Here is a 143,690-nt window from a genome sequence, read left to right on the forward strand (position 1 = left end):
TACACTACACCGCTAGGACACTAAACTCTACACTACACCGCTTGGACACTGAACTCTACACTACACCGCTAGGACACTGAACTCTACACTACACCGCTAGGACACTGAACTCTACACTACACCGCTAGGACACTGACACTTAACGCTACACTGCACCGCTAAGACCAACACAATATTAGGCGGTGGTCATAATGTTATGCCTGATCAGTGTGTATACTGTATATAAATTAAAGGAACTTATTTCTGATCAAAGGAATGAAATGGACTTAATGACAAAAAAAAAATTCAATCATTCTGATGAACGAGATTCAAAAAACCGAGTCACTACAATGATCCGATCTTCTCATCACTACAGCCTGCAGACCTTTCAGAAAGAAACACTCAGATAAAACACTCAATGTGACTTAATGCGACAGTGTTTATAAGGGTGTTTATAAGACAGTGTTTATAAGGGTGTTTATAAGACAGTGTTTATAAGGGTGTTTATAAGACAGTGTTTATAAGACAGTGTTTATAAGACAGTGTTTATAAGGGTGTTTATAAGACAGTGTTTATAAGACAGTGTTTATAAGACAGTGTTTATAAGGGTGTTTATAAGACAGTGTTTATAAGACAGTGTTTATAAGACAGTGTTTATAAGACAGTGTTTATAAGGGTGTTTATAAGACAGTGTTTATAAGACAGTGTTTATAAGACAGTGTTTATAAGGGTGTTTATAAGACAGTGTTTATAAGACAGTGTTTATAAGGGTGTTTATAAGACAGTGTTTATAAGACAGTGTTTATAAGGGTGTTTATAAGACAGTGTTTATAAGGGTGTTTATAAGACAGTGTTTATAAGGGTGTTTATAAGACAGTGTTTATAAGACAGTGTTTATAAGACAGTGTTTATAAGGGTGTTTATAAGACAGTGTTTATAAGACAGTGTTTATAAGGGTGTTTATAAGACAGTGTTTATAAGACAGTGTTTATAAGACAGTGTTTATAAGACAGTGTTTATAAGGGTGTTTATAAGACAGTGTTTATAAGACAGTGTTTATAAGACAGTGTTTATAAGGTGTTTATAAGACAGTGTTTATAAGACAGTGTTTATAAGGGTGTTTATAAGACAGTGTTTATAAGACAGTGTTTATAAGGGTGTTTATAAGACAGTGTTTATAAGACAGTGTTTATAAGTGTTTATAAGACAGTGTTTATAAGACAGTGTTTATAAGGGTGTTTATAAGACAGTGTTTATAAGACAGTGTTTATAAGACAGTGTTTATAAGGGTGTTTATAAGACAGTGTTTATAAGACAGTGTTTATAAGGGTGTTTATAAGACAGTGTTTATAAGACAGTGTTTATAAGACAGTGTTTATAAGGGTGTTTATAAGACAGTGTTTATAAGACAGTGTTTATAAGACAGTGTTTAAAAGACAGTGTTTAAAAGACAGTGTTTATAAGACAGTGTTTATAAGACAGTGTTTATAAGGGTGTTTATAAGACAGTGTTTATAAGACAGTGTTTATAAGACAGTGTTTAAAAGACAGTGTTTAAAAGACAGTGTTTATAAGACAGTGTTTATAAAAGACCAAACTGCTGTTTTATCGCATTAAATCGTTCAGTAATGTCTCTTACTTTATTCCGTTTCCATCTCCAACACACTGCAGCAAGAAGGAACATCTCACCATTCTACATCACTGTTATTGTTTTCTCACTGAAAGCTCTGGAGAAACTCTGATCAGCTCCAAAACAAACATCTCACTGCTCACCGCCTGTCGGTGACTCACGCGCTCCAATTATGGGCGTGGCCATGCGCTCTGTGACGTAAGCGGTCCGAGCTCGTATCAGTGGCTGTGCGCAGATTTGATCAATATTTTTGAGTCGTGAGTGAGAGCATGACATGATAGAGATCGATGGAGTTGATATCCACAATAACTTACCCTCTGTTAGCAATCTTTAAGTGGCTCATTTACACTGATGATGAAGAGGAAGTTTCAGCTGGAACATCAGAACAGGAAATAGTGGCAGCTGGAGCATCTAAACAGAGAAACGTTGCAGCTGGAACATCAGGACAGGAAATAGTTGCAGCTGGAACATCAGGACAGGAAGTAGTTTCAGCTGGAACAGCAGGACAGGAAGTAGTTGCAGCTGAAACATCTGGACAGGAAGTAGTTGCAGCTGGGAAATCAAAACAGAAAAAAAATGGAGCTTCACCAACAAAACAGGTTACAACCAGAGCAAAAGATCAAGAAGTTGCGGGAGACCAGGAGGACGTGTCTGATAAAATCCAGCTTGCGAGATTATTTTGGGAAGAGAGAAAAAAACGTTTGAAAGGTCAAAACCTGGCCAGAAGTTTATACCAAAATGAAGAGTTCAGATGTCCTGAGGTGATCCAGTTCCTGAGTAATGATATGGAATTAGCTGATACCACAATGAAGGTGTACATAAGCCACTTCAACTTCACCTCAGTCACTGTGGAAACGGCGCTTCGGTTTTTCCTCCGGTTGCTTTGGCCAGAAGATGAAATTAAACTGCAGCATCTGTTTATAAAACACTTCTCTCTCTGGTACCTAAAGTGTAACAACAGATCACTTCATCTCCAAATGGAGGTTTTTAACCTGGCCTGGGCGATTATTCTCCTGAACGCTGATCTTCATGGGGCTCAGGAAGAGAAGAAAAAATTGACCTGTGAAGAATTTATAAAGAACCTGAATAGAGTCTCTGATCATGGTGATTACTCGGTGACTTTGCTGATAAACATCTACAAATCGATCAAAATGAATCAGCTTCGTGCTTTCAAAGTCAAATCTAGACTTCAGGAAAAAGACAAAGAACCTACCATCACAATTCAGTCCAAAACTGGTCATCTCATGTGCAAAAGAGTTATGGATGCGAATAGGAGAAAAAACAGAATGTTCAGGAGATCATGGAAGCACTTCAGTGCGGTTTTAAAAGGCATGGTTCTGCAGTTAAAGAGTGAAGATGATTACGACTGCATTACCATCAGTCTGCATCATGCAGTGGCTTACCCTCTGGAATACAAAAACATGCCTGATGTCCTGTACCTCAAGACTGCAGACTCCAGAGTTTTCTACTTCCAGGCCGAGTGTGAGGAAGAACAAAAGTCATGGATTTCGACCATTAACCTGATCGCCGCACGTTACTCCGCTCCTCCTCTCACTTCTGCTACAAACACTAAGGCACTTCGCCCTCAGGTTCTACCAACATTCTCCAGTCGTCTGCCTCTGGAGCAGCAGCTCGAGTACACCAAGGACCAGTTACAGAAGGTTTCAGAATACATGTCTTACTATAAGACAGTGCCTTTTAGGAAGGATATGTCACCTTCAGATTACATAGAGCAGGAGGTGAAGCGTTACACAACGTATGTAAGAGCGTTGGAGAAGCTTGAGGAAGACTCGAATGTTTCAAAGGTTCTACCGCAACCAGAAAAATCAATCAGCTGAAACCTATGAATAAAGTGATTCTCTCTATCTGTCTACCCTAGCTTTACAGACGAAAGTCTGTGAACATCCCATTCCACATTTAGTCCCCATTTGCTCTTATAATAAGCTTCACATGTTCTAGGAAGATCTTGTGTTCGTAAAGTCACGGTACTGATGAGGTGAGGACGTCTGGCTGCGGTCAGCATTCGCATTCGTTCCTGAAGGTGTTCAAAAAGGTTGAAGAGCTCAGAGCTCTGTAGCAGAAGATCTTCCACTCCAACCCATATAAAGCGTATCTTCATGGAGCTGGCGTTGTGCATGCTGGAACAGGTTCAGGTCTCGTAGTTCAGGTGAAGAAAAAACTAAGATGCTTTCAGATCATTGATATCTAATTTATGATCAATAATATGTGGGTGCAGGATTTGCAGCTTGAGGGTGCTGGGATTTGAACTCATGACCTTCTGATCAGAAGTCTGATGTCTTGACTACTGAGCTACCACCTACTTGATGGTTTAAGCTTTAATGTCAAGTGAGGGGTGATTAATCTAAATCTGTATTTTGTGTACAATAACATTGATCATGATTATTATTATTATTATTATCATTTATTAACATATAAACCCATGATTTTTAGCTGCTGTTACAGAAAATTAATAAAATAGTAATATGACTGTGTGAACAACAGGGGGCAGTATAACTTAATGAACAGCAGGCTGTAATATGATTGCATGAACAGCAGGGGCAGTATGACTGCGTGAACAGCAGGGTGCAGTATGACTCCGAGTGAACATTAGGGGGCAGTATAGTAACGAATATGTGGGGGTAATTTGACTGAGTGAACACTAGGGGGCAGTATTACTAAATGAACAGCAGTGTGTGTAGAATAACTGAGTGAACTGCGTTAACAACAGGGCCAGTTTAACTGAGATGAACAGCAGGGGGCAGTGTGACTGAGTGGACGGTAGGCTGCAGTATGTACAGAGGATGAAATGAACAGCAGGGGGCAGTATGACTGAATAGTCCGAAAATCATCATAAATCATCATAAATAATAAAATGCAGCAACATTTAGAGAACATAAAGCTAACATTTGATTAAAAGGTTTAATTCCAAAGAGAATTCATTCATATCAATTCTTCTAAAGTTGTACTTTATTCCTCTTTCCAGCTTCAAAAGACTAAAGCAGGCAGGAAAAGTAGAGTTCGGTGCCCTACTTTCTGAGAGTGTCACCACTCAATCTGATAGAAGCCATTAAACCCAGAAGGATCAATTGTCTGTTTGAGATCATGACCTGATTCATGTCTCTGACACACAGATTAGATCCGGAGCTGCTGCATGCACACAGATTTCACCTTCCTACATCATTGTAAAGGAGAGCTTTAATTATGTGGCTGCAGTGGTTAATGGCGATGCTTCTGGAGTTCGTAGACATTACGGTGAACTCCTATAAAATGTCGCAAGTGTAACGATGTAGGAATGAAGGGAAAAAAAAAAACACTTCAAACTGCAAACAGCTCTTTTACCATGAAGAATTCAGAGGTCCAGAGGTCATCCTTCTGTGATGATCTAGCATTAGCAGAGAAAACCATAAAAAAGTTTTGAATTTGTGAGGATTGTTTACACTGACAGCACCCCAGGTTTCCTCACCTCAACTCCATCAGTACCTGACTTTACTAACACCCTTGTAGATGATTGAGCTCCATTAAATCTAGAGGAACATCTTCCCAGAAGAGTGATCTTCCCAGTTTGAGATGCTTTCATAAAGTTTCGAGAGACGAGCTCTGTTTACAAGGAAGTACGTTATTTATCTATGTTTACACAGGGTCACCTTCAAAACAGTCCCCTCGCCCAGCAAAACGGCGCGTCCTGGAAATTTCAACACGGTTTCAACATTCCCGGGGGTTGAGTTTGTCGTCTTCCGGTGATTCACGTCGCCGTATGTCGAACGTATTTCACGTCAAACGTCTCCGTGGCAGATTTGCACGGTTTCCTGCAGAATTTCCTGTAGAATCTCAGTTATCCTACTGTCAGTGGAAAACCGACGCGTCTTCCTGCTGTACTGTACCCCTGACTCCTTTTCACATGTTCTTTGAACTGGTTTGAAGTTGACATGCTAATTAATCGTCAGTTCTGGTGCTCCTATTGGTTCTCGGTTTGACAGGGTTATGAGAAGTCACACTGCAGGAACGAGTCTGAAATGTTCAGTCACTGCCAGAATTTCACTGGAGGAAAAGAATTATTGCAACAGCCATCAATCGACTGTCTGTGAACCAACCAGCTATCGCGGACTACAGATTTTAGCTGCGGAATTACGGAAATCATAGGATTTTCAAAGTTTGTCTCAGACGACCAAATTGTGGCCAAAATGCCGCACCTATAGTCTGTGTGAGTATATGAACAGTGTTCTCCGAAAGTTCCTCATAGTGTTTTGGTCAATAGATAAATCAAATATTAACTCTCTTTTCTGAGCAGTTGAGAGTTAAGGGCCTTCCTCAGGGGCCCAGCAGTGGCAGCTGGGGAGGTGCTTTTTGGATTTAAACCTTCTGATCAGAAGTCCATCTTAAACACTGTGCTACAGTACCACCCTCCTTGGGTTCTCAGGTTCACTCAGATTCTAGATGATATTTATACATTTTTCTAAGCATTAAATACCATATAAGGTTTGATCTAAACATCAAACAGAGCCATAAACAGCTTCCGCTGGATGTGTCCTCGAATAGCTGCCATTAAACAGTCTGAAAAATACTAAATAGACAAAAGGTTTGTGGTCATCTGAGCATAAGATCGGTATCTTTTTGCACATATATTCCAAATTTGGAGCCCATTTACTGTTTTAATAAACTTCACTCTTCTGGGAAGATGTTCCTCAAAAGTTAATGGAGCTCAATCATCTATAAGGGTGTTAGTAAAATCAGGTACTGATGGAGGTGAGGTAAGGAAGCCTTGGGTGCTGTCAGTGTGAACAATTCATTCCAAATGTGTTCAATAGGGTTGGAGATCTACAGTAGGAGATCTTCCACACATTTCCTTCCCATGTCAAGTATATTTTTATGGAGTTTGCTTGGAGCACATGGGCATTGTCATGCTGGAACAGGTTTGCTAGTTCAAGTGAAGGGAAAATCCAAACAGGATCTATACAACTGTGTGTCTCCAACTTCAGGTAAGAAGCACATATGGCTGAGAAAGCCATCAGTAGCCACGATACCTTAGAGGTTAAGATGTTCAAACGTTTTCTAAAGACTAAACTACAGCTTGTTTGTTGGCCACCGAAGTTTTGGATGATCAAGTCACGGCTAAAGAGTTTCTCTCGTGTCACCTCGTGTCAGGCATCAGTGAGAGAGAGCTGGTGCAGGTTCATCTGCAGTGAAGATCTCTCTCAGATAATTACAGTAGACACGATGCCAGTATGCATTAATATGTACCTTCACCGCACACATATCTATACACACACACACACACACACACTTCTTCTGTTTGACGTACCTTGTTTCTGGGGGATGTTTTAGTAGAGTCACTTTTGCATGTTAATTGCTAGACCTAATGGTTGGGGTGATTTTTTTCACTTATACCAGGAAGTTGTCCCATGTCTAAAGGTTCTTGAGGTCTACCAAAAGCATACTAGCAGATGGACTGCTTATTTGATTCAATTCATTTCATTTTTATTTGAATTTTTTACGCTTTTAACAATGAACACTGTCTCAAAGCAGCTTTACACAGATAATGTGGTGATAAAGAATGAGTAAGATGTTCTTTATAAGTGTAAGTTTGTCCCTAATAAAGAAGCAGGTGGTGACTGTGACCAGGAAAAACTCCCCGAGACGGCATAAGGAAGAAACCTTGAGAGAAACCAGACTCAAAAGGGAAACCATCCTCATCTGGGTTGCACCGAATGTCCATTTCTTACAGATAAACGATGTTGAGGTGCAGTGATGGTGATCAGAGGCAAGTTCTTACTCCATGATTTCATGGAACCATTCATGCTAAAGGGGTATGCTATCTGAGGCTACATCTACACTAATCCAGATAATTTTGAAGGCAGCGTCCTCATCTTAAAAAAAAACTCTGTGCCGCACTTTAATTTCGAATCGTTTCCCAAAGTCGTTCATCCGCACTGAAACGTCTAAGAATGCCTACTGCGCATGAACAAAACATAAGACGCTTTTTTTAAAAACCCAGTGTCAACATGGCCCGAACGTGTCGACAGTGTCGACATGGCCCAAACGTGTCGACAGTGTAGGCATGGCCCAAACGTGTCGACAGTGTAGGCATGGCCCAAACATGTCGACAGTGTAGACATGGCCCAAACGTGTAGACTGTGCAGACATGGCCCAAACGTGTCGACAGTGTAGGCATGACCCAAACGTGTCGACAGTGTAGACATGGCCCAAACGTGTAGACTGTGTAGACATGGCCCAAACGTGTCGACAGTGTCGACATGGCCCAAACGTGTAGACATGGCCCGAACGTGTCGACAGTGTAGACATGGCCCGAACGTGTCGACAGTGTAGACATGGCCCGAACGTGTCGACAGTGTAGACATAACCCGAACGTGTCGACAGTGTAGACATGGCCCGAACGTGTCGACAGTGTAGACATGGCCCGAACGTGTCGACTGTGTAGGCATGGCCCAAACGTGTAGACTGTGTAGACATGGCCCAAACGTGTCGACTGTGTAGGCATGGCCCAAACGTGTCGACAGTGTAAACATGGCCCAAACTAGTGTGTTCACCCCATTCAATGTGTTTTCCTGTGTTAGGAAGTTGATTTTGTATCTCCTACAAACCTGAAAAGATGAGGGAATGAATGTAACCGATCTGTCTGAACTCGCTAGAGGTCGTTTTTTGTAGCAATTTCTGTCTTTCTTTCACTCTGTTTTCTTTGTTCTCTTCACAGACTTGGTATTGAGGAGACTTGGTCTTTTTACTCTGCGTGTGTGTGTGTGTGTGTTCGCTCTGGTGTTTTACTGCCGGGCTACAAAAAAAGAGATCGAACATAAAAAACTGCAGGAGGACACAAAAAGGAAGGAGAGAGAGAGATGAAGAGAGAGAGAGAGAGAGAGAGAGAGAGAGAGAGAGGGAGAGAGAATAAAAGAGTGCATTCTTTTCTGTGAATAAATAGAGAAATAGAGGGAATCCCAGGACCAGACTTGGATTACAGATACACCTTCAGCCTTGGAGAAATTCGGTACATCTCAGTATAGTGAAACGAGCGACGTTGTGGGTGTTACGCTCTCCCTTTTTGAGGAACCAGGAATGAACTCGGGGTAGGACCTCCTCACGTATAATCTCGGGTACCTAGTAACATTCGATGATGAAGATGATGATGGAGATGGTAAATAGGTCATGTTGGTGTTTGACCTACTGTAGATTTGTGTGTATTATGTTCTTCTCTCTTGCCTGACAGTTGCCCTGACTTACTCATCTGGCTCTTTTTTAGAGAAGTGGCAGTTCATTGGTTGAGGCTCTGGGTTACTAATCGGAGGTTAAAGATCCAGTATCACCAAGCTGCCACTGTTGGGCCCTTGAGCAAGGCCCTTTCCTTTAGTAATCTCCGGGTCAGATCAGAACATCACATCGTGTTGTTTAAGGTTTTTGTCTGTGAAAACCAAACCTGATTAAGGTTTGAAATGATGGCACCACAAACACAAGACTGACTTTCGCCTTCATTTAGACGTCATTTTAATTCATTTTTTCTTCTGTAGCACTTCTAAGAATGGACATTTTGGATGGATAAAGTGCTTATGAAGTTGTATAAATGTGTCAGAGCAAATGTGTTGGAAATGACTTCACAGGTGCTTCAATGGCCTCCAAAAATCTAATCAAAACATACATTAGCTCTGACCAGGTGGAGAAAAAGTCCATCATTTGATGGACGACTGAGTGCAGATGGTGTTGGGTTTTTATTTGTTTATACGAAACAAGCTGTAGAGGAACCAGTTAATAAGGTGTGAACAGGCGGTCAGGTAGTTATGCATGCAACGATACCTTTTTCCCCACCTGGTCAGGACGACCGTGTGATTTGACTGAATTTTTCGAGCCCATTGAAGCTCCCATCAATCCACTTCTAACACATTTGCTCCTTGACTCAGTCCAAGTGAAGGTGAAAGATCAGTGTTGTGTTTGTGGATCCATAATTGGTGTATTTCCTTAATCATGTTTCTTTCCACAGACAAAAAATCCTAGAAGAATTGTCTGGACTGTGAAACTGGATGATCTTGGAATGCAACGTGTGGCATGTTCATCTAACCTGGAGATTATTAATTACCATTTGCACTCTATTAAAATAATGCATGCATGTATGATGTGTATGCGCACGCGCGCGCGCATCTGGATGAGAGACAGAGTGAGAGAGAGAGAGAGAGAGAGAGAGAGAGAGAGGGAGGGAGGGAGGGATGGACCGGTATCTGCGCGCGCCCTTCGGAAAGACTCTCACACTCAAAGTTGAGTCGGTAAGGAGCGCGAGCCTGCACACGCACACGCACGTACACCAGAACGCTCCCGCGTGCACAATGCACACGTCTCCTGGACTCGTACGCGTCGTCTTTTTTGTCTGGACGTCATTTTGCATTAAAGGTAGGCCGGTTTAATGTTGTTTCAGCACCTCGTCTTTACATTCTCACGCTCTTCTCTCCTCATTCTGACCCTGTGAGAGTTCATCTACAAACACACACACTGTAGCACGCGCTCGCGCTCGTAACTTTATATATACTGTATATCGTTGAGTATTTTCCTACAGCAACACACACCTGTTAGGTTTCATCCCTCAGTGATGTGCGGTGGAGTTACAGCATATGGTACCTTTTCTGATGATTATTTATATTAATAAAAAAAAAAAAAAAAATATATATATATATATATATATATATATATATATATATATATATATATACACACACACACACACACACACACACACACACACACACAGTAATCCCATGATAAACAAAAAACTGCAATAAAAGGACGCTACCCCAAAAATGCTATTTTATGTATACAGTACTGTACTGTTTGTTTTTTTTTTTTTTGGTTATAATTAATAATTATATATTTTTAACATAAAAACAATTCCCTATAAGTTTTTAGGTCTAATGTTCTATCCGTGAGAACGTGGAAAGTGGGGGATTACTGTGTGTGTGTGTGTGTGTGTGTGTGTGTGTGTGTGTAAACATTATTAATAAAACATTATTTAATATCAATGCTAGTATAAATTATCATTTTAAAACATAATAAATTCATATATATATATATATATATATATATATATATATATATATATATATATTAAGTTATTGTTTTGAAATGATAATTTATACTAGCATTGATATTATTAATGTTTTATTCAGAATAATTTTTTTAAAATAAATATAAATAAAATATTTGGAAAAGGTACAAACACCAGTCCTCTAACCTCACCGCACATCAATAACAGATCAAACATAACGGGTTGTTGCTGTAGGAAAATAATCAATTAAAGGATGGCGTGGCCCTTGAATGGTTATAATAAAAACCTGCATGCACATCGGCCCTTTGTGAAAAGAGATTGAAGGAATGAATGTAACCTGTCTGTCTGAACTCGCGGACGACTCAGACAGAGACAAACGCCAACAATAGGATGGTGTGATTACCCCCAAATCCTCTGCATCACAGGCATTTACCAAACACTGTGTTTATTAATGAACAACACACACTTTATATCTATTTCTATTTTAAATGTTATAGAGTCTCCTAGAAATCTGTTATTGCGTTTGCAGCTAGAAGCAGTAGTTCCTCTATTTCTTTTTCCTCTCAAACTTGTTAGCAAGAACTTAAAAAAGGAGCATTCCTGAAGACTTTCCCACGGGGAAAACATAATAAAAACAGACCGATATAACGTATACGTATACGTTTTATTTTCTTATATAATAAAAACAAAGTTGGTATTTCAGTGGCACATTATATGGAAAAAAAAGGTATTGGGACACCTGACTTTTCTAACCATATGTGGTTCTTCCCCAAACTGTTCCCACAATCTTGGAGGCGCACAATGGTATAGGATGTCTTTGGATGCTGCTGCATGACATTTTCTCTTGAAACTAGGAGACACAAGCCTGTTCCAGTGCATGAAAATGACCCTGTGTTTAAAGCTAGCTCCATGAAGATCTGCTTTACATGGTTTGGAGTGAAGGTTCTCCTGATGTAGAGCTCAAACCCATTGAACACATTTTTGATGAATTCTTCACCTCGGCTGCATCTACATCAGTTCCTGACTTTACTAACATCCTTGCAGGAACACCTTTCCAGAATATTAGAGGTTACCATAAGTGCAAATCAGGACTAAATGAGGAACGGGATGTTCAGCATGAAGGACATGCTTATCTCATTTTTAGATAGGTGTCCAAAAACTTTTGGAAATATAGTGTATTTGAGAGAAATATGTGTATTTTGTACTCCTTATTTCTCCCTCATGAAAAACCCCGATTGGGAATTCCTGCCACGTCCTTTTGCCTCGGGTTCCGTAAATTGAACATTCCCACTCTCACTCACAGCCAGATCTTACTCTAGAAACCACTTCGCTAGAATAATACATCATGATTTGGGCCAAAGGAGTGCAGTTTCATCCATCTGTTGAAATGTGTGCTGTGTGTTCTTTATTTTCTTTATTCTACAGGCTTTCATCATTTACATCAGATGTACAACTGACAATGATCTCATTCATACAACCTTCTGATGAGAAGTCCACCATCTTAATCACTGAGCAACACTTCCTCTGTCACTTGAACAGTTCTCCCTGTCCATGATTTCTGCTGTTTCTGTTTCTTTGCTATAAGTAGCATGTATATAGAAATACGCTGAAACAGAGGCTACACAGACCACATCATTTCAGAACATTAGGAAGTAAATGTAATAGCAAGTTAGCAGAGGTGATGGACGTTAACTTAATTGTGATTTAGCGAGTTTTCAGTAGGTTTGAGACTGAAAGAAGAGCTAGCGTTACTTCCTGACTAGCTGTTTTAAGTCAAGAGGCTGTTACTGTCATTTTAGCTATACACTGTATAGTACAGTACACACATGACTCACATCTCAATGCATAGACACGATACATTAACGATTCACCCCTATTACCATGCATGCGATCCGATTTTGATTCGATGATGCTCTGCAATTAAAAAAAATGGCGCAAATAGTTATTTTATTTCTTTCGTTCAGACAGACGGCAAATTTACTTAAATGCTTTCTGACTTCTAATGCACAAGCAGCCTTCTGTTTCCTGTTCTGTCTGAAGGAAGTTACAGCTCTACCTCTGCCATGTTAATCTGGATTCTATGTGACTCTCAGGACACGTTTCGGTCTCCGTAGTGTTGTGACACGTCGTATTCACGCAGCAGCAGTGTTTCTGAAAGAACACGTTCGAGAAACTTTAGTGAGCAGAAATTAATTTACATAGAAAATATTGGACACAAATTATTGGTCATTTTCTAAATAATACGAATAATTATATATTCATAAATTGTTTTTTAACGATGCAAATATGTTAAAAATAGATAGAAATGCCGATGCAGCAGGTAACGAAACTATGTTTGTCCAAGTCCAAGGTGCTACACAAAACTAATTTGAACGAGGGCTGCTGCTATCGATTATTTTATTCATCGAGTATTCTAACGACTATTCCACCGATTAATTAATTAATTAATAGTCGTTAGAATACTCGATTAATTAATTAATCGGATAAGAAGTACTTTTTCTGTATTCAAGAGCAACACAAAATAAGAGAGAGGAAATAACACCGGTCTCATTTGATTTTCTTTTTGGAAAAATTGCGATTTTTTTTTTATTGCTAAAATTGTGCACAAGAATATCAGTGAAAACTTTATTTGGTGCATTTAATAACCATTTTACATCAAAATACAAAAAATAAAAAGTCTGATGGTTTGGTGATGATTTCAGCAGTTATTTGTGTATTTGTGTATTTCCAGTGAAAGTACTTGAGAGTGTGTGTGTGTGTGTGTGTGTGTGTGTGTGTCCAGTTTTCTTTTGAGGAGTCTGATGGCTTGTTGGAAGAAACCGTTACACAGTCTGGCTGTATAACAGCTTGGCTTTGGTACCTTATTCCAGACAGCAGGAGTGTGTATGAGGGGTGTATGTGGTCAATGCTGTGTCCTTGTGAATGCAGCGTACAGTGAAAATGTACATGATGGAGAAAAGAGAGACTCGGATGATCTTCTCAACCGTCCTCCTAAAGAGGCAGGGACACAGCTGCTCAGGATGCTCTCAACAGTTTGACTACAGATACAAAATGGTGCTTTTTAAAACCACATCAACCTAACAAATGCACCTGAAAAGTCCTTCAAATACAGGCAGGTACAGTTGTAAGAGTTCTTGGATGTGCCATGTGCCTTCCAGCACCAGTGGCTCTACACCACACATGAACACACTTAAAATATTTACCGTGTCATTCACAGAAAGAGCTTGCTGTAAGCGTGATAATTCCATATATACGAGAGGTTCTATGAGTGTGCGTCCCGGCACATAATTGACGCTCCTGAAGGTGTGTGTCTATTTCAAGCAGAGCTCTAGTTGTCATTCTGAATGTCCACCTGTAAACGGAATAGAGGCTGTAAATGGAATCGCCATTCTTGAATACTTAAACAGCTTGTACAAGGTCACCCTGCCGGAGAACGCACAGCCCCCCCCCCGGTGCCGAATCAATCTGGCGCTAAATAAACACCCCAGAGTGTGGAGTTGCCTCCCGCTACGCTGCATTAACACCTACTGGGTGGAATTTCGTCCTGGGGTGGTGAAACTCGTGCATCTAGAGTACAATGCAGCACTGAAACAAACACCTCGGTAATGGTGGATAAACACTTACAGCCTGTAATGAAGAAAAGTGGGGGATAAAAGTCAAAGGATGAAACTGTGGATTCAGATCTGCTTTTAATCATTTTTCATGTATTCATGGTTACGTTGGAATTGTTAAGAAATGTTCAGCACAAGAGCCGACATTGGAGACGCCTTACAAATATCCGAATATGATTCATTTATATATATATATATATATATATATATATATATATACACACCGTAATTTCCGGACTATAAAGCGCACCCACATATAAGCCCACTGAATTTTTTTATTTGAAGATTTTTATTTTAAACATAAATAAGCCGCACCTGTCTATAAACCAATGTCTACATTGAAACTAATGAACTTTACACAGGCTTTAACGACAGTGTCTGTTACACGGGTGAAATATGTTGTGGCTCCTTTAAGAGCAGAGCGGCATTTTGGGAATAGCCTCCCGCCGCATTTTTCCGGTATTACTGCATGTGTGCAAGACTGAGGAATATGTCCTTATTATTTTCTGATGCTCATTTCTAAGTTTCTTTGACTAACCTGTAACGCTGTTGCCAAGAAAAATAAAAAAGCACGAGTTTTGGAAACCTGCTACATCGGTGATTGAGAAAGGGTGTGCATTTTAAACATATAAATCATCTAAATGGGAATTTGTTTTTGTCATTATTATGGAGCGCGCCCACTTGTAGATCGACCTGAAGGCTCACATGGAGGCACAAAACTTCAGGATTTCAGATTTCAGGAGGATATAAATACACTGGGAATGTGTCGACTCAGGGAATTTCCAAACACCACTGCAACGATCGGACTATTCTCTGAGCTCATTATCAAAGGCAGGGCGCTAGACGACCTAGCGGAATGGCTTCCCCACCGCCGCACCTGACTCAACTCATTAGTTATCAAGCTGCGTCTGGCGCATTAGGAACAAGGACGGACGTGGACATGTCAGAGTTGTAACAGTTCACTGGCAAATGGGGTTTTACAACTAGCATTTATATCTTACTTGATTTAGAGCTTTGCACTACATGATGAGGTTTGAAGTGTGCTGTTGGAAAGGGAGATATTAGCAACAGATAATACACTCTGACAGCTGTGTTAAAAAAAAAGATCACAAGATCGTCACTTTTAAGAGTAGGCAAGTGTGTGTTTAGATTTTTTTGGTTGCTGCACTAGCAAATACAGATATCCAAATACACTGTATAGACAAGAGTTTATGGACGCCTGAGCATAAAATGTGTATGTGCTTTATATTTTTGAACATCCTGATCCACATTTAGTCTCCATTTTCTCTTAATAACCTAAATTCTTCTGGGAAGATGGTCTACTAGATTATGGAGTGTTTTTGTGGCTCATTCAGACACAAAGTTAGGGAATGATGTATGTGAGGTGAGGAGACATGGAGTGCACTTAGCGTTCTATTTCATCCCAATAGGGTTGAGTTCAGAGCTCTATAGCAGGAGATCTTTCACTTCTACCCATGGGAAGCATCTTTTTATTGAGCTGGCTTTATGCAGAGGGGCATTGTCATGCTGGAGCAGGTTTCCTAGTTAAAGAGAAGGGTAAATTTCATGCTCCAGCATCCACAGATGTCCTGGACAATTGTGCGCCTCATGCAGCTGTGAGGTTACAGTTTCTGGAAGAAACACATATCGATAGAAAAATGGTGTTCCAATGCTTTTTGAATCATATTGAAATCTGACCCTAATAATGTTGCTGTTATATGTTGTGTATAAAAAATATAATATCCAAAACCCAGTAAACGAATTGGTTAATCATATTATTTAATAATTAATACAAATACTGATAATATTAAAAATAATTTCCATTCTGCAATTTAGAATGTGTAAACAGTAATCCTGTGCTCTTCTCTAGACAGAACAAGCGAGAGAGCATTTTTATAATGATTATTATATTATAAACACTGAAACAGGCGATCATGGGTAGGTCACATGACCACAGGATATCCGTCGGCTGTAGAACCTACAGTACTTTAGAGACTCAGAGGTGTTGCATCTCTGACGTAATCTCAAACATCATCTATATTTCACGAGGTCCAAAACCCGGTTCTGAAAGGGAGCGAGCGCTTCCTTCGCAACATTTCAATTTAAATGCAATAAAACTAATCCAGTCCGATCTGATTTCTATTTGATGCAACACAATGCGATTCAATGCTAAGCAACGTTACAATGTTACTAAGCAATGCAATAGGGTACACGCAGTTTACTTCTATTTCTTTGGTTCAGACAGACAGCAAATCATCAATTTACTGAAGTGTCTTCTGACTTCTATCGCATGGTTTTCCTGCTTTGTCTACAGGAAGATGCAGCTCTACCTCTGCCATGTTAATTTGTATGCTATGTGACTCTCAGGACAGGCCTCGGTCTCCGTAGTGTTGTGATACGTCGTATTAACGTAGCAGCAGTGGTGCTGAGAGAACGCGCTCGAGCAACAGTTTATTGAGGAGAAATCACTCTAGGTATCAATTATTGGTCACTTTCCAAATAATAAAAGTATAGCGTATGTACTAATAATTATATATAAATAAATCGTATTTTTTTTACCGATCCAAATATGTTCAAAACGATTCACCACGATACCAACTTGTGCACCGATGAACACTTTTTATATCAATGCATCACGTCGTTAACTTTTTATGCGGACCGGTGAATATTACCATCTCTAATATCCAGATCATAAGAAAAGCCCAGTGTCCTGGATGACATCATTGCAAAGTTGTAGCAGATTTTTGCCAAGTCAGGAAAAACACTCTTATACGGTTATATTCGGTGATATAAGGTTCCTGGTTCAGATTCGGAAGAGAGTAGGGTTCCCCCTGCTGAGTCTCGGTTCCTCTCAAGGTTTCCTCTCAAAGTTTTTTTTTCTTTCTTGTCGCCGTCAATGTCACTTCTCGCCGGGGGTTAAGGCACTGATGTATGCAAAGCATCTGTAGGTATGTAGATTTACAAACAACCAAAGCTGTTTGAAGAAACTGTACAGAGCACGACGTTGCGTTGGTGAGAGGGAACTTTCTAGAAGACGTCCTACTGAGACATAACGCCTCAGAGGAGGTAGATTTTTTTTTTAAACGCCATCAAGTGAGTCAATCTGCAGTTCATCCCAGAATAAAGTGTTTAGGAACTTTAAAAGTCACTCCAACATCCTTGCCGGCTTGGGGTTCAGTCAGAGTTCACAGAGTTCATTGTTAGTTTTAACAATATGGGAAGGTGGTAGCTGAGTGGTTATGGCGTTGAACTTTGGATCCATCAGTCATTTAGTTTAAATCCCAGCCACACAAAGCTGCCAGAACAGAGAAAAGCCTTGAAGTATTACTTACCTCTCATTCTCTCAGGATCTCTCTCAAGGCTCGTCTCTGTTCTGGCAGCGAGGTGGTAGAATGAACTTCCCCATGTCCGAAAAGCAGAGTTTCTGAATCTTCAAGCAACGGGTGAAGACCTACCTTTTCCTGAAACACTTTTGAAACACTCTGAAACACTCTTTTCAAGTTTGTTTTGTTCCAAAAAAATGCCCTCAACAGAGTTTTAGAGGTAAACAATCAGGTAATTATGACATTCTGACATTATAACATTCTGAGTGGTGAAGTGAAGAACACTGATGATCTCTTCATCATGGCACCTGTTAGTTTGTGGATTTATTTATTAGGCAGCAGGTGAACATTTTGTCCTTAAAATTGATGTTAGAAGCAGGAAAAATGGTCGAGCGTAAGGATTTGAGGAAGTTTGACAAATTGTGACGTCTAGACGACTATGTCAGAGCGTCTCCAAAACTGCAGCTCTTGTGGGATGTTCCTGGTCTGCAGTGGTCAGTTTCTATAAAAAATGCTTCAAGGAAGTTACAGTGATATAGTCATATAGAGTGTGTCAATTTTAGTTTAAGCTACTTGTTTAAACAAAGAATTAGCATGAAATTGCATGTGGTATATGTGTTTATTCACGCAGCTTGAAAGTGCCATGTCTATCCTGCTGCTTCTCGGCGTGAAACGAAGGCAGTAAGCTCATGAGACCGTATCTAAAGCTTGATACCAACCAGAACTGGACACTTTCAACGCTAAATTGAAAACACCATTCAAACATTAGGACGTCTTCCAACCTCAAAATGTACCGAAACGCAGTGTTTGTCCTGGAATAGTCAGCTATCTAGCAGGACCAGAGGCTCCTCACTCAGTCTCGCTGTTTTCCTGTTTGACTTTTTCGAATTGTCTAAAACATGGCAGCTGTTTTACACGTTTCAGTCCATGAAAAGCTCTGAAAATAGATCCTATTCTTCAGAAAGTGCACCCACTCGCACATCCACAATCCTCGTTTTGTTTGGTTTTTATTGTGAGCTATAAACTGCAGAACAAAACAAGTCACTATTTATTTCCCATTTTCAAAAGCTCTTTGGACAACCGAATTAAAGAGTTCCTATTATCTCCAGGCGTCAGATCTGAGCCAGACCCTCAAAGCTTCGTTGTTTTTTTGGATTTTTTTGTTTTCCTCCCATTCTTCATTTGAGTCATCCTGGCTGGAGCCTGAAGGTCAGTGGAAAGATACCGTGCAGTTCTGGGACAAAGGGTTTGCACATTTGTATGATTTTTTTCTCCAGTTGCAATTAATCCAGTAGTATTTTTAGCACTCCTCGTTACTTCCTCTTGGAATCTCTACCTTCCTGGAGCTGTTATTAGAAGTGGTAGAGAAACTGGGTCCAAGCCTGGAAACTTTGGGGACCTAAAGCAAGATCTCAGACATTAAGCATAAAGCATGTCCATTCGTTGATTGACGTCTATTCTGATATATAGAGAGCAAGGCAAGGGTGAGAAATCTTTTACGTCCAAAGAGAACTCGTAACTGAAATATTACTGAAGGGACCAACTGATGCTCTTGAGATTCTTTGTGCTGTCAATAAATTGTCACAACAAGCGGCGAAATAACAGCGCCTTAGCCAAGGAGAGCAGAGAAATCATGACTCTGTCTCCTCTCTTCTTCATCTGATATGATCCGAGCGTCTCTCTGATCATATTTCCTCCGAGTGTGTTACGGTATCCGGCGTGTGATTTATGAGGACCGAATGACGAGTGGGAAATGATTGCATGTTCACCTGTTCATTAATAGACCATGATTTAAATGTATGTAAATGTATCATGTATTTTAAACCAAGTAGGTCAAAGTAGAAGTAGGGCATCCCTCCATTCTAATCTCCTTTCACGTCTGAGCTATGTGGAATGCTGGAAGCTGCTTAGAAAACCGATCATTTCAATTTCCAACTAAAAAAAAAAGTCTTTAACTTCCATCATTGTGTTTTAAATGATTTGCAGGTCGGCTTTTCAATCCAGTGAACCCGATGCATCAGAGAGAACGCATTTCCTTTCTCTTGGCTGCTTTTAAGCCGGGATAGAAGCTTGATGTCACCATTCAGCTGGCGATAAGCTGGACTCCAACACACAAAGAGCACTGACCCATTTATCGGACAGGGATCTCTCTCTCTCTCTCTCTCTCTCTCTCTCTCTCATAATGCTAAATACCTATTGTGCCTCAAAGCCGGGTGATTTAACTTCCACATAAAAGAATATATCGTCTCCAAATCAGACTTCCATAAAAAATGATTTGTGCTTCGTCCTCGCCGCTGAGGAAAAGCCAAAAAAAATAAGTTATTTCTCATCACAAGTTTCGTGCAAAGATATGTTTAGATTTATGGCCTCACAGTTCAACATGAGATAAAAAAAAAAACCATAAAAGGAGACCAGGAGTGAGCGGGTGTCTGGAGTGTTTCTCTTTCCACGAGGATCCTTTCCTTCAAAAGATGATATCAGGATGCAGGGGAGACGCAGATCTCTCATTTCTTTCTCCGACACGTCCCTTTCTTTCCCCCTCACAAGACCTTTACGTCACGTTCGCTACCTTTTAAAGTCTTATTGTTTCGCCTTCTGTCTTTTCTCTCACTCCACCTCCGACCCTGTTCTCCATCACCCAACACTTAGAAGTCATAACTTACACAAAAAAATACATATAGCCAGCTGGACTCATCAGCTAAAAATATCGAGCTTAGAGGAACCTTTTTAGATTTGTTGATAACCAAAGTCTGATGCCTTAAACACTGTGCTACCACTTCTCATTATTGTCTCTGAGCAGCTCTACGGAGATAAAGACATGGTCATTGATACAATTATTACCAGTTGTCTGCAACCTTTTGGCAATATAGTGAATATCAATGTTTTCTGTTCTGAGAGTTCATGTTTTTTATAAAAAGGAGTCTCCATTGTTCAAGGATTTTTTTTGCTTTCTTGATAAACTCCATCTTCGACAGGGTTAAAAGGGGAGGTGGAATCTTAATGGTTTAGCCATTGGCTCTGAAGCTCATCTGTTCAAATTTCAGCCACACCAAGCTGCCACTCCTGGGCCCCTGAGCAAGGCCCTTAACCCCATAATGTATAAATGAGATTAATGTAAAATAAGTTAATCTGCCAATTGCTATAAATGTAAAGGTAAAAAATAGAAAGTAGGTGAAAACTCAGTGAATATGATTTGTGGACTGAGTGGAAGGACATGGGTTCATATCTCAGCACCACCAAGTTGCTTCTGCTGGGCCCTTGAGCAAGACCCTTAACCCTCAGTTGCTCAGCTGTATAACTGTGAAAATTGTAAGTCTGAGGGCTTAAGGATGCCAAGTCTGCCAAGTGTCAAATGGTATTGTAAATATAGACAGTGATACGCCATAGCATTAAATATGATAAAAACACTGACAAAACATCCTAAAGATCCATTACTGAGCATCTCAAGAACTTTGAGGATGTATTTGGATTGGAAATAATATCAACAGTCTGCTATAATGGTCCAATATTGCAGTTTGCATGTACAGAACAGTACACTTCAGCAATGATGGAACTGTAATGAATGGACATTCGGTGATAAGGATGAGTTCCCTTTTGAGTCTGGTTCCTCTCAAGGTTTCTGAAAGACTGAAGAAGGAACATTTACTTATAATCTTATACTCCAGTACTCATGTTAGTTCTCACTCTCCAGTGTTCTGTATTGTTGAAAGATTTTTGGTCAAACTCTTGATGTCACCCAAATGAGGATGAGGTTCCCCTTTTGAGTCTGGTTCCTCTCAAGGTTTCTTCCTCATTACATCTAAGGGAGTTTTTCCTTGCCACAGTCACCATGGATGCTCATCAGAGATAAATACACACCATTCACCTTAACTGTTGATTTCTGTAAAGCTGCTTTGAGACAATGTCTGTTGTGAAAAGCGCTATACAAATAAACTTGACTTGACTTGACTTGAAGGTTTCTTACTCATGAAGTCTAAAGTAGATTTTCCTTCACCACAGTCGCCACTGGTTTGCTAATTAGTGATTAATAATGAAAAAACGTATATATTCTTTCATACAACTTTATAACCTCTTTATTTCTGTTAAGTTGACAATACCCAACATGACAATACCCCTGTACACAAAGCCAGCTCCATGAAGATACATGGGTTGGAGTGGAAGATCTCCTGCTATACAGCTATAAACCCTATTGAACATCTTAGTGATGAATGTAAATGCTGACTGCACCCCAGGAACCTCATCATCTCACCTACATCAGTACCTACCTTTACTAACAACCTTGTGGCTGAATGAATCTCAAAACAAATCTCCATCAAATCAAGAACATCTTCTCAGAAGAGCTGAGGAGGTTATTATAAGAATGTGGAATTTTATGTTCAAAAAGAACATGACACTGACTCTCTGGGAAAACCGAAACAAGAGCTGGCAAGGACAGATTCAGCATGAATAAGCGCTGAAATCTGAACAATGGCAGGGCGTTTGTACACCTGAGCCTGAAACCTGCCGCTTTATGGGACTGGGGCAAGAATGCAAGAAACTGAGATGTTTTTATATCCTGTAAAACTGGAGAATACAAAAAAAAAAGAAGGACCTAAATATGCGCAAAGAGGCGTTACAGTAATAGACTACAGTAAATAAAGCCCTCTGATAGTTTGTAATGGACATGTCCTATTTCCAAATCTTTAGACAGATTTTCTGGAAGAACAAGCGATTTAAATTCACAAACAGCACCATCACCATGTCCATTATCATCATGTTCTTCATCCCTGCCATCGTTTTTCAGCTCCAGCTCTTCCAACAATTCCAAAAATATTTGCTTTCCCAACACGTTCTTTTAATCATCTCATTACTGCCTCCCAGGAGAAATGAAAACATTTACTGAATGTTTTATTCACCACACACATTACCGGATGGCTTTCATCTTGGCAAAAAAAACCAAAACAACGCATCTCCATTCTCTCACAGGATATTTAGCCACTCATTAATCATTTTATTGAAGTCAGCATATTTACTCTTATCTAACTCACGTCGGCGTTTTCCAAAACCATAGAAAGCTGTTGGAAATAATGCAGTAATTTACTGATTGGCGAACACAACATTAGGAATACACATATATATATATATATATATATATATATATATATATATATATATATATATATATATATATATATATATATACATATATATATATATATATATATATATATATATATATATATATATACAGTACAGACCAAAAGTTTTGACAACTTCTCATTCAAAGAGTTTTCTTTATTTTCATGACTATGAAAATTGTAGATTCACACTGAAGGCATCAAAACTATGAATTAACAAATGTGGAATTATATATGGAATTATATACATAACAAAAAAGTGTGAAACAACTGAAAAATGTCATATTGTAGGTTCTTCAAAGTAGCCACCTTTTGCTTTGATCACTGCTTTGCACACTCTTGGCATTCTCTTGATGAGCTTCAAGAGGTAGTCGCCTGAAATGGTCTTCCAACAGTCTTGAAGGATTTCCCCGAGAGATGCTTGGCACTTGTTGGCCCTTTTGCCTTCACTCTGCGGTCCAGCTCACCCCTAAACCATCTCGATTGGGTTTAGGTCCGGTGACTGTGGAAGCCAGGTCATCTGGCGCAGCACCCCATCACTCTCCTTCTTGGTCAAATAGCCCTGATGCCTTCAGTGTGACTCTACAATTTTCATAGTCATGAAAATAAAGAAAACTCTTTGAATGAGAAGGTGTGTCCAAACGTTTGGTCTTTAATGTATATATATATATATATATATATATACACACACAATTCAGCAACCACTTTAGTATCTCTTCTTCTAAAGGGACAATGCTTTAGAAACTAAACTTGGATATGTTTTAGCGTTTCTCAAAACTCTTGACAAAAGTGTGCGATTGGTTATACAATGATGCTCAAATCGAATGCGACATCCGCAGATCGACTCTAAAATTAAACACTTTTTATTCATTTATTTCATATGCTATTTAAATCGTGACACCGGTGATAGAGCTAGCTTCATTGTGCAGTGACTATTTTGGCCCAATTTTGTATTTAGTTTTATGTATTTAGTTTTTTTGCTCGGTAACGAATTTGATTTAAAATGTACAATACTGCAAACAAAAGATATTTAGGCAAAAGTAAAAAAAACTGATTTTTAAAACTACTTTAAAAAAACGATTCGTACAGAAACACTTAACGAAAAATGTTGTTACTTTCCACCTGTTCATTGTCGGTACTTGAAATGTTATAACGGTTTATACATCCACACTCATGGCAGTGTACATATTTGCTGTCTCATTACCACACACACATTTGGAATGTTAAACAACCAAAATAGAGGTTTTATAAAGCATACAACTATTCTTTTTTTTTTCCCGAATGAAACACAGCCACAAATCCTGTGAAAGACGGACGTTTCACAATCACACCAAAGTTTATAAAAAAAAAAAACTCTGCCTGGAAGATTTCAACGGATCTTTCTTAATCTATCCACCCCTCTCCCTTGCTTTTATCACTCTTTTATCTGTCTAAATTAGAAGCGAGCTCCTGCTTAATCCCTGAGGATTTAGTATCAATTACGCTGCTGCTCATCACTTTCCCGCTCAGACCTCCAGGACAACCGTGAGATCATTACTTCACCCATCACATTCGGTTTCTTACACTTTTCTTCCAGTCTTTCAACTTTTTTTTTTATTTTCTATTGATAAAAGTATTGAGACACCTGACTTTTTTAGCCATATGTGTTTTTTTTCCCAAGTTGAAGGCACACAATTGTATTCAATTTCTTTGGATTCTGTCACATGAAATGTTTCCCTTCACATGAACTCAGAGACCCAGAACTTTTTCCACAAAGCCAGCTCCATGTTCCTGAAGGTTCTTGCAATCTGAGATGGTGCAATCTTCAAACCAGGGTACTGATACGGCTGCTCAGGATGCTGCCAAAATCCCCTCTGTAGAATGTAGTGAGGATGGGTGGTGGGAGCTCATCTTTCTTCAGCGCTCTCACATAGTAGAGACACTGCAGGACCTTCTTGTGAATGGAGCTGGTGCTGAGGGACCAGGAGTGGTTCTACGGCAGCTGAACACCAAGGAATTTAGTCAGACTTCCATGGTCTATATGATCTTCTGGGAGTGATGCCAGAATGTTGGATGGAGCCACTGATGGATTATGAACTGATGGATGATCAGTAATTTTGTACAAGAGTCCCACAAGGCCGAAATGCAATAAGATGGCAGGAAACTGGGGTCATAGTTCAAATAAAATATTTGGCATTGTTTCATTATTCAGAAATTATTTCATCATTTGTTTTTCATTAAAAAAGAAAAAAAATAATGGATATACACAACATAAACAAACCTATCTGGTTCTTCAAATGTTCTTAATCTTGTAGTAGCCACAGAGGCAAAAATAAAAGGAAGGTGGCATCTTGGATACTGAGATACTGAGGTTTAAACCCAAAACCTTCTGATCAGTAACCCAGAGCCCTAATTACTGAGTATAGACGACATGGCTATGTTGTGGATCTCCTAATATTTGAACATCTTTATCCTTATTAGTGTGGTTCATATACTGCAGTACAATACATCAAATGTATTATTATTATTTATTTTTTTAAACAAAACCCATTTGAACCCTTTATGCCAAGTTCCTGGGCTTTTTAAAGATAAATCGTTTCTCTGTCTGTCTGTAGGATCTTTACAGGGAGAGCACCAGAGGAGGTTGTATAAGGAGTTATTAGAAAACTACAACCGGCTGGAGAGGCCGGTGGCCAATGACTCTGCACCTCTCGTCGTGGAACTTGGACTCACACTGCTCCAGATTATTGATGTGGTGAGTAACGGTTTATAAAAAACATTTATAGGGTTGTAGTAATTGATACTGAATAGAAAAAAAAAACGATCTGTGAACATTTACTCACAGAAGTAGACTTTGTTATTCGTAGTCTCGTTCTTCACACGCTCCTCCAAGTCTGCGTGAAAGAACGAAACCTTCCCGTGTTTTGAAATGCTATGCAGGCTATCACTCTCTACTGCATCTGACCGTGAAATTTCAATCACACACTGCACAGGAGCATCGTTCACATTCTCGGTCTTCATCCAAAATCCACAAGGGAACCTGTGCTCTTATTCTCTCTCTCTCTCTCTCGCTCTCTCTCTGACACTCACAGACTCACAGTCTAGACTCTGACTTTGAAGGCTGTTTTATTGGTTGATGTGTTTAGACATACTTAGTGTAGCAACGATTTTTGATCGATCACGAATAATTACATCGATTAAAATACAGTACAAAAAAATGAAAAGAAGTATGGTGTTATAACTCAGGGTTGACCTCTGGAGCTCAAGTTAGGGGAAATTGTCAACCTAGTCCAGACCTGGCCTGAACAAAGGTTACAGGAGGGCCAGAGTGCCTTGTTCAAGTGTGGAAATGCCTCTTTAGCTAAACATGGGCCCATTTCTCCAAAACCTGCCCAGTCCTAGTCAGAAATCACAAAGCATTTGAAAGGTTGAGTGTCTTGCTTAAGGGCACTGGTTCCACTCCATTTACTAGTGGCTTGTTCCTGTTAACCTTACTATGAATGTTACACTGATCAAAAAGGTTAAATACCCCCTCAGGTGCAGTAGAACACCTCCAGCTACCAATAAGCTCATTATACTGTATAATGTTGTTTAGCCCTGGTCAAAAAAACATCACAGGAATCTTAAGTGATAAAAGCCATGCTAAGAGGCAGCAGGATCTCTCCATCTACCTGCAGATTTACTTCGGTCAGTGCGGTTCAGACCTGGTTAGAAAATGTCGCAGTAAACCTTGGGGTTAAGTATCAAGCTCAAGGGCATTGTCACGCCAGACTCAATTTTTCTGGTCACAAAGCACTACAACAAAACATAGCTGCTAAGTACCTCGCTAAAGGCCAGTGGTTCTCCTCCTCCTATTGCAAAACCCATATCTGTGAACCATGTCCAAAAAACATCACAAATCCAGAAAAGTACTTGATGGAAAGCCACGTGTCACGTGTTTATATATATATAAGTTCTGATACCCTTCTGGCTATCAATTGGCTCATTTCGTGCAGCATTTTTTTCAGGCATGGGACGCAACCAAAAACTGCAAAGTAATTCAAAACATTTTTTCTTTGAACTGAACTCGAACACAGCAATAAAGAGTGTGGTATCTGTTGAATCTGTTGTATAATGATATCTGTTGACGTAACCACCAGTGTAGCTGGTAGGCCAAAGATCAAGGGGTCCATAAGCAAAACTATATTGCATGTGTAGCATTCCCTATTTTGGCAATGTTTTCTAGAGAGAAATACAGAACGAAGGCATGACGCAGCTAGCAATCTGACTCATTTCATCTTCAGTGCTGTAAATGCGAAAGTAAAATGCAGTTTTTCAAGGTTTTCTGGGTATATGGAGAAGAGCCTCATCTTTCTGCCTGACAGTGAAGGGTATTCTAAATCAGCATCAATCCAAAACTCTGTCAGTTGTTTCTGCATAAAATTGGTTCCAGAGAACAAAATAGACCCATAAAACTGTCTCGTTTAATGGCACTCAAGCTGGTGAGGGACTCTCCATTAATATGTAAGAGGTTCCTTGTCCAATTGCATTTTAAGCTAAGGAATAGTTTTGTCCTTGGGTCTTTAAAGTTTCTAGACATTATTACATCCACTGATATGATAATATGATCTGCAGCTCTTGCAAGGAACTTGGGTCCTTGTTTCGTGAGCAAGCCGTATACATTCTGGTCAGTGTGACAGCTTCGGGGGTTAAAACAGAAAGGAGCAAATTTATGTGATTTAAATGAGCAAATCCAATGCATCTGGCAGATGCCATTATCCACTTACAATTACCTTATTTATAGAATAGACTTTATTTGTCACATATACATTACAGTGAAATTTGCATATCCCAGCTTGCTATGAGGCTGGGGTCAGAGTGCAGGGTCGGCCATGATATGGCACCCCTGGAGCACAGAGGGGTAAGGACCCTGCTAAAGGACCCAAAAGTGGCAGCTTGGCAATTCCGGGGCTTGAACCCCCAACCTTCTGATCAGTACCTTAACCACTGGGTTACCACTTCCCTTATTAGGGGTGTAACGGTAGACGTATTCGTACCGTTTCACAATCTGGGCGGAACATAGTTAAAATTTGATTTGCCTCACAAACATATTAAGTGTTGGACCGCAAGCTTGTTTAGTCTCCGCCTCGCACTTTGGGCGCAGTGTCACCGCGGCTACAGGAAACATGGTTTACATTTCACATCCACATTCTCCTTAAAAGGAGAAAATCCTGATAATGCCACAACTCGAGGGAATGAATGAAGGTATGATTCAATTAAATTTATTTATGTCTAAATAGATTGAATAAATAAGTAAATATCTTGTGTTTCGTAAATGAAGAGATTTGTTAAAGGATGCTGAAAAAAGTAGAACAGTTAAGTAAAACATATATTTTGAAAATTTTATAATAAATGTACAAAAAACACACTTATCTGTATTACAGATAATCTGGGGTCTAAAATTAAATTTTTTCATTTATTAAAATTATATTTTTTTAATTCATTTGTGTCAATTTAATTGATTACAACATTTAATCAGTATAATGAAACATGTATTGCATTAATTTGATTTATTCTATTTTATTTGTACATATATTAATTTTTTATTCAAAACAAGCAGGCGTTTTATTTAATATTGTTTTAACATTTTAAACTGTCGATGTTCACAAATGTTAACAATAATAATGTTTCAAATTTCTTTCCCCTAACTGTACTGGAATTGAACCGAACCATGACTTAAAAAACTGAGATACGTACCAAACCATAAATTTTGTGTACTGCTACACCCCTGAGCAGTTAAATGTTAAGGGCCTTGCTCAGGGGCCCAGCACTGGTAGCATTGGGATTTGAACTTACAACCTTCTGATCAGAAGGCCAACATTCTAACCACTCAGCTACCACTTGCCCCTTCCTCCTAATGCAGTTTCTTTAATTTACTGTCATATTGAGCAAAACAATACATCTTTATCAGAAAACGAGAGGATGAATCTAATTGCAGCTCAAAAAAAGAAAAAAAAAAAAGTTTTGTTCAGAATTGTTGTAAAAGAAGAAAAAACAACAGCTTTATTGAAGTACTTTTCGGAAAAACACCATCTGCGATCCACATGGAAACATAAGGCAGCATTACAGACATTTTAAACAGCGGAAGCAACAGGAATTGATTATTTATATAGTTTTTCTCTTCCAAGTTGTGCAAAGTTCATTTGAGTTAAATGGTAGCTACAATTACGTCACAATCACAATCAAATACTGTACTAGGTCCTGTGAATCGCTACCTGTTGATGCTACCTTCAGATTTTTACCTCAGAAAACCTAGCAGAATTTCAAGTGCGTGTTGAAGGAAAGAAGTTTAGAACGATGTTTTTCAGTCTGTCCCAGCTTTGCCGTCTGTCAGAGATCTGTTAATCACCTCATTTGACAGGGTTATAGTGTTTATTCCATCACGGCCGTGACCACAGCGGCTTAAACGGGGTGCCGACGACCCCAGATGGCGCGGTGCCTGTCGGTTATAGCTGAAAGGCTGCGAAATTGAACGCATGACTGGCGTTCGAGTAGGAGTGTGTCGGCTTGTCAGCTGCCGCATTATGCCACAGCGAATGAGGGACGCCGTAAACAAGATCGGGGGGTAACACACACAGGGAAATGCAGCTGCAGGATGTGTCATTGCTGCTGCTCTTCCAGGCGTCTCACAGCATTGTGCTTTCAAAGTAGTCGATGTGCACAGTAGATTCCGGGTGGATACATGCTACCTCACGACCATATGGACTGATTGCGACGCCACGTCGAGTGTGGAGCTGCAGGTTGCTAACGATGAGGCCATGTTACGCAGGTTTCTGTGTATAGAAATTTCCACCCCTAAAAAAGTCATCCATTCCAGCTTTTCTCTTTGGGCTGTATCTGTTTCTTATTTGAGTTATCACTTTTTTCCTTCTCTTAGAGTTCTTTCTCCAGTTTTTCTTATTCGAGTTATTACTTTTTTCTTTCCTTGGGGTTTATTCTTCATCTCTGTCTCCCCACTCATTGTGTAACACTTTCAGAAAAAAGATTAGAGAACTGGACAGAAATAGGGAGAATTGGTGTGTGTGTGTGTGTGTGTGTGTGTGTGTGTGTGTGTGTGTGTGTGTGTGTGTGTGTGTGTGTGTGTGTGTAAGTCAGATTAGCGGCTGAGTCTCACATTTACACTGTCCTCCCTAATTGACTTCCCAGCTTTATTAAATTCATTTGGATGCAGCGACCTTCGTTTTTAATGAAACGAGTCTATTCGACTGTCCAAACAAAAAAAAGGTGTAGGCTAATGAAGGCGCGCCATCTGCACGTCTCTAACCCTGTTTTCCACTTCGTCGATTCAGTTTGTTGACTAGAGGAGGGTAAATACACACAGCTGCTTATCTGACTGAAATATCATTATGCGTGAGGAAAACGGGAAGTGTTTATTATTCACACACACCGAGTCCAATACAAGCTCTGCATTCCAATGGGCTCATAGACAGAAAGTCTCTGAGGAATGATCTATGATCAGGCTAAAAAAGGTCAATGATAGATACTTTGTCAATGCTCAATGCTTCGAGATCGACGATGGATCTCAGAGCAAGCTGTAACTCAACTCGGATTAAGACATGAGCTCATTTCTGCTTGAAACGAGAAAATAATCTTAAGCGATGAACTAATCTCAGAGCAAGCCATGACCTCCTTTTAGCCATTAACCAAGAACTGATCTCTGATAGCTCTGTGAACTAAACTCAACAGGGTCTGTGAATTTGGATTGAGATGTAAACTGATCTCTGACCATGTTGGGAAAGTATCTCACACTGAGGTATATCCTGATTCCAGGATGATCCATGATTTGTATTCAGGCCATGCTGTGAACTGATCTCAGGCAGAGCTTTTGGATGTGTCATAGTCTTGAGATAGCCATGATCTCAAACTGAGCCATGGATTGATTCACCTCTATTACGATGCAGTGAGTTCCGATTTCAGTTCGATTCAACACAATACGATTCAGTGGAAAAAATACGATGTTCTGCAATTTAATATGATACTGATAGTTCACTTTTATTTCTTTGGTTCAGGCATAAATTTACTTACGTGTCTTCTGACTTTTAATGCATGCCCCTTTTACAAACGTGCCTTTGTAGTGTAAAAAACAAAAAAAACAACAAATTGAACTAAAACCAGATGTTCTTTTTCTGTTCTGTCTCCAGGAAGACGCAGCTCTACCGCTGCCATGTTAATCTGTATTCTATGCGACTCTCAGGACACACTTTGGTCTCCGTAGTGTTGTGACACGTCGTATTCACGTAGCAGCAGCGGTGCTAAGAGAAACAGTTTCACGAAAATAAATCAATCTACATATCAAATATTGGTTACAAATGATTGGTCACTTTTTAAATAATAAAAGTACAGCGCATCTACTAATATTTAAAAAAACTGATATATTCAACTTGTATCTGATGCACACTTTTTTAAATCGATGCATCACATTGTTAACTTTTGTGTCAATGTTGTGAATCTTACCATCACTACTGATCTCAGACCAGGCCATGGACCAATCCCAGACATAAACCGAGTTCAGGGTGAGGCTTTGAATTGACTTCAAACTAAAAAAAAGACGATCGCATCCAGATATGCTCACTGTCTCTCCTGTTCCTTTGTTACATTTTTTTTCCAATTGCACCTGACAAGATCAGATGTGTGCAGCCAAAGTTGGAAATTCAAGACTTACATCACAGGAATCACAGTGACTCAAAGAATGAGAGAATTCACATTCACATTCACATTTATGACATATGGCAGATGCCCTTATTGGGAACAACTTACATTTATCTCATTTATACAGCAGTTGAGGGTTAGGGGCCTTGCTTAAGGGCCCAGCAGTGGTAACTTGGTGGAGCTGGGATTTGAACTCACAACCTTTCAGTCAGAAGTCCAATGTCCTTCACAAGTACGCTAGCATTCCAGAAATGATTCAAGACCTGCTCTGATTATAATGCTAGTCAGGAATTGCCATGACGAACCTTCTCTGCTTTGTTGTGTTTTTTTTATTAAGACTTCACCCAAGTACCCTAAAAGGTTTGCATTCTAGCTTCTAAGCTTCCACAGGAAGACACACTGATCTCAGATAAACAGTCTTGGACATGGAGATTGATATCGTTTTCTTTCCCTGAACATGTTGTATGTGATCATTTGAGTTGGGATGAGTTAACATAGAGGCACAAAAAGATGCAAACTGTTTAAGCAGATGGTAAAAGCGATGTTCATTTTATGCAGAAACACTAATGTTCCGTTACGCTTCTGGTGATTGACACAAACGAGCAGCTGGCAGGGTTTAGTGACTCAGCCACGTCTTATCTCCCTGTGCGAGATCAACAGTCACAAGCATATGGTTCATCCACGCCACAGTCGGGATTTTATACTTGACGAGTTATTGAATATTACGTTGAAAGGTTTTTGTTTGTCGAACGTTTTTAGAAGCAGGTTGCCATGTTGAGCAGATTCCTTCCAAGCCCTAAAAGATTACATTAGGCTTGAAAAATAACAAAATCTTTTTATTTTTATTTTTACTTTTTTACGTATTTTTACTTCAGGTGGGTGTCAGGGTGTTACTTTGGTACTCCAGGTGATTTGTTGCGGTGTTACTATGGTACCCCAATTGGTTGTTGGGGTGTTACTATGGTACCCCAAGTGGTTGTTGGGGTGTTACTATGGTACCCCAAAGTGATTGTTAGGGTGTTACTATAGTACCCAAGTGGTTGTTAGGGTGTTACTATAGTACCCAAGTGGTTGTTATGGTGTTACTATAGTACCCAAGTGGTTGTTGGGGTGTTACTATGGTACCCCAAAGTGGTTGTTGGGGTGTTACTATGGTACCCCAAAGTGGTTGTTAGGGTGTTACTATAGTACCCAAGTGTTTGTTGGGGTGTTACTATGGTAAACCTGGTGGTTGTCAGGGTGTTACTATGTTATCCCAAGAGGTTGTTGGGGTGTTACTATGGTAATCCAGGTGGTTGTCAGGGTGTTACTATGTTACCCCAAGTGGTTGTTGGGGTGTTACTATTGTACCTTAAGTGGTTGTTAAGGTCTTTCTAGGGAACGCTAGGTGGTTGGTAGGATGGTACTTGGTACTACAAGTTAGATTGCTAGTTAGTTTTGGCAAACAAGAAAACTTTTATATAATAATCTCTTTAACAGAGTGGAAGTAGTGGCTAGTTGGTTGTTCATTAGTTCCTAGTTAGTTAGTTAGCTTTGCTAGTTAGTTAATTATCAAAATAATTTCCTCAAAATGTGAAAATATATTAAAATTAAAAGAAAAAGTATTTAGTGAATTAGATGCTAGTTAGTTAACAAAATATAAACTTTTTGTGTATTAAATGTATTTAAAATAGGAAGTAGTTAGTTAGTTAGTTAGTTAGTTAGTTAGCACTTTCTTAGCTAAACTACCTTTATGTCAAATCTAAAAACTGTTGTGCAATAAAATGTATTTAAAATGGGTAGTTAGTTAGCAGAATAGTTGAACTTATTGTGTACTAAATGTATTTAAAAAAGAGGAAGAGGTGGTTAGTTAGTTAGTTAGTTAGTTATTACCTGTGGGTAACAGTTTTATATTATGGGACTAAAAGGAAGGCACTAATAGAACATTCCGGGGTGAGGGTGATAGTGATGGGTCATGGGGTTATAAATCAGTGTAAAAGTGCAGCCCATTAGCTGAAGCACAACGTGGGAGGCATGAATGGGAGTTTGTGAGGTGTGAGTGTGGATGTGATTGGTACGGGTCATGAGGTGTGGAACTGGTGACCTCTGATAGATGCAGCACTGCATGCGGGAGGGTATTTGTGTGTGTGTGTGTGTGTGTGTGTGTGTGTGTGTGTGTGTGTGGTCATGTGAATGTGTATTGTACTGTATGTGTTTTACATTAAGACTACTATATAAAGGTTTTAAGATGTGGTCGTGGTTTGAGGAAAATATTTACAGGACAATGAGCAGCAGTAGTGCTAATCTTAAGAAGTCTGGGCTTTTAAACACTTCCTCACTATTAAGTCTACTTAATTTAATAATTAACACACACCGACACCACAGATACTCATTTTTCTTTTTTATCCACAAACCCACTGTTTTAATGACAGCACAATTAACACTCAAACCGCCGGAGATTAGCGCTGTAGTGATGATATACGCCTGGCAGAGCATCAGAAGCCCCAAGGACGGCGTCAGGTGTTTTATCACCATTAAAGTGCTGGAGCGGCTTCAGAAATCGAATGCAAATGTGTCCAGTGCCGACGCTGCCAAATGAGAACACACTTTACCATTGAGACAGAGAGAGTTCAGACTTCAATCTTCTTCTCAGAGCTGAATGATTCCAGTCTAAAGAGATTTACTAGAAACTTTTACGAATTAATCAACAGATTCAAGAAGTTCTTATTAAGTTGCTTATTATGCATTCAGAAGGTATTCAGACCCCCTTCACTTTTTTATTTTTGTTATGTTGTAGCCTGTACTGAGTGTAGATTCATAAAACGGTATTTGTTTATTATATAGTATCAGTACTTAATTATCAGCATTATTCATCTTTCCTTCAACCCTTAACTCCTGCATGATGTTTACCACAACATGATGCTTCCACCACCGTGCTTTACTTTTGGGATGGTTTTGGGCAGATGATAAGCGTTGACTGAATGTGGAATGTTCTTCCTCACAATATGAGAGTTCTTTCAGGTGCTTTCTTGCAAATGCCAATCAAGGTGTAGAAACATCTCAGCGATGATCGAGAGAATGGGGAGGCACCCGAGCTCAATTTTTTATTTGGTCTGAATACTTACATGTACATGTGATATTTCAGTTTTTTTCCTTTTTTAAAAATTTTCAGACAATTCTAGATTTGTGTTTCTAGAACTGAGTGCAGATTAATGAGAAACATTTTTTTTGGAAGATTGTATTAGGGGGTCAAAGTGAAGGGGGTCTGAATACTTTCTGAAGTTGCTAATTCTTTCAAACTCAGTTGTAATGTCAGTGATGATGAGTATGTAATTACAACACTGTTTTTTAGTGCAGTCAGGGCAGGGCATGAAAATGACAGAAGACCGGTCCATGCTAACGCTAGCATTTCCTATTTGCTACCCAAAAATATATAATAAATGTCAGATTGTGCATTTGGTTTTATGGTGTTTCAATCATTGTGTTCATAAAACACACTTTCTTCACATGTTCCTATGTTGTTCATTAAGACCAAAGCAGTAAATAATATTTAATTTGGAAAAGTGTGCTGCAGTAAGTTCCGCCATCTTGGAAGCGTCTGGGTATGTATTTCCACAGAGTATTAAATATACACTCTAAACCTTTAATGTGGGATTTATCTTCAATGCAACCACTTATACAAGCATTATCCCTCATACTGGATCCTCATTTTCTATGTAACTCACTGTGACTCTGAGGTTTCTTGTCTCCTCTCAGGACCGTGTGAAGGACGTCAGTAATGTGAATGCGGATATGAAGCCACGCTCAGATTGGATGTAGACGTGCTCTTTAGTGTATTTACCACTGCTGCACTGTTTACGCTTCTGAGAGGGTCGATTGCTTCAAATTACAGATTTAGTGAACCTCTCAGTCATGGACTTATCTGTAGAAGCACTGAAAGACTCAGAGGACCCCTGTGTGTGTGTGTGTGTGTGTGTGTGTGTGTGTGTTCACAGAGATAATACACAGTAGATAATAAAGTAAAAGTGCTTCTTTCTTTCTTTTTCTTGCTTTTTAGGATGAGAAGAACCAAGTGCTCATCACCAATGCTTGGCTACAGCTGGTAAGTTGTTGGCATTCAAAATTTCCGTCACTCTAAGCCTAACCCCACCCTAACACTACCCTAACCCCACCCAAAAACCACTCTAACACCACCCTAATACCATTCTAACACCACCCCAACCCATCCTCATGCCAAACATGACCTGACACTTACATTACCTTAAACCTAACCCCACCCAAATAACACCCTCGCCTCAAACCTAACCCCAACCCTAACCACACCCTAAACCTAACCCTCATCCTAACCTTAAACCCAACCCTACCCTAACCAGGCCCAACTTTTAACATTTTCTTTAGCTACTTCTTTTTTTAATAAAACGTAATTAGCTCAAAATCGTCCCAAGAAACAGGTTCGAGAGAAGTTCAGCTTTAATGAAGCTCTGAGAAAATCACAAAATTTCTATAAATATAAGTTTCCATTAATACATCCGTATAGCGTTCACACTATCACGTCTTGTTTGTTTACTGCCTGTTTCTTTAGTCTGATTGGCAGGTGAAATCCTCCCACTGTCCCGAAAAAATCTAATATCAAGTGTCACGCCGACTGACAAGGCAGAAATGTGTAAAAGCTATTTTCTCAGCTTTTTCTCTCTAAAAACCACACGCTAATGCACAAAAAGTACTTAATCCAGGTCGAGGAAATTTCCCAAAGTGCACTTTTCTCTTCCTTTTGTTCTCTTTTACAACGTAAATTAAGAGTTTATTGGGGAGAAGAACCAAAGCGGATAAATCACCAATTTGTGTCTCATTAATATTGCAGCACAATAATCATGTTGTTTAATTGAGCAGGAAAAAAATAAATGAAAACGAATCACAAAAAAAAAAACCTGAGAATAAATTTTAATTTCGATTGATATTCTACATACACTGTATGCCCAAATGTTTGTGGACACCTGAGCATTAGATTTATATGTGCTTCTTTTTAAACATCCCATTCCACATTAAGTTCCCATTTGCTCTTATAATAAGCTCCACTCACCTGGGAAGATGTTCCACTAGATATTGTAGAGATTTGTGTGAGATCCACAAGGGTGCTAGTAAAGTCAGATACTGATGTAGGTGAGGTGAGGGGGCTTGGTGTGCAGTTAGTGTGAAACAATTCTTCCTAAAGGTGTTCAGTAGGGTTGGAGCTTTAGAGCAGGAGATCTTCCACATCTTCCAAACCATGTAATGTATATGTTCATGAAGCAAGCTTTGTGTACAGGGGCATTGTTATGCTGGAGCATGTTTGTGTACTGATGATCAACTGATGGGAAGATTTCATGCTCCTGCATCCAAAGACATGCTATACAATTGTGTACCTATGGCTAGAAAAGTCAGGCGTAAAAAAATACTCGTCTGTAAAGTGTATTTCCGAGGGATCGATTTTTTATTTTTTTTTGGAAAAGGAGAAATGGTTTACGGTCAAAACATTCGAGAAGATTTCTCCTGTGAGGTGTGATATCTTACGTAAGAAAATCGTTTACACTAAAATGCTTAATAGGACAGATGGGGCAGAGCTCCAGATGGCACATGATCACGGTTATAACAAACACCTCAGTGTTTACGGACAGAATTATTACTTTATAATAAGTGCGGTAAAATTGAGTGTGTGTGTGTGTGTGTGTGTGTTGGTGGTAGTGGGGGGGAGTGGTACACACACCCACCATAATATTCATGAGAACCCTCACTGGGAAACAGAGCCATTGTGGGTCATGAGCTTGGATGAAAGTAAAAAAAGCAGCAGTCTTCATCTGGATAAGTCCTTTTTTAAAAAGTCTTTGTACACTCCAGCATCACAATTATTTTTTAATATCAGAGGTTAGGCACTGTTCTAGCATGATGTGCACATAGCAAGCTCCATGAAAACATGGTGTATCAAGGTTGGAGTGGAAGAAGCTGAAGAAGTGGATGAACTGGAAATGACAACTGAATATCAGTGCTTGATTTTACTTGTAGATAAACAAGCACAAATCCTCACAGCCACGCAACCGAAATCTAGACTAGACTTCGCAGACAATGAAAACTGTTATAGCAGTGAAGGGGGAATAAATCTGGAACGAGACGGCAAGCACATATGGTTGTGAAGAAGTGGCCGACTGATTCATTGGTTTTGCAGATTAATCGGCACAGATAGTTGATTGCTGGAACGATCAGCTATCAACAAAAAACAATACCGGTAGTTTTTCCGGGTTGCATTATACAGTGCGAGAGCGGCCTCTAGAGGCGAAATCGCAGACGTCATGTGCTGTTTATTTGAAGTGTCTTTTCCGTTAATTATTTTGGATGTAACTATTTTAATTTATTTGAAATGTTAATTTTTGTTTCAGTTTTATTGCATGTGTATTTAATTCTATTAATTGAATTAAATTTTATTTCTATAGCGCTTTTCACAATGGACATTGTCTAAAAAACGGCTTTACAGAATGTAAACAACAGAATTCTACAACAAAAAAGTAAATATAAGTGAACTGTGTGTATTTATCCCCGATAAGCAAGCCTGGGGCATAAATATTTACCTAGATATTTATTCATATAACTAATATATTCATATATTCTATTATATTTTATAATATATTCATTTTTCTTTTTTTATATTTTTGTAATAAAGTTCAGAAATCGTTTACATGGAGTGTTTTGTTTGTTTTTTATCCAACCGAGCTATCGTTAAAATTCAATCTTTTGATTTTTCAGATGTCTGAATACTTTTGGCACACATGTATTAAACATCGGAGAGGGGTCTTGACCCTGATGTTTGATATTGGCAAACAAACCAAAGCATAATTATAGCATGTATATAAATGAACAGATATTGTGTGTGTGTGTGTGTGTGTGTGTGTGTGTGTGTGTGTGTGTGTGTGTGTGTGTCTGTGTGTCTTCATTGCGAGTCCACTTGGCGAGTTTGTGGTTTTTTTTGCCCCAGCTGTCTGACAGCTGTGTGCTCATTTTATGTGTGTGTTTGTGCAGGGCTGGACAGATGTGTATCTAAGCTGGAACCCGGAGAATTACCCCGGCGTTAATAACCTACGCTTCCCGTCCAATCAGATCTGGACGCCTGACATCCTCCTCTATAACAGGTAACATTGCAAACACACACTCAGGAAGTGAGACAGTTAATAATGAGCAACGTTTAACAGCGATGGAGCCTCATTATGATTTGTGGGAATTCCATAAATGCAGGCCTTTAACTGGCTCTATAACACAGTGGGGTTATAAATGAAAGACGGTGTGTGTGGAGGTCAGGGTGTATGGCTTCAAGCTCCACTGAGCCCTATCCTGCATTCGCTAACACACCTCCTCAAGCATGATTTACTCACACAACTCCCATGTGCCTCAGTATGGTGTGTGAGTGTGTGTATGTGTGGGTGTGTGTTTACCCTTAGGTAAAGGATATTCCATATCAGCAGAGTCTCGAGGTGTCAGTGATAGACGCTAGACTGATGATGATGGTGTGTGTGTGTGTGTGTGTGTGTGTGTGTGTGAAGAATATTTGGCCCCTGTACATTTTTCTGCCGGTCTGAAAACATTCCAGGATCTAACTTCCATATCTCATTGACATAAACGTAAAAAATATCCTTATTTTTTTTTTATTATAATATTAATAATAATAATTATATATATTTTTTATTATTATAATATATATTATTTTATTATAATATAGTATTTTATTATTATACTCTAATATTTTATTATATTAATATAATATTTGATTATAATATAATTAATTATAAATATGGTTTGCTCTTTGAGATGTAAATTTTAAATACACTGTATATAAAATAAAGATTATTAATATTATTATTAAAATATACAAAAATACCGTAGTCGCCTTCCAATAAGAGATTCAGGAAACATTAGAAGACATTTTCAGGTCAGATATTCGTAAAACAGGGACGACTTCTTCAAAAAGAAGCACATATCAAACTTATAGTCACTTGTCTACAAACCTTTGGTCATATATTGTATGTGAAATGAATGAATAAGAACGACAGGCGTTTCTTCAAAAGATGTTACAAGAAAGTGAAGGAAACATGCTGAGATCAAGTGTCTTTCTTTAAAACCGCGGCCTTGTGTGATTCAGATGGAACATATGCCGCTGCCAAAAACCAAGGACAGGGTCACCATTTACCCAAACTTTACAGCTGTTCCTACGTCTCTATGGTATAAATTAAAAAAGTCAAATCCTGCTTCCGTTCATTCTGCAGATCTCTGTTAAGAACCGCAATGGGATTTCTTCTCACAGGCATTCTCATTTTGTGTTTAAGAATAAAGAACGGTTCTTGTTAAACTTGTCCAGATATGGATTATACTTAGAGCCTGTATGAAGTTAAAATCTCTTGTAGACTGGAACAGGTTTCTTTCTAGGATTCTCCAATATTTCCCCACAAGTGACACTCTCCAGTCCCTGCAGATGATTAACACTGTGAGGCTACCACCAGCACGCTTCACTGTGGGAATAGTGTACTCCAGTGGACTTGGATGGGTTTTTGTGTGAAGAAGGTTAATTACTGTATGTTCTCATTGGACTCCTATTGAACTAAATTTCCAACATGCCTTTTCAGTAAACTTCAAATGGGATTTCAAACGGCTCATCACTCTTGCAAAAAGCCAACTGGTTATCCTGCGAACAGTTTCTGTCTCTCTTTTCCTTCAGATTTTCCACTTTATTGCTTTTATCCTGACTAATGGCCTCCTTCAGGCATAGCAACAATTGTGTTATAAACTTTTTTTTTTTTTAAACCAAACCCTGATTATAACATTTCTAGAATTTTGCATAGCTTCATGGACTTCATGATGATTTTTGGGTACATTATATAGACAAGTTTGTGGACACCAGAGCATAAGGTTGAACATCCAATTCCACGTTTAGGCTTTATTTGCTCTTGTCATAACCTCCACTTTTCTGAGAAGATGTTCCAGTAGATTTTGTGGAGATTTGTGCTCATTCACAAGGGTGTTAGTAAAGTCAGGTACTGATGAAGGTGAGAATGTGAGGAGGTTCCTTTGATGCAGTCAGTGTAAACGATCCATCCTGAGGGTATTCATTAGGGTTGAAGCTCCATAGCAGCAGATCTTCCACATATTGCAACCTATATAAAGCAGGTCTTCATGGAGCTGGCTTTGTGCACAGGGGTATTGTCATGCTGGATCAGGTTTGGGTCTCCGAGTTTACATGAATTCAAAATTTCATGCTCCTGCATTCAAAGACTTCCGATATAATCATGTGCCTCCAACTGTGTGGTAACAGTTTGGTGGAGAACCACATATAGTATGGTTTGTTTCCTTGATCCTGGAGATCCTCTGGCAGTTTTTTTTTACTCGGTTTTGTAATAATAAACCTCAAGTGAATTCGTTTCTCAAGTCCAATGTAACACTCTGGTTCCCAGTGGGAATCTGCTCACTGCTGGAAAAAAAAGTCGGATGTCCCAATTCTCTTGAAGTTAAAGTATATGTTCTCTCATTCTTGGCTTGATTTCATGGGTCTTCCAGAAGCAAGTGTATTTTTATTGAGGTCATGGGACTGTGTAATTGCACTCATGTTGACAACATTCGTTGTGTTAAGTACCTGATTCAGAGGTTTCATGAATTGAATACTCAGTAAAAAATAAATACATAAATTAAATATAATACAGTGACATTTTTACACACCCCTCTGCCAGCACTCATACCTTTAGAGAGCAGCCCGAGTCAAGTACTCTTGTGAGAGAGAGAGAGAGAGAGAGAGAGAGAGATAGAGAGGGAGAGAGAGATAGAGAGAGAGAGATTACTAGAAGAGATTAAAAAATGAGAAATTAAATCTATAAAAAGCTAAGAGGAAAGCCGTCAGTGCTGAGCTCTAAGCAGATCCGCACGTTTAATGTACTGTATCTCACTGAGAGTGTTTGATGATCTACTCAGTCTGGACCGAATACAATATAAAACATTTGCAGTGTTCGTCACGCTGTGAACAACTGGATCTCAAACATAATCAAAAGTAAAGCACAGAAAAGCGATATCAGGGGGCCAAGCACTATATGATGTTGAATAATTAGATTAAACTTTATTGTCATTGTACAATGTACATGTACAGAGTGAATGAAATGCAGTTAGCATAAGTGGTGGTGGTATCAAAGTCTAACGAATCAAGTCTCAAGACTAGATTTGTAACATGCCAGCAGATGGCAGCACAAGGCTGCACGCACAGTCACAGGGAGCACCTATTTTCGTAAGACAGTGTGTTTAAAGACGTTGTCCTGTGTACATCGGAAGATGTGCATCTGGTGCTATTCTGATCCTGTCACCGAGCTCTACTGCTCACTTGTGAGTTTCTCGCTGGAGACAACAGGATCTCACTTCCGCACACACCCTGCTTGCCAGATTTGGCTCCGGCGGACTTCACCCTCTCCCCGAAGATGAAGATCATGCTCAAAAGTAGCCGTTTTTTCACACCATTGCGGAGATCCAGCGTGAATCGCAGTAGGTGCTTCGAGAAGAAGACTTCCAGGACACGTTCCCGGAGTGGCAGGAACGCTGGGAGCACTGTATTTCTTTGCGAGGGTAATATTTTAAATAGAGTACTTTCTTGTGAACAGAGCTCGTCTTGAAAACCTTTTTGCTAGCAACACTTATGACAAATCAAGAATTAACAATCAAGAAACAATACAAGTTATTTTTATAGGTCAAGTTTTTTGATTATCGCAACAGAATATTCGCTCATTAACAATCAGGCTACCTTGTGAGGCACCTGACTGGATAGGAATAACTGACGGGTGGGTGGGCCCAAGCCCATCAAGGACCCACTCATAGCTACACGACTGCTATATGGTGGTAAACTGCAATAATACAAAAGAAGACTTAACATCGTTCAAACCATGCCTGATTTAATTACATGGATATACTTTATTATTTAGTATTTTACTGCCGGTTATATCAAGAGATATCAAGTTCACAGTTGATGAATTGAATGAACGATGGAATGTCAGGGATTTCCTAGGCCAGATGCCAGGTATAAATATATATATTTATATATGTTTTTTTTTTTCTCAGCTTCTTTAAACCTCTATATCTTTATTAAAATCTATAATCTCCTGCAATTAAGTGTCACCATATGGTCAAAGGTTTGTTGACACCCGAGTAGAAGATTGCTTCTTTTTTTTAACATACCGTTCCACATTCAGTCTCCATTTCCAGTTACAATAAGCTCCACTCTTATTGGAAGATGATTAGATCCACTAGATTTTGTTCAGGTTTGTGTCCAATTTCAGGTACAAGCCATGTAAAGCACATGTTCATGGAGCCAGCTTTGAGCACAGGGGTATTGTCATAACAGAACAGGTTTAGGATCTTCTAGTTCAAGCGAAGGAAAAATGTAATGCTTCCACATCCGAAGACGTCCTGTAAAACTGTGTCTGACTTTGTGCTAACAGTTTCGGGAAGAAGCACATATGGCTGGAAAATGCAGGTGATCTTATAGTTTTGCCCACATAATGGATATTAATGCTTTACTAGAAGGTCTAGTATATGACCATTCACTGCTGCAAAAGGCAGCTATAATTGGATTATAGCTATTATCACATTAAGGTCAAGGGTTTGATGAGTTGATGTGAAGGGTTAAAAACGTCATTTACTGACCGGAGAAAAGGAAAGAAAACGGAAGGAAAGATGGATTTTAGGGAGAGAAAAAAGTTCAGCAGAGCGAAAACAGAATTACACACAACATTAAGCTGCTTAGAATAAAGATCACTGGCTCCGAATGTGGAGTGAGAAGGAACATAAGGAAATCTGTTGAAGATTTATTATTTGTGTTACCTACAAAACATAGCAAGGATTTCAAGCCGCCTCACGTCATGCATATCAGATTAAAGATGCAGAAGGGATAACAAGATTCGCCCATACACATCAGTGCATCGGCTACAAGTTGAGATTTGTGGGATGGTGAGATGGTGATTTGTTATTTTTAACGTTTTTGCATGGGGAAAAAAAAGATTTATTTATATATAATAGTTTGATGCGCTATACTTAAATTTTTTCGAGAGTGACCAATTATTTGTGAACAATATTTCTGCTACTTGAATGTGACGCATCAACAGTACGGAGACCGAGGCGTGTCCTGAGAGTCAAGATACAATACAGATTAACATGGCAGAGGTAGAGCTGCATCTTCCTAGAGACAGGACAGAAAAAGAACCTCTGATTCATCTTTTTAATTTTTTTGCACTGTAAAGCCGTGTTTGTGAAGGGGCCGTGCGGTAGAATTCAGAAGGCACTTAAGGAAATTGATGTCTGTCTGATCCAAAGAAATAAAAGTGGAATATCTGCATATTGAATTGCGGAGCATCATATTTTTTCCATCAAATCGCATTGCGTCGTAATGGGGTGAGTCGTATCGTATCATATCACATCAGCAGCTGCTTCATATGTTTCTTTAATGTATCATATCGTCTATGCATGAAGATGCGAATCGGATTGGCCTCAGTTATGGAGATGCACATCCCTAGTATGCAGTAATAATAAGCCGTTAGCGCATGCTGTAAATAAAAATCATGTTCAATCGTATAACATAGTAATCATATCCCTCGACTGTCTGTAATTATGTTAATAAAGCGACCTCGTTAAAACCTTGCAGTATTATTTATGAAAGCGTCATGAATCGAGGGCAATTGATCGATCAGCTTCAGCTGCATGTAAACAAGAGCCGCACACTAATGCAACGTATCTATGATTAAGGTAATGAATGCACATGATCATAGGATATAATTCTGATATATTCAAATATTTCTTCATCTTTAAATCCAAATCTGTAATATGCTCCATTTCACAAGTACGTTTTCAATTCAGAGTGAAGCGCACAGAGACCGCTATTATATTTATTCATTTATATTATCAATTATATTATTGGAGTGGTAAAGTTCAGTAGTATTTCTCATGGAATGTTTGCCAGTATCCATTTTATTGGTTGATTAATTGATTATTATTAATCTCTAGACTGCACCCCAGGAATCCTCACCTCACCTACATAACCTACATACAGACTTTGTGACTAAACAAGGACAAATCTCCACAAAATCTAGAGGAACATCTTCCCAGAAGAGTGGAAGTTATTATAACAGCAAATTGACACAATGTGGATTGGGATGTTCAAAAAGAGGCACAATCTTGTGCTCAGGTGTCCGAAAAAATGTTGTCCAAACAGTGTCCTTTTTTGTATCTTATACTTATATGGATACATTTGATTAAAAAAACCTTCGGGGCGTAGAGTGTGTCGTGACCTGAGAATGAAATCCTCGATCGTTGTATTTGATGTGCAGCCCTGTCCAAATGTTTTATAGTTTGGACTAAAAACAGGTGTCGTGTGATGAATTATTAATGAAACACTTCTTTACTTGGTATTTGACCTTCACTCGTTCTGACACTGAATTATAAGCTGAATACATTCCGTTCCAAACGAAGCTAAGCAGTGACAGACCCCAGCCCAGGACGATGACATCATCTCCTCCTGCCAGCAGGATTCCGGGGCTCGGAATCCTCACACGAACTCCGACGATCTTTTCCAGTTCACGTCCGGACTCTCAGCACACCTGGAGCATTAATTCATTGCGAAGTCTTCCCAGACGTTCCAGAGAACTGCTTTTGCTTTGTTTACTGCCCGTAAGAAGACACTGATAGGGTTTGATTTCACTTTGTATGTGCAAAGTCCACAGATACGGAGGAAGATAAGAGTCAGCGCTAATGAGACTCGAGAGCAACAGAGGTCGAGAGAACACGCTGGATCCGCGTTGCTTTGTTTTAATTAGTCCGTTCCAGAGTCATTACAATTGTAGTAATGACTGCACTTTGGCTTTGAAGTAAATAACATCCAAAAAGAGAAAATAAGAACATTTTTCTCCTGATCGATTACTTTCGACACATCAAACCCTATCAAATATAAGTGAGTCAATAAAAAACTAAACCAATTACAGATTTGCACTCCAATTAGTGACTTTGCCATCACCTTCATTCTTGCTAAGTTCATCAAAAGAATACTATTTATTTAAAAACATTGGGACACCTGACTTTCCCTGCCATGTCTGCTTCGTCCCTAAACTGTTACCACAAACCTGGAGGCACACAATAGTATTGGGCATCTTTGAATGCAGTAGCATGGAATTTTCCTTTTACTTGAACTACGAGGCCCTGTGTACAAAGCCAGCTCCAAGATCTGCTTTACATGGGTTGGAGTAGAAGATCTCTTACTATAAGAGCTACAAAACTATTGAAGACCTTTGGGATAAATGTACACCCCACAAGCTGCACCCCGATCTTCCTCACCTAACCCACATCAGAGTAGTTGATCAAGAGTGCCAGCTTGGCGATGCTGGGGCTTGAACCCCTGACCTTCCGATCAGTAACCAAGAGCCTTAACAACTAACCCACCACTGCCCTAAATCTAGTGGAACATCTTCCCTGAAGAGTGGAGGTTATAATAACAGGAAATGGGGACCATGTCCACCACCAGCAACTCCACGACTACCGGCAACACCACCACCTCCATGACTACCAGCACCACCACGACCACCTCCATGACTTCCAGCACCAACACCACCACAATGGCTACAAGCAGCACCACCTCCACTACAATTCCCCCAGACTGTAGGATATAACAGAGGCCTTTTAAAGTGTCTCCATTTGTCTTTTACAAGCATTTGTCAAGTTTTCTTTCTTTGGTGTGTCATCTTTGGCAGAATCTGAGCTAATACTTATAGAATGTTCTGATTCAGCAATCTGTTCAAGGACAAGAATTATTTTTAGCAGATTTTTTTGGCTGAACTTCAAGAAATAGAAATAAGGCAGATATTAAAGGCGCTCAAGCCAATGAGATGGGATGCTAATCAGGTATCCCCTTATATATCAGGGGTCAGGCCAAGTCTTAATGTGCCTGCCTGCTGATTAATCCAATATCTTGCTATGACTTTGGTTTCTCCTTTTGGATTTATTTTATTATGTTCTTTTGGCCTGCATTTAAAAGCATCCTTGAAAATTTTGAAACTCGCAGCAAAAAATATACACTATATGGACAAGTTCACTCCAGTGAAACATTTTCCCAGAACAGTGGAGGATATTATAACAAAAATGCAAATGGGGACTAAATGTGGAGTGGAAGGTACAAAAAACACATACCGATCATAAAGTAGATGTCAAACACCTCCTTATTCAATTAACATTGTATATTAATATGCAAGACATTGAAATGATGATCGAACATATATGGAATTATGTAGTCAGCAGAAACGTGCTTGTTGGTTGCTTTTCCTTCACTCTCCGGTCTAACTCATCACAACTGTATTTAGATTTAGTGCTTGTGGATCCCAGGTGATCTGATGCAGCACTCTCCTTTTTTTTGCTCTTCATGCCCTAGAGGTGTGTTTGGGGTCATTGTTCTGTTGCAAAACAAATGATGATCCCACTAAGTGCAAACCAGATGGGATGGCATGTCGCTGCAATATTCTGTGAGAGCCATGCTCCTCTCAGTTTTGACTAAATCACCAACAAACCACCACCACTTCATCACACCTCGTCCTCCATGCTTCACAGTGAGAACCACACATCCAGGAACCCCAAAAATATCAAATTTGTACATTTTTCCAAGCAAGCCTCTTCTGTATGTTGTTCATCTGAACACTGGGAATTGAAATATGTCTGCCACTTGAACTTCAAGAAGCATTTTTGTAAATCTTCATTTAATCCGCTGCAGCAGAGGTAGCTCTTGGTATTGCTTTTCCTGGGACGGTCCCCGTGAGAGCCTGTTTTATCACAGCGTTTGATGGTTTTTCTGACTGCAATTGGGAATACATTTCAAGTTGAGATTTTTTTCTTGAATTAATGATGGAATGTCTATTAACTGAGTGTTTTTTCGCCATAATATGGATTTGTACAGTAGTTGTAGTAGCACTAATAGGGCTATTGACTTGGTACTCACTCTGTCTTCTGCACAAGACAAATGAGGGTCTAAAGCACATTAAGAAGGTAGGAAATGAACTCTTCACGAAGCATGCCTGGGAACTGAACACTATTTCAGGTGACTACTTCAAGAATCTGATGAGAGAATGCTGGGAGTTTGTCAAGTTGTCACCAAAGATATATGGAGCTGTTTTTTTGTTTGCTAAAGAATTCCAGATATTCTTTCAAAGTCTGGATGTCCTCAGGATGTACAATGTTGAAAATAATACAAATTAAAAAAAAAAACGGCTAGTGCAACACTTTCTAAATGCACTATACTGTATACATTTACATGTACTGAATATGCAAATCGTTTGATTTCGAACTTTATCCTGGGAAAAAAGTTCCTTCTGGTCTGAGATACTGTAATAATCTAGAAGAAAAACAGTCTCTGCAATTTGCGAATGAAATACCAGAACAGAAGGAAATCTTATTTGCCTTAATATTAGTAATAAAGACTCGAGTAAGACAGAATGTGGATGTGTTTATTTTGATCAGACACGGATACGTCAAGGAAAAACTAATAGTCCGCTGTATTACTGTTCTATACACGGAGCCGCGTTACTGTTATGCACGCGGAGCCGCGTTACTGTTATATACGCGGCGGCGCATTACTGTTATATACGCGGAGCTCCGTTACTGTTATATACACGGAGCCGCGTTACTGTTATATACACGGAGCTGTATTACTGTTATATACACGGAGCTGTGTTACTGTTATATACGCGGAGCTCCGTTACTGTTATATACACGGAGCCGTATTACTGTTATATACACGGAGCCGTATTACTGTTATATACACGGAGCTGTATTACTGTTATATACACGGAGCCGTGTTACTGTTATATACGGAGCTGTATTACTGTTATATACGGAGCTGTATTACTGTTATATACGGAGCTGTGTTACTGTTATATACGCGAGCTCCGTTACTATTATATACACGGAGCGTTACTGTTATATACGCGAGCTCCGTTACTGTTATATACACGGAGCTGTATTACTGTTATATACGCGAGCTCCGTTACTGTTATATATACACGGAGCCGTATTATTGTTATATACACGGAGCCGCGTTACTGTTATATACACGGAGCTGTATTACTGTTATATACACGGAGCTGTATTACTGTTATATACACGGAGCTGTATTACTGTTATATACACGGAGCTGTGTTACTGTTATATACATGGAGCCGTATAACTGTTATATACACGGAGCCGTATTACTGTTATATACACGGAGCCGTATTACTGTTATATACACGGAGCTGTGTTACTGTTATATACATGGAGCCATATTACTGTTATATACACGGAGCCGTATTACTGTTATATACACGGTGCTGTATTACTGTTATATACACAGAGCCGTGTTACTGTTATATACACGGAGCCGTGTTACTGTTATATACACGGAGCCATGTTACTGTTATATACACGGAGCCGCGTTACTGTTATAAACACGGAGCCGTATTACTGTTATATACACGGAGCCGTATTACTGTTATATACACGGAGCTGTGTTACTGTTATATACACGGAGCCGTGTTACTGTTATATACACGGAGCTGTTTTACTGTTATATACACGGTGCTGTTTTACTGTTATATACATGGAGCCGTGTTACTGTTATATACACGGAGCTGTATTACTGTTATATACACGGTGCTGTTTTACTGTTATATACACAGAGCCGTGTTACTGTTATATACACGGAGCCGTGTTACTGTTATATACATGGAGCCGTGTTACTGTTATATACACGGAGCTGTTTTACTGGTATATACACGGAGCCGTATTACTGTTATATACATGGAGCTGTGTTACTGTTATATACACGGAGCCGTGTTACTGTTATATACACGGAGCCGTGTTACTGTTATATACACGGAGCTGTTTTACTGTTATATACACGGAGCCGTATAACTGTTATATACACGGAGCTGTGTTACTGTTATATACACGGAGCCGTGTTACTGTTATATACACGGAGCTGTTTTACTGTTATATACACGGAGCCGTATTACTGTTATATACATGGAGCCGTGTTACTGTTATATACACGGAGCCGTATTACTGTTATATACACGGAGCTGTGTTACTGTTATATACACGGAGCTGTGTTACTGTTATATACACGGAGCTGTGTTACTGTTATATACACGGTGCTGTTTTACTGTTATATACACAGAGCCGTGTTACTGTTATATACACGGAGCCGTTACTGTTATATACACGGAGCCGTGTTACTGTTATATACACGGAGTCAGACATTGTTATAAACACGGAGCCGTATTACTGTTATATACGGAGCCGTGTTACTGTTATATACACGGAGTCAGACATTGTTATATACACGGAGTCAGACATTGTTATATATACACGGAGCCGTATTACTGTTATATACACGGAGCCGTATTACTGTTATATACACGGAGCCGTGTTACTGTTATATACACGGAGCCAGACATTGTTATATACACGGAGCCGTATTACTGTAATATACACGGAGCTGTATTACTGTTATATACACGGAGCCGTATTACTGTTATATACACGGAGCCGCATTACTGTTATATACACGGAGCTGTATTACTGTTATATACACGGAGCAGACATTGTTATATACGCGGAGCTCCGTTACTGTTATATACATGGAGCTGTATTACTGTTATATACACGGAGCCGTATTACTGTAATATACACGGAGCTGTGTTACTGTTATATACACGGAGTCAGTATTACTGTTATATACACGAGCTGTATTACTGTTATATACGGAGCCGTATTGTTATATACGGAGCTGTGTTACTGTTATATACACGGAGCCGTGTTACTGTTATATACATGGAGCCGTATAACTGTTATATACACGGCACTGTATTACTGTTATATACACAGAGCTGCATTACTGTTATATACACGGAGCTGCATTACTGTTATATACACGGAGCCGCGTTACTGTTATATACACGGAGCTGTATTACTGTTATATACACGGAGCTGTATTACTGTTATATACACGGAGCCGCGTTACTGTTATATACACGGAGCCGTATTATTGTTATATACACGGAGCCGCGTTACTGTTATATACACGGAGCTGTATTACTGTTATATACACGGAGCTGTATTACTGTTATATACACGGAGCTGTATTACTGTTATATACGAGCTGTGTTACTGTTATATACATGGAGCCGTGTTACTGTTATATACACGGAGTCAGACATTGTTATATACACGGAGCCGTATTACTGTTATATACACGGAGCTGTGTTACTGTTATATACATGGAGCCATATTACTGTTATATACACGGAGCCGTATTACTGTTATATACACGGTGCTGTATTACTGTTATATACACAGAGCCGTGTTACTGTTATATACACGGAGCCGTGTTACTGTTATATACACGGAGCCATGTTACTGTTATATATACACGGAGCGTTACTGTTATAAACACGGAGTCAGACTGTTATATACACGGAGCCGTACTGTTATATACGGAGCTGTGTTACTGTTATATACACGGAGCTGTTTTACTGTTATATACACGGAGCTGTTTTACTGTTATATACACGGTGCTGTTTTACTGTTATATACATGGAGCCGTGTTACTGTTATATACACGGAGCTGTATTACTGTTATATACGGTGCTGTTTTACTGTTATATACACAGAGCCGTGTTACTGTTATATACGGAGCCGTGTTACTGTTATATACATGGAGCCGTGTTACTGTTATATACACGGAGCTGTTTTACTGGTATATACACGGAGTCAGACACTGTTATATACATGGAGCTGTGTTACTGTTATATACACGGAGCCGTGTTACTGTTATATACACGGAGCCGTGTTACTGTTATATACACGGAGCTGTTTTACTGTTATATACACGGAGCCGTATAACTGTTATATACACGGAGCTGTGTTACTGTTATATACGGAGCCGTGTTACTGTTATATACACGAGCTGTATTACTGTTATATACACGGAGTCAGACATTGTTATATACATGGAGCCGTGTTACTGTTATATACACGGAGTCAGACTGTTATATACACGGAGCTGTGTTACTGTTATATACACGGAGCTGTGTTACTGTTATATACACGGAGCTGTGTTACTGTTATATACACGGTGCTGTTTTACTGTTATATACACAGAGCCGTGTTACTGTTATATACACGGAGCCGTGTTACTGTTATATACACGGAGCCGTGTTACTGTTATATACACGGAGTCAGACATTGTTATAAACACGGAGTCAGACATTGTTATATACACGGAGCCGTGTTACTGTTATATACACAGAGCTGCATTACTGTTATATACACGGAGTCAGACATTGTTATAAACACGGAGCCAGACATTGTTATATACACGGAGTCAGACTGTTATATACACGGAGCCGTGTTACTGTTATATACACGGAGTCAGACATTGTTATATACACGGAGCAGACATTGTTATATATACGGAGCTGTATTACTGTTATATACGAGCTGTGTTACTGTTATACACGGAGCCGTACTGTTATATACACGGAGCTGTATTACTGTTATATACACGGAGCCGTATTACTGTTATATACACGGAGCTGTGTTACTGTTATATACATGGAGCTGTATTACTGTTATATACACGGAGCCAGACATTGTTATATACACGGAGCTGTGTTACTGTTATATACACGGAGTCAGACATTGTTATATACACGGAGCTGTATTACTGTTATATACACGGAGCAGACATTGTTATATACACGGAGCTGTGTTACTGTTATATACACGGAGCCGTGTTACTGTTATATACATGGAGCCGTATTACTGTTATATACACGGCACTGTATTACTGTTATATACACAGAGCTGCATTACTGTTATATACACGGAGCTGCATTACTGTTATATACGCGGAGCTGTGTTACTGTTATATACACGGAGCTGTATTAGATGCTATATTTAAGTGAGGATTGTACTGTAAAATTTGATCCTGAAGCTGACCTTTGGATTCCAGTAAAACCATCTTAGCGTGATCTGGGATTAATGGTGTGAAAAATGAAGGCACAGAAGCAGGCCAGTGTGTGTGTGTGTGTGTGTGTGTGTGTGTGTGTGTGTGTGTGTGTGTGTGTGTGTGTGTGTGTGTGTGTGTGTGTGTGTGTGTGTGTGTGTGTGTGTGTAAACTGGTGTGAATTGTATTATTTGATTGTATATTTTACTCAGTGACTTGTAATATTTGGAGAATAGGATGTATAACCACGTGTTTCATGTGATGGACATTTTATGGACTTATTCTCTCACTATTTCTTTTCCTCTCTCCAATTTCTCGGTTTCTCCATAAAGTCTCTACCAATATTATCTCAGCTCTCTCTGTTTTTCCCCTCCTTTCATTTCATCCCCTTTTATTTCTGTCTGTTTTCCTTTTCCTCCTTGCTTTTCCTCCTTACTTTCTCATTCATGTTTATTCATCCCTCTCTCTCTCATTTCTCACCCTCTCACTCCCCCCCTCTCTCTCTTTTTACTTCCCACTCCTTTGCTTCCTGCTTATTTTCTCACTCTTCCTTTTCCCCTCTCCAGTTACTCTCTTTTCCTCCATTTCTCTTAGTTCCCCCTTCACTCACTTCCTATTTTTTTATTCGCTCCTGAGAGCCACGCTGCTGTTCTGCATTGTGTTGTTGTAAACATGCAGCGTACACAGTGTTAGACATGAGAGACTTACAACACACACACACACACACACAGGTAAAAGGTCAGTCTGTTCATGATTAGAATATATTCCCACATCACTAATGCTAAATGTCATGGCTTTCACAAAGGAACACACACACTCTCTCTCTCTCTCTCTCTCTCTCTCTCTCTCTCTCTCTCTCTCTCTTTTATCATTCCATTTTCTCTCACTCATTTCTCTTTCTCTTTTTTTTTTTTTTTTTAAACAATACTTTATTGATCCCACAGGGAAAGTGTTATTTCTTCACATATCCCAGAGATATTAGGAAGCTGGGTTCAGGGCGCAGGATCAGCCATGATACAGTGCACTTTAGCACAGATGATTAGGGGCCTTGCTCAAGGGCCCCAAAAGTGGCAGATTGGCTATACCGGGGCTTGAACCCCCAACCCCCCAATCTGTAACCCAGAGCCTTAACTACCGAGTTACCACTTCCCTCTTTGCTTATTCACTCACTTTCTTTTCTCTCTCTCACTCTTTTGCTTCTTACTTATTCTCTCTCTTTTTCTTTTTCTCTCTGTTTTTCTAGCAACTTATGGTCTGTCTTTATTCCTCTTTTGTTTTCTCTCTATTTCTCTTCACACTTTCGATTTCACTCTTTTTTCTGTCCACATTCACTCTTACTCTTTCTTCATTTCTCACATCTTATGCTTCCTCTCTCTCTCTTTCTCTCTCTCTCGCCCTCTCTCGCTCGCTCTTTCGCTCTCTCTCTTTTTTTTTTAACTTGTTAGCATGCTAGCAGGTGTCATTAATAACGGTAAATAACGCGGCTCAGCAGCTACAATCTCTGACGCTCCTTGACATTTTTTTTCCTTCCTTCAGACAGCGTTTTATCTCTGCACCCTGATGCAAATGTTGCGAAATCCCTCATTATGAACGATTAAGAAGGGAGAAACGACATGAGTCATCAAACACAAAAGATGTATTCCAAATATGCAAATCAGGTCCAGGACCCACAAACCGTCAGCTCTGTTTATTCTGCAGATCAAATCTGCTGCAATAAAACACGTTCTGCTACACGCTTGTGGCCAAAAGTATTGAGACACCCTACCAGATGTGGTTCTTATTCAAACTGTTACCACAAAATTGAAGACACACAATTGTCTTTGGATGCTGTAGAATGAAATATTCCCTTCAGTTGAACTTGGAGACCCGAACCTGTTCCAGCATGACAATGCCCTTGTGCACCATGAAGATCTGCTTACATGGGTTAAAGAGGAAGATCTCCTGCTATAGAGCTCTAAACCCTAGTGAACACCTTTGGGATGATTAGTTACCTCAGGACCTGACTTTATCATCATCCTGGTGGCTGAATCTCACACAAACCTTCACAAAATCTAGTGGAACATCTTCTCAGAAGTGGAAGATCTCCTGCTATAGAGCTCTAAACCCTAGTGAACACATTTGGGATGATTAGTTACCTCATGACCTGACTTTATTAACATCCTGGTGGCTAAAGGAGTCCAAAATCTCCCCAACCATCTAGTGGAACATCATCTTAGGAGTGGAAGATCTCCTGCTATAAAGCTTTAAACCCTAGTGAACACCTTTGGGATGATTAGTTACCTCAGGACCTGACTTTATTAACATCCTGGTGACTGAATCTCACACAAACCTTCACAAAATCTAGTGGAAAATCTTCTCAGAAGTGGAAGATCTCCTGCTATAGAGCTCTAAACCCTAGTAAACACATTTGTGATGATTAGTTACCTCATGACCTGACTTTATTAACATCCTGGTGGCTAAAGGAGTCCAAAATCTCCCCAAACATCTAGTGGAACAACTTCTCAGGAGAATGGAGGTTATTATAACAGGAGATTATGGGACTAAATATGGATCGGGAGGTTAGAAAAATGCAATCTTATGGTCAGGTGTCCACAAACGTTTGGCCATAGCGTGTGTAGATAGGAAAGGAACGAGATGCTTAGACTTACATCTGCTGGTTGGAAGGTGTGTTAGGTGCCAGGTGCATGCTGGGAGTGTGCGGGAATCTAGAACGCAGATCTTCTGATTTACTGTCTCACTTGTTTTCTTCCCAGCGCTGACGAGAGGTTTGATGCCACTTTCCACACCAACGTGCTGGTGAACTCGTCAGGAGCCTGTCAGTACATACCTCCAGGTGAAGCTCACGCACCCGCTACTGATCTTCTTTACCTTTATCTTCTTCTATGGCGAATCAAATGCTGATGTGAAAATGTGTGTGTGTGTGTGTGTGTGTGTGTGTGTGTGTGTGTGTGTGCGCACATGAGGCAGGTATTCTAAAGAGCACGTGTTACATCGACGTGCGCTGGTTTCCGTTCGACGTACAGAAGTGCGACCTGAAGTTCGGCTCCTGGACCTACAACGGCTGGCTGCTGGACCTTCAGATGCAGGAGGTGGACATTTCAACATACATCCCTAATGGAGAGTGGGACCTCGTGGGTGAGAGAGAGAGAAAACACACACACACACACACACACACACACACACACACTCAACATCAACATCTGCCTCTTTCATTCTCTCGTTCTTCTTATAGTCGTCTTTCTCCATCTCATCTCTGTCACATCTTTCTCTCTCTTTCTTATTCTTTCATCCTCTCTCATATTTCTCGCTTCCTTTCTCTTTTTTCTGCTCTCTCACTCTTTTCCTCCTGTCTTTTTGTCTCACTGCCTGTCTCTCTTTTTCTCTCTCACTCTTTCTCTCTTTGACTTGAACCAGAACAAAATGTATAGAAATCTGATCACCCGCATCCAAATAATAAGATCCTCCCTCCTCTGGGAAGATGTTCCATTAGATTTTGTGATTTGCATGAGCTTCATTTACACTGACGGAGGTGAGATGAGAAATCCTGGGATGCAGTCAGCGTTCACATTCATCCAAATATCAGAGATCTTCCACTCCAACCCACTCTTCATGAAGCATAGGTTCATGTGCAGGTGCATTGTGATGCTGGAACAGTTTTGAGACTCCTGAGATCAGCTCAAGGGAAATTTTCATCACATACAATGTGTGTGTCTCCAAATTTAGTAGCAAGAGTTTGGAGAAGAAACACATATGGCATAGGTTTGCTGATTAGTCAGTGATCAGTGGGATGTGACTAAGTCATGTGACCTGCAGTGGCTGATGGGTACTGTAGTTTATGGAGACAATCCTAACCATTAGTGTATAATTCCCAGATGGTCAGTAATCCAGATGTCACTTATTATTATTATTATTATTATTATTATTATTATTATTATTATTATTATTATTATTATTATTATTATTATTATTATTATCAGCACTGTTGGAAAAGAGTTTGTTATAATGCTTTTGGCGTATAAATGTCAAACACGTTCAATATATTCAAATAATGATGGTGTGGATGAAGAGACCCTCCTCTTTATCCTTCTCTATGTATTTATCACTCTGTAATTTAATACCTGTCTCTTTCTCTCTCCCTCTATATCTCTGTACCTCTGCCTGACTTTCTCTCTTCCTCTCTCCATTTATCTCTCTCAGCATCTTTCCCTCTATTTCTCTTCTTCTCTCTCACCAATATCCCGCTACTTCTCTCTCCCACTCCCTCTATATCTCTGTACGTCTACCCGTCTCTCTCTCTCTTCCTTTATTTTCTCTCCCTCTGTCTCTTTATCTCTGTCCTATATCTCACCTCCCCCCTCCCTCGCTCTGTAACAGATGTGAATGTAATGCTAACTGCTCATGTCCTGACCCTCACCTGGACAAACACACACCGAAGCCTCTGTCGGATTCCTCCACAGCGCCAGTATTTGGGGCAGAGCTTCAGGAACCACAGAAAACACCACACAAATCAATGTTTCTCAGATTCTCACTTCACACAGGAGTCCATAACAGACAAATCTCTCCACAGGAAAGAGACGATAAAGATCTCAGACTGGATTTTTGTTTCGGAAGCAGTAGCCGTGTTTATCTTGCTCGCACATCAATAAGTACAGCTGACCTGCTGCTCAACAAAAAGAAGAAATTGGCTAAACTAATTAGACCATACAGCTTGTAAACTATAGTGCCAAAAGTATTGGGACACCTGCCTTTTCCAGCCAGATGTGGTTCTTCCCCCCCAAACTGTTACCAACTTCTTCTTTGGAAGCTGTGAAATGAAATTTGTCCTTCACTTGAAATAGGAGACCCGAATCTGTTCCAGCATGACAATGCTCCGACATCTCCATGAAGATATGCTTTACATGGGTTGGAGTGTAAGATCATCTGCTATAGAGCTTCAACCCTATTGAACAACTGATCCATTGGGATGAATTGTTCCTCCTGGTATCCTCCTGTTAGTACCTAACTTTACTAACACCCTTGTGGCTGAATGAACCTCACACAAATCTCCTCAAAATCTAGTGGAACATCTTCCCAGAAGAGTGGAAGTTACAGCAAAAAAGGACTAAATGTGGAATGTGATGCCAAAAAGATTCACACCAATCTTATTGTCAGGTGCCCACAAACGTAATTTGATACAGACAATCTTATCCAGGATGACTTATATGATCTCATTCATACACTGAGCACTTTAGGGTTAAGGGCTTTGTTCAGGAGCCCAGCAGTGGCGGCTTGGTGGTGCTGGGATTTAAACTCATGACCTTTTGTACTTAATGTCAATAGCCTGCTACACTGACTCAGGACTACAGTTTGCATCTGATCACTATCACTGCACCTCATAATTATATATCTGTAATAAATGCACATTCGGTGCCTCTCAAGGTTTTTTCCTTATGCCGTCTCAGGGAGTTTTTCCTGGCCACAGTCGCCACCGGCTCGTTCATCAGGGACAAACTTACACTTATAAATAACATCTTATTCATTCTTTATCACCACATTACCTGTGTAAAGCTGCTTTGAGACAATGTACATTGTTAAAAGTGCAATACAAATAAAAATGAATTGAATTAAACTGATCAGAAGTCTAACATCTTAACCACTAACCAAATTTAAATCAAACTGCAAAAAAAACCTTTGAGCAAAGCCCTTAACCCTCAACTATTCTTCTATTCTATTCTTCAACTGCTCAATTATTAGTTGCTCTGGATAAGAGCATCTGCCAAACAATAAATATAAATAAATATAAGCCACCACCTCTCAATTTTCTAGCAATGAAACACTATTTGGCTAATTAGAAACTTACAATCAAGGAATTTTATTTATATTTAAAATATTTTGACATTCAATCTCAAATCATAAACTCTATACAACAATAAACTCAATAATTAAAACCATTAAAATGCAAAGGGAAAAGTAGCACAGGTTTTTGGGGTTGCATGCAATACCACGTTTCACAACAGGGGGATCATGTGAATAAGAACGATTAGCTAGACAGATGATCCGCTGTGGCGACCCCTAATGGGAGCAGCCGAAAGAAGAAGAAGAAGAAGTTTGTCATGTTTTGCTCAGAAATTCCGAGTTACTGTGTTTCAGTTCGTTGAGGCTGAAGATCGTGTTGAAGTTGTTGCTCTGATTGTTTCTGATTCGCACGTTTTGACGTATGAGTTTTTTCGCCTGAAGCTCTACCAGAGAATTACAATTCCGCTCGTATTGAGAAGACGCAGCAGGTCTGAATGTATAATGGAGCACAAAGGCAGGAGGGAATGTTCTAAATGAGTTTCGTTGAGGAAACGCGCTGCCAGAATTGGCTTTGCATTTTTAATTTCGAATTTCGGAAGTGAAGCACAAGGAAACTGATGAATTTTACATAAGGGGCTAATTAGAGAGCATCAGTGTGGCAGTGTATGCAGATCAGTATCACGCTTTCCTTTCATTTTTCTCTTCTCTTTATCTTCCTTTCACAAACACACAAACTCCAGTAATGCGAGCACAATAATTAATCTGAGACCTGCGGCGTAATCAGTTCAAAAGGTTTCCCTCCATCTTCTACTACTATTCCACTGATCCCTCCACCCTCATCCTCTACCATTCATCTACTCATTCTTCCATCCTCTACCACTACTCCACTGATCCCCCCATCCTCTATCACTGCTACACTCATCCTTCCATCCTCATCTTCTATCATTGCTACCCTCATCCCTCAATCTTCTACCACTGCTCCACTGGTTTCTCCATCCTTATAATTTACCACTGCTCCACTGATCCCTCCATCCTCATTCCATATCACTGATCCCTCCATCCTCATTTTATACCACTGCTCCACTGATCCCTCCATCCTCATCCTCTACCACTGCATCACTGATCCCTCTATCCTCTACCACTGCTCCACTGATCCCTTTATCCTCATCTTCTACCACTGCTCCACTGACCCCTTTATATTCGTTCTATACCACTGCCCCACTGATCCCTCCATCCTCATCCTCTACCACTGCTCCACTCATCCCTTCATCTTTATCCTCTACCACAAGTAGTCAAATTGTGACGTCTGGACACTTAACGGCATCCGAAGGACTCGCAGACGTGACAGTTCCCAAAGCTTCTTTTCACATCTGAAATACATTTAGTGTCGATTCTCTTTTGTGGCGATGTTTAATTTAAATAAAAACATACCATCTGAGAAACGCTCTTAAAAGCAGCACCACAGCCACATTTACTCAATCTATAGTCTCTTATTCCCTTCAGGCGTTTTCACTGATTCGGATAAAATATCGATTCCCAACACAGTGTCTAAAACATTGTGTGTGTGTGTGTGTGTGGTTGTGTGTGTGTGTTTGTGTGTGTGTGTGTATATATGTGTGTATGGAAAGCTCGACCCGTTGGCCCTTTTTATTTTTTAAAAGACGATTTAATAATAAAGCTCACAGAAAAACAAAAAACAAATCAAATACGAACAAGAAAAAAATAATAATAACTTATCCGTTATTCATGTTCAGGACTGTGGAGCTCAAGTACTTACTGCAGAAGAGTAAAGAGTTATGAGGACATGGAGGTTATTAGATATGGCTGAAATGATGATTTTTTTTACAGTAATGTTCTGTCCTGGTTGGGTTGCAGTTAAAGCTTAACAGTATGAGTGTGTGTGAGAGAGAAATGGCTATAAATCCTCCAGCCGCCTCTTTCGATTTTGCCTAAATGTAATGAAGTGTTATAAAACAGCTAAAAGGTATTACTCTGTGTGTGTGTGTGTGTGTGTGTGTGTGTGTGTGTGTGTGTATGTGTGTGTGTGTGTGTGTGTGTGTGTGTGAGCGTAGGAGTCCCAGGGAAGAGGAACGAGCTGTATTATGAATGTTGTAAGGAGCCGTATCCGGACGTGACCTACACGGTGACCATCAGAAGACGAACGTTGTACTACGGACTCAACCTGCTCATTCCCTGCGTCCTCATCTCAGGCCTGGCGCTGCTCGTCTTCCTGCTGCCTGCTGACTCTGGGGAGAAGATCTCGCTGGGTAACACACACAAACACATACACACACACACATACATAACACGCACATAAACAGCAGTGAAGCTGATACGGTGTGTACAAATCAATATTAGAGGTAATACAGCATTGGAAAGCAGATTGATTTGCCCATATTTTTCTTTCCTTTTTTCTTCTTCTTCATGTTTTAATGGCTTTCAGCGTTTTATTCTCGGCGTCTCTGTGAAAAGTCGTGGCCTTATGTTCATAAAAATCCTTTTCTGCAGTGTTTTCTTTAAAGGTCGTATGGAATAGAATGTAATATGCATTACGGAGGCAGTGCTGCTCCACCGATCCCTCCATCCTCATTCTCTACCACTGCTCCACCGATCCCTCCATTCTCATTCTCTACCACTGCTCCACCGATCCCTTCAATCTCATCCTCTACCACTGCTCCACCGATCCCTCCATTGCTCCACCGATCCCTCCATCCTCATCCTCTACCACTGCTCCACCGATCCCTCCATCCTCATCCTCTACCACTGCTCCACCGATCCCTCCATCCTCATCCTCTACCACTGCTCCACCGATCCCTCCATCCTCATCCTCTACCACTGCTCCACTGATCCATTCATCTTATTTCACTGATCATCTTCCTAAATGTATCTAATGGTGCTTTTACACCTACACTATATAAACAAAAGTATTGGGACACCTGACTTTTCCAGCCATATGTGCTTCTTCTTCAAAATGTTACCACTAAGATGGAGACACATAATTGTATGGATCTTTGGATGCAGGAGTATAAATTTTCCTTTCACTTGAACTAGAAGATTTAAACCTGTTTTGGAATGAAAATATTTCTGTGCCCCAAGCCAGCTTCATCTCACCTACATCAGCACCTGACTTCACTAACGCCTGTGTGGCTGTCAGGTGTCCACAAACCTTTGTCCATATAGTGTATGTGTGCCGATGTAAATGGTGGAAATGAAAACGTAGCTTTGATCTGTAGGCAGCTGAAAAAAACGTAACTTCTTGTTTTTCTCTGTTTTTCCTTATCAGGAATCACCGTGCTGCTGTCCCTCACCGTCTTCATGCTGCTGGTGGCGGAGATCATGCCGGCCACCTCCGACTCCGTCCCCCTTATAGGTACGCCTTATAACCTGATTAGGCCAGAGAATCTATGACTAGCATGTGACCTTATGAGATATATTATTATTATACATATACAATATTTTTATTTTGGAATATTGAATCAATTTTAGCCAATTTTATAGCCAGTAATGACACATTTGAAATTTATATATTAGGGCTGTCAATTAATTGAAATTTTAAATTTCGATTAATCACATGATTGTCACAAGTTAACGTGATTAATCGCAAATTTATCGCACATTTGTATCTGTTCTAAATGTACTATAAATAAATACTTTTCAAGTTTTTAATACTTTAATCATGTTCATTAACAAATATTGACGCTTTATGCAAATGTATGTTTGTGAAACCAAAGTCAACATTGAGCATGAAGTCAAAATATTCTTGTCAATGTTTTAAAGTAATTATGGTGTTTTAAATGACGTAAATCATCAGGACACTAAACAGAACTTCTGCTGTTTCCACACGGACGGTTTTAATTGCCGGATGTGTTAGATCATGGCGGGATTTTGGTGTTTGATTTGAGACTTGGCGCATCAGTAAAACAAATGTGTATTGATTAAGAATTATTTGTGGTTTTTTTAATATATGAGTAGAGAAGGACGTAAATAAACGTGTTGTGCTGAAGGTTTTAATTATATTTTTTATTAAATGTCAAAGTTTAATTACACCATGTGGACACCTGAACACATCGCTATGTGCTCCTTTCTAAAAATCACATTCCGTATTTAGTCCCCATTTGCTCTTATAATCAGTTCCACTCTTCTGAAAAGATGTTCCACTAGATTTTGTGGAGATTTTCATGAGCTTCATTCAGCCACGAGTGTGTTAGTAAAGTCAGGTAGAGATGGAGATGAGGGGTGCAGTCAGTGGGAAAAGGTTTTTGAGCTCTATAGCTGGAGATCTTCCACTTCAACATCATGTAAAGAATATTTTTATGGAGCTGGCTTTGTGTACAGGGGCACTGACATGTTGGAACAGGTTTGAGTCTCCTAGTTTAAGTGAAGGAAAAACTTCATGAATCCAAAACCATTTGAATACAATTATGTGCCTCTGGAACCACATGTGGGTGGAAAATTCAGGTGTCAAAACACTTTTGTCCATCTCGTGTATGATTAACTGCTACGTTCTCACTGTGTGTGCAGCTCAGTACTTTGCGAGTACGATGATGATCGTGGGCTTGTCTGTCGTGGTCACCGTCCTCGTCCTGCAGTTTCACCACCACGATCCACACGGAGGCAAAATGCCAAAATGGGTGAGGGCAAGAAGACTCTTTTAAAGACGCTCTGAAGACGCTCTGAACTTGAGAACAGGGCAGATTTGGAGAAAAATTCATGACACGTATACACATAATTCCAATCTGTGTAAAAGATATAATTACAGCCTCGAATTTAGTCTGAATTACTATTTTTGAATTTCTGAAACTGGGAGTTGGAGACTCTGGTGACATCGCTGATTCTTGGGACCCGGTGCGAGATCCTTTCACACCCCTTTTCATTAGTAATGATGGAGCAGTGGAGTGGTGTGAAATGAGTGTTCGCCATAACTCCTTTATTAAGAACGGTGATGGAGCGAGTGCTGCACAGAGGGAATTTCAGCGTCATTACCAGTTGTCATGATCGTGTCCCGTCTGCGATGATGAAGCGTGTTGTGGAAAATAACGGTGAGGGCTCCTCCTTTCGCACTCGTACGATCACCGTTCTTCTAAAAGATTTTTACAGTGTACGCTCGTTGTGCACCGCTCCACTGAGATATTATAACTTAAGGCAAGGGGTTCGAAACGAGCTCGCACTGGTTCCGAACGATCACCGATGCCCCAGAAATCCTAGTGCTAAAACTTCCCGTTTCCCTGCACCACCCTGTATATGGAGATACAACTCTGATGTTATACATAATGTGTATTGAAAACACTGAATTACCTGAAAGGTTACAGCAGCCTGTAAAAATGATTCATGGGGAGGTGGAAGCTTAGTGGTTAAGTCAGAAGATCAAGGGTTAGAGTCCCTGTATTGCCAAGCTGCCTCTCTTGGGCCCTTGAGCAAGGCCCTTAACCCTTTGTGCTCCATAGGACGTTTAATCATCGTTCTGACCCCGAAGAAAGAATTTCCTTGTACTGTGATGCATTTGTGACAAAAAAGCCTTTTTAATGCACTGTACAGTGTGTATGTATGAATACTGCAGCTTTATTTTCTGTTCATCAGACTGATTCTGAAAGGCGTATCTTAGACTCAATTCATTGCAGGATATACAATAATCATAGTAAAGGTAAAAATGAAAATGTCACAGTGGCATCCATGAAACTTTAATGTCCACTCATCTCACATTAGAAGGAACGAACACATTCAGGGTTCCAGGTTTTGGCTCACAGCCGCAGGGAGCCGCATGTCGGAATATTAAAATAGCACAGGGATTCCTGAGGCCTACAAATGAAGCCTTAGTCTGTGAGTGTGTTTTACACTGCTCCAAATAATTGAGAAGGAAAAACACTGGAATGACCCTCACGCTTTATGTGTCTGATTTCAGAACCTTTTTTTTTTGGTCTCATGCTGTTTTTTCTTTTTCCGTTGTTGTGCTCAGGTGCGGGTGATCCTGCTCCACTGGTGCGCTTGGTTCCTGCGCATGAAAAAGCCAGGTGATGAGCGCAAGACCGCTTACAGCTACTCTAGCGCCAGCACCAGCAGCCTGCAGATGAGCAGCGTGCCGGGCCAGATGGGCACCAACGGCCACACCAACCTCTACTTCGGCTTCCACTCGCCAGACAGCTCCTGCTGCCCCAACAGCAGCGATTCAGGCGTGTCGTGCGGAGTGTCCTGCGCCGGCGGGCATCGCGAAGCAGCCCCGGCTCTGTCAGGCGATCAGAGAGAGCTTCAGAGGCTCCTGGTGGAGGTGTCGTACCTGGCACAGCGTTTTCGAGCCCAGGACGAGGCCGAGGCGGTGCGGGGCGAGTGGAAGTTCGCGGCGGCCGTAGTGGATCGCCTCTGCCTCGTCGCCTTTTCGCTCTTTTCCATCATCTGCACCTTCGCCATCCTCATGTCGGCGCCCAACTTCATCGAGGCCGTCTCCAAGGACTTCACATGATCACCCTCTCTCACTGAAAATGAGAAAAACTAACCACTGCCTGTGTGTGTGTTTGTGTGTGTGTGTGTGTGTGTGTTGTAACAATTTCATCTAAATCAGTGAATCGGTGAGTGAGTCAGTGAATCAGTGAGTGAATCAGTGAGTGAGTCAGTGAATCAGTGAGTAAGTCAATGAATCAGTAAATGAGTCAGTGAATCAGTGTGTGTAATATGCTGATCGTTTTTTTTTTTTGTCTTGAAAAGAGAAAAAATGAACTATTCCTTTTTACAGAAATGTGACATGAGAGTGACTGTTTTGTTGCTGAAGGTTTTGTATATTTTCAGTTCCACATTCCAAGCGCACGACGAGCATAATATAGAAAACCATTGTGACGTCTAATGTATCGAATCGAGCAGTTACACGTATCGAACAATAAGCAGATCTCTGCCGAAGACTGGACGTCTCTGTAATGTATGTGTTTGTGTGTGTGTGTGTGTGTGTGTGTGTGTGTGTGTGTGTGTGTGTGAGAATGAGAGTCCAAATGAGAGTCAGTCATTGGGAGAGGATGTGATCGTGAGTCGGTGTGTACTTCAGAAGTATTTTGTGGTTGTTGAGAAATAGTTACTGATGAAAAATATGTAATCCGAGTGTATTTTTCAAAAAGTGTATTCTTTTCACAGCCCTCGTTGGACTGTAGTGTATCGTGGCCATTCACTGTAGTGGCTCTCAGCAGCCCTCGTGTAGCAGTAGGTATTTCACGTGTGTCACCTTAACACTTTCTAGTTTTTCACTGTGAACTTTCAGTGTTAGACGCTGTGGTTTTTGCTAAACGCCTGCCATATCGCAGACAGTGTTGTGAAAACGTATTTCCTCATTTTAAAAAAAGGACAACGATCCGAAACATGCCACCGTGTTTTGGCGTGGGCTAGTCAAAGTCTGGACTTTAATCAGATTGAGATGCGGTGGCATGGCACCTTAAACAGGCTGTTTATGCTCGAAACCCCTCCAATGTGGCGGATATAAAATTTTTGTTTTGTATAAGGGTGGCACAACCAGTTATTCGGTTTAGGGGCAATTACTTTTGCACATAGGGCCAGGAAGGCATGGACAGCCCTTTTTTCTCCTAATAAATAAAATCATCACTTAACTGCATTTTGTTTTACTGTTTATCTTTGTGTAATATTAAGTTGCTGGATGATCTGAAAAATATGCAAAAAAAAACAAGAAATAAATACAGGGAGCAAATACTTTTTCACAGCACAGTAGACACCTGCCTACATCTTTCTGTTGTTGTTTTGCTTCTACAAATGTGTCACTGTGTGTGTAGACAAATTCTAATGAACCTCAGAAACTTTGTATAAGGAAAGATACATGTGCCATAATTATTATTATTATTATTATTATTATTATTATTATTATTATGCCCACATATTTCTATAATTAACTCTTTAGTACGGGCTACAGCTCATGTAGTGAACTATCACACCTTATTCCAACAAGGCATCTTGTATTAACATCCTTCTGCAATCCATGTATCTTACAGGAACTTTCCAAAAATATGATTTGGCTGTTAACCATGAATAAACTCGGACCTGCACACTCAAGTGTTCATTCGTATTCGTAGAGTTCAGTACTGAAGTGTACACGTGGTTCAGATGTTCCTGCACTGAAGAAAAAAATGTGGAATAATAGTTCGCGCTGGATCAAGTGCTATTCTATGAGCTTCTGGATAATGGGTTTATTGTACTGTGTTTATCGTACTTACAACTAGGAAAAATGCAACCGCTTGCCATGTTCTTGATCTCAAATCATTATATTATTCTGTTTTATTTTACATTTTTAATTGGCTCTTGTTTCATATTACATTTCAGAGAAAAGTAATCTTTCTTTGGTCTGCATTTTCTATCGTAGAAAATCTCCGAAATTTCCCTGCACAAATACTGATGTAAGTGGATTTAATTCCCAGACTCTAAATCGTAACTCTAAATCGAAGACTCTGTATGGGATCCCAGGAGCTCTCATGTGCATGTTTTTAGAATCCTTTCTGAAATCTCCTCAGACAGTTTAAACACACCAGAGCAACTACTTTCGCTTTTTAATCACCAAATAAATGAGAAAAGGGAAATCGTAAGTCTCCAGCCATGAACACTTCAGCCGACCTGTTCTCCTTTTCTGTAGCTCCAGATTCATTTCCTACTGTAGTTTCATCTTCCAACCTCCTTTTACTTTCAACTGCTGCTATCTATCTATCTATCTATCTATCTATCTATCTATCTATCTATCTATCTATCTATCTATCTATCTATCTATCCATCCATCCATCCATCCATCCATCCATCCATCCATCCATCCATCTATATGTGGTTGTGTAGTTTTTTTCTAACAAGTACAGTTTTTGTGTCAGTCTGTAAACTAACAGCCACTTTATTACAAAATACTGAAAAAAAAAAGAAAAAACGGTTGTGCGTGATCTGGGACTACGTGTTTACTGAACGCCTGAATTTCCACTTATATTCATCACTGTATTGAAGTTGTGTGCAGAATAAATAGGTCAAAAAGAAAACGGATCGGGTTTCTCTCACTTGTTCAGTTGGCACATCAGTGCTGAGGCTTTGGAGATCCAGGAATCTCTGGAAGTTGAGCTCATCGATGAGCAGGTTGTACTTCGGCGCATGGTTCTGTGGCGTGTGGTAATTAGCTTGTAGCTAGTTGACCTTGTAATGGGTCAAATATGTCTAACACACACACATTTCATCACACCTGTGTGCTGAGAAAGTTAAAGAAGTCCAACATAAAAAATTAAGAAGCCACTGCTAGAAATCAATATTTCAAAACTGAGCATAAACTTTAAGCTAAAAATGTATCTTTGGTAAATCTAGATAGCAGTTAGCTTTGATTAGCTGCTGAGGTAATGGTTGATTGTTATTGTCATGATGTTTCACTGTCTCACATCTTTCAAGCAGAACACCAAAACTTGCATAATTTTCATTAGTAGAGAGTCAATGCATCCTGGACATTTGTCTTTTTACAGGAAATGGACAAAAAGAAGATACCATCCCTGTGAAAATTGTAAGCACAGGATCCTACAGCGAGTTTAAAACAACCTCCATCAGGACAGACAGACATTAAAAATCAGCCTGAGGTTTCCTCTACTGGGCGACAATCGCTTCTGCTTCAGTTCCCATGTAGGACAAGGAAAAAGATCTGACATGGTAACTAGAGCTGCAGGTTATTAAACCCTCCGAACGCTGGATTCATTTGTCCTTGAGAAAAACTTCATTGACTTGTGCCCTCAGATCTTCACTGTACTGCACTTAACTTTCCTCATGCATTTTATCGTGTCACGTGTGGAGAAAAGAGTCGACTCAGAGTCATTTTCTTTGACTCAGAGTCGTTTTCTTTGACTCTTATTAAAATAACTTAAAGGCAGCAGACTGTAAAAATTCTCTTACGTCCATGAAGTTGGGTGCACAGTGCCAGGTCTTGTACCCAGTTTACACAGTTACATTAATTTACATTTGGTGGACGCCCTTATCCAGCGCGACTTACAACTAAAGTTAAGGGCCTTGCTCAAGGGCCCAGCAGTGGCAGCTGCAAAATCCAAAGTCCAATGCCTTAACCATTGAGCCGCCACCTCCTCCCAAATATCCAACTCATTATGTAGGTCAGTGATTCTCTCTCAGTCCTGAGGGATTCCTCTTCTGAAATTTCATGATCTTTCACACTCTCAAGTTTGGAATCAGGTGTGTTGGAGCGATAAACAGATCTGGGTCATGTTCACACTGCTAATAAAGTTCATTGAGAAAAATGGAAAGATTCTGAAAAAATATGCCTCACTTTGCCTGTAATTATGGGTAAACTGAAAGGACATCAGAGGAGACATGTAGATATGCTTTACATGGGATGGAGTGGAAGATCTCCAGCTATAGAGCTCTGACCTCAACCTTATTTGAATGAATTGTGCACACTGACTGCACCCCAGGCCTCCTCACTTCACCTACACCAGTACCTGATTTTAACATCACCATGGTGGCTGATTGAAATCTAATAATAATAATCATCTCTAATCTTCTGAGAAGATGTTCCACTAGATTGACCAGATCCACTAGATGAACATTTTATATATATATATATATAAAATGTTCATCTAATGCGAGTAGAAACTGATGGCTCTGAGTGAGGATGATTCACTACAGCATGGCATCTCATGCAATTAAATAAGAAATGCAGACTTTTAAGGAAAAATGACAGCTATCATGTAGCTGCAAGCAAATATTTAATGTCACAGAGTCCCTCTCTTTTTTCTCTTTTTTCTTTTTTCCCTCTTCTGAAAGCATATTTACTCAGAATAAACTCAGGCTGCTTAGATATCAGTCAGAAATATAATTTAGCACAAAAATCAGTGAGTCGAATCAGTCAGTAAAAATCTGCTTTTCATCCCATTAAACATACTCGTCTCCTTTCATTCTGCTTTACACACACACACACACACACACACACACACACACACACACACACACACACATCTATATATATACAACCTTCCTTCATGCACAGATGAGGGCTCTGGGACATGGTGCAGATCAATGAATAATGCAATGAATTATTTTTACTTAAACATGCTTGCCCACACACACACACACACACACACACACACACACACACACACACACACACACACACACACACAAAAATCACCATTCTACAGACAAATACTCTGCAACATGTTTAAATAAATGCATGTATGGATAAGCTCAGCTCAGTGTGGCGTAAAACACACACAAACACATATATACACACAAACACATATACACACACACACACACACAAATATCTGGTGAGGTTTACACATTCCAAGATAACACTTTATAACAGAATAGTAGTGTTTTAGTCATCACAGGTCACAGACATTGATTACGCGTATAAACGGATAAAAATTCGTAATTTTATTAGTGATATGAAAGAAGTAAAAGTCTCTTTAGGAAAATAATCATCCACAGGGGGATCACAGTGACTCTGCTTCACATTGAGCCATAGCACACCACCTGGTGGTTGATTTTTTTTTTTTTATAACAGCATGTTCAGGGATGTAAAACAGAATCTAACAGTCAGCTGAAAAGAGTTGCAGGACGACCTGAAAGCAGCAGGTGTTTAAAGACACTGTGTGTAAATCTGGAGTGTGGGGTATCGCACTGGGAGTGTGATTATTATGTTGTGTGTGTGTGTATAGAAGTGCTGTAGGAGACTACGTGCACCCTGAAGCTCTGACCTGTATGATGGCATGGAAGAAACACAATCATAGATGACCTTCCTCCACTTCCTGCCCAGGGTGTGTTCCTCGAAGAACGTGCTGCTGATTCCTGTGAAAGCTCGTTGTACGTTCGCACGGAGGCCCTTCAGCGGCTCGTTAGTCACCTGGTTACACATGGAGACAGAACTGGAATTTGGTGATGTTGCTGTCACCGTGATGGATCGTCTACACCTTCGTCTTTCATCACATCACTTCAGAGAGAAAGAGCTGGTGAGAAGAAAAAGAGAAATAGTGAGAAGGAAGGAGATGGGTAAATGAACTAAACATTATACTGTAGGCTTCTTTTTCTAAAGCTCTGTCATTTACAATGTATTCCCACACACACACACACACACACACACACACACACACACACATGGATGCAAACATGCAGCGTTCAATTGTACAATGATGAAAGGCCAATATTCCCTCTAAATGGAGTATAATATTGCCAAAGCCCTCTTTCTCTCTCTTTCTCTCTCTCTCTCTCACACACACACACACACACACACACACACACACACACACACACACTCACACACACGCACTTCTGTCCTGTCAGACATGACAGTTTAATCAGTGAGACAGACGTTTCCATTTGCACTTGTAAATGCATTTACACTCCGCTGTTCTGTGGATGAAGGTCTACATAGTCAGCATGAAGGAGTAATGTGTGTGTGTGTGTGTGTGTGTGTGTGTGTGTGTCTTTACTTATATCCTCTTTCATGCATGATTTTCAGAAATACTACAGAAACTCATCTCAGTGTTCTTCATACCAGAGCACTGATGAATTCTTCGTGCTGTATTACATCATTTGTAAGTATAAACGAATGCGGGATAAGAAGAATAAAGAATTCTCAGTACAGTCAGTCAGATGTGTGTGACGGGGAAGACGCTGGTAGATACGGAGTTGAGGAGCAGCATGAAGTTCTGGTAAAACAATTCAGAACTCCGTTTTGATGTTCTTCTCAGTAGTTTCCAAGCAGATGATCAAGAGCATTTTTTGAAAGAATAGAAGTTCATTTGGAATGAGGAATGAGGTGCAGTGCGTCTTTTCAGTTTTATACTCACGCAGTGACAAACAGAAGTGCACACACACACACACACACACACATACACACACACACACACACACACACACACACACACACACATATACACAAACTATTAAACCATATAAAAATTGAGTGTATTGAAGAATTGTGTAATATACAACCATTTATAGAGTCATTTATTTAGGGCCACGGGGCGAACATGCTCACCGGGTTACGTTTTGATCGGCCTTCGTTAACCTTGTCTAACAGGTGCTCAAATGTCATTGGCAGATGGCGACTATGTTTTCTGAAGTACGCAAATGTCCTCATAAATCCTTCTGGCACATTGGACAAAGACACGACATGCCAAATCTTAGGTCAATCGGACGAACGATTGCGTAGTAAGAGACATTTTTTTCCTTGTTTAGCGCCACCAAGCGCCAACTTCGAACATTTTCGAATAAACGTTTGCGAAATAATGTTTTTAACATAATTGGAGAGCAAAAAGCATTTAACATTACAAGCATAAAAGAAAGTTTTGAGTCTATGAAAAACCTTGCAAAAATGTGTAAGAACAAGTTTTTTTTTGGACTGTAGCGCCCCCCTTTGGCCAACTGGGTTAATACTTTGCGGACGACGAGACACACTACAGAGAGGAGGTTCAACATCTGGTTGAGTGGTGTGTGGATAGCGACCTGGTTCTGAACACCACTAAAACAAATGAGATCTTTGTGGACTGCAGGAGATCCAGCTGCACTGCAGAGAACTAGAGAGACCTGACTCTAATATACACTATAAGGACAAAAGTTTGTGGACACCTCACCAAAAGATTGATATGTGCTTTTTGAACATCCAACTCCACATTTTGTCCCCATTTACTGTACTAATAACCTCCAGTCTTCTGGCAAGATGTTGCACTAGAAGTTGTGGAGATTTGTTGGGATTCATTCAGCCACAAGGGTGTCAGTAAAGTCAGGTACTGATGTAGGTGAGGTGAGGAGGCCTGGAGGTGTAGTCTCACCCCAAATTCATCCCAAAGGTGTTCAATAGAGCTCGATAGCAGCAGATCGTCCACTCCGACTCACATTATCATGCAGGTTTGGGTTTCCTAATTCGAGCAAAGGGAAAACTCGCATCCAAAGAAATGTGCGCTTTTCTCCAAGTAAACGTAGTGAAACAGGACAGAGAGGTGCAGTAGTGTGTTTGAACACTTGCCAGGCAGCATAATTCCCAGATGAAATATATATTTTTTTAAAAAGCACAGAAGAGCCCGAGGCTAATCGTTCATTACAGAGCCGTCAGATGGTGACAGACCACAGAAAATCTGTTCAGTGGCAGACAGAAAGTGGACATGACAGATGGCTAAGTTAGTTTTTTTAATTGAAGGAAAAAAATAACAGGAGAAAGCCGGAGACCAGTGTTGACTGCATCAGTGCACTTTAGAAAGTCGAGCGAGGAGAGTGCACAAACGCAGAGACACGAGGACGGAGTGTGTACGACCCTGGGGACCGGGTGGAAATAGCAATCTGCTCCGCTCGTTAATTTAGCAATTAGCACAGTTACATCTCATTTATGACTTAGCTTATGGTGGAGAAGGCCGAAAGGATATTACAGCTAATAAACATCAAAGCAACACACACTCACACACACACACACACACCTTATCCATGCCCCCTGCCCCTCGCAGGAAGTAGAACCACTCTTGTGGTAAGATTTCCTCCCTCTGCATCATGATCTCCACACACAGCATAAAGCTGTAGGTGGTCTTGTGTTGCTCGAAGAGGCCTCGGGAGACGCTGGTGTACGCGCTGAACAGCGTGGAATCCAGCAACGTCTGTAAGCGCACACTGAGCTCGCTGTGCTTTTCTGACGTCTCGATAGTGCTGTTGAACAGCTGCAAAACACACACACACAATATTATCCTGAAATTCATGAAACACTACGACACATAGTTTTCCATATGTGTGTGTGTGTATGTGTGTGTGTGTGTGTGTGTGTGTTTTACCTGTTTGAAATACTTAAGGGAGAACTGGTACATGGGGTCGATCTCAGAAAGACTGGCGATGACGAAGTACATGACGGAGCCTCGTGTGGGCCAATATTTCTCTCTGGGGGTGTTTATCTTCAGCTCTGTGGCTTCAGCTTCCTCCAGACAGGATTTGATCGCCTCGGAGGAAAAGGACACCCAGAACTGTTGAGTGAATAGAATCTTGTATCAGACACATATAGGACAACATTTCTCTCCCAAAACTTCAGCAACTGGTCTCCTCAGTTCCCCGTCGTATACGGACAGAAGATGTGATGCTACACAGTGGTAAACATGGCCCTGTCCCAACTTTGTTTTTGCAGCCATCAAATTTAAAATAATCTTATGTTTTCCTAAAAAAAATTATAAATTCAGTGTGTGTGTGTGTGTGTGTTGTCTCTGCCTCACCAAAAGCTTATTAAATAGTTATTGCATTAATAATGAGGATGAATATATGGAGTTGCTGGCGAGTAAATACAGAGAGGCAGAGATGAAAAAAACCAGCGCAGAACTTGTAGTATAGACGTCTGATATATTACACTTTTGAAGGAGTGCACAGGACCAGAAGCAATATGAGACATGCTGGACACCACTGATCAGATCTTGTGACTCCTATCAGGATGTAGATGTTTAATAAAAAAAAAAAAAAAAAAAGCTTTGTACATCATGGCGGTTCAGCACTTACTTCTGCTCGAAGGTTAATTTTCTCGAGGGCAAAGCATTGTGCGTTCCTGAAGCACCAACCAACCAATCTATCAATCTATCTGTCTGTCTGTCTGTCTGTCTGTCTGTCTGTCTGTCTGTCTGTCTGTCTGCCCACACTCCTTTCTGCTCTCTGTCATTCATCCTCACATCACTCCATCGGGGCAGGGAAGAGGTGACAGAAAGTGAAATGCAATCTCAGTCGCTGTGTACACACACACACACACACACACACACACACACACACACACACACACACACACACACACACATCTGTGCTTCATTATTTACGAGCACACACATCACTCTCGCATATTCCGCTGCAGGTCTCAGAGTGTGTTTGCGTCTAAAAATGTCTTTTGAAGTGATCAGGGTGTGTGTGTGTGATACCTGAGGTTAGAGATAAAGCTAGAGGTTGATCATAAGACCCATCCCTCAACACACACACACTGTAAAGTTGATGATGGTCCCTTTGATGCAAACCTGTGGGTAAAGAAATTATGTCACCATCATAATTAACTGCTGTTTAATGTAATTACACATCCAGTGCTGCATTCGTGTAACACCACAGACTCATTACACTGTACTGCATAACAGTACATACAAAACTAAAACATGTGTATTTCCCTAAAAGAAGATTCCAGCTGAGCTCTTCAAAAAAGCTTTTTAAATACTTGGAAAGCCTTAATCACATTTTATTTGGAGTGTAATTACCCTGGATGAACAGATTTGTAGACACCTGAGCATAAGATTGATATGTGCTTCATTTTTTTTAGCATCCATTCCACATTCAGTCTCTATAATTCATTTCAATTCAAGTTTATTTCTATAGCGTTTTTTACAATGGTCTCAAAGCAGCTTTACGCAGATAAAGCGGTAATGAGGTTTTGTAAAAGAATGTTGAAGTTATAAAAGTATATTGTCTACAAGTTTTCTCCTCGTAATTATCTCTAATGAGTGAGCCAGTGCGACTGTGGTGAAAGAAAAAAATCCCTGAGATGGTATAAGGAGGAAATGTTGAGAGGAACCACACTCAACTGTAGAGAAACTTAAGGAAGACCTACTGAAAAAATGCTTGACTAAATAAATGTGCTTTCAGCCTCGACTTCAACACCGAGATCGTGTCTGAGTCCAAAACACTCATTAGAAGGCGATTCTATAACTGTGGGGCTTTGTGAGGGAAAGATCTGCCCCCCTGCTGTACTCTTTATTAATTTAGGTACCAACAAATATCCTGCACCTTTTGATCTAAGAGGATGAAGAGTGGAAAGTCGGTTGGACCAGATGACATACCGGTAGAAGCATGGAGATGTTTAGGAGAGATGCAGTGGAGTTTTTAAGGTGAGAGGATGCCTGAGGAATGGAGGAAGGAGTGTTCTGGTACCGATGGACAGGATTAGAAATGAGTTTATTAGTGGGCGGCGCATGTAGGGCGTTTTGGAGACAAGGTGAGGGAGGCGGGATTGAGATGGTTTGGACATGTGCAGAGGAGGGACATGGGGTATATCAGAAGGAGAATGCTAAGTATGGAGACAAGGAGGAGGTTTATGGATGTGGTGAAGGAGAACATGCAGGTGTAAAAGAGGCAGATGTAGAAAAATTATCTGCTGTGGCGACCCCTAATGGGAGCAGAAAAAAGAAGAATAAGAAGCTATTGTTATAATAAGCTCCACTCTTCTGGGAGTCTTTTTAGTTCCACTAGATTATAAAGTTAATAGAGAAATAAAGTCAGGTACTGATGTGGGTGAGGTGAGGAGGCCTGGGGTGCAGTCAGCATGAGCAACAGTAGTATCAAGCACTTGTAAGGTTAAGGTGAAAAGCCGTGTGTGAGGTACAGTGTGTGAGGTGCTGGACGGAGCACAGGTTTTTGGTTTGGATTTTCCTAATACCAAACAGTAAACGATGCCACAATTCCACTTTCATGTCGAAAACTTCCAGACGGATCAGCGTCTGAAAAAGAAAAAGAAAAACGTTTGAATAAAACCAGATGTTCTTTTCCTGCTCTGTCTTTGGGAAGACGCAGCTCTACCTCTGCCATGTTAATCTATACTCTATGTGACTCTCAGGACACGCTTCGGCCTCCACAGTGTCGCGATACGTCATATTGACAAAGCAGCAGTGGTGCTGAGAGAACGTGTGTGGAAGCAATGCATCGAATCTCATCCGTTTCACAGCTGGGTAATGGGTTCACAATACATTTTCAATTTCAGCCAGTCACATCTAGTTAGAGCGCCATCTGTATGTTCTTCCATTTGCAGGACACGACCAAGAGCAATCATTCCTCCAATTAATCCTCAGGCTTTAACGGTCTCAATTCTTTATTGTTTAGGTGATAGTTTATATATTTATATAAATAAGCCCTTTTGGGTTTTCTGCCTCTCCTTGCACAGCATATGGATTGTACTTTTTTTGGCTTGTTTTTTTTTATTTTTTTATTATACATATATTTTATTCTTGTGCAAAATAAAAAAAAATGTAATGAAAAAAAATACAATTAAAAAAACGTGTGTCTGTGGAGTGTCGAATACTTTTGGCCACACAGAGGAGGTAAAGACCGACCTGCTGGGTGCTATCAGGGAAGTTGGACTGACTTTTATCATTAGGATTTGTATAAAAATATTCCTAGAGGAAAAACATCTTTTTGTTGCAGTTATTTCACCTGCCTGTTTATTTCCATATGCTGAGCTGAAATGAGATGAGGACAGTATGTAAATATCTTGCACGGCATCGGTGTGTGCGTTTCGGTCTCATAGAAGCTGCCAAGCCTCTTAACAAGATGAAGGGAGGAAAGGAGAGTAAAACAAACAAACAAAAAAAACGACTAGATGGAGCGACTGGAGGAAAGAGAAAATAGAAGATGGTTTGGATTGGAAAAAAATCTTAATCGGAAGTAAAATAGATCCCGAGTGCAGCATCAGAATTACTCATTTCCACATGCTGAAGCTCAAATTTGTTTTTATTTATACCTGCTCCTGTTATAAAACAGGATTATAAATGCAGGTGTAAACAAATCCAGATCCGGATCTGAAGACACTTAGTCACTGATCAGTGAAGCTCCAGCAGCTTTTATACACGTCCACGTTAAGCTTCACTAGAGTGCTTTTAGAGTCGCATTGATTATAATGGAGTAAAATGGTGTAAGGACTCGGTGAAGAAAGGTCACCTGATCCTGGGAGGGGGTCGATCTTGAGAGAGATGCACATGGACCTGCAGGCTTTAGAAACCTTCTCCACCTTCTCAGGTATAAAATCAGGGTTCTGAATGTAACGCTGCAGCTTTTGAAGGACCTGTGGACGGATGTTTTCTTTGTCGTAGTCGGTCAGCTTCTTCAGGAAGATTCGAGTCACCGAGGACCTGCTTAGCACTCGCCCAGTCTGTCCTGTGTTTGAGGAATGATGGAAAATCAAGCCGAGATCAGGAAACCAGAGTAAGGGGCAATCATCAGGTACATCATCAGGGTGGGGGATGCCTGCTGGTGGAAACAGGACACATTTGAGTCTGAGGACACACATCACTGCACACAGAGGATAAACACCACTCCTATTACAAACCTCTATTATTTTAGGGTCAATATAAGCCCCGCCCACTTTAAATCAAGAAAAGGTCAGCGTTTATTGATTCCTTATAGTTTATAATAATTTCTTTCTCTCTTTCACACACACTTAAACACAATGTTTTTCCACACAAGACCCAGACTGCTTATAGTTACATTTTACAGTTGAATCTAATATTTAATAAATAAAATAAAAACACTTATTTTTTACAGTCGACCCAAAAACACCACGCATAAAAAAGTGCGAACGGTTTAAAAAAATTGTGAGCGAGACTGGAATTTGTTATTGCTTCATAAAAACAGAAGGTTCCAATTTGCATATTCCTCTTAACCTGGACACTCACAATAATTTCTCTTTTGTCGAAACACTTTTAAAGGCATTTTTGGTATTTTCACTGAAGAGAATCTTAACTAGTGAATGTCCTGTGAGTTAATTTGATAACTAATCATCGCTAATGTCTCCTACACTACAGCTAAACTAAGAATAAATAAACACATATGGACAAGGAGACAAGTCATCTTCACAGATCATCTCTCCGGATTTAACATCTGTCCTACTGTAACATTTCAAACTGTCTGCAGTATAAACAGCACTTATGAAAATAAACATTAATATTACAGCACAGTGAAAGTTCCTTCTTCAAATATATTTATAATATATGTTTGAAAGCTCGAGTTAGAGTGCACCATGATACAGCACCCCTAGAGCACAGAGAGTTAAGGGCCTTGCTCAAGGGCCCAACAATGGCAAAACCAGGATTTGATCCCCCAACCTTCCGATCAGTAACCCAGAGCCTTAACCACTAAGCTATCACTTCCCAAAAGAGTGGATGGATGGATGGATGGATGGATGGATGGGTGGATGGATGGATGGATGGATGGATGGATGGATGGATGGATGGATGGATGGATGGATGGATGGATGGATGGATGGATAATATACTTGGTAAGATTAATGGATGATAGATCTAATGAAAAAGAATAGAGAAATAACAACTGTAAGAATGTGTGGATAATCCAGTAAATTGACTGAGTAAACAGCAGAGGACAAGATGGATGGATGGATGGACAGACTGATGACTTGAATGATGGATAAAGAAAGATGGATAAAGCAATGACAGATAAAAATGGAAATGGGTGAATAGATGTTTTGAAAGATGGTTTGGATGGGTGGATATATGAATAACTGGATGAACTGATGGATAAATGGATAAATGGAGCGACGGAAAGATGTGTGGAAGTATAGATGGATGAATGATGCTTTATACAGGGTGACTAAAATACACAGATGGAATACAGTGAGAAATGAATGGATGGGTTAATAATTTGGTGAGCAGAACTGACAGGCAGACAGAAAGAAAGATAGATAAATAGAAGAATGAGAAATAGATTAATAGAGGGGGACGATGGACGATGTGTGCAAACAAACCCATGAAAGTGTAAAGTATAAGCGGATGGATTTGACATGGCCCATTGTGTACCTCATCCCTGTTGCCCTCGGCGATACCCGCCTGCTTGGCCGTGTCGCTTCCAACACCTGCTCCAGCTCGTCTTTCTCAAACAGGTTGGGAACCTCGCCAAGATTCAGCATGGTGTTAATGTTCTCCAGAAACTCCTCACCTACAATCTGAGAACATCACAAACAGCTCATTAAGCACACAACAGTTCGCTGTGTAAACCCTTTTAAAATAACACGTTCGGCATCATGTTCTCCTGCAGGATCCGAATCCTTCACACTTTGCTAATTAGCAAAAATATTTAGCATGTTCTCCTCAGATTAAAGCTGCGTCCCATGTGGAGTCCAACTGCCTTTTCAGGCTTGTGATTTCAGCCCGTTTGGAAGGCAGCGTTTGCACCGCGGTGGCTCAGTGGTTACGACAGATGAAAAGTTGAGAGTTTCAGCCCCAGCAGCACCGATCTATCACCGCTGAGCTCATAAGAGAGAGATGGCGTACCACCCCTGACCTTGTACCCTAATCCAACTTTTCTTTTCGAAGCTGAGACAGACCAGAGCATTTTTGTTGTTCCTGTTAATTCTGGCATCTTTTCAATCAGGCGTTTCACTTATTTGTACGTCTTATTAATTGTATAGTGTTTCATTACTTTAAATTGTTGTCGTACTGCATCCTAATTATTACAGCGAGCACAGGAACGGGACACGACCCGGAGCGTTCAACCGTAACCAATCAGATCAGGCTCAAAGGCCGTGATGTTCATGATGTTAGCTGCTTTAGGGTTAGTAATGGTCCTTTAAATATAAAGGTGATGTGTGAGCGTATTTCTGAAGTACATCCTAATAAAATGAATCAGTTATTAAGAAGAAGTGGACAGATTTACCTGGTATAGTACATAGACTGTAATTAAAGCATACGCTGCATTATTAATAACTCTTTTACATTCACAGCATTTGGCAGACGTCCTCATCATCTCATTTATACAACTCAGCAGCTGAGGGTTAAGCTCAGTAGTGATAACTTGGTAGTGCTAGGATTTAAACTCACAACTATTTGATCTGAAGGCCAACATTTACACCATTTATTGATTAGAAGGTATGGAGTTCAACCCCTAGTATTGCCAAGTTGCCATTTTTTGGACCCTTGAGCAAGACCCTTAACCCTTTGTGCTCCAGTAGTTAATGTCATATTTAATTGACCATCATATGACACTTTAACAACAATGAACTGTAATGAAAGGACATTTGGTGCCACACAGATGAGGACGGCTTCTCTTTTGAGTTTGGATCCTTTCATAATTTTTTTCCTCATAAAGTATTGCGATTGCCACTTAATACGTTCCTGAGGAAACTCACATTTTAACTTTGTTCTGCACGTAAAAGAGACACACACACACACACACACACACACACACACACACACTGTTTATGTATTAGTCTTAATCATACATTCTGTTCACACACATCACACTGAATTCTAAAGTATACTATATAAACAAAAGTATTGGGACGTCTGACATTTTTCCAGCCAAAGGTCCTTTTTCTACAAATTTTTATGGCTCAGGTGGACATCAGCAAAGTCACCACCACTCTCACCACCCTCTGGTTCTAAAGTAGATGATTTTGTAGGTATTTTTGAGCTTCAATGAAAATGGAAATGTTGGGGTTTTTTTTTCTGAATGCAATATTGACTCCAGTGTGTGCTAATAAAACAGGTGTAAATAATTCCATAAATAATAAACAAGTTAAATGATTCCGTATTCAGCATCGCCTCGTACTCTCGTCTCCGTCCGTCCCACTCTCTCTGAACTGCTTTTCAGCCCTTGTGAAATAAATATCACCCTCACAGGGTGGATTTTCACCTCTAATATTAAAGAGGGGCAGTTTTACTGAGAGAAAGAGATGAGAGGGACTTTGGCGAGAGACTTTTAGAAGACGATCGGCGTCATAAACCGAATCGTATCGACTCATAAAAGCTGCTGCTGTGCATCAATAAGAGGTGAAATATGAAAATGAAGAAGTGGAACAGTATAAATAGTATTAGGAAATGAATAAGCAGCTCAGACACAGGAAGTAGAACGTGGAGTTTTTTGTAGCAGGATGAGTTCTGTAGGAACCAGAATCACTCAACAGTGTGAACAGAAAAATCATTTTAGTAATGAAGTGAAGCAGCGGGAACCTTGGCATCGGTGTTGTTCTCGAACTGCTGTCTGACGAAGCTGTCGAAGGCGTCCCAGCAGCCGTCTGTCAGATTCCCACCAATGGCCCAGACGTAGCAGAATAGGAACGTCTGGCAGAGCAGGATGTTCAGTCGAGCAGAGTCCTGAGCACATACACACAAACCTTTAACTTCAATATCACCTTCATTGTAATGAAGAACTCACCGTCAAACACACACACAAGGAGGCAGAAGAGGGTGGTGACTCTGCTGATGTTCACCTGAGCCATGGACTGGATGCAGTGCTTTGAAACAAACTGGAGAATCTTCTACAACATAGCGCTTGAAGGGTTTAAGCCAGAAGAATCCATGAAAATCTGCTTTTGTGGAACACATTTATAGTCTACATAGTTCACACTTCTATTTCATCACTATTGTGCAAAACAAATCCTGTGGACACGTTGAAGCTAAGAACGACTTTCTCATGTAAGGAAAGAGGTTCTACAGAATATTCCTTCTGCAATATTCCTTGGAGGAGACCCAAACCCAATCCAGTGATCCTGTGAACAAATGCCAGCTCCATGAAGATCTGCTGTTGGATTGGAAGATCTCCTGCTATAGAGCTGCAATCCTATATAACACCTTTGGGATCGACTGCACCTCAGGAACCTCCTCACTTCACCTTCATCAGTACCTGACTTTATAACATTGTTGTGGCTGAATGAATCTTACACAAATCTCCACAAAATCTAGTGGAACATCTTCCCCGAAGAGTGGAGGTTATTATAACAGGAAATGGAGAACTGGATGTTCTAAAAGAAGCACATGAGTGAAGCAGCGCAATATTAAAACTGTTGCCAACGTTGTGGTGATAACAGCAAATAATGAACAAGTGCTCCGCACTAATCAGTACAGAATTAAACGCCTCACTGAGGGGGTTTCATTTGGTCTATTCAGCATTTAATTGAGACACTCAGGAACATTACAGGGTGCTAATGTAACAGGACGACTTTTATAAAAAGCAGTTCGATTACAGAGTTTTAGTATTTAAAAAAAGCAGAATTGCATTTTTGTAGTTTTGTAGATTTTCCCTTCGAATTTCCTCCTAATGCCTGAATCCAGTGATCCTCATATTAATGATTTCAATACTGCAGATTCACTGAAAATGTTGTTACACTGAATAACCGCTTTCTATTTAAGAAATCTTCATGGTCCGAATGTTTCTTACCCAAAAAGCTCTGCATCGTCTTTAAGGAATTTGGGCAGGTTGGAGTCTCGGAGAGCTCGAATCAACACCACGTCCTCACTCAGGTGTGGGTTCTCTCGTTTCAGAGACCTGACACACACACACACACACACACACACACACATAGTAATGAAATGATTCTAACACATTAATACACACACTGTTTTACTCCCATACACATACACACACAGCTGTTACCCAACAGATGTGTAAATGACTAAAGATTCACTTCATCATCTGTACAATAAGCTCTGATCTCACATTTGACCACGTGTCTGAATTCGTTTCATTATTCAGAGTTCTACACGTGTTCATTTATTGGAAATGATCTCATTTAGTGAGGACGACGTCCGAGGCGCATCAGACACCGTTTCCACGTGTTCTCTCTTTGAGTGTGTGAATCCCGTATCTCTCTCCGAATCCAATTTTAAAGCTATCACTTTCCCTAGACCTGAAATCTGCCTGATCCTGGTTTGCAGTAGCTGCTGCACTTCACACAGTGTGCTGCTCATTGATCTGCTACAAGTACAGACAGATTTTAATGGTCTCGTGAGAACGTCGCTTCATTAGCAGTAACACGCATGTAGGTCTACTGTATAAACAAATCAGCACATATACAGTAGATTAGATGATTATAATAATCTGCCTGGCTGCTCGGTGGACTGGTGTGTGTGTGTGTGTGTGTGTGTGTGTGTGTGTGTGTGTTATTGTAACCCTAATATGTTCTCTGATACGCTGAATAAGATGGTATTGTATCAGATGTGTTGATCTGCTCACGTGGGCTCTAATGATGAGAAAAGAAAGTAATACAGGGCTCTGCTGCCTCCTTGTGGCAGACTGCTGCACTTCACTTTAACTGATTCGGCTCTTTTTCCAGTGTTTTCCAGCAAACAAAGAGAAAGTGGACAGTCCGAAAAAGTTGTTTTATTAAAGATTGCACTGGTGAGGAAAATATAATTTTTTCTGGATTGCTCCAGGACTGATTTCATGCGTTTATTTATGAAATAAAATGTGTTATTCAAGGCACTGTTGTAGCATCATAATTGGCCAGTAGGTGGCAGTGTAACGTGTGTTTAATCTAATTGTCACAGGTGTGAATTGAACTATTTGAACAGTAAAGACCACAGGAAAAGGTAGGAGGAAAAAAAAGTCTAATTTGGCATTTATTTATTATTATTTGTGCACAATTGTGTTTATGATTCAAAAAAAAATATAAAAACATTTGTGGTGCCTCAGTAATTAGGAATTCAGTCAATTTCAAAATGCATTTCAGAACATTTGGAGTATGGACTATATTGCAAGCTATAGGGAGGTGGTAGCTCAGTGGTTGAGGATGTGGGTTCGACAATCTGCCACTCTTGGGGCCCTTGAGTAAGGCCCTTAACATTCTGTTCTCCACATATATCTTTTCTTTCTCTAATGTTCCCTGTATCACAGAGTATTTCGTGGTTTTACGTTGTACATTATCAGTTCAAAGCTAAGTGATTGTGATGTTTGGTAGATCCACTCTGAGGACACCTGACCATAATATTGGCTTCTTTTTTTAAAACATCCCCATTCACATTGAGTCTCAATTGTCTTTCCATAATTTCCAGATGAGGAGGCCTTGGGTGCAGTCAGAGTGAAAAAAACTGTACCACCATCTATCATTTCTCTTCCACTTCACAACTGTGCGATACATCATGCCGAACAGACTTCTCCAACACTCTCATATACGTTGTGTATCGCTTCACCTCCTGCTTTATATAATCTAAATGTGGCGCGTCTTTTCTAAAAGGCACTGTCTGATAGTAAGACATGTATTCTGAAACCTTCTCTAACTGGTCCTTGGTGTACCTGAACTGCTGCTCTAAAGACAGGGTACTGGGGAATGATGGTAGGACCTGAGGGCGTGGCTTGTTGATGTCATGTGTGTTAGAAGTGAGAGGAGGAGCGGAGAAACGGGCAGCGATCAGGTTGATGGTTGAAACCCATAACCTCTGTTCTACTTCACTGTCAGTCTGGAAGTAGAAAACTCTGGAGTCTGCAGTCTTGAGGAACAGGAGATAGGGCATGTTTTTGTATTTCAGAGGGTGAGCCACTGCATGATGCAGACTGATGGTAATGTTCTTGCAATCATCTTCACTGTCTAACTGCAGAAGCAGGCCATTCAGAGTTGCACTGAAGTGCTTCCATGATCTCCTGCACCTTCTGGTTTTTCTCCCATTCGCATCCATAACTCTTTTGCACATGAGCTGACCGGTTTTATAGACTGTGTATTCCTCATCGTTTTCCTCATATCTAGAGTTGACTCTGAACGCATATAGTGGACACGCTTTGATCGATTTATAGATGTTCTTCAGATGCACTTCAGGATACCAAGATTGGTCAGAGACGCTATTCAGGTTGTCTATAAATTCTTTACAGGTCATTTTCCTTTTCTGACCCCCATGAAGATCAGCGTTCAGTAGAATCATAGCCCAGCAAAGGTTGTACACACCCTGGTGGAGGTTCAGTGCTCTTTCATTACACTTGAGGTACCAGAGAGAGAAGAAACATATAAAATGATGCTGCAATTGAAATTCATCTTCTGGCCAAAGCACTCGGAGAAACATTCGGAGAGCCAAATCTATAGACACTGATGTGAAGTTAAAATGCATAACGTATGCATTCAAAAAAGATTGAGCTAATTCTAGATTGTTACTCAGCTGCTGGATCATCTCAGGACTTCTAAAATGTTTAAAGTTATAGATTTGCCTGGCCAGGTTTTTCCCTTTTAAATCTATTTTTCTCTTCTCCCAAATTAATCTTAATAGCTGGATTTGATCAGACATGTCTCTTGCAACTTCTCCCCATTCTGTTGATTGAGGTGCAACTTCTTCCTGTCCTGACGCTCCAGGAGCAACTTCTTCCTGTCCTGATGCTCCAGGAGCAACTTCTACATGTCCTGATGCTCCAGGAGCAACGTCTACCTGCCCTGATGCTCCAGGAGCAACGTCTACCTGCCCTGATGATCCAGGAGCAACTTCTACATGTCCTAATGCTCCAGGAGCAACTTCTACATGTCCTGATGCTCCAGGAGAAACTTCTACATGTCCTGATGCTCCAGGTGCAACTTCTTCCTGCCCTGATGCTCCAGGAGCAAATTCTACATGTCCTGATGCTCCAGGTGAAACTTCTACCTGCCCTGATGATCCAGGAGCAACTTCTACATGTCCTAATGCTCCAGGAGCAACTTCTACATGTCCTGATGCTCCAGGAGAAACTTCTACATGTCCTGATGCTCCAGGTGTAACATCTTCCTGCCCTGATGCTCCAGGAGCAAATTCTACATGTCCTGATGCTCCAGGAGCAACATCTACCTGCCCTGATGCTCCAGGAGCAACTTCTACATGTCCTAATGCTCCAGGAGCAACTTCTACATGTCCTGATGCTCCAGGAGAAACTTCTACATGTCCTGATGCTCCAGGAGCAACTTCTACATGTCCTAATGCTCCAGGTGAAACTTCTACCTGCCCTGATGATCCAGGAGCAACTTCTACATGTCCTGATGCTCCAGGAGCAACTTCTACATGTCCTGATGCTCCAGGAGAAACTTCTACATGTCCTGATGCTCCAGGTGCAACTTCTTCCTGCCCTGATGCTCCAGGAGAAACTTCTTCCTGTCCTGATGCTCCAGAAGAAACTTCTTCCTGTCCTGATGCTCCAGGTTCAACTTCTACCTGTCCAGATGCTCCAGGTGCAACTTCTACATGTCCTGATGCTCCAGGAGCAACTTCTTCCTGCCCTGATGCTCCAGGAGCAACTTCATCACTACCTGGCTGTGTTAGGTGGTTTTTAAGTACTGAAGACAGCAGACTCTGTGTTGTTGCTTCTATTAAAGATTCATGTTTCAAGACTTCTTGCTTCATCACATCACAGCTCTACTCACGACTTTTCTATAACGGTGGAGAATGCGCTTAAATATACTCGGAGCGCTGACGTCACAGAGGCCACGCCTCCCGTCTGAGTGGTACCGAGAGTCACGTGGTCACGAACTCAGTATAAACAGAGAAAGCTTAGAGAAAACTCAAAAATAGAGTCTGACATACACAATGAAAAGATAATCGTTTTAATAATAATATTATATATTATATTAATAAGACAAAATTTAATCTGGCTATTTCCTGCAATCGTCATTCAGCGCGCTTGGGGATTTCCACATAAACTCCGCCCCTTTGTGAGGTCCAACCTACTTGTAAATCCCGTGTCCTTTTCCGAGCTGAAAACTAGGAGCAGGGATGCGGGGGATTTGTCCCACGCAATTTTTTTTAATAAAAAGTAAATCCGGTAAAACTTTTTTAATGGAGAGTGTGTGTGTGTGTGTGTGTTCACGACATGTTGAGGTTTTAATAGAGCAATGTATATAAATGCAGAGTGATTTAAAATTCAAAGAAACAAGATAGTTTATACATGACGTTCACGTATCCATGGAAATCAGTCACTCACTTGTCACTACGTCATCATCACGCGCCCTGGTACTGTAGCTCGAGTCGCATCCGCGCTCCCGGTTGTTGAATAATTAGCAAGTTTTAATGGATTTAAAGGATTAGTAGGAAAAATAGCAATATTGTATAATTGATATCTTGACATGTTTGTCAGTTGAGTTCAATACATATTTTCTTTCAACAGTTTGTTTTGAATGACTTGTTTTATTCCTGAAACATGGACTGTAGAATAGAACAAAATAAAGTATTATTTGAATGTGAAAGTATTAATTACTGTGTGCCATGTACTGTACATACACAAAATACAATTTAAAATACAGTAATTTCCGGACTATTAAAAGCACCCATATATAAGCCACACCCACTGAATTTGACAAAGATTTTTATTTTACCCATAAATATGCCGCACCTGTATATAAGCTGCAGGTGTCTACACTGAAACTAACGAACTTTACACAGGCTTTAATGAAAGACAGTGTCTGTTACACGGCTTGTATCTAAACAGTAGCCTACCAAGTAAGTCATAGTTCACTGTCTTCCTCCTTATAATTTCACTCTGCTGTACCGGTGCCCTCGAGTGTTCTGAAAAGCCTTTAAATAAAATGTATTATTATTATTATTATTGTGACGAGCAGTGAGAACTTTATTTTGGAGTTGACCAGCGTTTCGGCAGAGCTTTCAGGGAGAACACAACATGCTGCACATTGTCTGTTTCATTTTGGCAGATTGGATTTATTTCCTTTCCTATTTTTACTAGCTGCTGTTTTTTTGAGAATTTGAAAAGCATTCTTAAGTCATGACACTCTCTTATTGTCAAAATACTCTCATATAGTCTCAAATACTCTCAAATAGTCTCAAATATTCTCATATAGTCTCAAATACTCTCATATAGTATCATATACTCTCAAATACTCTTAAATAGTCTCAAATACTCTCATATAGTCTCAAATTCTCTCAGTCTTAAATACTCATATACTTTCAAATACTCTAACATAGTTTCAAATACTCTCATATACGCTCTTTTAGTCTCAAATACTCAATATACTCTCACATACCCTCATATAGTCTCAAATAATCTCATATATGCTTATAGTCTCATATACTCCCAATACTCTCACAGTCTTAAATACTTTCATATACTCTTAAATACTCTCATATAGTCTCAAATACTCTCAAATAGTCTCAAATATTCTCATATAGTCTCAAATACTCTCATATAGTATCATATACTCTCAAATACTCTTAAATAGTCTCAAATACTCTCATATAGTCTCAAATTCTCTCAGTCTTAAATACTCATATACTTTCAAATACTCTAACATAGTTTCAAATACTCTCATATACGCTCTTTTAGTCTCAAATACTCAATATACTCTCACATACCCTCATATAGTCTCAAATAATCTCATATATGCTTATAGTCTCATATACTCCCAATACTCTCACAGTCTTAAATACTTTCATATACTCTTAAATACTCTCATATAGTCCCAAATACTCTAATATAGTTTTAAATACTAACATATTGTCTCATATACTCTCACATACTCTCATATACTCTCAGATACTGTCAAATATTTCTAAAGCAGAAAGTTTTACTTTTGATTATATTAATGATGTTAAGAAATGGAATATACAGTGCACTGGAAATTTAGTGAGATCCTCACAGTGTCTTGAGACAAATGAATTCTCTTAGTTTAAGACCAAGACAGGACCAAATCCAAATGCATTTGATTGTGACACAAGGCCGAGACATTTAAAGATTGGTCTTCAGACAGGGCTCAAATAGTTTTACAGCACTATACACTAGGATTTAGGGATTTCTCCTGAAGTCCACAATCATCTCCACATCTCCAGGTTGTTGTGGCTGCACCAGACAGCCAGCTGTTAAATCTCAGTTCTGTATGCAGACTCATTAGATTAGATTAGATTAGATTTAACTTTATCGTCATGCAAGGTACATGAAATGCAGTACGTGTAAATGTCTGCAGGACAGTTGAACTGTTTTTTGTTATTAATACAAGTTCATTTCACTTCATGAAAATGTAAACAGAAGGTTAAAAATGTAATGTGTATGTGCACGTTTCTTTAAAACTACGTGATGTACACGTGATGCCAGTGTTTGTGCGCGGGACTATGGAATTATGGGTCAGAGCGTAGCAACGACATGGACACATTAACATGCTGATATGAACGGCTCAAAGGCGCACACGTTTTCACGGTGCCTCACGAGAGAGCGAGTGAGAGCGTGTAAATAAATTCAGACGACATCAGAAAGATGCGTGGACTTTATTTTATTGAACCAGTGCAGCTACAGTTAGCATCAAACCAGTAAGGGTATGAGGTCTATGTTTACAGGGATGAGGGTGAATAATGCACAGTAGGTAAAAAAATAATATAGAGGGTATATAGCAATATATATATTTGACAGAGGAGTCTGTGGAGGTGCAGTCATTGGGGTTTAGTGAGAAGAGCAGTGGAGGAGTGAACCCCTGGGGGTGTTGATGGTGCAGCTGTTTGACATGAATTTCTCCACTCTTGCTATTTGTTGCCCGTCAGAAAGCTGGTGATCCACTGACAAAAAGAGCATTTTTGTGATGATTGTACATGAGGCTAAACTCAAGGACACGAACAGGATCCTTAAATAAGTCCCAAATGTTGCCCTTCAGAAAGGCCAACACCAGTCTCCCAAATGACTTCATGGCATTTCTTTGGGATGGAGATGATGGTGGAGCGTTTGGAGCAGGCAGAGACTTTGCACAGCTTCAGTGATGGTGCTTTGCTTCTTGTTTGTTTCCTGAAGACCTTAAACACATCATCTTCACCGATCCGAAGTGCACCAGGAGGGGAGAGGGGGGCTGCTGCTATAGGTGTTGATGGTCGTCAAATAAACGAATTCTAAGAAATTATTTTCAAATCGTAGTCACATTTCAGCTCATTCATGATTTTACTTTTTTCCCCCCACAATATTTCAATCTGTCTTGTATTATTTGCTCTTGATGATGTCCCGGTTTCAGCTTTTTTTTTTTTTTTTTTTGTGGTAGAAACTCACATTTGCACGTTTAAGTACTGATCTGCGTTCTCCAACGCTCTCGAATACACTGTGTAGCGCTTAAATTCGTACTCCGTGCTTTTAGAAGGTGAGGTATCTTTCATAGAACGCTTTGTCACAGAGTAAAACATGTATTCTGAAACTTTGTACTTGGTGTATTCCACCTGCTGCTTTAGCGACAGGGGACTGGGGAATGATGGTAGGACCTGAGGATGTTCCTCAATACGATTTGAGGTAGAGATGAGAGGTGGAGCAGAGTAACGGGCGGCGATCAGGTTAATGGTCTCAACCCATATTTTTTGCTCTTTTTCACTCTCAGCCTTGATGTAGAAAACTCTGGAGTCTGCCGTCTTGAGACACAGGACATTCGACATGTTTTTGTGCATCTGAGGGTAAGCCAGTGCATGATGCAGTCTAATAGTAATCTTTTCTTTCTTAAAGTACTTTTTGTATTTAGACTGCACTTCGTCTAACTGCAGAACCATCCCTTGTAGAACTGCACTAAAGGGCTTCCATGATCTCCTGTCTATTCTGGTTCTTTTCCTATTCCCATCCATAACTCTTTTGCAAATGAGATAACCAGTTTTGGGCTGAACTGTGATGGTAGGCTCTTCTTTAATTTGCTGAGGTCTAGATTTTATATTTCTGGCACATAGAGGAGATTTCTTGATACATTTATAGATGAATTTCAGCAATTCCACGTCGTACACAATTCTTTTACTTATTGAATTCAGATTTACTGTAAATTCTTTAAAGGTCATTTTCTTCCCTTTATTGCCCCCATAGAAATCAGTGTTCAGTAGAATCATAGCACAGCAAAGGTTGTACAATGCTTCTTGGAGCCTTAGTGGTCTTTCATTACACTCAAGGTACCAGAGAGTAAAGTACTTTATAAGCAGATGCTGCAATTTAAGTTCATCTTCTGGCCAAAGCACTTGGAGGAACAGTCGAAAAGCAGAATCAATAAACATTGTTACAAAGTCGAAATGGCTTGCATACGCCTTCACTGTGACCTCAGCCAATTCCAGATCATAAACCAGTTGCTGAATAAACTCAGGCCTTCTAAAATCTTTAATGTGTCGCATATATCTGGCCAGGTTTCTCCTCCTCAAAACACATTTTTTCCGTTCCCAGAATAATCTCGCACTCTGGATCGTTTCAAAGATGTCCTCCTGAATGTCTTCCACAACCTCTTCCTGTTCTGATGATTCAGGTGCAACTTCTTCCTGTTCTGATGATTCAGGTGCAACTACTTCCTGTTCTGATAATTCAGTTGCAACACTTTCCTGTTCTGATAATTCAGTTGCAACTTCTTTATGTTCTGATTCTCCACTTGAAACATCTTCCTGTCCTGAGGATTCAGGTGCAATTACTTCCTGTCCTGATACTCCATTTTCAAATTCTTCCTGTCCTGATACTCCACTTTCAAATTCTTCCTGTTCTGATGCTCCACTTTCAAATTCTTCCTGTTCTGATGCTCCACTTGAAACTTCTTCCAGTTCTAATGATTTAGTTGCAGCTTCTTCCTGTTCTGATTCTCCACTTGCAGCTTCTTCCTTTTTATCAGTGCCTGACTGTGCTGGCAATGTTTTCAAATCTGGTTGCATTCTTATCGATTTCACCAAATCACACACTACCTAACGACCTAATGAGAGAAGCGTGTGTTCTGCTGCTTATATGGGCCCCGGTTACGTCACAGAGTCCGTGGCCACGCCCCCCAATATTACGCATTATCGTGTTCTCAGGCAGCCCGCGAGACTTCAGCCCAACTGTATTCTCGCGAGACACTTAGAGTCACGTGATCATAGACGTATAACTCCATAGATTTCCCATTAGCCGCTTGCTCGCACGTCCCGCGTCCGCCATCTTGGTTCGGCCAAAAGTTCCGTGTAAACAAATGCAGCTAAACAGAAGCGCAAAAACAAACAAAAACTAAAAAAAAAATTCCAGTTACTTACAATCTCGATAGTTATACTAGATATAAAATGATTTAATAATAAATTGTGAAAGCTCACACTTGTCTTGTAATATATATGTGTGGCTTTTTTCACAATTAAAATTAAATTAAATTGACAATAAATTCAAAAAAGCCTTGTAAGTAAAGTATTTTCTGGGTTTAACCTCAACATTTGAACTATTCTTGTGCTTTGGGTCAGAACATCCCTCATTCCCTTTAGGGCACCACTGCTTTAGACGTTACCTTTAACATGCTAATCTATTTGTTTTTTTTCCCCTGACTTCCTCAGACAACTCTCTGCTTTGCTTTCACCAGTTCATGTTCAGCACGGCGTGTAACACTAATTAAAGAACCCAATTCTCTTGAAACATAAATATAATCCTCTTTAATATTTGTCTTGTTTTTTAAGCGGGACCTACTTTCCGCAGAAGTCCATCATATTTCGTTCCAGCAAGAGATGAAGCTGTGATTTACTGTACCTTCATTAGAAACAAGTTTAGATATCATTTTGAGAAAGATCTGCAGACGTTTCTCACATTGTCATTAAGGGGCAGAGTGCAGATTAATGAGAACAAATCAGTTTGTATCAGACTGCAACATAACACAATTGAAAAAAAGTGACCGTGATCTGGAGTTTCAGAATGCAGTGTACTGTGACTTGAATAAGTTTTACAGTGAGATTGTGTATTTAATGTGTTCTTCATAATGACACAGAAATGCCAATATCACTACATTGATTAATGAGTAAATGCAGAAATGGACCAGTGTTTAATCGTCAACTAAATAAATTCTACTGAAGTTTTTTAAATCATCGTGTCACCTTTTGGCTCATTTACAATTTCACCTATTATTAGGTTTAGCACTACAGCAGCTACATCGTATTGGACATGCACATAAACAAATCAGACATCACTGCGCCATTTAAGGACCTTTATTTCTATCTAGAACTAGTGAACAAAATGTAAAAGGTTTCAGCTGTTTTTTTATTTTTGCAGTAGGACCTCTTTGAGTCTCAAATTTGAGTCTCGAACAGGCTTCTCCAACGCTCTCGCATACGTCGTGTAGCGCTTCACCTCCTGCTCTATGTAATCTGAAGGTGACATATCCTTCCTAAAAGGCACTGTCTTATAGTAAGACATGTATTCTGAAACCTTCTGTAACTGGTCCTTGGTGTATTCGAGCTGCCGCTCCAGAGGCAGACGACTGGAGAATGTTGGTAGGACCTGAGGGCAATGTGTCTTTGTGTTCGAATAAGAAGTGAGAGGAGGAGCGGAGTAACGTGCGGCGATCAGGTTAATAGTCGCGACCCATAACCTTCGTTCTACTTCACTATCGGCCTGGAAGTAGAAAACTCTGGAGTCTGCAGTCTTGAGGTACAGGACATGAGGCTTGTTTTTGTATTCCAGAGGGTAAGCCACTGCATGATGCAGACTGATGGTAATGTTCTTGCAATGTAATTCTTCACCGTCTATATGCAGAACCATGCCTTTTAAAACTGCATTGAAAGACTTCCATGATCTCCTGTACTTAATGGTTTTTCTTCCATTCTCATCCATAACTCTTTTGCACATGAGATGACCAGTTTTGTGGACTTTGGTGTTAGACTTTTCTTCAATGTCCTGAAGTCTGGATTTGACTCTGCAGACATGCAGTGGATTCATTTTGATCGATTTATAGATGTGCTTCAGCAAGTCCACAGAGTAATTAAAATTACCAGAGACGCTATTCAGGTTATCTATAAATTCTTCACAGGTCATTTTTTTCCTTTCTTTCTGACCCCCGTTAAGATCAGCGTTCAGTATAATCATAGCCCAGCACAGGTTGTACACACCCTGGTGGAGGTAGAGGGATCTTTTGTTACGCTTGAGGTACCAGAGAGAGAAGTACCTTATGAACAGATGCTGCAGTTGAATTTCATCTTCTGGCCAAAGCACTCTGAGGAAAAATCGGAGAGCCACATTTATAGACATTGATGTGAAGTTGAAGTAGCTTACATACATCCTCACTGTGGCATCAGCTAATTCCTGATCATTACTCAGCTGCCGAATCATCTCAGAACTTCTAAAATCTTTAATGTGGTAGTAATGTGGTAATGTGGCAAGGTTTCTCCTACTCAAAACACTTTTTTCTGCTTCCCAGAATAGTCTCGCTTGCTGGATTTTTTCACAGATGACCTCCTGAATGTCTCTCTCAGCTTCTTTCTGTCCTGATGCTCCAGGTGCAACTTTTACCTGCCCTGATGCTCCAGGTGCAACTTCTACCTGCCCTGATGCTCCAGGTGCATCTTCTACCTGTCCAGATGCTTCAGGAGCAACTTCTACCTGTCCAGATGCTCCAGGAGCAACTTCTACCTGTCCAGATGCTCCAGGTGCAACTTCTACCTGTCCTAAAGCTCCAGGTGCAACTTCTACATGCCCTGATGCTCCAGGTGCAACTTCTACATGTTCATCAGTGCCTGGCTGCGTTAGCTGTTTTTTTGAGTCTGATGACAGACTGCTGTTTGTTACTGTTTGTAAGAGCTCCATCCCTTCATGCTTTCACTCACGGCTCAGCCATAATATGAGAGGAGGGCGTGTGTGTGCAGCTGTTTACAACTGCTCGGATCGCTTACGTCACAGAGCTCATGACCACGACCCCTCGTCCGAGCGCCTGTGACAGTCCGCGAGATTTCGGCCTAATTCCAGAACTGTGTTCTCGCGAGACACGAAGAATCACGTGGTCACGGACTATCGAGAGGAGAGATCCGAATCCGTTTTCCGATTCGAATCCTTCTGAATCACTCAGTGAATGGATCCGAGAGTCACTTGAGTCAATTAAGTCATTTGAGTTGGTATCGATTCTGCCTGCTTTTTCAATGGAATTCCGCTAAAGTACAAAAAAAAAAAAAAAAAAAAAAAATCTAGTCAAAAGTCTCTCAGATCCCTTCAAGATTACGCTTATTAAATTTGTGGAAATATATTTATCCATTGATCACAAAGGCAGAAGTATTGAATCACATGTCCATTTATTTCCCAAACAGTACAATATACAATAATTGATCCAACAGCTTGGAGTAGATTTTGAGTATTTGAGACTATGCTATTAGATTTCTGTAACTGAAACTGTAAAAATATGTGTCATGACATCCATGTGGTTTACACGCTGATACAATCCTTAGTGTAAATAACTAACACTAGCATGTGTAAATGGTTAAGATTTTACATTTACATCAGACACTCAATGTAAAATAACCTCTATCAGCACTAACGCCTCTCTTCATCAACGTGTCATCATAAGTTCTGACCCGGTTCTGTTCACAGCTGAAAAAAACACCCATTGTTTCTTGTTCTGCTTGATGCTTTGGCAATGCGTGTGAGCTGTTTCTTCAGACGAAAGTCCAATAAGCAAGTCCCAGGTATGTCTTGTGGTGGTGAAGTGGTAAGCACTGTAGTCTTGAACATCTGAGAGCCCTGGTTCAAGACTGACTTGAAATCAGTTTGCTAACATGGTATGAAGCTTAATGTCCTTAACTTTACCTTTAATCTGTGAGGTTGCTGGTTTGAATCCCAGCCTGGTCTCAAATAAATGATTGTAGGAGATTGTTGGGCACAGGTGTTTTAGATATTTAGTAATTTATATATATATATATAAAAAATCCAACCCCATATTGGAATATTTTAACAAAAAATTATGACAAGCCAAAAAAAACACCACCAACAGAGAAAGCGATGTTGACATGTTCTCAGGCAGCACATTGATGTTTACTGTGCACTGAACCTCATCCATTGGGAGCTGAAAGAAAACAACCATCTCTTTCATCTACTAAATATAGCAGTCATATGTGAGACATTTTTCAGGACAAAACTCCAACTGTTTGGGGATAAAATATGCAAACATTTTCCAAATGAAACCTCTGTCTTCAGAATAGTTTGTGAATATGAAACAAAAAGAAAACCCAAATAGTGATCAAGCAGAACGCACAACTAGTTAACACAAATACGGTCTAGTTATAAGTGTGTGTGACCTAGACTTACCCAGAGCTGAAGGTCTGGAACAAGAGGTCATGCTTTGACCTCAATAGTGGTGGACCTGTAAGAAATAAAACACCTAGTTCTTAATGTGTGTGGCGCTGCCATCTAGCGGGGAATAAAGGCATGACAGGTGGGCGGCAATTAACGGCAGGATTAATTGTTTAATTAATATTTGTGTTTTTAATTAATCCTAATTTATGATTTTCTCTACGCTATACTTTTATTTTCTTCATTTTTTACATTGATGCTATTTCACGTTATTGATTTACAACTTTTTACATTTCAAAACATTTTATATTTTAAGACGATGTATTTCATTGCAATTTTCTGGGGTAAAATCTGGGGTAAAATCCACCCCCCTCTAAAGAATGGAATGACAAAAAAAAGTTTGAGAAAACACTGGATTACAGGGTTGTGAAGCTCCTGCCATCGTGCTGTGTAGAAATCACTTCCATTATTTAAAACAGGTTCAGTCAAAATTAAAAAGTCACCATTTTATTAAATAATTGAATAAAATATTATTAAATAGTATTTTTCTCACTGCTCTGGACCGCATCTGATTATTCCTGTTTTCATCTCGAAGCTTCATGCCGCCCACGTGACTCCCCGTGTCCACGTCAGACGCTCGGATTGGGGGCGGGGCCAGTGTCTGTGACGTAAGCACGCCTATAAAAGCCGTTAAGTATAGTAGACAGACGCAGTTGGATACAAATAATGCTGAGAGAAATGTCATGGTTATTTTCTCCTTTTCTGTCATCAGTGATTAATGTCTGGCTGCCAATGCCAGTCAATAACGAACAGAAAGGTTCCCCAAGCACAACTCAGAAAAAGAATGTTGCACCCAGAGCAACAGACCAGACAGAAGAGGATATGAAGAACATACAAATGTGTATGAAAGCGCAAATCCTAGCCAGGCATCTCTATCAACAAGAAGTGTACAAAATCCCTGAGTTAATTAGGCAGGCAAGTAATGATCAGGAGTTTGCCGAGGAAACAGTGAAAGCTTACGTGACGTACTTTAAGTTCGAATCGATGCCTATCGACGAGGCTCTCCGATCGTTCCTCAAAGTCTTTTGGCCAGTGGATGAACTTATGTTACAGCGTCTACTTATAAATCACTTCACTCAGCAGTACATTGCGTGTAATAAGCTGCAACGCGAAATCCTTCCCGAGCTGTACAAACTGAGCTACGCCATCATCATGCTGAACGCTGATCTCCATAGTGGACACAAAGGGAAGAAAATGACTTTCAGTGAATTTTTAACAAACTTGACTAGAACACGTAGCAACCAGCATGAGTACAATCCGGTCCACTTAATGAAAACCTATAACTCGATTAAAACACAAAAGCTTCAAGTGTTCAGTGTAAAAACTAGATGGCAGAACACATCATGTGAGATCGACTATATTGCCAAAGCTGGTCATCTCATCTGCAAAAGAGTAATGGATGGGAATGGGAGAAAAACCAGAAAGGGAAGGAGATCATGGAAGCCCTTTACTGCAGTTCTAAAAGACATGGTTCTGCAGTTACAAAACGACATAATCGCGCACAAGATTGCCATCCGACTGCATCATGCCGTGGCTTACCCTCTGGAGCACAACAAGAGGCCCCATGTGCTGTTCCTCAAAACCGCAGACTCCAGCGTCTACTACTTCCAGACTGAGAGTGAAGAAGAGCAGAGGTCTTGGGTTGCGACTATTAACCAGATTGCTGCCCGTTACTCTGCTCCTCCTCTCACTTCTGCTTCAAGCAGCAATAAGGAAAATTGCCCTCAGGTCCTACCAACATTTTCCAGTCCTCTGTCTCTAAAGCAACAGCTCAAGTACCTCAAAGACCAGTTAAAGAAGTTTTCAACACAAGACATTGTTGACTTTATAGCATTTCAGAATAGAGAAGACACTCTACCTTTTGATTATATGCAGCAGGAAGTGATGCGCTACACAACGTATGTGAGCGCGTTAGAGAATCCTGTTAAAGAATCCTGACTGAAGCAACGTTGGCATAAGTACAGTGGGGCAAAAAAGTATTTAGTCAGCCACCAATTGTGTAATTTATCCCACTTAAAAAGATGAAAACTGTGGGAGCAATTATTAAAAAATAGAAGACATAAAAGACCACTGATAATCTCCCTCGATCTGGGTCTCCACGCAAGATCTCACCCCATGGGGTGAAAATGATCACAAGAACGGTGAGCAAAAATTCCAGAACCACACATGGGGACCTGGTGAATGACCTGCAGAAAGCTGGGACCAAAGTAACAAAGGCTACCATCAGTAACACACAACGCCACCAGGGACTCAAATCCTGCAGTGCCAGACGTGTCCCCCTGCTTAAGCCAGTACATGTCCGGGCCCGTCTGAAGTTTGCCAGAGAGCGTTTGGATGATCCAGAAGAGGATTGGGAGAATGTCATATGGTCAGATAAAACCAAAATAGAACTTTTTGGTAAAAAAAAAACCTCAACGTGGGTTTGGAGGAGAAATAATGCTGAGTTGCATCCAAAGAACACCATACCTACTGTGAAGCATGGGGGTGGAAACATCCTGCTTTGGGGCTGTTTTTCTGCAAAGGGACCAAGACGACTGATCCATGTAAAAGAAAGAATGAATGGGGCCATGTATCGTGAGATTTTAAGTGAAAACCTCCTTCCATCAGCAAGGGCGTTGAAGATGAAACGTGGCTGGGTCTTTCAGCATGACGATGATCCCAAACACACCCCCCGGGCAACGAAAGAGTGGCTTCGTAAGAAGTATTTCAAGGTCCTGAAGTGGCGTAGCCAGTCTCCAGATCTCAACCCCATAGAAAATCTTTGGAGGGAGTTGAAGATCTGTGTTTCCAGCGACAGCCCCAAAACATCACTGCTCTAGAGGAGATCTGCATGGAGGAATGGGCCAAACTACGAGCAAAAGTGTGTAAAAACCTACAGAAAATGTTTGATCTCGGTCATTGCCAACAAGGGTATATAACAAAGTATTGAGATGAACTTTTGTTATTGACCAAATACTTTTTTTCCCCACCATAATATGCAAATAAATTCTTAAAAAATCAGACAATGTGATTTTCGGGATTTTTTTTTCTCATTTTGTCTCTCATAGTTGAAGTGTACCTATGATGAAAATTACAGGCCTCTCTCATGGGAGAACCTGTACAATTGGTGGTTATCTAAATACTTTTTTGCCCCACTGTATCTACCACAAACAGAGGTGGCAAAAGTTTACACATCCTTCACTTAAGTAGAAGTGCAGATACTCATGTTTTAAAAGACTCTGGTAAAAGTTGAAGTTCTGTCTACACTTTTTTTTTTACTCAAGTGAAAGTAAAGAAGTTTGGGCTCTGAGATGTACTTCAGTAAAAGTCGTCATTATTACTACCTGTTTTAGTGTCACGCTGGTAACTGAACCTCACATCATTAAAATTAGGGCTGTCGATCCATTCAAATATTCAATCACGATTAATCGCATGATTGTCGCGAGTTAATTTGCTGATTAACTTAATCGCACATTTTTATCAGTTCTAAATGTACCATAAATTCACACCTTTTACGTTTTTAAAACTAATCAACCTGTTCATGGACAAATATTTACACTTAATGCAAAATGTGTGTTTATTTTTAGTGAAATCGAACTCAACATGGAGCATGAAGACAAAATCTTCTAGTGAATGTTTTAAATGTAATTATGGTGGTTTAAATGACGTAATTCATCAGGACACCAAATGGAACCTTTGCTATGTTTCCACACGGACGGTTAATGAGGTGATACCTCAAGTCATACCTTGAAGTCAGAACTTCAACTTTGACCCGACTCTTTTAAAACAAGTCTCTTCTGTATATCTGAACTTCTACTTAAGTGAAGAATGTGTGGACTTTTGTCCCCTCTGTATTTGAGTAAAGAAAGGACTGAATAAACGTGTGTTGCTTTGAATGTTTTAATTTTGCCTTTTATAGTTATACATTTACATTTTGCATAAAAATGGTCGAACAGAAATCACAAGTTAATAATATTAGTGCCATTAAAATGAATTGTTATTAACGCACTTATTTGACAGCTCTAATTTATATATTAATACAAAACGAATTTGAAATGTTGTTCTCTAATGAATGTATCCAGGCTGAACATCCACCATATAGAACACAAGCAGAGAAAAGATGATGATGATCAGGTGATCAGGAATGTGTCTGTTCTCAGTCATGTTCTCATCACTGACTCCCTCTGTCTCTTCCACGTTAACCCCAGACTTCTTACTGCCTTCTGCCTGCTCATTGTGAGCTTCATAAACTAGTCTACGTCTGTGGTGTGTGAGAGACAGGAAATGATACAGCAGTGGTAGATTAATAAAGATGCACAATTACAGGAAATTGCTTGATGGGCTAAAGAGCAACAATGGGCAATGAAAAGAAAAAATATTGACATTTCACCAAATGGATTAAAACTAAAGTAACGAGTCTGTTTTTGAAAATGTAAGAAGTAGAAAGCACAGATATTTGTGTAAAAATTTAATGAGTGAAAGTAAAATAGTACTTAAGTGCAATAACAAAGTATTTGTACTGAAGAAACATTTGATTTAATTGGGTCACAAAAAACCCTAAAGCTCATTCGAATGATGATTTAAATAATTGATTCATTAATATGTGTGTCTAATACAGTGGGTATCAAATTGTGGGCCACGGCCTTTTAGTGGGGCATGAAGACATGACAGTTATTAATGCAAGTTAATTAAAACATCAGTTAGGAGGCAAAAGTGAAACTATTGTGCAAAAATAATGGTTTTCGGTCTGCAAGTTAACTGCCAATAAACACACTTTAACAGAGAGAGAGGGAGTAGTGCAGAGGTGGAAAGAGTAATAAAATATTTTCCTAGAGTAAAAGTACTGTTAAGTATTTTTAAGAGGGGGTCTTTAATGGTTTTTGAGACACATGCATGTTCATGTTGTTTCTATGCAGCAAACTAAAAATAAAGGTGACTGGAAGAATGTTCTGTGGACAGATGAGTCCAAATTTGACAATTTTGTCTTTAACAGAAGAACATGTGTAAGACGGAGAGAAGATGTGATCAGACTCCCTCACCCCCACAATCTAACATGGAGGTGAAAGCTTAATGGTTTGGGGTTGTTTCGGAGCACAATCCCAAACTTGTGAAAAGAACCAACATGGCAACCATTCCACATACATCAACACCCTGAAATTTCCTTCTGGACTGCGGTTTATTGGAATCGACTTCACCATACAACAAGAGCAAACAGTTAGCTAGAATGGCCTGCTCAGTCCCTGCACCTAGATCCTATTGAACTGCTCTGGGATAAAGTGGATCACAAGATTAGAAATATCCAACTAGTGAAGTTATTATATATATATATATATATATTTTCTGGTATGGAAGGAGTGTCCGATTTCAACACTTTATGCCAGTTATTGGGAGTTAAGCCAAGGGACAGTCATCTCAATATCACAATTATATTCATCTTTATCTTGTTACCTTTCACACAATCTACACTTTTAGACTTCTCAATATTTTAATACAATCCCTGCATCATGGTTGGTCCCAAAAATGGTGGTAATGTGTTGGTTTTATACACCTGCCAGAAGCACCTTAGGCTTTCGCTTAAAATTTACAGCAGATTGCTGACCATAAACCACATTTACATTCATGCTTGTGACACACAACCAGTGACATTTATAGAGTTATTAACAGTAGTGAGGATTTTTCAGACACATAACACACTAATCTACACAGATAAAAATACCAATTCAATTTTCTGATTATTATTCACATACAACAATTCAGTTAAACATTGTTTTCTCACAGATCCAAATAAACTCATAATTGCAGGGATAATCAGCCCAGTTCCAGTCCGGATCGGACACTTCACCTGTTATAACACAGTCCTCATCTCCAGCTTTACTGTTCGGTTCTTCATTAAACCAATACCTGAAGGAGATAATCAGAGGATCCTGTAATATTTAAGTATTTAACTTATCTTCAGGAGAAAATATTAGTTTGGTGGTTTTCTTACCCAGTGGTCAGTAATGTATCGTCCACCCACTTCCACTCGCCCTCTCTGTCTCTGTCAGTCAGACCAATCCAAGCTTTTCCTCTGCTGCACAGCAATTTCTTGATGAACTCCTATCATGGGTAGTGAAATATAACAATTAGAAAGTCTCTCTCTCTCACTCACTCTCTCTCTCTCTTTCTCTCTTTCTCTCTCTCACTTGTTCCTCTGTGTTGTTTATGATCACCAGATCTGCTTCTTTCTCTCTGCAGTACTGTCTGCTCTCAGTCCAGTTCTTCTTATCAGTAGAAATGTAGTATGTATGGGAGCTGAAATACATCCATCCTGTGTCCAAATATATATAACAGGCTGATAAGAGCATTCTCAATCATAACATTATCATTTTAATAAAATTAACAAGGACTTTACACTAAACAAGGAAAATAATAACAAATGTGTTGCCATATAATACAGAAAAACATATAGGCTTCGATATGATAAGGGTTAAAAGACACTATAAGTAGTAGCAATAGCACAACAAATAATTATAACCAAAAATTTAAAAGATTTACTTTGATTTAAAAAATATAAAAATGTCCAAATGTTCCACTTGATTTTCATTGAAAAATCCTCCAAATAAAACCAAAAGGAACATGCATATATCTGAAAAACATATAAGACCATGTGTTTCCACACTTTTTCACTGAAGATGGTAAGTTTCACTATTGATATACAAATGTCTCAGGCTTGTGTATAAATAAAACATGGATCAGTTTGCAAGGAAACTGTATTTATTAAAATGATCATGCTGATTCTTCTTAGAGTGTGTGACAGTTTTGCAGGAAACTATAACTCACCGAGCTTCGAATGCCTCTGGAAATCTTCTTTTTCCTTCTGTAACTGGTCTCTCGCTATGGTCAAGTTGTTGTAACGGATATGAAGTTGGTCTCTTTCAATGGTTAGGATGTTGTAACTTGTCTGGAGCTGGTCTTTCTCTATAGTCAAGTTGTTGTAACTGGTATGAAGTTGGTCTCTTTCTATGGTTAGGTTGTTGTAACTTGTCTGGAGCTGGTCTATCTCTGTAGTCAAGTTGTTGTAACTGGTATGAAGTTGGTCTCTTTCTATGGTTAGGTTGTTGTAACTTGTCTGGAGCTGGTCTCTCTCTATAGTCAAGTTGTTGTAACTGGTATGAAGTTGGTCTCTTTCTATGGTTAGGTTGTTGTAACTTGTCTGGAGCTGGTCTATCTCTGTAGTCAAGTTGTTGTACATTGTCTGTAACTGGTCTCTCTCTTTACTCAGGTTGTTGTGACTGGCTTGGATCCGGTTTCTATAAATAGACAAGTTGTTGTAACTGGTATGAAGTTGGTCTCTTTCTATAGTCAGGTTGTTGTAATTAGTTTGGAGTTGGTCTTTTTCTACTGTCAGGACGTTGTAACTTGTCTGGAGCTGGTCTTTCTCTATAGTCAGGTTGTTGTACATTGTCTGTAACTGGTCTCTATCTATTGTCAGGTTGTTGCATCTGGTTAGTAACTTGTCTCTCTCATTTGTCAGGGTGTTGTATCTGGTCTGTAACTGGTCTCTCTCTTTACTCAGGTTGTTGTAACTGGCTTCAGTTTGGTTTCTATCTAAAGACAGGGTGTAGTAAATGGTCTGAAGTTGATCTCTCTCTATAGTCAGGTTGTTGTATTTTGTAAGTAACTCGTCTCTCTGTGTAATCAGAGTGTTGTATCTGGTTTGGAGCTGGTCTCTTTTTATAGTCAGGTTGTTGTACATTGTCTGTAACTGGTCTCTCTCTTTACTGAGGTTGTTGTAACTGGCTTGGATCCAGTTTCTCTCTACAGACAGGGTGTTATAACTGGTCTGAAGCTGGTCTCTATCTACAGTGAGTTTATTGTAACTGGTTTGGAGCTGGTCTCTCTCATTTGTCAGGTTCTGGTTAGTTGTCTGTAACTGGTCTCTCTCTATAGTCAGGTTGCTGTAAGTGGCTTTGATCTGGTTTCTCTCTATAGACAGGTTGTTGTTATTAGTCTGAAGCTGGTCTCTCTCTATAGTTAGGTTGTGGTAACTTGTTTGTAACTGGTCTCTCTTTATAGTTAGGTTGTTGTAACTGGCTTGGATCTGGTATCTCTCAATAAACAGGGCGTTGTAACTGGTCTGAAGCTGGTCTTTATCTATAGTAAGTTTGATGTAACTGGTTTGGAGCTGGTCTCTCTCATTTGTCAGGTTGTAGTATCTGGTTATTAACTGGTCTCTCTCTGTAATCAGGTTCTTACATTCAATCCACAGCAAAGTAATTGTAGTCAGCAGGAGAACGCACAGCAGTAGTGCACACAATGACGTCACTTTGTAACATCTGCTCTTTGTATGGTCTCCTGCTATTTGGGAATGGACACAGAAACATGCACATTTATTAAAAAAAGGTATTCCCATAGAAATTACAAGTTAGAAAAATTTCATCATAAAACGATGTGTGAGGAATCTGAAAAGGAACACACAAGTGTTTTTGCTAAACAGGCATAAGTCAGGTGAGCAACGAAGAGAATAGAAAAGACGAAATAAAACAAAAACCAACATGGTTCAGTGCAGTTAAGATAAGAGCTCTCAAGATCCTCCACTCCAACCCATGTAAAGCATGTCTTCATGGAGCTGGCTTTGTGCACAGGGTTATTGCCATTGTCTGCTAGTTCTCGTAAAGGGGAAAATGTCATGCTACCACATCCAAAGTCATCCTATACAGTTGTGTTCCTCCAAATTTGTGGTCACGTATATAGTGTGTATATACTTTTATAGTATACAGTGTACTTGCGTGCAGGTCTCCTGGGTGTTCATTCCACGGATATACATTCCAGATGTATAGCCATTCACACCTACCATTGTGACTACATCTCCAATGACCACTAGTGATCAGATTTCACACGCTTTCTGTTGGGAGAAAAGCTGTCACGCACATTTCCTACTCTCAGTCTTTGACTGCATTTATTTTTAAATCTCACTTGCATGGTTTTCGAACAAAAATGTATAAATCCATGAAAGATCAGACAAAGAATGAAGCTCTATAAAGAGCAGTGGCTTTTAAAGCAGCTGTTACAGCATTGCTTTTATCCAACAGTCGTGTCAGTTCAGCCTGCAGTCTGAAAAATAACGCAGTCGAACTGTAAGTTCAATTCAGTTCATTTGTCTTTGTCTCAATGCAGTTTAACAGTGATAAAGAGGTTATAAAGCTGGAATGTATACACTTAGTGCCTATAAGTTTGGTCCTTATAATTGTAAGTTTATTCATAATGAGGGAGCCAGTGGAGATTGTGGCAAGAAAAATCCCCCGGAGATGGCATAAGGAAGAAACCTTGAGAGAAACCAGACTTAATTGGGAATTCATCCTCATATACTGTAGGTGGCACTGAATGTCTATTTATTACAGTTTCCACCATTGTTGAGGTGTGCAGTTCAGTGGTGGCACTTAAATGCAGAACAGTTCATGCAAACTGCGCTATTGAAGTAGCTGTTGTAGTAGACTGTTATTATTAATTACAGTCCAAATCCATTCCCAAAGTGCTTGAGATGCTCAGTAACATTACAGATCTTTATGCAGTTGATTAGGAACCATCCTTACACAAAGTGGTCTCCAAATGATAAGAACTCCATCCAGAGGTAAGGCATTGGAATGACTCAAGCTGATTCAAAGAGAATAAAAGGACAGGATCACTGGCCACTGGTACCTCAGGAGCACTTAAGCTCACACAGACCATGTCTGGAAGTATTTCTGTATTGAGCACTTACCACTTGTGACCTAATCACATAGGACATGTGTTCATGCCAGATGTGAACAGAGTCATGGAGCTTGTAACTTGGGATGTATAGTCAATGGCTTCCATGTTTGTAGTTTCCCAGCACTGGATTTCAGCACATGATAGAATGAATGTGATTCAGTTTCCAACCAATTTTACGTTCTAAGCACCCACACACTCTGAAGTCATATTGGTGCATCCTTATGTAAAATTCTCAAAACCCAACCTTCAGCCATGTTGCTTATATAAGCCTTACCGTACTCCAGTTCTAAAACACCTCCTTATTCATTCACAACATCTTGAATCAATTCAACTCCTGTTTAATTGTACGTTTTAAATGGCTTGGGGTCTATACTGATCCTGCTGTCTGCTTTTTGTCATCGAAAACATACAGGTGTGATTAACACACAGGTACACCCACTTTTAACAGACTGAATGAGTCTCCGGGAAAATCGGCTTAATAAAACGGAGATGGAAGTATTGTCTTTCGCTTCCTCATTCCTCTATCCTTGCTCCTTTTTAATTGAAAAATTAACTACTTTTATACGGTACTGATTATTTTATTGCTACTCATCGATTGCTTTTCTTTGATGTTTCAAGTTGTGCAGTTAAAACAGTTTTATACTACACACTGCAAATATATTTTGAATATCTGTATTGTTAAGTATAATGCAATTTCATCACTAGTGAGTTCTGCTGCTTAAAATTCATAGGTCCCTGCGACCCCTGACCAGAAAACCTGGTTACTGAAGAAATCGAAATACTTAAAAAAAAAAGGAAATATATGTTGGAAAATGGAAGGCATTTTATATAAACTATTGAGACACGTGAATTTTCCAGCCATGTGTACTTTTCTCCCAAACTGTTACCCCAAAAGTGTGATGCACACAATTGAAATTTTCCCTTCATTTAAACTAGAAGGCCAAAACCTGCTCCAGCATGATGATACCCCTGTGCACAAATCCATCCATGAATATCTGCTTATCATGGGTTGGAGTGGAAGATCTTCTGCTATTGAGATTCAAGCCTATTCAACGTTGGGATGAATTTTTCGGGCGGCCTGCACCCCAGGACTCCTCACCTCACCTACACCAGTGTTTTTGGCTGAAACCAGTGTCATTAAAATGAGATAATAATATAATCAAATGTGATTTTTCCTGCAGCCAGAGCTTTGTTCAGAGCTGCTTTTACCGAAAAGAAAGCAACACTTTTATCAAAATTTGAATTCAGTGTATTAAATGAATCTCACCAATCAGAATCCAGATTTCAAAAGCACAATCTGACTTGTTAGTGGTATATATAATGTGTAGGAAGCACCTATTTTACTAAGATTAACTATAAACCCCAAAAGGTCATGCAATAAAAAGTCCATCAGAAAGTTTTTGAGCAGTATGGAATAATGTGTGTGTGTGTGTGTGTGTGTGTTCTGTACCTGAGTTTGTAGAATCCTGGTTGTTTTTGTTCCAGCTAGTGTCCAATTTCTTCTCATTCTCATAAACGCCTTCATCTAAGTGAGATGTGTGGTACATTTCTTGACTCTTCTTCATTCTGCACCTGTCACTGATCCTAAGCTTCTCCTGAATATCTTTCACAAATCAGCATTCCCTTAAACAGCTCACTCCTGACTGCTATCTGACTGCTGGTGTAAGTTTCCTTCTAAAGGTAGACGTCCTAATGCCGTGTATAGAGGAAGTTGCCAAGAAAATGTTATTCAGGGCTACGTCACTCAGTTTCACCTGCTCTTTCTGTTTCTGCATTTGAGATCGGAGCTCTACAGCAGGAGATCCTCCACTCAGGGGCAGTGTCATGCTAAAGCAGGATTGGGTCTCCTAGTTCAGGACGAGGGAAAAAAATCATGCTACCAGATCCAAACACGTCCAGTTCTGTACAAACATTTAGGAAGAATCATGTATAGTTGGTAAAGTCAGGTGTCCCAATACTTTTGTCTATATCTTGTATAGTATATAGTAATTATAGAGTGTGCAATAGTTTGTACACCCTTCCTGTATGTCCAAAGTCACAATTTTAGCTAGCCATGACTAAATTCTTAACAATCTTACCTACTTTATGTAAGGAATATATTTAGAGCGTTTAATCATCTTCTGATGAGAAAATACTGTACATATTCAGAAAGTATTCAGACCCCCTTCACTTTTTTTTCAATTGTGTCATGTTGCAGCCTGATGCTACAGTCACGATCACACCTCAAGCACAATCTCTGTCCTTCGCCTTCAGCTTCGAGTGTTGTTGCAAAGGGTCTGAATAGTACATTTTTATGATATTTCACTTTATTTCTATTTTAAAGAATTTACTATTTATTTCTAGAAATCTGTTTTCACTGCCATTGTAGATGTGGAGTGTAGATTTATGAGAAAAAAAATCAATTTGAACGATTATATCAGGCTGCACCATAACACACCTGAAAAATCTAAAGGGGTCTGAATTTCTCATATATACAGAATTTATGCTTTACAGAATGAAATAATGGATTTTTCTTTTGTATCTGAAGAGCTTCCACCCGTTGCTTTTTTTATTTGCTTGCTCTTTAATTGGCAAAAAGTCACAATTAAATAAAGCAAACGAATACTGAGAAAGTAAACTGAAGGAAATATATATTATACAAATTAATGAAATCAAACAAATACCAGTTCACAGAAAAAGTACGTTTTAAATACGATGTGCTCCTGGAAGACAGAAAGCCACGACTCTGCCTTTAAAAAAACTGATACCAGAAAAATCTACTTTAGTACAGTAACGAAGTATTTGTACTTTGTAAAACTTTGTAACAACAGATGCCGAGAAATTGAACTGTGTACAATTGAGTGAGTTGGAGCCTTAAATATTGTGGAGGTGAGTAATTAAAAGTCGGTGTGCTAATTAATAGAATGGCAAATGTGAGTTTTGTGTGTGTGTTGTTGGAGATGTTGGACATGTTTGAAGGCTGCAGTGTTGATTGAGGCAGTGACCTGGAAATATGGACATTTTTAATCATTAATAATAAAACAAAAATAAATGGTTCATATCAAGGAATGATATGAGAAAGGAAGATTACACCTTATATCAACAACAAAAAAAAGAAGAAAGAAAATTACACCTGAAATTTCGATAAAAACATTTAAGCGAGATGTAGAAAATTCACATCATTTTAGTTTATTCCTTATTACTCTGTAGCCACAAAGTAGGCTGGTTTATTATACAGTACAGAGCTTTGGATATTTGTATATTTGTAGATATTTTCTACTTTGGTTTTCTCACATATCCATACAAACTTAGCATAACAGTATTGACCAGCCCTTCTCTGCATATGATCTTCCTGGTCTACAGTTACAACACAGTCCTTATAACTTTTAGTTTCCCCATTCATGCAGTACATCCAGTAAAAAAAACAGTTGAGGTCAAGTGCTTTCTTACCCAGTGTGCAGTGGTGTACCGTGCACCCATATCCAATCGCCTGCTCTGTGTTCGTCACTTAGACCAACCCAAGCCGGACTGCTGCCCAGCTGCTGACTGGTGAACTCCTGCGATTGGAAGACACCATGAAAACATACACACCGAGAGAGTTTACACTGTGTGAGGTTTTCACATTTACCTGTGTGTCCCAGTAGATCAATAATGTTACGTCTAAACCTACACCAAGGACTTTGCTACTGTTATTTAGTTTTCTGAAATATAAGAAAATAATGACTGGACCAGCCCAAATCTCATAGACATGGAACAGCAGATATTTATAAAAGCAATACCACAAAAAAAAACAATAATAACAGTAAAATGTATACTATTAGAAGGGTTAGTGGAAGGAAGAAAAATAATTAATTAAACGTATAAAGGCAGAAATCTCTATGTGTGTTTTCCATTCATCTTCTACCACTGCTCCACCGTTCCATTCATCTTCTACCACTGCTCCACTTCCATTCATCTTCTACCACTGCTCCACCGTTCCATTCATCTTCTACCACTGCTCCACCGTTCCATTCATCTTCTACCACTGCTCCACCGTTCCATTCATCTTCTACCACTGCTCCACCGTTCCATTCATCTCCTACCACTGCTCCACCGTTCCATTCATCTCCTACCACTGCTTCACCGTTCCATTCATCTCCTACCACTGCTCCACCGTCCATTCATCTTCTACCACTGCTCCACCGTTCCATTCATCTCCTACCACTGCTCCACTGTTCCATTCATCTTCTACCACTGCTCCACTGTTCCATTCATCTTCTACCACTGCTCCACCGTTCCATTCATCTTCTACCACTGCTCCACCGTTCCATTCATCTCCTACCACTGCTCCACCGTTCCATTCATCTACCACTGCTCCACCGTTCCATTCATCTCCTACCACTGCTCCACTGTTCCATTCATCTCCTACCACTGCTCCACTGTTCCATTCATCTCCTACCACTGCTCCACTGTTCCATTTATCTTCTACCACTGCTCCACTGTTCCATTCATCTCCTACCACTGCTCCACTGTTCCATTCATCTTCTACCACTGCTCCACTGTTCCATTCATCTTCTATAAAGTTTATTACAACCCTGTTGGAAATGAACTCATTGGGATATACAGCTTGGAGTGAATCTGGTATCAGTCTGTAATTTCTAGGCATTAACTCGTTTCTCTCTACAGTTGTTGTAAAAACAACTCACGGGTTTTGCTTCCAGAAGATGAAAACCTTTATTATCATTCAACAAAAGCTGGAGTTGGTCTGCCGAGCAACTGCCCTCTCCAGCCTCACTTCCACATTATATACCCTGAGCCACAAATGCATTTCTATATGTCCCACTTCTCCATCTATTAATAAAGAAAGTCGGTATTATTGTTTGTGCGTTTGTGTAAATGCGTATGTACGGTTTCATACCTCAGTATTGGGTGGATCTCCTGTAGACCGTGTCCACTCTTTGTTTATTCTGCAGCTGAAGCTGCTCTTTATGACCATCAATAACACAAGATTTAAAGCAATTCCAGGAACTTTGAAAACACTATTTTTAGAACTAGCACCAGCACACACATGTTCCTCTGTAATTGGTTGGAGATTGTGTCAGATATCATGCTAATAAACAAATGATCATTTTCCATCACTCAGCATGAATGAGCGCTTGTTCTGCAGCTTGGAGACATGTTTATTCGTTTGTGCAATGGTTGAATTTAAGGAGACTTTAGAGTTTAATTCCAAAATAGCTCCAGAGAAGACGAGGAGGCATTAAAACTAATCGGGAAACCTGACTGTTCCAGCAATATGAGCTTCTTCTCCAAACTGTTAGCACAAAGTTGTCAGAACACAATTGTATTTGACTTCTTTAATGTGGTAGCATAACATTTTTTCCTTTGCTTGAACTAGGAGACACAAACCTGTTCCAGCATGACAAGATCCCTGTGCAAAAAGCCAGCTCCTTGAAGATCTGCCTCACATGGGTTGAAGTGGAAGATCTGCTGCTAAAGCGCTATAAAACCTGCTAAACACCTTTGGGGGAGAATGTGAACGTTGACTGCACCTGACTTTACTAACATCCTTGTGGCTGAATGAATCTCACACAAGTCTCCACAAGCACCTTCCAAAATCCAGAAATCTTCCCATAAGAGTATTTATTATACCTGTAAATGGGAACTAAATTTGGAATGGGATGTCCAAAAATGTACCAATCTTCTGCTCAGGCATCCACAAAATTTTCCATTTGGTGTATCAAGGCTGATTTAAAATCCGCAAAATAACCGAGACCAAACAGTGTAAAAGGATTAGGTCTTTATTGCATTACTGGTTTCTACCACATCCAAAGATGACAAATGTGTGCCTCCAAATTTGTGGTGAAAGTTTGAAGAAGAAGCACATATGGCTGGAAAAGTCAGGTGTTCCAATACTTTTGTCCATTTAATTTAGGCAAAAATGCATGTAGGTGTATTCAAATATTCTTAAACTGGGTCGGCTGGAAAACCTGCCTGATCGTTTTGTTCATTTCTTCTTTCGTCATCTACCTCTTGAGCTGATACTGAGAATCTTTTATTGATTTCAGGCCAGAATGACATCAAGAAACACATTTTAACTAATAAGAGCAAAGAGGAAAATCCAGTCACTGTGCGTAGTTTATTATATACATAAAGCCATTTTCATTCATTTAATTCATTAAAAACACTGTAAGCTAAAGAGATGCATCATAACATCGTACCAAATGGACTAGCAAACATGCAGCCGACAAAGAATACAACACTACAGTATTACAGCGTTATATAAATGAGAATGAGAAACGATATTACAGATGCAATAATGGAATTTAAAATAATATCATTTCATTTCCAATCAAAGAAAACTCTAATCTCACAAATCCAAGACATTCTGCTATTACAGGATTCATCATTCCAGGTCGTGATGTTAATATGCCTGTAGCCGGTAGTAACGCAGTTCTCATTGCCTCCGTTGTTGTTGGGTTCAGTTATCCACCAGTACCTGAAAGCAGCAAAACAAGCAGCACATCCTCTTTTCCTGTAGAGCTTTAGACTGATGAGGAGAGTAAATAACCAGTTAATAATGTGATTTCTCACCCAGTGGTTAGTTGGGAACCATCCACCCATCTCCATACCCCCTCTTTCTCATTGTCAGTCAGACCAATCCAAGCCTCAATGGTTCTGAAATATTTATGTAGGAAAACCTGTATTTTGATTATAAAAAGTGAATGCATACAGTACAAACTACAGATCTATCTATCTATCTATCTATCTATCTATCTATCTATCTATCTATCTATCTATCTATCTATCTATCTATCTATCTATCCATCCATCCATCCATCCATCCATCCATCCATCCAGTACATACAAAAATACATACATACATACAAACGTCATTCATTCCTTCACCTGTTCCTCTGTGCTGTTTATGATCACCAGATCTGCTCCCAGATTTCTGCAATCCTCTCTGCTATCATACCAGTTCTTCTTCTCAGTAGAGATGTAGTAAATACTGAAGTTGAAGTAAATCCATCCTGACTTGTTAATCATTTCAGCTGTCCAGAAAACAGATTAGCATTTCTTTAATATAAAACAGTACATGAAGGAACTTTTCAGAGATCCTGTACATTGTCGCCTCTAAAAAGATAAAGAGAGTGGACAAGATGGTCCATGTATTAACTATCAAGGGCTAAAAAGTCAGGTATCGTTATCCCCTGCCCTTAGTTTCGGTCTTCCTAGAACAGATTTGTGATGCAGGAATCTTCTTCTTCTTCTTCTTTCGGCTGCTCCCATTAGGGGGCGCCACAGCGGATCATCCGTCCTCTACATCTGCCTCTTTCACACCAACTACTGCATGTCTTCCCTTACTACATCCATTAACCTCCTCCTTAGCCTTTCTCTTTTCCTCCTACCTGGTGGCTCCATCCTCAGCATTCTTCTACTGATATACCCCATGTCCCTTCTCTGCACATGTCCAAACCAACTCAATCACACCTCCCTCACATTGTCTCCAAAACATCCTACATGAGCTGTCCCTCTAATAAACTCATTTCTAATCTTGTCCATCCTCGTCACTCCCAACGAAAACCTCAACATCTTCAGCTCTGCTACCTCCAGCTCCACCTCCTGTCTTTTACTCAATGCCACTGTCTCTAAACCATACAACATCTCAGGTCTCACCACAGAAGTTTACGTGTCTGCAATCGTGTACACATCAGGGACTGGAAGAAAACTTTCAGCAGGACTTCTGATGCCGCTTGGGCTCTCTTTAGTTCAGGCAATGTTCCAGTGTCTCATCAAAGACATGCTGAGTTGGTGAAATATGTGATTGCTCATATTGTAGGGGTTTAAAGGTACACATGTTCGTATCAAACATTTTCGGTACGCTGCACACGTGTACCCCAGAGTTTTGCACATGCATGAAATCGCTGCCACATCCGTGTTTACGGCAGTCTAGCGGTATGGATTCTTCATCCAGGTCCAAGGCCTTGGGTGAAAGCCTACAAGTAGAATCACTTCTGGTAGTATTCACACTCAACCTGATCATAAATTACACACATCTTGAGTCTGTTACCTTCAAAGCACTATAAACTATTTTATAAAAAGACTCTTACATTCTTTGAGAAATATACACTCATACAGTTTTTTTTTCATCCTAATCCTCATACCTTTGTATTTGTGACAGTCTTTCTGGTTTGCTTTATTTTGGAAATGATTTTGTTCTTGCCTGCATTAGTCCATGTTGTTTCCTCAGCCTTTGTCTTTTTGCTACGCTAAATACAATTGTTCACAAGCCTCCTTGATAGATTTTTAACAAAACCAGGACAGGACTAATCGGAAATCCTGACAGACGTTATGCAATATTTGTAGAACACACAGTTTCCTCTCTGGCATGAAATTGTTTCCTGTTTAACAGCAGACTGCAAGATAAGCCACTTCTTCATATTTAGCAACATTACGGAGTGGTGTTTACTTGTCACGTTTATGTTACAGCACAGTGAAATTCTTACTTCACATATACTGTCAGGAAGGATTTGGTCAGAGGACATGGTTGGCCATGATACAACTGAGGGGCCTTGTTCAGGGGCCCAAATACAGCAGTTTGGGGATACTAGGACCAAAGTATTCACCCATATTATTATAGTCAGGAAGGGTGAACTTGACTTCAGGCTATTAAGCTATGTGTGAATTTACTTGTGAGCCTGTGAGGCAGTGTGTACAAAATAGCTGTAATGGTTAATGCACTATAGTTCAATAAAACCATTATTGCATAATTTCAAATTCACTGTGTATATATTCATAAAGTTAGCCTTTCTGCTAGTAATGATTGATGCATTTACTGTAACCAGCCACTGTAATCTAACATTAGGCTATACAGGGAGTGCAGAATTATTAGGCAAATGAGTATTTTGACCACATCATCCTCGTTATGCATGTTGTCTTACTCCAAGCTGTATAGGCTGGAAAGCCTACTACCAATTAAGCATATTAGGTGATGTGCATCTCTGTAATGAGAAGGGGTGTGGTCTAATGACATCAACACCCTATATCAGGTGTGCATAATTATTAGGCAACTTCCTTTCCTTTGGCTAAATGGGTCAAAAGAAGGACTTGACAGGCTCAGAAAAGTCAAAAATAGTGAGATATATTGCAGAGGGATGCAGCAGTCTTAAAATAGCCAAGCTTCTGAAGCGTGATCATCGAACAATCAAGCGTTTCATTCAAAATAGTCGACAGGGTCGCAAGAAGCGTGTGGAAAAACCAAGGCGCAAAATAACTGCCCGTGAACTGAGAAAAGTCAAGCGTGCAGCTGCCAAGATGCCACTTGCCACCAGTTTGGCCATATTTCAGAGCTGCAACATCACTGAGTGCCCAAAAGCACAAGGTGTGCAATACTCAGAGACATGGCCAAGGTAAGAAAGGCAGAAAGTCGACCACCACTGAACAAGACACACAAGCTGAAACGTCAAGACTGGGCCAAGAAATATCTCAAGACTGATTTTTCTAAGGTTTTATGGACTGATGAAATGAGAGTGAGTCTTGATGGGCCAGATGGATGGGCCCGTGGCTGGATTGGTAAAGGGCAGAGAGCTCCAGTCCGACTCAGACGCCAGCAAGGTGGAGGTGGAGTACTGGTTTGGGCTGGTATCATCAAAGATGAGCTTGTGGGGCCTTTTCGGGTTGAGGATGGAGTCAAGCTGAACTCCCAGTCCTACTGCCAGTTTCTGGAAGACACCTTCTTCAAGCAGTGGTACAGGAAGAAGTCTGCATCCTTCAAGAAAAACATGATTTTCATGCAGGACAATGCTCCATCACACACGTCCAAGTACTCCACAGCGTGGCTGGCAAGAAAGGGTATAAAAGAAGAAAATCTAATGATATGGCCTCCTTGTTCACCTGATCTGAACCCCATTGAGAACCTGTGGTCCATCATCAAATGTGCGATTTACAAGGAGGAAAACAGTACACCTCTCTGAACAGTGTCTGGGAGGCTGTGGTTGCTGCTGCACGCAATGTTGATGGTGAACAGATCAAAACACTGACAGAATCCATGGATGGCAGGCTTTTGAGTGTCCTTGCAAAGAAAGGTGGCTATATTGGTCACTGATTTGTTTTTGTTTGGTTTTTGAATGTCAGAAATGTATATTTGTGAATGTTGAGATGTTATATTGGTTTCACTGGTAAAAATAAATAATTGAAATGGGTATGAATTTGTTTTTTGTTAAGTTGCCTAATAATTATGCACAGTAATAGTCACCTGCACACACAGATATCCCCCTAAAATAGCTAAAACTAAAAACTACTTCCAAAAATATTCAGCTTTGATATTAATGAGTTTTTTGTGTTCATTGAGAACATGGTTGTTGTTCAAATTAAATCCTCAAATAAAATTAATCCTCAAAAATACAACTTGCCTAATAATTCTGCACTCCCTGTATAGTGTATTATACTGTATAGGTATTATAGTGTGAAGCTAAAACCAATAGCCACGTTCACTCACAAAGTAATGTGTAAATGTTCTCAGGCAAAAACAAACCCACTAACTTATGTTGGAAAGTCTTTTCTGGAGTTCATCTCTCTCCCTCTGTAGCTGATCTCTCATTTCACCCAGGCTGATGTAACTGGATTCTAACTGGAGTTTCTTCTTAAGAAGATCATTGTAGCTTTGCTCTGTGTCTATAGGCAGAGTGTGATTGTTGCACAGCTGCATATCCACCTGGAAGGTAACTGTAAATTCACCAAAAGAATAATGTTTGATCAGAATTAATAAGACTGAGATGATAAGAATATAAGGTATCACTTTACATAATATGATGATACGGAGCTGTTATATGCCATGGTGTCACCACAAGTTAAGTCCATATACGGGCGATAAAAAGTCACTTTAGGAGAGTCTGAGTCCCGGTACATTAGTTACGTTTGTGTACGATTTGAATTTTTTTGCACACGACTAAAACACTGCTATTGAAAACGCAAAAAAATCCGTAGTGCGCTTCAGTGTGTATCATGAACAACTCTAGAAAAAAAAATTGGAACCTACAGTGCAGTCTGAGGACGATGTTGAGAGTCGCTTGAAGAATACACATCAGACCGAGACACAGTGCCGTCAGCCAGAACGCTCCTAAACAATACGCAGCAAACAGATACAATTTTAATTGATAGGTAAAACAAGATGCAGCTGAACGTGACGGACTTTTACGGAGTGTGTGTGTGTGTGTGTGTGGATTCTTACCGCTGTACTGAGCATCTTTCACACAGGTCTGGTCCACTCGCTCTGTGTCATTCTGTATTGCCATCGCCAGTTTTAGAGGCCACACTAAAACCTCTGTAAGCCGACAATGCAGACTGAATTTGGTGTGTTTGTGTGTGTGTGTGTGTGTGTGTGTGTGTGTGTGTGTGTGCCACCTGTGGACTGCCACATGATTGGTAAGAGATTGTTTTTAGATATAATTCTGTGACAAACAGGAAAATCAGCAGCTTTCCAGCAGTCAAGATTTTAATAGTGATTAACTGTTTCTACTCCAAACAAAAATCAAAAATGAAAAGGTCCATGAGTTGAAACAATCCTGAATTTTTTCAGACCCCATGTCATTGTCTTCAACACCAAGCACCAACAGCAATTCGATGTTCATGTCACTCAGGCCTGTTCATCTCGGGGACTTTTAATTCCATGATGGTGACAGACCAGCTTTCTGTAATATTGCTCATTTCTTGGGCCCCAAACTGTTAACTGTACTAATCTCAGATCTGAAGAACCTTTTCCTGTTTGTCACAGCAATATATCTAACATCATCTTTCACCAATTGCAGATCTGCAAAAGCACACATATGAAAAAGGGGTAAAGTGGCATTTCACTTGCCACATGTTCATTACAGCACAGTGAAATCTTTTCTTTGCCTATCACCAGCAGTGTTAAGAAGCTTGGGTCAGAGCGCAGGATCAGCCATGATACACCGCCCCCTGGAGCACGGAGGGTTAAGGGCCTTACTCAGGGGCCCAAGTGTGGCAGCTTGGTGATATTGGGTCTTCCCTGACCTTCTACCATTTCCCACACACTGGGATTATTACATTATACCTGCCCTGTTATTCAGAATATGTATAGATTTTGATTTTAATAAGTAAAGAAAAAGAAAACACATACAGTTCACTATATTTAACGAAAATGTAGATTACAGTGGAACCTCGGGTTACGAACGCCCCGGCATACGTATAATTCAGGTTACGAATCGCAGTTCATAAAAAATGTTGCCTCTAGTTACGAGAAATTTTTTAGGATATGAGCGTTGCGCACGGAAAAATCGCAGGCAGGTTAGTTTTTTACGTATCGCCACGTGCTCTCGCTGCGCTCTCGTGCAGCACATACACATCCGCTCGTCGCTCTAACAGTGTGGAATTACTGAACTTTAAATACTGTACGTATTCCTATCACCATGCCGCCAACAAAGTAGCCTGATGGAAATTCTCCTTCCAAACAATAACTCTCCCTCCTCCCGCTTCTACGGACGTCGTCTCCATCATGCACGCAGCGAGACTTCTTAAAGGTAAGGTACCATTTAAAGATTTATTTTTTATATGTTTATATGTTTTTATATGATACGATTTCAATATAACATGTTAAAAGTAAATAATATTAGTGAATATTGGCGTTATTTTTTTTAAGAAACACTTTTTGGGTGTCCAGAACGAATTACCGAAGTTTCTATTCATTCTTATGGGAAAATTTGTATCGGGATACGAGCTTTTCAGGTTAAGAGTAAAGTGATGGAACCAATTAAACTCGTAACCCGAGGTTCCACTGTATACTCAAGTTCAGTGAAACAGGAAATACCTTCTATCCTAATGTGTACCATACAGACAAGTATTGAGACACCTGACTTTTCCAGCCATATGTGCTTCTTCCCCAAACTGTTACCACAACGTTGTTTGTTTAAACACTGACCTCAACCTGAACACTACATTGTATTTAGCAAACATTAGGCTAAGGATTATGTTGTGAAAGCCTGAAAGCCTTCATTGTGAATTTTCATATCTACTTCAGAGGCCATGATGTACACTTTATTGCTGAAACCTCTCCTTGTGTGTGTGTGTGTCTGTGTGTGTGTGTGTGTGTGTGTGTGTGTGTGTGTGTGTGTGTGTGTGCCATTTCGCACTGCCATGTGGTAAAAGATTATTTAGAGAGATAATGAGGTGACAAACAGGAAAAGGTGTCTTTTTTCCAGGCTGTCAGGATTTTGAAAACAGATCTGATTAATATAAGAGTCAGATGAATAAACAAGATAATTGTAAGGCACTCTGGTAGGGTGTCCAATGCCCTGAATATACTTGTGTATACTTATATTGACTATTTTTAAGGGCAAAAACTCTAAAATAAACTGATCAGGAAATTGTAAAACAGACATGTTCCTCCTTGGCCGGAAACAGTTTCCGGTTTGACAGATTTACACCAGGGTTTAAGATTAGCCACTTTCTCATATGTGGAAGGGTGAACTTAAACATGCCCTTTATCGAGTGTGTATCTACTTTTAAATGTGAGAAAAATGAGGAACTGTCTACAAAATACCTGTAATGCAGTGGAGGGCCGTGCATTTGGTACCTGGGCCTTTAGTGAGGACTTACATGACTTAATCCACCCCTTAATACCACCACCAATTATTGAAACCATCAATACTATACAAAAACGTGATATAACAACACGTGGATTTACACAGAGAGAGGAATTTTACATATGGAGGCTGAATACTATTTCACTAAATCAAAAAACCCAGTTAAGACTCCAAACCTCTACACTACAACCACAACTGTGCACCTACAACATCTTGAGCAGTTCAGAATCAATATTTGTCTAATAACATGGCAAAAACATTAAATATGTAAATAAAATACAACCTACTCACCAGAGATACAGACTCATAATTTGCAGCGCTCCTCAGAGGCTGTAATGCAGTGGTAGCGCTCGTATTCACTGGTCTGGAAGTGAACAAAAAAGCTGAGAAAAGCTAGCTAGCTTCAGGGTTGGCGATCTCCTCACCATGTCTAGCTTTTTTTGAAAATTTATTTTCAAGTATGTCCGAGACCAAATCAATTTCTCTTCCTCCGTCAGCCATTGTGTTCGTAAAAAAGTCTAACTCAGATGTATTAATGTGTGCAGAGCTACAGACGTGTTTTACCAGTCGAACTTGGCTATAACAGTTTCCCTCTGACCAACCAATCAGAGGATGGAAAAATGCTGATGCTATTCTGGGCCAGCTAGCTGCACTGTGAATTTGAAATCTGATTGGTTAAAGAAACAGACACAATACTTATAATGTCTAATGTCACTGTGGTGGTGTACAGAGGCCAAATTACAAATTATGAGTGTTATCAACCTGTCTGTAAGTAGTCAACTTAAACTTAGCCTGTCTGCTAGTACTGATAGGATTTACCATGTAACTAGTCATAGTAACCAACAACTTAGCAAACACCTGCTATGAAGCTGCTATGTTCCTTTAGCCGTGGTGGACAAAGTACACAAACCTTGTACTTGAGTTAAATTAGTGATCAAAACCAGTTTAATACAGTATACAGTAAGACATTATAGATGACCAATCATCCTGGTATTGTTTGTGTTGTGAATCAGATGGTCAATTTGCCAAGAATACCACAGATCCTTCTAAAGTGGAACAAAAATTAAGTGTGGTTTAGGAAAATCAAGCACAGTAAGATTCCCTGTTAGGCTTGGCCAGTGAAACGAGTGGAATAAAAATGCACTGCTTTGATTGATACAAAGGAAGACATGGAAACTTCCTCTTGGATAAAGAATCCCAAGTAACCACAATTCCCCTGTCCTACTATGAAAATCACCTATCAATACATTCTATAAATTCACTGGATCATGTTTCTGAGGTTAAAGGAGATTTAGGAAAAAGTTTATTTATTTCAGTAATTCAATACTAACAGTGAAACTCGTATATTAAGATTCATCACACACAGACTGATATATTTCAAGTGTTTATTTCCATTAATTTTGATGATTATGGCTCACATATAATCAAAACCCAAAATTTATTTTGACAGAAAAATTGAATATTACTTAGGACCAATTTAAAAAAAAAAAAATTGTAAAAAGGATTTTTTTAACACATAAATGTTGGACTACTGAAAAGTATGGAAATGTACAGAACTCAATACTCGGTCATTGCTCCCTTTGCATGAATTACTGCAGTGGCATGGAGGCGATCGGTCTGTGACGCTGCTGACTTGGTTTGGAAGCCCAGGTTGTTCTGATAGCGGCCTTCAGCTCTTCTATGTTGTTGGGTCTGGTGTCTCATAGCTTCCTCTTTACAATATCCTATAAATTCTCCATGGGGTTCAGGTTGGGAGAGTTTGCTGGCCAATCAAGCACATGGATACCATGGTCCTTAAACCAGGTATTAGTACTTTTGGCAGTGTGGGCAGGTGCCAAGTCTTGTTGGAATTTAAAATCAGAATCTCCATAAAGCTGGTCAGCAGAGGGAAGCATGAAGTGTAGTTCAGTTCAGTCTCAGGTGATTCCGGGGTTCAGTCAGCATGAAAAATTAAGGTTGTAGGGCATATTATGATGGAGCTGGATTTGTACACAGGTTTGGGTTTCCTTGTTTAAGTTCCTCAAGTTCGTCCTATACAATTATGTGCCTTAAAATTGGTGGTAACAGTCCAGGGAGGAATCTGATATGGCTGGAAAAGTCAGATGTCCCAAAACTTGTCTGTATGGTATACATTAGAATAGACGATATTACCTGTTCCACCGACATATAATCTTATAATCATATAAAGTATAATCTTATTTTTTTCTTTAAAAGAAGTGAACTGCATGTGTTTTCTTTGCAAAGTTACTTATCATCAACTAAGACAGAATGCATTTATTTGAAAGCAAGAATAATAATAATAATAAAAAAAGTCAGATATGAAAAAAGGAATCAAACAAATAAACTTTAAGAAAATATTACAACGCTTATGAAAAAATGCTAGTAATATAGAAACACTAATGGCTGTAGCTAATATAAAATGACACACAGTGAAGTGAAATAATTTGGAATGTGTTTTTGCTCTACTGGTTTACAGTCCATTTCTCTTCACAGAGATTTAAATGGAAATGGTTTTCTCACATATGTAAAATATCTTGGCACTGCATGTATTATCGTTCCATGTGTTAAGGTCATCATCCACTGGTCTTCTATTTTCAGGACTGTAACCAGTTTCAACACAATGTTCATCTCCAGTAAAATTGTTTGGCTCTTGAATCCACCAGAAACTGAAAACACACACGAAGGATCAGCACATTTAAGCTCTTCAGAGAAAAAGTTAATCACGAGCAAATCACTGAATTTAATGAGATGACTGAGTTCTTACGTAGTTTTCAGTGGTGTACCGTCCACCCATTTCCACAAGCCCTCTGTGTTTTGTTTACTCAAACCAATCCAAGCTGATTTTGATTTTCTAAACGTCTCAATGAATTCCTGTTCAGGTAAATTAATAATGCATCCAATCACAGTTATAAGAATTTAGAAATATGAGTTCCATATGATGTTCTCTAACTGTCTCACCTGTTCTTCTCTGCTTGTTATGATCACGAGGTTTGCATTTTTCTTTGCGCAGTCGTCTCTGCTCTGAGTCCAGTTCTTGTGCTCAGTAGACATGTGGTAAATACTGAACCCGAAGCGGACCCACCCCATCCTGATATCCTCAGCTGTACCTACAAGAAATTAGCATTTGTTCATTCAGAGTGAACTGCATTTATGCAGAGTCGAAACATATGTACAGATGTAAGGTGTTGTTTTTTTTATTTATTTTTTATTTTAAATGCTCCCGATTGTTAAATATGTTTTTTCCTCTGGATTTTTATTTGTTGGAAGACCTCATTAAAGATATAATAATTCTGACATTTAATTTGTTATTTCTTTCGATACAATTTCGGTACAGTCAGAAGAGAAGATTCTTATGAATCTGAAGTATTATTGCGTATTTTGCAAACATTAGGCTAAGGATTATGTTGTAAAATTCAGCTTAGTAACCACAATCACTAGAAAGTTAGCGAATGTTATAAAACATTAATCTGACCTATTTCATGTAAACTATCTGCGATGTTCTGTGAAAGGTTTTTCTTTATCTTCCAGATTAGCAATGAATAATTACACATTTTGAACTTTTCACCCAGGTGTAAATGTTTTCTCTCAATTAAAAAAAAATGTAATGACTAACTAAAGTTGAAAAGCCTTTCCTGGAGTTCATCTTTCTCTCTCTGGAGCTGGCCTCTCACTTCACCCAGTCTGGTGTCGTTGCTCTGGAACTTCTCAGTAACTGTAAATTCACCAACATATTCATGAATAATTAGAATTAATAACTAAGACAAAGCTGATAAAAATGTATTGTATCTTTTACTCAAACCCTGCATCATATAAATAATATAACCAAGTCTTAAATTTATCACGGATAAGTCGAACACTGACACGTAAACATGCATTAAACACTTTTAACACTCTTTAGTCTTTAAAAGCTGAACCTACAGTGCAGTCTTAAAACGATGTTGAGAGTCGCCTGAAGAAGACACATCAGACCCAGACACAGTGCAGTCAGTCTGAACGCTCCTAAAAAAAAATGCCAAAGCAAGTGAGCATAATTAATGATTACAAGTGTGTGTGTGTGTGTGTGTGTGTGTGTGTGTGTGTATTTGTGTGTGCAAATTCTTACCTCTGTATTGAGCATCTCTCACACAGGCTTTTACCACTCGCTCCATGTTCTCATACTTACAGTCTTTATTGTGAATTCCCATTTCAACTTGAGGAGCTGTGATGTACACTCCAATGATGAAACGTCTCCTTATGTGTGTGTGTGTGTGTGTGTGTGTGTGTGTGTGTGTGTGTGTGTGTGTGTGTGTGCACGCTATTTCTGCACTGCCATGTAGTTGGTTAACTTTTTTTTTTTTTTTTTCTTTAGCCATAATGCTGTGACTCACAGGAAAAGCGTAATGTTTCCAAGTAGTGCACTGGATTTCCTCTTCACACAGAGCGCTGTGGCAGAGGTACTCAGGACACATAACAGCCAAGTAACCTTGGGGCACACACTTCCTTCTTGTCACATCATTGGTCATCATTACTTTTACAAGTGTTTGTTGTAACCCAAACCTAAAGCAAGTCAGCAGCTGAGGTTCTTGTTGTCCCAGACCACCAGCCAGTGGGCAGTGATCCCATTGGGAACCATGATCCAATCAAGTGTGGCCAATTCTGGTTCCCTTCTGAGAGTGGTGTATTGGTTAACCGACTATATCCCAGACATGACCAATTCCCAGACCCAGACAAAAGGCCCAACACGTGATGGTCTGCCCTGCTGAGTTCCACACTGAGGCCGACCGAGAGGCCTCCCTCGTAAAGCTACCATTTGATCTCAACACTGCAACCTTCCAACTCCTTCTCTTGCCTGACGCTGACTGCACAGCCTACCAATCAGGACAATGGTGTTTCCTTAAAGCTTCCTTGAACCTGATTTCGATACTTGCTGTGCAAAGCCTCATTTATCATCAGACGTACTGTATTTGTTTACAGGTCTCACCATCCGCTTGCCTCAGACTATTGAAAACTCTTTATGATTCTGTTAAAGACAGACATTAGCTGCTGGAAAAAATGAAACCTTTCGAATTATAGGAGGTGATAGAGTGAGTAAACAGGAAGTCTCTTTTAGAGGTCTCACCTTTACTTTTGGGGCAACTTAAAGGCTAATGTTCCGCTTAGACTGAAAAAACACTCATCCGCCCAAATCAAACCATGAGCAGCAACTAACCAACAGTCTGCTTATCTTATAGACGGATCTGACGAGTTAAACCCTAAAAAAAAGTTTAGTTCAAGAAAGAAACAGCAAACAGAAAGTGTCTGAAGAGGACATGCTTCAGCAAGATATCAAATTGCAGACATAAAGCAGCATCTGCAAAATGCAAAGCACCTGAAGCAAATTTCAGAATTAAAGAAGCAATTAGAGGAGTTCCAAAGAAACTACTCTGAGAATATCGCTCATTCAAGAGAAGAGACATCCCTGTCAGGTCTAAACCTTAACCAGTCCAGCAAGATGTCTATGGGCAGCTTTTACTAGCAGTGTAGATGACCAACCGGATGGACATGATGTGCTTGATCAGGGTTAAACTGACTGCAGCAGAAATTCCAATCTTGACACCAACACACATTTGATATATTTGATGCCAGTTGCACTCAAGGAAATTCTGTTAGCTTCAAGTCAACATTTTATGGTTGGAAAGCAGTAGTTAAATCCTTGGAAGTAAAAAAAAAAAAAAAAAAAAAAAAACAGCAAATCTGACAGGATCTAGTCATTTTTTAGGTTCCTAGGTTTTTTATTGTTTTTTTTCTGTGATTCCATCTGTTGTGACTTTCCATTCACCATGCTTTAAAAAAAACTTCTTTCTCATCATTTCAGTGCCAATATTATTGTCAGAAAGAGTAAGACAAGTACATTACATCTATCTGTAGCTATGACTATTTTAAAAGTGTATAGAGTTACAATATACACTACAGTATCTGCACAAGCATTTGTGGACACCTGAAAATAGGATGTGCTGCTTGAACATCCCATTCCACATTTAGTCTCCATTTACTGTGATAACAACCTCAACCCTTGTGAGAAGATGTTCCACTAGATTCTGTGGAGATTTGTGTGAAACTCATTCAGCTACAATGGTGTTAGTAAAGTCAGGTACTGATGTAGGTGAGATGTGAAAGCCTGGTGTTCAGTCAGCATAAAAAAAATTCAGGGCCGGTCAGGGCCAGCAAAGTCTTCTCTGCTGGCCTAAACACTATTATAAGCACTGTCCTACATTTACAACCTGAATTCTAATAATTGTTTCATTATATTGTATTATTTTATTGCCAGCAGGTTATTCTCTTCATTTCATATTATTTCTCTTGGCTGCACTGCTTCCAGTACGTGTATGTAGATGTTAGATTTTTTGTCCAATGCCATGTCAATCTAATCTGCCCAGGGCCTTCACAATCAGTAGTGCTGGCCCATGTACCTTAGACAATATTAGCATTGTGTCTGTTTCTTTAACCATCAGATTTCATATTCGCCTCACAGGGCAGCTAGCTGGCCCAGAATAGTGTCAGCATTTTTCCGTCCTCTGATTGGTTGGTCGGTCAACCCCGAAGCTAGCTAGCTTGTCTCAGCAAAGGGTTTGTTCTCCACTTCCAGATCAGTGAATATGAGCGGTACCACTAGATTACAGACTCTGAGGAGCGCTGTAATGTTTTGGTCATGTTATTAGACAAATATTGATTCTGAACTGCTCCAGATGTTGTAGGTGCACAGTTGAGGTTGTAGTGTAGAGGTTTAGAGTCTAAACTGGGTTTCTTGCTTTAGTAAAATTGTTTTCACCCCCATATGTGAAATGTCTCTCTCGCTGTAATGCCACATGTTGTTATATTACGTTTTTGTATAGTATTGATGGTTTCTATAATTGCGACGTGATAGTGGTGGTATTAAGAGGTGGATTAAGTCCCAGGTACCAAATGCACGGCCCGCCACTGATTAGACCCCATTTGGGTAATACAGATGTGTATATAAATGTGTGTGTGTTTTAAATATAATACTCTAAAGATATGACCTACTTAACTGTTTTATTTATTTCAGCAAACTTTAACAAACATCTTCATTACTTCCTTCATTAATTGATTAAAAATTTTTGAAGCTGAATATTAAACAGTAAAGAATCCATATCACTTCCTGGTTAGCGGCTAACGCTATCGATTCTTTATTGTATTTCCGGTACGGAGCGAGTCGCCACAGTGACACTGCGCTAACTCTAGTTTCTTTTTTAGACCTCTGGCATTGTTGTGTATGTTTTCAAGTTTAATAATAACTTTTTAAAATGTGCTCAAAGTGCGAGGCGGAGACTAAACAAACCTAAACAAAAGTCATGGTCCGCCACTTAAAACGTTCCTGAGGAAACTCAGCTTTTAACTATTTTCCGTAAAATGAAACTTAAGTACCGTAAGTTCGTTCAAAGACTTTGCTTAATCATCTCAGTTCATGTGAAAAGACTCTAATGTTAATCCTAACACACCGATTTATTATTAGAATGATATTAATGAGTCAAACACTGATTGATTTCTATTGCAATTATCATGAGCCAAAAACCTTCCTTTCAACTACTTGCTTTTCAAAAACTCACACAAGTGAGGACACGGGTGTTGTGGCGAGGTCGAGTCTGCAGATTCTTCCATCATTTATTCCTCACAAAATGTCTGCTTGTTGTTGAACTGATGCTGAACTGTATGTTGTAAGTAGTACCCTGATTGGTGGTCTGGTGTGAGTTACGTTTTTTATCCACTCATAAATAAACAGGAACGACTGATCTATCCTCTCAACTAAGACATCAAATGCATTTATTTAAAAGAAGAATAAAAGAAAAAAAACCTCCATACAGAATCAGACATGGAAAAATACAAGTCAAAACACCTTCAAGAAAATATAACAACGCTTATGAAAAATGCTAGTAATACACAAACACTAATGGATGTAGCTAATAAAAAAATGACACACTGAATTGAAAGCATTTGCAATGTGTTTTTGCTCTACTGGTCTACAATCCATTTCTCTTTACAGAGATTTAAATGGAAATGGTTTTCTCACATATGTAAAATATCTTGGCACTGCATGTATTATCGTTCCATGTGTTAAGGACATCAACCACTGGTCTTCCATCTTTGGGACGGTAACCAGTTTCAACACAATTTTCATCTCCATTATGATTGTTTGGCTCTTGAGTCCACCAGAAACTGAAAACACACATAAAGGATCAGCACATTTAAGCTCTTCAGAGAAAAAGTTAATCACGAGCAGATCAATGAGTTCAATGAGATGACTAAGTTCTTACGGAGTTTGCAGTGGTGTACCGTCCACCCATTTCCACAAGTCCACCGTGTTTTCTTTACTCAAACCAATCCAAGCCGATTTTCCTCTTCTAAACAACTCAATGAAATCCTGTTCAGGTAGATTCATTTATAATGCACAGTTTAACATCACTATTCCATCAAAATGTTTTTCTCTTTCTGTCTCACCTGTTCTTCTCTGCTCGTTATGATCACGAGGTTTGCACTTTTCTTAATGCAATCGTCTTGGCTCTGAGTCCAGGTCTTGTTCTCCTTAGACATGAAGTAAAGACTGGACCTGAAGGAGACCCACCCCATCCTGAGATCTCCAGCTGTTCTTAGAAGAGATTAGGATTTGTTCTTTTAGACCTGATGAAATTCCATGAAAACGTCTACAGTAGGTAAGGTTACCTCTATGTAGCCAATCAGGTCTGTGAAAAAGGAAGTTTATCGTATGCTACGTATTTTAGTCTTAAGTTTAAATCTAAGTGCTTCAAAGCTAATAAAGATCAGGCATTACATTATGATCACCTGCCTGATATTGTGTTGGACCTCTTTTGCTGCTAAAGCAGTCCTGACCCATCGAACATCAACAACATTAACTTCTTCAGCAGTTTGAGCTATAGGAGCTCGTCTGTTGGATCGGACCAAACGGACCAGCCTTCGCTCCCCACCTGCATCAATGATCCTCAGCTGTCGCCGGATCACCACTGTTCCTTCTGACCACGGCAGACCACGAACAACCCACAAGAGCTGCAGTTTTGGAGATGCTCTGATCCAGACGTCTAGACGTCACAATTAGTCAAATTCGTCCATTTTTCCTGCTTCTAACATCAACTTTAAGGACAAAATGTTTACTTGCTGCCAAATAAATAAATCCACCCACTAACAGGAGCCATGATGAAGAGCTCATTAGTGATCTTCACTTCACCACTCATAATGTTATAACATCATAATGTTATGCCTGATCAGTGTGTGTTGTTGAAATCATCAGCCAGGTTTAATAGCAACTAAGCAAATGTCATTTATTTCATTACAATTAGTAATGAGGTTCACTAGCATTTGTTTTTTTATTTTTAGTTGTATATACATTAATTCTATCACAAATAAAAATAAAAATGAAATGAAATCACTGACCAAAGTTGGAATATTTTCTCTGGAGTTGATCTTTCTCCTGCTGTAGCTGATCTCTCACTTTACCCAGGCTGAGGTAGTTGATGTCTAACTGTCTTTTCTCCTCAATAAGTACATTGTATTTGGCCAGCGTGTAATTTTCACAGTCCATGAAGAACTGCTCCGTATGTTTCTGAGAAAGAACTGAACCAACAGAATTATCATATTAATCTGAGTGATTAGAGGGAAGTACATGTTACCCTATAGAAGACGATGCAGTCTGAGACACTGTGCCTTACAGACTGAATTTAAGTGCTAATTATCAGCAAATTATCAGGTAAGAAAAAATAAACATAAAGTGGCTGATGGAAAATGTAGTCTGTGTTAAATTGCGTTTCTAAAATTTCACTCCCCCTACTGGTGGAATATGGTACTATGTAGGTATTTTCTATGTAGGAGATGCAACCTGAGGGAGGTTGTAGACTGTAAGGTGTTGGCAGGGGACAGTGTAGCTAGACAGAATAGGATGGTGGTCTGTAGGATGGCTTTAGAGGTAAAAAAAAAATTTTAAATTAGAGGAGGCGAGTGAAGACTGAAAAAAGGATAATGTTGTGGAGACTGAAGGAGGAAGACTGTAGTATGTGATTCAGAAAAGAGGTCAGACAGGGGCTCGGTGGTGGTGAAGAGGTGCTGGATGATTGGGCAACTACTGCAGAAGTGATTAGTGAGACAGCTAGAAAGGTACTTGGTGTGACATCTGGAAATAGGAAGGAAGACAAAGAGATGTGGTGGTGGAATGAGGAAGTGCAGGAGAGCGTCAGAAGAAAGAGCTGGTACCGATCTTTAAGAATAAGGGAGATGTGCAGACCTGCAGTAACTACAGGGGAATAAAGTTGATCAGTCACACCATGAAGTTATGGGAAAGAGTAGTGGAAGCCAGGCTGAGAGAAGAGGTGACCATCTGTGAGCAACAGTATGGTTTCATGCCGAGGAAGAGCAACACAGATGCATTATTTGCTTGGAGAATGTTGATGGAGAAGTATAGAGAAGGTCAGAAGGAGTTGCATTGTGTGTTTGTGGATTTAGAGAAAGCGTATGACAGGGTGAAGAGAGGAGTTGTGGTATTGTATGAGGAAGTCTGGTGTGTCAGAGAAGTATGTGAGGGTGGTGCAGGACATGTATGAGGACAGTGTGACAGCAGTGAAGTGTGCAGTAGGAACGACAGACTGGTTCAAGGGGGAGGTTGGGCTGCATCAAGGATCGGCCCTGAGCCCTTTGCTGTATCCTGATGGACAGGTTGACGGACGAGGTCAGACAGACGTTTCCGTGGACTATAATGTTTATGAATGATATTGTTATTTGTAGTAAGAGTAGGGTGCAGGTTGAGAAGAGCCCGGAGAGGTGGAGGTACACGCTGGAGAGAAGGGGAATGAAAGTCAGTAGGAGTAAGACAGAGTACATGTGTGTGAATGAGAGGGAGGGCAGTGGAGTGGTGCGGTTGCAGGGAGAAGAGGAGGAGAAGGTGGAGGAGTTCAGGTACCTGGGGTCAACAGTGCAAAGTAATGGAGAGTGTGTTAGAGAAGTGAAGAAAAGAGTGCAGGCAGGGTGGAGTGGGTGGAGAAGAGTGATAGCAGGAGTGATTTGTGATAGAAGAGTATCTGTGAGAGTGAAAGGGAAAGTTTATAGGACTGTGGTGAGACCTGAGATGTTGTATGGATTAGAGACAGTGGCATTGAGTAAAAGACAGGAGGTGGAGCTGGAGGTAGCAGAGCTGAAGATGTTGAGGTTTTCGTTGGGAGTAACGAGGATAGACAGGATTAGAAATGAGTTTATTAGAGGGACAGCGCATGTAGGACGTTTTGGAGACAAGGTGAGGGAGGTGTGATTGAGATGGTTTGGACATGTGCAGAGGAGGGACATGAGGTATATCAGTTGGAGAATGCTGAGGATGGAGACACCAGGAAGGAGGAAAAGAGGAAGACCAATGAGGAGGTTTATGGATGTGGTGAGGGAAGACATGCAGATAGTTGGTTTGAAAGAGGCAGATGTAGATCTGCTGTGGCGCCCCCTAATGGGAGCACCCGAAAGAAGAAGAAGAAGACTGGTGGAAAACGCTACTCCAGCTAACAATGGTCAAATTTAAAATCGATGCCATAGATTTTTTTCACATAAATTTTGAGGTTAGAGCAGGTCGAAAAGCAGCAAGAGTATAACACCAAATGTACTGTATAACGTGTCATAATACACATATAAAAAGTTACAAACTTAATTTAAAAGCATTTGTTATTTTGTGATGATGATAAACAGCAGCAGTTGTAACCTGCGACTTACGGTACAGCCTCAGGACGACGTTAAGAGTCGCCTGAACGATACACATTAGACCGATGGACACTCCAGCCAGCCTGAATGCTCCTGAAATTCAAAAACACATCATCAAGATAGGATTCAAAGTGATACCATGTGATACTAAATGTTGTATCTTCTTATATTTTATTATAAACACTATATAGTATCGGATATACACCAGATTTTCCCGGCAGTATTCGATTTGGTAGCATGAAATGTTCCCTTTGCCTGACCTCAGAGACACAAACTCGTTTCAGCATGACAATTCCCCTGTGCACAAAGCCAGCTCCATGAAGATCTGCATCAGAACCTGACTTACTAACGCCATTGTGGCTGAATGAGCACAAATCTTCACAAAATCTCTTTCATCTTCAGTAGATTTTATTATAAGAGCAAACGGGGAAGCGTACCAATCAAGTTTCCACCAACAGCATCATGAAACATGAAGATGTTCCTTCACCTTCTTTATTTAAAAGTTTGCATAGAAATGACAAAACACACACTTCAATCTGGAAGACTTTTCCCAGACGCCCCTGCCTTCCATTATCCACATTAGAGTATAATTCCAATCCTTACCTCTATACTGAGCGTCTCTTCCAGGTGAGGGAGGTGTTTTCTTCTCCCTCTGTACATTCTGGTAGTTAGATTGTTCACGCTGAACTCTCATATCCAGATGTAAAGCCATGGATCAGTCCGACTTGATGGATTGTCAGTGTAAAATGAACAGTCAGTGCATCATGAGCATCTGTCCTCACTACATGTAGTGTCACACCGTTACACCATCATCCCAAAAGCAGGAACCGAGAACCATGAAGCAACTGCTGGAAGGAAGTAGAGTTTCTTCACCAAGAAGAATCGTTTTTTTCATGAAAATGTCATTTGGGTAGTTTATATCATTTCATATTCAGTTTATTCTCTTTATACGATTCTGGATTGTATTTATTAATTAGCATGTAGGATTTTTGAGGTTCTGCTCAGAAAAAAAGACATTGTTGGTTGTTTTTTTGTTTAGTTTTATTCTAAGGAAAGTTGGACATTTCCTAATCACTGGCTTTGTATGCAAGGGGAATTCAAGAACTCAGTAAAAAAAACAAAAAATGAATATATGACTAATAAAAACAAGACCTAGTGAACTCGCTTTTATTACAAAATCTTCCGAAGCTCCATCAAGGATGTCATTTCATTAATGATGTTAAGGAACCAACTTTACATCATTCGATTTCTATATTTAAATGCAGCAAGTAAAATAACAATCATGCTGAGTCAGCAGATGCGTGTGTAGAAACCACAACTTGCATAAAACATACACACGCAATCGATATCTGACCATATTTGGAAGCATGAAATTTTCCCTTTTACTTGAACTAGAAAACCCAAATCTGTTCCAGCATGACAATGCACAAAAACAGCTCCATGAAGATACGCATTTCATGGGTTGGTGTGGAAGATCTCCAATTTTATCATGAATTCTTTCCACACTGACCATCCTTGAAGCCTCCTCACCTCACCTACACCAGTACCTGACGTCCAAATCTCCACAATAATCCAGTGGAACATGTTCCCAGAAGAGTGGAAGGAGTGTTGAAGGTAAAAACGAGGCCAGAAAAACAGTTCAAACATCACAAATAGCACCTTCTAAAATCATTTTTATTTGCATGACAGCAGAAATATGTACAATATACTCCAGAATATCGAACGACAACAAATAAAATCAGACACGGTATCAAAAAAGAGCTTTTATTAAACTGTTACAGTTCTGATAATCAGCTGCCTGATTGCGATCCCTTCAGAATAATAGGACATTAAACAAAGTGCCAGGAAATCACTAATGCACTTAATAAGCACACAAGATAAAAGATCTCAAACCTTTTGAACATCTTCTGTGAACTCTGTTCCACACTATATAGCCAAATGTTTGTGGACACCTGAGCACGAGATTGCAATGTGCTTCTTTTTCCACATTGAATCCCCGTTCGGTGTTAAAATGAACTCCACTCTTCTGGGAATATGTTCAACTAGATATTATGGAGATTGGTGCTCATTCAGACGTTAGGTGTTAGTTAAGTCTTATGTAGGTGTGGTGAGGAGGCCTGGGAGTGCAGGGTGAAAATATGTATCCCAAAAGGTGTTCAGTAGGGCTGGAGCTCTATAGCAGGAGATCTTCTACTCCACTCTGTCTAAAGCACATCTTCATGGAGCTGGCTTTGGGCACAGGGGCTTAGAAAAACATCCTATGCAACTGTGTGTCCATTTTTGTCGTAACAGTTTAAAGAAGAACCACATATGGAGAAAAAAGTCAGGTGTCCCAATCACCCATTTTAGCCATATAGTATATATAAATACACACACACACACACACACACACACACACACACACACACACACACACACATTGTTACCTTCACTTCTTAAAAACCACGACCCCCCATAAAGCAGCAATAAGCCCAGGAAACTGTGAAACAGTGTTGATGGTTAAGGCAGTGTTGATGGTTTTTTATACACTAAATAATTGTAACAGTTGTTACTGATGCTTTCTTTCTTTGTTATTAATGATTTAATATTTGCTGCTTTTATTTGCTGGACATACTTAAAAATACATTTTGAAGAAAAGAGGAGGTCGGCCAACCCCGAAGCTAGCTAGTGCGTCTCAGCCCGGGAAAGAGTTTGTTCACCGCTTCCAGACCAGTGAATACGAGCGGTACCACTGGATTACAACCTCTGAGGTTGCAAATTATGAGTCTGCATCTCTGCTAAGTAGGTTGTATTTTATTTACATTTTAATGTTTTTCTCATGTTATTAGACAAATATTGATTCTAAACTGCTCCAGATGTTGTAGGTGCACAGTTGTGGTTGTATTGTAGAGGTTTAGAGTCTAAACTGGGTTTCTTGCTTTAGTAAAATGGTTTTCACCTCCATATGTGAAATCTCTTTCTCTGTAATGCCACATGCTGTTATAATCACATTTTTGTATAGTATTGATGGTTTCTATAATTGCGACATTATAGTGGAGATGGATTAAGTCCCAGGTACCAAATGCATGGCCCGCCACTGGTTAGACCTATTTGTAATACAGATGTGTATATAAATGTGTGTGTGTATTACATTTAATTTTCTAAAGATATGATCTATTTAACTGTTCTATTTATTTCACAAATATCTTCATTACTTCCTTCATTCATTAAAAAAAATCTAAAAGCTGGACATAAAACACTAAAGAATCCATATCACTTCCTGTTTAGCGGCTAGCGCTATTGATTCTTGATCGTATTTCCGGTACGGAGCGAGTCGCCACAGTGACACTGCGCTAACTCTAGTTTCTTTTTTTAGACCTCTGGCATTGTTGTGTATGTTTTCAAGTTTAATAATAACTTAACTAACTAAACAAACCTAAACAAAATCGTGGTCCGCCACTTAAAACGTTCCTGAGGAAACTCAGATTTTAACTTTGTTCGGTAAAATTAAATGAAAGTTTCTTAAATACCTTAAGTTTGTTCAAAGACTTTTGCTTAATCTACTCAGTTTATGTGAAAAGACTCTAATGTTGCTCTAAACCAGGGGTCACCCACACGAGTAGCCCGTGGGCCTTTTCTAAAAATGGCTGTTTCCTACTTTGTTAAATCATTGTTGATACTTATTATCAGTGTTGTGCTAGTTACTAAAAAATAGTAACTAGTTACAGTTACTCGTTACTTCATTCAAAAAGTACCTTAGTTACTTTGTTGATTACTTTCACCAAAAAGTAATGCGTTACTGTTAAAAGTAACTTTTTAGAAGTAAAGAAAGAACGTTCTTTAATGTTCCCATTAATGCCCTTTTATGCGTTATGGTCTATACAATCAAAAACTGACTTCAACACAAAGTCATTTTTAAACACTATTTTATTAAAGTCAGAGCAGCACAAACTGAATATATCACAAGCATTTCTGAAATAAAGAACAAAACAAGCTGAATAATATATTCACAATCAAAAACTAAAGTGGCTTCTGCTGTTGTGTTGAGCTCTTGAACATGTTCCTTTCACAGCTGAAGTATGAAAACTATCAACAATGTAGAACACCGGGTTAGCTTCTAGTTTCGTCGAGGCGTGGAGTTTCTGGAGGTGTTGCTATCGCAGTAGATACGAGCTTCGAACCAGAAAGACACAGCTTACATTTGACTAAAAAGGTTTTTGTCTTTATACTCAACTACAGTAAAATAATGAGCATATTTCCACTTTGAGAAACTCATCTTGCTCTCGCCTCGACTCGCCATTACTGCCGCACAGACCTGAATAAACGGAGACACGCCCACAGTGCGTCTTCTTCGTGTTTACAGTGGTTCATCCTCCAATCCTACAATGCGTCGCTGCTGTAAACAGGTTAATCTGTAGGCTACACTTCAGCACAAATTAATTCATTTAAAAAAGTAACGGGTAACGCACCATACGGTAACGGAGTTACTTTATTTTTAAAAGTAATGCGTTACAGTATTAGTTACTGTCAAAAGTAACTTCGTTACAGTTACTGCCCAACACTGCTTATTATGAGAAATCATTAACATGATCAGTGTCTTCACATAGATGAATATCATTAATTATTAATAATAACATATAATAAAAGGTAAATTGAGCAAATTTGTTATTTCAGATTAAACTGGTAGCCCTTCACATCAATCGGTACCCAAGAAGTAGCTCTCAGTTTAAAAAAGGTTGGTGACCCCTGCTCTAAACACACTGATCTATTATTAGAATGATATTCATGAGTCAAACACTGATTGATTTCTATTACAATTATCATGAGCCAAAAACCTTCTTTTCAACTACTTGCTTTTTGAAAACTCATGCAAGTGAGGACACGGGTGTTGTGGCGAGGTCGAGTCTGCAGATTCTTCCATCATTTATTCCTCACAAAATGTTCTGCTTGTTGTTGAACTGATGCAGAACTGTATGTTGGTAAGTAGTACCCTGATTGGTGGTCTGGTGTGAGTTACGTTTTTATCCACTCATAAATAAACAGGAACGACTGATCTATCCTCTCAACTAAGACATCAAATGCATTTATTTAAAAGCAAGAATAAAAAAACCTCCATACAGACATGGAAAAATACGATTCAAATAAACTAAGAAAATATAACAACGCTTATGAAAAATGCTAGTAATACACAAACACTAATGGATGTAGCTAATAAAAAAATGACACACTGAATTGAAAGCATTTGCAATGTGTTTTTGCTCTACTGGTCTACAATCCATTTCTCTTTACAGAGATTTAAATGGAAATGGTTTTCTCACATATCCAAAATTTCTTGGCACTGCATGTATTATCGTTCCATGTGTTAAGGACATCAACCACTGGTCTTCCATCTTCGGGACTGTAATCAGTTTCAACACAATTTTCATCTCCATTACGATTGTTTGGCTCTTGAGTCCACCAGAAACTAAAAACACACATAAAGGATCAGCACATTTAAGCTCTTCAGAGAAAAAGTTAATCAAGCAGATTAATGAGTTCAATGAGATGACTAAGTTCTTACGGAGTTTGCAGTGGTGTACCGTCCACCCATTTAAACAAGCGCTCCGTGTTTTGGTTATTCAAACCAATCCAAGCCGGCTTTCCTCTTCTAAACAACTCAATGAAATCCTGTTCAGGTAGATTCATTTATAATGCACAGTTTAACATCACTATTCCATCAAAATGTTTTTCTCTTTCTGTCTCACCTGTTCTTCTCTGCTCGTTATGATCACGAGGTTTGCATTTTTCTTTATGCAGTCGTCTTGGCTCTGAGTCCAGGTCTTGTTCTCCTTAGACATGAAGTAAAGACTGGACCTGAAGGAGACCCACCCCATCCTGAGATCCTCAGCTGTTCTTAGAAGAGATTAGGATTTGTTCTTTTAGACCTGATAAAATTCCATGAAAACATCTACAGTAGGTAAGGTTACCTCTATGTAGCCAATCAGGTCTATGATTAAATACGTATGCTACGTATTTTAGTCTAAGTTTAAATCTAAGTGCTTCAAAGCTAATAAAGATCAGGCATTACATTATGATCACCTGCCTGATATTGTGTTGGACCTCTTTTGCTGCTAAAGCAGTCCTGACCCATCGAACATCAACAACATTAACTTCTTCAGCAGTTTGAGCTATAGGAGCTCGTCTGTTGGATCGGAACAAACGGACCAGCCTTCGCTCCCCACCTGCATCAATGATCCTCAGCTGTCGCCGGATCACCACTGTTCCTTCTGACCACGGCAGACCACGAACAACCCACAAGAGCTGCAGTTTTGGAGATGCTCTGATCCAGACGTCTAGACGTCACAATTAGTCAAACTCGCCCATTTTTCCTGCTTCTAACATCAACTTTAAGGACAAAATGTTTACTTGCTGCCAAATAAATAAATCCACCCACTAACAGGAGCCATGATGAAGAGCTCATTAGTGATCTTCACTTCACCACTCATAATGTTATAACATCATAATGTTATGCCTGATCAGTGTGTGTTGTTGAAATCATCAGCCAGGTTTAATAGCAACTAAGCAAATGTCATTTATTTCATTACAATTAGTAATGAGGTTCACTAGCATCTGTTTTTTTATTTTTAGTTGTATATACATTAATTCTATCACAAATAAAAATAAAAATGAAATGAAATCACTGACCAAAGTTGGAATATTTTCTCTGGAGTTGATCTTTCTCCTGCTGTAGCTGATCTCTCACTTTACCCAGGCTGAGGTAGTTGATGTCTAACTGTCTTTTCTCCTCATTAAGTACATTGTATTTGGCCAGCGTGTAATTTTCACAGTCCATGAAGAACTGCTCCGTATGTTTCTGAGAAAGAACTGAACCAACAGAATTATCATATTAATCTGTGTGATTAGAGGGAAGTACATGTTACCCTATAGAAGACGATGCAGTCTGAGACACTGTGCCTTACAGACTGAAGGGTCTCTTCTCTTTATTGTGATTGTAATTGAAATGTAGTCTGTGTCAATTCACGTTATCCTGACAAGCACCAAGCGCTGAGGGTAAAATTGTTGTAGCTCAGTGGTTACGATCATGGATTTCATGTTCGAAGGGTGTGAGCTCAAATCCCACCGCCACTATTTTGCCGTTTAAACAAGATAAGTGGGATAACGTTAAAGAAAAAATAAGTGTAAATTGTTTCTGAACAATTTCACTCCCCCTACTGGTGGAATATGCTACTATGTAGGTATGTTCTATGTAGAAGATTCAACCTGAAGGAGTTTGGAGACTGTAAGGTGTTGGCAGGGGACGATGGGATGTTGGTCTGTAGGACAGCTTTAGAGATAAAAAATAAAAAAAGGAGAGGAGGAGAGTGAAGACTGAAAAAAGAATAAGGTTGTGGGGACTGAAGGAGGACGACTGTAGTATGAGATTCAGGGAAGCGGTCAGACAGGGGCTCGGTGGTGGTGAAGAGGTGCTGGATGATTGGGCATCTACTGCAGATTTGATAAGGGAGACGGTTAGAAAGGTACTCAGTGTAACATCTGGAAATAGAAAGGTAGACAAAGAGACGTGGTGGTGGAATGAGGAAGTGCAGTAGAGCATAAGAAGAAAAAGGTTGGAGAAACAGAATTAGGATCAGCAGAGTGATGAGAAAAGTAGGCAGGGGAACAAGGTAAAGAGGGATGTGGTGAAAGCCAAGGAAAAAGTATGTGAGGCGTTGTATGAGAGGTTGGACACTAAGGAAGGAGAAAAGGATTTGTAGCGATTGGCCAGACAGATGGACCAAGCTGGGAAAGATGTGCTGCAAGTTAGAGCAATAAAGAATGGAGATGGAAATGTGTTGACAAGTGAGGAGAGTGTGTTGAGAAGGTGGAGGGAGTATTTTGAGCAGCTGATGAACGAGGAAAATAAGAGAGAAGGTTGGATGGTGTGGAGATGGTGAAGCTGGAAGTGGATAGGATTAGTAAGGAGGAAGCGAGAGCAGCAATTAAGAGGATGAAGAGTGGAAAGTCAGTAGAACCAGATGACATACCGGTAGAAGCATGGAGATGTTTAGGAGAGATTGCAGATTTTTTAACAAGATTCTGGAAGGTGAGAAGATGCCTGAGGAATGGAGAAGGAGTTTGCTGGTACCGATCTTTAAAAATAAGGGAGATGTGCAGACGTGCAGTAACTACAGGGGAATTAAGTTGATCAGTCACACCATGAAGTTATGGAAAAGAGTAGTGGAAGCCAGGCTGAGAGAAGAGGTGACCATCTGTGAGCAACAGTATGGTTTCATGCTGAGGAAGAGCACCACAGACACATTATTTGCTTGGAGAATGTTGATGGAGAAGTATAGAGAAGATCAGAAGGAGTTGCATTGTGTGTTTGTGGATTTAGAGAAAGCGTACGACAGGGTGGAGAGAGGAGTTGTGGTATTGTATGAGGAAGTCTGGTGTGTCAGAGAAGTATGTGAGGGTGGTGCAGGACATGTATGATGACAGCAGTGAAGTGTGCAGTAGGAACGACCGACTGGTTTAAGGTGGAGGTTGGACTGCATCAAGGATCGGCTCTGAGCCCTTTCCTGTTTGCAGTGGTGATGGACAGGTTGAAGGACGAGGTTAGACAGGAGTCTCTGTGGACTATGATGTTTGTGGATGATATTGTGATTTTATAGTGAGAGTAGGGAGCAGGTGGAGAAGAGCCTGGAGAGGTGGAGGTACATGCTGGAGAGAAGGGGAATGAAAGTCAGTAGGAGTAAGACAGAGTACATGTGTGTGAATGAGAGGGTGGGCAGTGGAGTGGTGTGGTTGCAGGGAGAAGAGGTGGAGAAGGTGGAGGAGTTCAGGTACCTGGGGTCAACAGTGCAAAGTAATGAAGAGTGTGTTAGAGAAGTGAAGAAAAGAGTGCAAGCAGGGTGGAGTGGGTGGAGAAGGGTGATATCAGGAGTGATTTGTGATAGAAGAGTATCTGTGAGAGTGAAAGGGAAAGTTTATAGGACTGTGGTGAGACCTGAGATGTTGTACGGATTAGAAACAGTGGCGGTGAGTAAAAGACAGGAGGTGTAACTGGAGGTAGCAGAGCTGAAGATGTTGAGATGTCCGTTGGTAGTGACGACGATGGGCAGGATTAGAAATTAGTTTATTAGAGGGACAGCCCATGTAGGACGTTTTGGAGACAAGGTGAGGGAGGTGTGATTGAGATGGTTTGGACATGTGCAGAGAAGAGACATGGGGTATATCAGTAGGGGAATGCTGAGGATGGAGCCACCAGGAAGGAGTTTGCGTCCTACCTGGAAGGTCGCTCATACCAGGTACCATGGAGGGGATCCACAGTGTGCAGACTCACCACTGGTGTCCCACAAGGCTTGGTACTGGGTCCCCTTCTTTTCTCCCTCTATACCCACTCCATTGGTGAAGTCATATCCTCACATGGGTTTTCTTATCACTGCTATGCAGATGACACTCAACTAATCTTTTCTTTCCCTCCATCAGATACCACAGCTTCTGCTCGGATATCAGCATGCTTGACAGACATATCTTCATGGATAAATGCTCACCAACTTAAACTCAACCCCAGCAAAACAGAACTGCTGGTCATCCCAGGTGATTCATCTCTAGGTCAAGATCTCCAAATAACACTTCATGACTCTCTGCTCTCCCCTTCAGCCACTGCTCGTAACCTTGGGGTAACTATGGACAATGAACTGTCCTTCTTCCCACATGTTGCTAATGTTGCTCGTTCTTGTCGATTTCTTCTCTATAACATCCAAAGGATTCGACCATTTTGTCCACACAAGCTGCCCAGGTGCTTGTTCAGTCTCTTGTCATTTCAAGACTTGACTACTGCAACTCTCTGCTGGCAGGTCTTCCCCTGAACGCTATTCGTCTACTGCAAATGATCCAAAACGCAGCTGCACGACTTGTGTTCAATCTGCCCAAGTTCTCCCACACCACCCCACTGCTGCGCTCCCTTCACTGCTTCCAGTAGCTGCACGTATCAGATTCAAAACACTGATGCTTGCCTACAAGGCCAAAAATGGACCAACACCATCTTACCTCAGTGACCTCATCACATCTCGCACTGCACCATGCTGTCTGAGATCCTCCAGTACTGCTCGACGGTACCACTTTCTCTCAGAATGAGAGGTAGGTACACTTCAAGGCTCTTCTCTGTTCTGGCACCGAGGTGGTGGAATGAACTTCCCCTAGATGTCCGTACAGCAGAGTCCCTGAATCTCTTCAAGCGACGACTGAAGACCTACCTCTTCCTGAAATACTTAAATTAGCACTTCCAAGCTTGTAGAATTTAAGGGTTAGATTTATATTAAGTTTGTAATTTTGCGTACCAGTGTTGATGTATTCATTAATAGAGACTCAAAGCACTTTGTACGTCGCTCTGGATAAGGGCGTCTCCTAAATGCCACAAATGTAAATGTAAATGTAAGGAGGAAAAGAGGAAGACCAAGGAGGAGGTTCATGGATGTGGTGAGGGAAGACATGCAGATAGTTGGTTTGAAAGAGGCAGGTGTAGAGGACAGGGGGGGGTATGGAGACGGATGATCTGCTGTGGCGCCCCCTAATTGAAGCAGCCGAAAGAAGAAGAGGAAGAAGAAGAAGAAGAAGACTGGTGGAAAACGCTACTCCAGCTAACAATGGTCAAATTTAAAATAGATGCCATAGATTTTTTTCACATAAATTTTGAGGTTAGAGCAGGTCGAAAAGCAGCAAGAGTATAACACCAAATGTACTGTATAACGTGTCATAATACACATATAAAAAGTTACAAACTTAATTTAAAAGCATTTGTTATTTTGTGATGATGATAAACAGCAGCAGTAACCTGGGACTTACGGTACAGCCTCAGGACGACGTTGAGAGTCGCCTGAACGATACACATTAGACCGATGCACACTCCAGCCAGCCTGAATGCTCCTGAAATTCAAAAACACATCATCAAGATAGGATTCAAAGTGATACCATGTGATACTAAATGTTGTATCTTCTTATATTTTATTATAAACACTATATAGTATCGGATATACACCAGATTTTCCCGGCCGTATTTCGATTTGGTAGCATGAAATGTTCCCTTTGCCTGACCTCGGAGACCCAAACTCGTTCCAGCATAACAATTCCCCTGTGCACAAAGCCAGCTCCATGAAGATCTGCATCAGAACCTGACTTACTAACGCCATTGTGGCTGAATGAGCACAAATCTTCTCAAAATCTCTTCCATCTTTAGTAGATTTTATTATAAGAGCAAACGGGGAAGCATACCAATCAAATTTCCACCAACAGCATCATGAAACATGATGTTCCTTCACCTTCTTTATTTAAAAGTTTGCATAGAAATGACAAAACACATACACTTCAATCTGGAAGACTTTTCCCAGAGGCCCCTGCCTTCCGTTATCCACATTAGAGTATAATTCCAATCCTTACCTCTATACTGAGCGTCTCTTCCAGGTGAGGGAGGTGTTTTCTTCTCCCTCTGTACATTCTGGTAGTTAGATTGTTCACGCTGAACTCTCATATCCAGATGTAAAGCCATGGATCAGTCCGACTTGATGGATTGTCAGTGTAAAACGAACAGTAAGTGCATCATGAGCATCTGTCCTCACTACATGTAGTGTCACACCGTTACACCATCATCCCAAAAGCAGGAACCGAGAACCATGAAGCAACTGCTGGAAGGAAGTAGAGTTTCTTCACCAAGAAGAATCGTTTTTTTCATGAAAATATCATTTGGGTAGTTTATATCATTTCATATTCAGTTTATTCTCTTTATACGATTCTGGATTGTATTTATTAATTAGCATGTAGGATTTTTGAGGTTCTGCTCAGAAAAAAAGACATTGTTGGTTGTTTTTTTGTTTAGTTTTTATTCTAAGGGAAAGTTGGACATTTCCTAATCACTGGCTTTGTATGCAAGGGGAATTCAAGAACTCAGTAAAAAAAACAAAAAATGAATATATGACTAATAAAAACAAGACCTAGTGAACTCGCTTTTATTACAAAATCTTCCGAAGCTCCATCAAGGATGTCATTTCATTAATGATGTTAAGGAACCAACTTTACATCATTCGATTTCTATATTTAAATGCAGCAAGTAAAATAACAATCATGCTGAGTCAGCAGATGCGTGTGTAGAAACCACAACTTGCATAAAACATACACACGCAATCGATATCTGACCATATTTGGAAGCATGAAATTTTCCCTTTCACTTGAACTAGAAAACCCAAATCTGTTCCAGCATGACAATGCACAAAAACAGCTCCATGAAGATACGCATTTCATGGGTTGGTGTGGAAGATCTCCAATTTTATCATGAATTCTTTCCACACTGACCATCCTTGAAGCCTCCTCACCTCACCTACACCAGTACCTGACGTCCAAATCTCCACAATAATCCAGTGGAACATGTTCCCAGAAGAGTGGAAGGAGTTTTGAAGGTAAAAACGAGGCCAGAAAAACAGTTCAAACATCACAAATAGCATCTTCTAAAATCATTTTTATTTGCATGACAGCACAAATATGTACAATATACTCCAGAATATCGAACGACAACAAATAAAATCAGACACGGTATCAAAAAAGAGCTTTTATTAAACTGTTACAGTTCTGATAATCAGCTGCCTGATTGCGATCCCTTCAGAATAATAGGACATTAAACAAAGTGCCAGGAAATCACTAATGCACTTAATAAGCACACAAGATAAAAGATCTCAAACCTTTTGAACATCTTCTTTGAACTCTAAGTTCTAAAGAGGCCACGCATTAGAATTTGTTTTTTTTTCTTGTTTTTTTTCTTATTTTTCTCCACGTGAATCTACGCACCGGCGTAACAAACAGTTATGGTTTATTCTCCATGATGCTGCATTCAGAACATTTGTGATCAGTAGTAAATTTTTCTGTGAATTCGGCGTAAGAGCTTGTTCTAGAGGCGGCATCATGGATAATTAACTATAACCATGTGTTGCAAATTTACATGTAAATTGTAAAACGTGCACATTTTAGAAATTAAAACTGCTGTAGGAAAAGCTGGGGTTATATTACAGGTCAGTTACAGTCTATCCAAAAGAACTCAACTCAAAGAAGAGTCTCAGGTTTTGGTCTCATTTTTCATATTTGATCTGATTTT

At 39.8% G+C, this 143,690-nt stretch overlaps 10 protein-coding genes across 16 annotated transcripts in view; 1 reads left to right on the plus strand and 9 right to left on the minus strand.

Moving 5' to 3' along the window:
* Positions 1-9,833: 9,833 nt before the first annotated feature.
* On the plus strand, positions 9,834-65,763 carry chrna8 (cholinergic receptor, nicotinic, alpha 8). Its single transcript, XM_046843036.1, has 10 exons — positions 9,834-9,996; positions 25,291-25,430; positions 35,400-35,444; positions 38,390-38,499; positions 55,157-55,236; positions 55,371-55,538; positions 60,251-60,445; positions 61,462-61,548; positions 62,700-62,809; positions 64,132-65,763. The coding sequence occupies exons 1-10, from the start codon at positions 9,933-9,935 to the stop codon at positions 64,630-64,632; spliced, it is 1,500 nt and encodes a 499-aa protein (XP_046698992.1). The 5' UTR covers positions 9,834-9,932; the 3' UTR covers positions 64,633-65,763.
* A 3,956-nt stretch (positions 65,764-69,719) lies between these two features.
* On the minus strand, positions 69,720-73,667 carry LOC124381166 (dynein axonemal heavy chain 6-like). The gene is made up of 5 exons (XM_046842583.1): positions 73,647-73,667; positions 72,941-73,126; positions 72,596-72,829; positions 69,881-70,026; positions 69,720-69,783 (listed from the first exon to the last, which is right to left on the minus strand). Exons 2-5 carry the CDS (start codon positions 73,010-73,012, stop codon positions 69,720-69,722), a joined length of 516 nt encoding a protein of 171 aa, XP_046698539.1. The 5' UTR covers positions 73,013-73,126; positions 73,647-73,667.
* Positions 73,668-83,179: 9,512 nt separating this feature from the next.
* Positions 83,180-85,963, minus strand: LOC124381167 (PH and SEC7 domain-containing protein 1-like). Its single transcript, XM_046842584.1, has one exon. It carries the CDS (start codon positions 85,961-85,963, stop codon positions 83,720-83,722), a length of 2,244 nt encoding a protein of 747 aa, XP_046698540.1. The 3' UTR covers positions 83,180-83,719.
* A 6,501-nt stretch (positions 85,964-92,464) lies between these two features.
* LOC124381253 (PH and SEC7 domain-containing protein 1-like) lies at positions 92,465-96,174 on the minus strand. Of its 3 annotated transcripts, none has more exons than XM_046842699.1 (3): positions 96,100-96,174; positions 95,562-95,616; positions 92,465-94,413 (listed from the first exon to the last, which is right to left on the minus strand). In XM_046842699.1, exon 3 carries the CDS (start codon positions 94,071-94,073, stop codon positions 92,532-92,534), a length of 1,542 nt encoding a protein of 513 aa, XP_046698655.1. In that variant the 5' UTR covers positions 94,074-94,413; positions 95,562-95,616; positions 96,100-96,174; the 3' UTR covers positions 92,465-92,531. The 3 variants fall into 3 exon arrangements, with proteins under 3 accessions (XP_046698655.1, XP_046698654.1, XP_046698656.1); XM_046842698.1 differs by having other exon boundaries at positions 95,967-96,152; XM_046842700.1 differs by having other exon boundaries at positions 92,465-93,483; positions 93,662-94,413; positions 95,562-96,136.
* A 3,868-nt stretch (positions 96,175-100,042) lies between these two features.
* On the minus strand, positions 100,043-104,009 carry LOC124381131 (C-type lectin domain family 4 member M-like). Its single transcript, XM_046842529.1, has 4 exons — positions 102,405-104,009; positions 101,768-101,892; positions 101,572-101,681; positions 100,043-101,486 (listed from the first exon to the last, which is right to left on the minus strand). The coding sequence occupies exons 1-4, from the start codon at positions 103,975-103,977 to the stop codon at positions 101,339-101,341; spliced, it is 1,956 nt and encodes a 651-aa protein (XP_046698485.1). The 5' UTR covers positions 103,978-104,009; the 3' UTR covers positions 100,043-101,338.
* A 7,133-nt stretch (positions 104,010-111,142) lies between these two features.
* On the minus strand, positions 111,143-116,632 carry LOC124381139 (CD209 antigen-like protein E). Its single transcript, XM_046842541.1, has 6 exons — positions 116,506-116,632; positions 116,314-116,394; positions 115,818-116,000; positions 112,182-112,327; positions 111,867-111,973; positions 111,143-111,771 (listed from the first exon to the last, which is right to left on the minus strand). The coding sequence occupies exons 1-6, from the start codon at positions 116,567-116,569 to the stop codon at positions 111,615-111,617; spliced, it is 738 nt and encodes a 245-aa protein (XP_046698497.1). The 5' UTR covers positions 116,570-116,632; the 3' UTR covers positions 111,143-111,614.
* A 3,615-nt stretch (positions 116,633-120,247) lies between these two features.
* Positions 120,248-124,258, minus strand: LOC124381135 (C-type lectin domain family 4 member M-like). 3 transcript variants are annotated; one of them, XM_046842534.1, is made up of 6 exons: positions 122,979-124,258; positions 122,795-122,875; positions 122,490-122,588; positions 121,835-121,983; positions 121,641-121,747; positions 120,248-121,542 (listed from the first exon to the last, which is right to left on the minus strand). In XM_046842534.1, the coding sequence occupies exons 1-6, from the start codon at positions 123,379-123,381 to the stop codon at positions 121,374-121,376; spliced, it is 1,008 nt and encodes a 335-aa protein (XP_046698490.1). In that variant the 5' UTR covers positions 123,382-124,258; the 3' UTR covers positions 120,248-121,373. The 3 variants fall into 3 exon arrangements, with proteins under 3 accessions (XP_046698490.1, XP_046698492.1, XP_046698491.1); XM_046842536.1 differs by having other exon boundaries at positions 123,975-124,256; XM_046842535.1 differs by having other exon boundaries at positions 123,244-124,256.
* Positions 124,259-126,656: 2,398 nt separating this feature from the next.
* On the minus strand, positions 126,657-131,373 carry LOC124381138 (CD209 antigen-like protein 2). Its single transcript, XM_046842540.1, has 6 exons — positions 131,195-131,373; positions 130,604-130,684; positions 128,297-128,476; positions 127,349-127,491; positions 127,165-127,271; positions 126,657-127,066 (listed from the first exon to the last, which is right to left on the minus strand). The coding sequence occupies exons 1-6, from the start codon at positions 131,301-131,303 to the stop codon at positions 126,898-126,900; spliced, it is 789 nt and encodes a 262-aa protein (XP_046698496.1). The 5' UTR covers positions 131,304-131,373; the 3' UTR covers positions 126,657-126,897.
* Positions 131,374-132,341: 968 nt separating this feature from the next.
* Positions 132,342-143,690, minus strand: part of tmem144a (transmembrane protein 144a) — a 21,033-nt gene continuing 9,684 nt past the window's right edge. Inside the window, exons 12-13 of one of the 2 annotated variants that reach the window (XR_006924801.1) lie at positions 143,281-143,690; positions 132,342-132,484 (exon numbers count right to left, since the gene is read on the minus strand). The exon at positions 143,281-143,690 is cut by the window's right edge and continues 213 nt beyond it. The gene's annotated coding sequence lies outside the window, so the exon portion shown is untranslated. Of the gene's footprint in view, positions 132,485-143,137 lie in introns of those variants that run through there. The other variant, XM_046842533.1, reaches the window with a different exon arrangement.
* On the minus strand, positions 135,633-142,209 carry LOC124381136 (CD209 antigen-like protein 2). Of its 2 annotated transcripts, XM_046842537.1 has the most exons (7): positions 141,989-142,209; positions 141,398-141,478; positions 137,255-137,434; positions 136,792-136,902; positions 136,315-136,457; positions 136,131-136,237; positions 135,633-136,034 (listed from the first exon to the last, which is right to left on the minus strand). In XM_046842537.1, the coding sequence occupies exons 1-7, from the start codon at positions 142,095-142,097 to the stop codon at positions 135,866-135,868; spliced, it is 900 nt and encodes a 299-aa protein (XP_046698493.1). In that variant the 5' UTR covers positions 142,098-142,209; the 3' UTR covers positions 135,633-135,865. The 2 variants fall into 2 exon arrangements, with proteins under 2 accessions (XP_046698493.1, XP_046698494.1); XM_046842538.1 differs by lacking the exon at positions 136,792-136,902 and having other exon boundaries at positions 141,989-142,192.

Source organism: Silurus meridionalis, chromosome 28, assembly GCF_014805685.1.
Source record: "Silurus meridionalis isolate SWU-2019-XX chromosome 28, ASM1480568v1, whole genome shotgun sequence".
NCBI classification, from domain to species: domain Eukaryota; kingdom Metazoa; phylum Chordata; class Actinopteri; order Siluriformes; family Siluridae; genus Silurus; species Silurus meridionalis.

What these genes read in the sequence shown, in the direction of transcription:
- LOC124381135 (XM_046842534.1), bottom strand. Translation starts at nt 123,381, where the DNA reads ATGATGACCAATGATGTGACAAGAAGGAAGTGTGTGCCCCAAGGTTAC. An exon ending in GAGAGATGCTCAATACAGAG is followed by an intron (nt 122,876 to 122,978) that starts GTAAGAATTTGC and finishes ATTTTTTTTTAG; the next exon opens with GAGCGTTCAGACTGACTGCA. An exon ending in GGTACACCACTGAAAACTAC is followed by an intron (nt 121,543 to 121,640) that starts GTAAGAACTCAG and finishes GTGTGTTTTCAG; the next exon opens with TTTCTGGTGGATTCAAGAGC.
- LOC124381166 (XM_046842583.1), bottom strand. Translation starts at nt 73,012, where the DNA reads ATGTACTTCGTCATCGCCAGTCTTTCTGAGATCGACCCCATGTACCAG. An exon ending in CCCTTAAGTATTTCAAACAG is followed by an intron (nt 72,830 to 72,940) that starts GTAAAACACACA and finishes TGTGTTTTGCAG; the next exon opens with CTGTTCAACAGCACTATCGA. An exon ending in GGGCAGGGGGCATGGATAAG is followed by an intron (nt 70,027 to 72,595) that starts GTGTGTGTGTGT and finishes ATGTGTAACCAG; the next exon opens with GTGACTAACGAGCCGCTGAA.
- LOC124381136 (XM_046842537.1), bottom strand. Translation starts at nt 142,097, where the DNA reads ATGGCTTTACATCTGGATATGAGAGTTCAGCGTGAACAATCTAACTAC. An exon ending in CGTCGTCCTGAGGCTGTACC is followed by an intron (nt 137,435 to 141,397) that starts GTAAGTCCCAGG and finishes CTGTTGGTTCAG; the next exon opens with TTCTTTCTCAGAAACATACG. An exon ending in GGTACACCACTGCAAACTCC is followed by an intron (nt 136,035 to 136,130) that starts GTAAGAACTTAG and finishes GTGTGTTTTTAG; the next exon opens with TTTCTGGTGGACTCAAGAGC.
- LOC124381167 (XM_046842584.1), bottom strand. Translation starts at nt 85,963, where the DNA reads ATGAAGCAAGAAGTCTTGAAACATGAATCTTTAATAGAAGCAACAACA.
- LOC124381138 (XM_046842540.1), bottom strand. Translation starts at nt 131,303, where the DNA reads ATGGCTTTACATCTGGATATGAGAGTTCAGCGTGAACAATCTAACTAC. An exon ending in AAGAGACGCTCAGTATAGAG is followed by an intron (nt 130,685 to 131,194) that starts GTAAGGATTGGA and finishes TTTGAATTTCAG; the next exon opens with GAGCATTCAGGCTGGCTGGA. An exon ending in TAACGAGCAGAGAAGAACAG is followed by an intron (nt 127,272 to 127,348) that starts GTGAGACAGAAA and finishes CTACCTGAACAG; the next exon opens with GATTTCATTGAGTTGTTTAG.
- LOC124381139 (XM_046842541.1), bottom strand. Translation starts at nt 116,569, where the DNA reads ATGGCAATACAGAATGACACAGAGCGAGTGGACCAGACCTGTGTGAAA. An exon ending in GAAAGATGCTCAGTACAGCG is followed by an intron (nt 116,395 to 116,505) that starts GTAAGAATCCAC and finishes CGTATTGTTTAG; the next exon opens with GAGCGTTCTGGCTGACGGCA. An exon ending in TAAACAGCACAGAGGAACAG is followed by an intron (nt 111,974 to 112,181) that starts GTGAAGGAATGA and finishes ATCAAAATACAG; the next exon opens with GTTTTCCTACATAAATATTT.
- chrna8 (XM_046843036.1), top strand. Translation starts at nt 9,933, where the DNA reads ATGCACACGTCTCCTGGACTCGTACGCGTCGTCTTTTTTGTCTGGACG. An exon ending in TGCTCCAGATTATTGATGTG is followed by an intron (nt 25,431 to 35,399) that starts GTGAGTAACGGT and finishes CTTGCTTTTTAG; the next exon opens with GATGAGAAGAACCAAGTGCT. An exon ending in CCAATGCTTGGCTACAGCTG is followed by an intron (nt 35,445 to 38,389) that starts GTAAGTTGTTGG and finishes GTGTTTGTGCAG; the next exon opens with GGCTGGACAGATGTGTATCT.
- LOC124381253 (XM_046842699.1), bottom strand. Translation starts at nt 94,073, where the DNA reads ATGGAGCTCTTACAAACAGTAACAAACAGCAGTCTGTCATCAGACTCA.
- LOC124381131 (XM_046842529.1), bottom strand. Translation starts at nt 103,977, where the DNA reads ATGGGAATACCTTTTTTTAATAAATGTGCATGTTTCTGTGTCCATTCC. An exon ending in CCAGAGGCATTCGAAGCTCG is followed by an intron (nt 101,893 to 102,404) that starts GTGAGTTATAGT and finishes ATTTGGACACAG; the next exon opens with GATGGATGTATTTCAGCTCC. An exon ending in TAAACAACACAGAGGAACAA is followed by an intron (nt 101,682 to 101,767) that starts GTGAGAGAGAGA and finishes TACCCATGATAG; the next exon opens with GAGTTCATCAAGAAATTGCT.